General features: G+C 39.5%; 1 protein-coding gene and 1 long non-coding RNA gene across 4 annotated transcripts; one reads left to right on the top strand and one right to left on the bottom strand.

Moving 5' to 3' along the window:
* Window positions 1-1,027: 1,027 nt before the first annotated feature.
* Window positions 1,028-109,175, bottom strand: DNAJC3 (DnaJ heat shock protein family (Hsp40) member C3). Of its 3 annotated transcripts, XM_074021287.1 has the most exons (13): window positions 108,987-109,175; window positions 78,842-78,952; window positions 70,510-70,642; window positions 64,796-64,920; window positions 62,928-63,002; window positions 36,847-36,999; window positions 34,073-34,254; window positions 33,486-33,605; window positions 30,519-30,624; window positions 30,314-30,434; window positions 9,715-9,847; window positions 8,673-8,821; window positions 1,028-5,050 (listed from the first exon to the last, which is right to left on the bottom strand). In XM_074021287.1, exons 3-13 carry the CDS (start codon window positions 70,514-70,516, stop codon window positions 4,893-4,895), a joined length of 1,329 nt encoding a protein of 442 aa, XP_073877388.1. In that variant the 5' UTR covers window positions 70,517-70,642; window positions 78,842-78,952; window positions 108,987-109,175; the 3' UTR covers window positions 1,028-4,892. The 3 variants fall into 3 exon arrangements, with proteins under 3 accessions (XP_073877388.1, XP_005586167.1, XP_073877389.1); XM_005586110.4 differs by lacking the exon at window positions 70,510-70,642; XM_074021288.1 differs by lacking the exons at window positions 62,928-63,002; window positions 64,796-64,920; window positions 70,510-70,642.
* Window positions 109,176-109,381: 206 nt separating this feature from the next.
* LOC135968129 (uncharacterized) lies at window positions 109,382-112,467 on the top strand. Its single transcript, XR_010582643.2, has 2 exons — window positions 109,382-110,452; window positions 111,969-112,467. It is a non-coding gene; the product is annotated as an uncharacterized lncRNA (long non-coding RNA).
* Window positions 112,468-117,890: the final 5,423 nt, after the last annotated feature.

Genomic DNA, 117,890 nt, shown 5'->3' with positions numbered 1-117,890 from the left:
TAAGCTGGCATTAAGATTAAAATGAATTTTTTTTTTTTTCTTAAAGATCATGAAGCACTGATTTGGGCCTGGAGGTAGGGAGGGAGCGGGCTTGGTGCCTGCTCAGTGAGAGCTCCTGAGGCTCTGGATTTCTCTTCTTGCAGTTTCCCTGCAGCTCTCATGCCTGCTACACCTGTTCATGCTGTTTATCTTCAGACTCAGACTGGCTGTTCATATATTGCCACAATGTCATGAGGATTAAGAATTTGGAAGCTTTGGCCAGGCGCAGTGGCTCACGCCTGTAATCCCAGCACTTTGGGAGGTCGAGGCAGGTGGATCACGAGGTCAGGAATCCAAGACCAGCCTGGCCAAGATGGTGATACCCCGTCTCTACTAAAAATACAAAAAAATTAGCCAGGCATGGGATTAGCCTATAATCCCAGCTACTCGGGAGGCTGTGGCAGAGAATTGTTTGAACCCGGGAGGCGGAGCTTGCATTGAGCCGAGATCATGCCACTGCACTCCAGCCTGGGCAACAGAGCGAGACTCCGTCTCAAAAAAAAAAAAAAAAGCTTTGAGCTTTCTGGAAAAGTTCTATATACATTTACACATTGTAGCTCTCCTTGGATCTTAAGCTATGCAGAATACATTAACTGAGAAGACAGTTCCTTCTGTTTGTAGCTGGAAATTTGAGATAAGCTATAGTGTCCTCCCTCCCAACTTAGGACCTTAACAGAAACGTACAAATGGGGTATGAAAGAGAAAATGTTCAGACAAAGCCAATTTAAGTTACATTTTAATAGTACTGAAATGGAAGAATTGTCCACTTTTTAAGTCCTCAGTTGTCCTAGGACTTTTGAGGGTTAAGAGGTTTTAACCCTTTCTGCTTTGTGTGTTCTGACCTTCCCTGTCAGCTTTTGTAAAGGAAGAGCCCTTTTGTCACCTCAGTCACTGATTTTGCATGAAGCAAAGTTGGAAATACTTTTCTTAAGGTGGACTTTCTTAGAATTTTGTATTCAAGAACAAAAATGAATCAAAAGCATGGAAATACTGATATGACCATAAATATTTTTATTAAATGTGAAAATACAAGGGCATAAAAATAGTACCCATATTTGTAGACATGTCTGAGACCCATTTCAAATATTAGGTTCCTTTTTTATTTATTAAAACACTACATTGAGATGGATTAAGTTACTTAGTCTTTTCCCATTCAAAACAAACTAAAACCTCATGGTAAGAGTAATAGTTTCACAAACATCTCCAATGTTTACCTCCTCCTTGCTCGGCTTTCCACTGCAGGTAAGTGTTTCAGCCACAGACAAGTGCAACAAAACCGGTTACTATACACAAAGCCACGCAGTGGCTAATTTTACTCTTAAATCATTCAGCAAATGAGATCTTCTGTAAACAAAAAGAAAAAGCCCCAAATAATCCCACCTCTTAACGTCATTTGAAATTACAGGATAAACTGCCACTAACAAAAAAGGAATGATCTGATTTAGAAAAAGGATATTAGTTGGCAAATTAACATTTGCCTTCTTCCTTTATAAATTTGGAAAAGTCAACTACATTCAACAAAGTTGCATGAACTTCTCTAGGTTATACCATTGCCGTGTGCTCGATGAAAACTTTGCAATGCCCATCACCAGGGCCCTGTGTCTGTAACCTCACCAGGGAGCCATTTTATGTAGTTTTTTCATGGTAAATGTCAAAGACAACTTCTGATCCATTTAAAGGTGAAATTTTTCATCATCCATGGTGAGTAGAAAATGGTATCAATTTCAAATTGTGGTTTTATTGGCTACCTTTTTTGCAGTTATGTTTTCTAAACCATGGGTAGTTTTAAAATTCCATCATCAGGGCAACAAAAATTTGTTTTCATACCAATACTTTAAAAAAGATTTTTAATACTGACTAAAGACATTGTAGAATTAGTAGTATGTTACATCCGATTCACATTAGTAAGCTGTCGAGATTTTTTTCAAGTTTTCATCTATTCATGGTAAGACAGCACAAACTTTCAGAACTGAGGAATGGGTTAAATTTTGTCTCCCGTTTTGGAAACTTTTCACAGTGCTTCTAGACTGGTATGTCTAATACTTCCTGCTGGGCAAAATATCCACAAAGTACAGACCCCTGATAACTCCACCCATGGAGCTCACCAAAAAGGAAAGAAGAGCAGAATATAACAGAGCTATGGCTAGGGTACCCCTCTCTGATTTCACTTTTCCTGAAACAGCCATAAAGGTTGCCTGATGGCCGGGCGCGGTGGCTCATGCCTGTAATCCCACCACTCTGGGAGGCCAAGGTGGGCAGATCACGAGGTCAGGAGATCAAGACCATCCTGGCTAACACAGTGAAACCCCGTTTCTACTAAAAATACAAAAATTAGGCATGGTGGTGCACGCCTGTAGTCCCAGCTACTTGGAGGCTGAGGCAGGAGAATCACTTGAACCCGGGAGGTGTCCCTGCACTCCAGCCTGGGCAACAGAGCAAGACTCTCGTCTCAAAAAAAAAAAAAAGTTTACCTGGCACCTGCAGTCCCCAAGGGAAAATGAAAGTAGTACGGTTTTACAATGGCTAATGATACCCTACAGTCAGGCAAGGGGAGTGACTATCTCTTTAACATCCAGGCTGCTGCTCAGTCACAGTTTAGGGGAAGCAGGGAATGACTGTCTTTCCATTTGGGTGGACACCAGAAAATTGCCAATGGCCATCAAGGCTGAAACTCAACAGTTGTTACTTTCTTCATGAATCAGCAAAACAACAGATTGCAGAGAATTCATTTCCCTCCATGGCACTGGCATGTGGCACCAGAGCTGCTTCTCTCTCTTCACTGAAAACAGGCAAGTAACTCTGCACATCAGTTAAGATGACTAACTTAAATCCATGATAAGAATTTAGGAATTGAAACTATGGTTGTTACAGGCGGAGAAAAAATGAAAATGCAAACAAGCCTCTGGGCAGCGGGTGGGAGGTGGCCAGGCCTGGGACCTTGACCCCTTGTTGTTGGCAACTGTCGTGCTCTCCAAGTGGAGGGCACGTGATTTGATATTTCCTTTTTTTCTGATTCTATATGAAAATTCTTTTCAAAGTAGGTAAAAGCCATCACTATATTTCAAAGAGGTCAGTGACATATACAAAAGGAAAGAGATTGAAAAAGATATTGCTGACATAGCCAGTAGTGAGATTACTAAATAATAGACAGAAATGCCTTGGAAATTATTTTTACACTGGCTTGAATCGAAACATTGAAGCAAAATGAAAGCTGCAAGGTGTTCACTAGTTTTCCAAATGCACTGTCAAGTTTATTGGTAAGAAATAGACTCCTAAATAGATGCAGAAAGCACTTAAATGTTTTGCTCAATTCAACTATGTGGTTTTTGTCTCCCAGTTAAAAGTTTGTCCACGTATTTTTCAGGATAAGACTACGGATGAAAACGGTTTGTGCTTTGCTGTTATGGATGTCTGTGGTCAGGATGCCTCCCACAGTGAATTAAAATGCTTGATTTCATTAAAAAAATTAGACCCTTTAATGGTTAAAACACTTCAAAATGCTTTGAGGCAGAAACAAAACCTTTCCAGAACAAAGGTAGCAATTCCTATCTAAAGTAATTCCCTCAGCTTTCAAATGCAGCATCAAGAGTTCCATAAATATTCAATATTCTTGATTAAAGTAACATTTTTTAGGGAAAAAGCATTCAGTATACAAAGACTGAATAGTTCACTTCTTAAACAGTATCTTCTTAAAAGGTAAGAAGAACGTATCTCAAGAGGAGATGTCATCTTATTAAATGAAACAACAGTGGAAATACAGCCAGACCTGACTAAACTTGCAAGCCTGTATTTTCTTGTAGGCAGGAGAACATCAGAGGCATCAAGATCTGGTAGAAGGGCAGGCCTACTGTGTAACACATACCAGCAGACAAGTCCCATGTGGGAGGCCCAGAGACCTTTAAGATAAGGTCAAGCCTTGGTATGAGAGAAGGAGAAGCTGCCAACTGTCTTTACTTAAAAGTGGGAACCATGGCATTCTGTATTTATTTATGTTGACTGTGCAACTTTATGTTTCTAAGCCAGTCTTGTTACATGAAATTCTCTATAAAAACTCAGAACTTCAGTTGTTTAAAAAGTATTTCAATCTGCACTTCAGCAATATTATTTTAAATACCACCACTATTTTATCTGAACCTATTTGACCCATAACTTTTAATTTGTTGTGTTTAATATTAAAAGGGTCCATAGGAATGTATAGATTCAAGTTTCAGTATTCTTCAGGTACTGAACCAAAAAAAAAAAAATGTACATTTAACATTAATCCAAAGTCTAAGCCTGGATATATTACCATTTGGTGCCAGGGTTCCTAAAAGATGGTCTCTTGCTCCTTCAGTGACAGCCATGTTGACAGACCACAGAGGTGTAAACACATGCACACTAAAGCTTTCACGCTACTCACAAGTGACTAGACCACATCGAAGCACAGCTCAAAAACGTTCATGTTCTCTTTAAGAATACTAACCATTCTCATGAAGATTACAGCTCCTTCTTACATTTGTAGGCACAGACTTACTCTGCAAGGCTGTGAAGAGAAGAATCTCAGCTCCAGTGTAGAAAAATACAGAATACGTGAGCACGTCCACAGGTGAGCCTGCCTCAGACCACTTCCTCCACACAGCATAAAACAGATGCAGGCTGCTCTGTCAGAAACAGAACCATTCCTTGCCTCCCTGCCGTTGCAAACCCATTAACCATAAATCTAACAGGGATAAGAACAGATTTTTTTCCTATTAAAGCAACTCTTTGGTCATGGACAAAGATTTGAATTTTTTTTTCATTAGGGTCCCAGAGGAAGATTTCTTTGTTTTTAATCTTTAAAAAAATTAAGGAAGAAGAGCAGAAAAACAGTTGGTTTAATTGAAGTGGAATTTAAATCGAAACGGTCCGCCTGAGCTGAAGGGATTGAAGCCTTGCCATGAGTTCCAGCTTCTGTGGAAAGGGTTGCCGCCGCCTCCTTGCTGGCTCTCTGCATCCAAGGGATCTTCTCCGTCATCGAACTTCTTTCTCATTTCTAGAAAGAAATCAGAAAATTAAGAACCAGATAATATCTAAGGTATAGGGGCAGGGGGAATGTTTTCTTTGGGCAAAGGAGGGTGGATGGGCTTGAGGAGCTACTTACTTTTCAGTTACTGAGAGTTGTGCCTGACATTCAAATCCAGGCTCTCCCATTCCCACCCGGAAGAAACAGACTAGAGAAATTCACCACAAAGAGGATGAGGTTCAGGCCCCAAATCTCACTCCAGAAGCAGCTACCCAAGCTTGGTAACTACCCAGTGAAATTATTTGGAAAAAAATAATTCAAGAAAAAGAAACTTCCAAAGGTCTACACTTCCACTGAAACAGGCAGCTCACTACCCTAATCCCCAAAATGAAGTCTGTAAGGCAATGACCTCAACAAGTGTCTAATGAGCTTTCTCGAGACTCAGTTTAATCCAAACAGCACTAAGGCTCCTCAGACATGAGGGGAGAGGGGCCTCCGTAACATCCAACTCCAGGAGACTCACCTTTCCCTCCCATGCGAATGGTGCCCCCACAGCGGGGCCTCTGAGCCCTGAGCAGAAAGAGACCAATGCAGAGACATGGGAGAAGGCAATAGAGAGGAATATTGCAGGGACAGAAAGAAAGCGCTCTTGTCCTCAGAGCCATTAAAAAACCCTGGAAGACAACCTAGGCAAATACTATTCAGGACACAGGCATGGGCAAAGATTGCTTTTGGCGTTTCCATCATGAAATTGCAACAAAAGCAAAAATTGACAAATGAGATCTAATTAAACTAAAGAGCTTCTGCACAGCAAAAGAAACTATCAACAGAATAAACAGACAACCTACAGAATGGAAGAAAATTTTTGCAAACTATGCAACTGACAAAGGTCTAGGAGGAACTGAAATGTACAAGAAAACAACTCCATTAAAAAGGGAGCAAAGGACATGAGCAGACACTTCTCAAAAGAAGACATATATGTGGCCAACCATCATATGAAAACAAGCTCAACATCACTGATTTAGAGCAAATAATTAGATCATTATTGCAAATAAAAAAATGGCTATTAAAAAGTTTTTAAAAAGATGCTGCCAAGGTTGTGGTGAAAAAGGAACACTTATACACTGTTGGTGGGAGTGTAAATTCATTCAGCAATTGTGGAAGACAGTGGCAATTCCTTAAAGACAGAAATACCATGCAACCCAGCTATCTCATTACTGGGTATACACCCAAAAGAATATAAATTGTTCCATTATAAAGACACATGCACGTGTCTGTTTATTGCAGCTCTATTCACAATAGAAAAGACATGGAATCAACCTAAATGCCCATCAGTGATAGACTGGATAAAGAAAATGTGGTACATGTACACCATGGAATACTATGCAGCCATAAAAAATGAGATCATGTCATTGCAGGGGCATGGATGGAGCTGGAGGCCACTATTCTTAGCAAACTAATGCAGGAACAGAAAACCAAATACCACATATTCTCACAAGTGGGAGCTAAATGATGAGAACTCATGGACCCATAAAGGGGAACAACAGACACTGGGGCCTATTGGAGGGTGAAGGATGGGAGGCGGGAGACGATCAGGAATAATAACTAATGGGTTCTAGACTTAATACCTGGGTGATGAAATAATCTGTACAACAAACCCCCATAACACACATTTACCTATGTAACAAACCTGCACATGTACCCCTGAACTTACAAAAAAAAAAGACTTAGCATATAGCTAGGTTTTTTAATAAATGGAAAATAAAGAATGCAGAAAAAATGCAAATATAAAAATAATCCCAAGTCCCACTTTGCTCTCTCACAGTAACTTGTCCTTTAGCGGTTCAAAGATACTTAGAGAAAAGCCAGTTTACTTCATTCTGGGAGGTTAATCTGAAACCACACATTTAGGAGGAGGAAACCCACCAGTAAAAATGGAGGGCTCTTATGCTGAGTATGAATAACTAACTGGGTATTGTAGTTGATCTGAAACTCAGCTTTGTTTTACAAAAGCTAATGCAGTTAGACTCAGGCCCCATATCTTTGATATCTCACAGGCAAAATTAATCTAGGGTGTTAGCACTTAGAACAGTAGTGAACTGCATAGGGGGTGATAATAGCCCCAGAGAAAGGATGCTGTGAATGGAAAGAGAAGTGAATTCAGCAATATCCACATCATGTAATTACTTAAAAATTCAATGGAGTGATCTGCATACATTTCAAAGAATAAGGTAACTATTTTTCAGTGAGAAAAAAACTATAGCCAAGATTTATGTCAAGTGAAAATTAAGTTTCAGATTGGCATAATCATGTGATTCTACTAAACATATTCATAAATACATGATACATGTGTTTTGATATATGCATAGTAAAAAACTTTAAAGTCTTTAAAAGAAAAGATAGTTCATCCTGAACATAAGAACAAGAGGAAAGAAAAAAGACCTGCAGCTCTTTCCTCAGTGCATGCCTCTGTGCAAGGACACTCATCCCCTCCGTTGGCTCCCTGCTACCTTAAAACTTAGCCCAAAGTCCCCCTCAGTCCTCCTCCCATAAGAAGATCCTGACTCCCAGTCTGATACACTATCACTTCTGTGCACTGCACAAACTAAGAGGATTGAACTGCTCAAGGCAGGTTGCAGCCACTCAATATTTGCCGAGTAACAGGACAGTATGTATCCAATACTACTTGATAAGGGAAGTACATTTCTCCTTTACTGGATTATAAATTACTTGAAAACAAAGCATCATTTACCTTCAATTCCACTGCATAAGTAGGTGCTCCAAAAAGATTTGACAAATAAAACTTTCCTCTCTTTGTTTAATTTGTCTAGCTCAGATCACAGCTTTGGCTCCCACTGACATGGAAGGCCACAAAAAAGCAGTGTCAGCTTAACATGAAATTCTCTGGCAACAGCAAAGCATTGTCCAATATCACCTCAATGCTTAGCCTGTCTCCCTCTTATTAAATTTCCAGGCCATATTAGTGTACAGCAAAAGAACACACATGGCCAGGTGCAGAGGCTCACACCTGTAATCTCAGAACTTTGGGAAGCTGAGTTGGAAAGATCACTTTAGCCCAGGAGTTAACGACCAGCCTGGGCAACAAAGCGACACCCCATTTCTACAAAAAATAAAAATTTTTAAAAAACACATAAGCCTGTTGATCTAATGATCATATGATTCAGGGCAAGATTCCTGGTGAACAGATATGGGGCACAGCAGGCCCTAGGCCAGACATCTGCTGTTCTCCCACTCAGTGCAATCCAGCCTGGCAAGCTGGTTTCCTCATCAAGCTCCTGTGAGCTTGGTGGAGAAAATTCATCATTGACCTTTGAGGTTAGAGGGAACCTGAGAGATCCTCTTATGCTCAGTACTGAAAAAACAGAGCAAAAAGTTCTGATAACTTGTTTGAGTAGGAAAAAGATTCAAACTCAGGCCCTCTGATTCCACATTTGATGATCTTTCCACTGTACCCTGCAACAGGAGCATAAGAGGGCTGAACGAGGAGGGCAGGCATACAACTGGACCTCTGGAACCGGGCTCAGGACCCGGCACTGCCTATACAGCCCCACATGCGGAACCCACCGCGCGTTCCACCCTCGCTTCTAACACCACCTCTAGGACGAGTCAAAGGAATGAAACCAAATAATACCTGGATCAGAGAGGACTTCTTTAGCAGCTGCTATGTCAATGAACTTTTTCTCAGCTTTTTTCTTTTCTTCTTCATTCTGGAAGTTATCTGGGTGCCACTGCAGTGCTAATTTTCGGTATGCTTTAATGATTTCTTGCTTTTTGGCATTTCTGAGGGGTGGTAAAATAATAATTAGTGGAGAAATGTCTAACATACTATCATAAAAATCAGAAGAGCTGATTAAGATCCCACTGGCAATTAACAAACTGGTAATTAATAAACTATTAAATATAAAATAGTTCCAATGGTATCACAGACCACAGATCTGCATACAGTTCTGGATGATCATTAAAGCTGACATCAGGCTTCCCTGGATACTCACTAAGATTACTGAGAATAAAGCACTCCTGATCTTTAGAATTTTCCCTTTTTTAAAAAAGGTACATCAATGAATTTTTTAACTTTCTGAATTTGCAAGTTACCAAAATTCAATTCTTGGCATTAAAAAGATATGACTCTGACCGCCACTTTCAATTATGCTTCTGCATTAGCTTACTTAATAGTAAGCACAAAGATTCCAAATTTTGAAAGATGATGGTTTACTTAGCGAACCACTGAGGGGTGTATCATTTACTTAGTATGTACTTTTATATAAGGTAGATCTTAATTTCAGACTTAATTCTGAAAGTACTACTTTATTTTTAGGCCTAGAGAAGGCTTTTTCTTCCTTTTTCCATCTCCTCCTCCATCCCCACCAAAAGAAAGCTCACTCCTACCCCTTTACCCTTCTTAAAAAATCCAGGCCTAGGACCCATTCATGCTACAGTGTCATCTTTGTTGCCAACTACTAATTCTCTGTGGCTGCATTATTGGTCTCTATCAAAGAAACTTGCCTATAAAATACTCAAAGTAGCTTTCTAATGGTAAAGATTGTTAGGGTTTAATCCATATGACTGAAATTACATAAGTAAAGAAAATGAATCAGAGAGGAAAAAGAGCAATGATTAGCTTTGAAACAGAGTTGATTAAAAATAGCAAAGTAAATTTTAAATTAATAATTCACCTTTTTACTCCCAAGATTTTATAATAATCTCGTTTCTGCGACTGTTTCAATAATCTTTGTGCTTTCTCTAGACCTTCTCGAATCTGCTGATCATTTTCATTGTGTTCCTGAGCAGTTTCATAATCCTGAATCGCTGTCAAAATATGTTTAAGATAATATTGTTAAGGCAAATTATAATTTGTTGCCTTTTCTTACCCTGTAAAATTGATGCTAAAGTCATCATCCCCCAACCCCTTCACTCTTTGGTCATTATTGCCAAAAACCTCAAGTGATACCCCGTTAGTAACTTTGATCAAGAATATTTAAAACAGGCCGGGCACGGGGGCTCATGCCTGTAATCTCATCACTTTGGGAGGCCGAAGGGGGTGGATCACGAAGTCAAGAGTTCAAAACCAGCCTGGCCAACATAGTGAAACCCCGTCTTTACTTAAAAAAAAAAACAAAAACAAAAATTAGCCGGGCATGGTGGCACATGCCTGTAGTCCCAGCTACTCGGGAGGCTGAGGCAGGAGAATCACTTGAACCCGGGAGGCGGAGGTTGCAGTGGCTGACATCGCGCCACTACACTCCAGCCTGGGTGACAAAGCGAGATTCCATCTCAAAAAAAAAAAAAAAAGGTTTAAAAGGCATAATAATTAAAACTGAGTTTAGGTAGTTTATTATTCTCATTCAACAAAATGTACTGCTGTTTACTTGTCCACCCTCCCACATGATCTCTCCATACCCTCTGGGTAAATATGTTAATGTCAGCACTTTATCCAGAGCAATCTACCGCCATTAAGACTGGAGTGATTCTTCCCTGTGTAACAAAGACAGTGATAAAGCAAATCTGCCTGGTCAGTTATGGATTGACAACAGTGCAGAAGAATTAGATGTTTAGAAAGGGATCAGGAGGTGTGTTTGGTCAATGGGAAGCTAGAAAAAAAAGAATTATAGAAAGAAAGGGAACGGAAGGAGCTGTCCACAATCTGAATGACTCAGTAACCCACAGGCTCTAACACTATTACAAACCTAAGTGTCAATCAACATACAAAACACATACAGTCCCAGTACAGGCAGTCTGGGGACTATCCACATTACATCTTTTGTTTTATTACACCGTATTTAAAAAAAAAAAAAAATTTAAGACACGGGGTCTCTCTCACTTTGGCTCACTGCAACTTCGACCTCACAGGCACAAACCATCCTCCTGCCTCAGGCTCATGAAGCAGCTGGGACTACAGGCATGCACCACCACGCCCAGCTAATACACAGTATTTTAAATACTTAGAAAATACAAGGCACCTGGGTATCTAACACCATGCAGAAGAGTCAACACAGCAGTCCTGAGACTACTATCCTTAGAAAAGTCTGCTGACAAGGTTGGCTTACTGCTGATGTTTGGGAAGCCAGATTTCAGGAGTGCTCCCAACATTCCATGGTAAGAATGACTCATGGCTGAACTGTTTGTATGAAAAATATAGTTTATGTAAACATCTTTCCTTCTGGGAGTCTGCGATTTTGGTGCAGGCCAGGCAGAAGGTGTCTAGTGACTAGTCCCCCACAAAAATTCTGGGTGCAGTGTCTCTAACGAGCTTCCCTGGTAGACAACATTTCACACATTGTAGAATTTCTCATTGCTGGAAAAATTAAGCTTGTCCTTTGTGACATCACAGGGAGAGGAGTCCTGGAACCTTCTGCCTGGTTTCCTCCAGATTTTCCCCCTTACACCTTTTCCCTTTGCTGACTTTGCTTCTTCACTGGAATGAAAGCCCTCAGTACAACTATATGCTGAGTCCTGTGTATCTTCTTACCAGATCACCAAATCTGGAGATGGTCTAGGGAAGCCCCCACTCAAATTTTTCTCAATATTCTCCCTGGATAGATAATTCCAATAATAGATTGCTGGGTTCAAATTCTTGTTTTTATGAAAATGCATTTCACTAGGAGAAAAGACATCTGAACACTCATCTTGGCAATAAATAAACACAGAGGGAATGTAAGGCACCTTGGGCAGATTAAAATGAGAAAGATATTGGGGTAAGACTGAGACAGCCAAATGCAAAGGGGTTCCCGGAAAACCTCCATCTGCTCTGCGCACTGGGAGGAGTGCACGCTGGGAGGAGTGCGCCCTGGGGTGGAGCCTTGGGAAGTTCGCACCATTTGCAGTGGGGAGGAGCCTGGCCCCTCCCTCTTCTTCCTGGGTGGAGCCTGGGATTCAATCTGCAAGGTGGGAAGCACACTAGCTGGGACTTTGGCCTTGTAGACAGTCCCTGTTTCCTTTTCACCCAATAAATCTTGCCCTCTTCAAATTGTCTGTGAGCCGAATTTTTCGTGGCTGTGTGACATGGACCCCCTGTCTTTAGCTGAACTAAGGAAAGAGTCCTACAACAAGACTAACAAATTTTGACAGGCTACACACTGCATAGAAAAACGAACCGCCACCACCTTTGGCCCTGTGGCACTGGGGAAGGGGACCCTTCCATCTTTTATCCTAAAGTGAATTCTCGCATCAGTGCATCATTAAACTAAATGTTCCTACAGCCCAACCCACGGGGACGTAAAAAACTTCTCCCAATTTAGTATAAAAACAAAACCATCATAAATAGTAGTAAGGTTTAACTTTACAATTAACACCCATAGCGCAACACACAGCTTAGTAAGGAAACAGACCTTGAAGGAATACAACAGGAAAATGTTTCAGTATATACACAATTTTGCGACTTGTGCGGACTCTACATTTAAAATATGTTTTCATTCTTACATGTTCAGGGTATCTCCCTAAAGCAGTCTTTTGTATCGTATTTGTGTTAGAATTTAAGGTGAACACATTTCCCCAATATAGGACAAAAATGTAAAATTATACGTTGTTTCCTATATTCACATAATTGCAGATAACTAATTAGAAACCTAAGTATGGATAATGTAAGACTTCCCACAGATATACCTAGACAGACCATTTTAAATTACACTTTCTCAGACTCCACAATGTAAGAGACAATCTAAGGAAGAAAAAAAAAAAAAACCCAATAGACAAAAACAAGCAATGGGGAAAGGACTCCCTATTTAATAAATGGTGCTGGGACAACTGGCTAGCCATATGCGGAAAACTGAAACTGAAACTAGACCCCTTCCTTACACATTATACAAAAATTAACTCAAGGTGGATTAAAGACTTAAATCAAGGACCTAAAACCATAAAAACCATAGAAGAAAACCTAGGCAATACCATTCAGGACATAGGCATGGGCAAAGACTTCATGACTAAAACACCAAAAACAATGGCAACAAAAGCCAAAATTGACAAATGGGATCTAATTAAAGTAAAGAGCTTCTGCACAGCAAAAGAAACTATCATCAGAGTGAACAGGCAACCATCTGACAAAGGGCTAACATCCAGAATCTACAGGGAACTTAAACGAATTTATAAGAAAACAACCCTATCAAGAAGTGGGCAAAGGATATGAACAGACACTTCTCAAAAGAAAACATTTATGCAGTCAACAGACATATGAAAGAAAACTCATCATCACTGGTCATTAGAGAAATGCAAATCAGAACCACAATGAGATACTATCTCACACCAGTTAGAATGGTGATCATTAAAAAGTCAGGAAACAACAGATGCTGGAGAGGATGTGGAGAAATAGGAATGCTTTTACACTGTTGGTGGGAGAGTAAATTAGTTCAACCATTGTAGAAGACAGTGTGGTGATTCACCAAGGATCTAGAACTAGAAATACCATTTGACCCTGCAATCTCATTACTGGGTACATACCCAAAGGATTATAAATCATTCTAGTATACAGACACATGCACAGGTATGTTTATTGCAGCGCTGTTCACAATAGCAAAGACTTGGAGCCAACCCAAATGTCCATCAATGATAGACTGGATAAAGAAAATGTAGCACATATACACCATGGAATACTATGCAGCCATAAAAAAGGATGAGTTCATGTTCTTCGCAGGGACATGGATGAAGCTGGAAACTAACACAGGAACAGAAAACCAAACACCGCATGTTCTCACTCATAAGTGGGAGTTGAACAATGAGAACACGTGGACACAGGGAGGGGAACATCACACACTGGGGCCTGTGTGGGGTGGGGGGCTGGGGGAGGGATAGCATTAGGAGAAATACCTAATGTAGATGATGGGTCGATGGGTGCAGCAAATCACCATGCCATGTGTATACCTATGTAACAAACCTGTACATTCTGCACATGTATCCCAGCACTTAAAGTATAAAAACATACACACACACCCCCATCCAATGTTTATCCCATCACCATAACTGAAAAGTAGAATAAGCCAGACATATGTCAGCCCTAGATAAAGAATACCATGTTACATATTAGCCAATTCATTTTCTAACCTCTGAATCTAAAAAAACTTATCTATCCCAAATTACTTTTATTCTATATTCCCTTCACATTCCTAAGGAGCAATTACTAGCTTAGGATGGGAGATACAAGCACACACGTTTGCCGTACTCCTTGCCACCGAAATGACGAAAAGTAATATAACCATAGCAGCACTGAAGACAACAGCAGACCAGTAAGTTTGATAAATTTCTGGAAGATAGGAAGTGGGAGCACATTAGTAATAAACCTAAGTAGAGAGAACCATAATGTAAGCAGACACTATAAGAGGCCCTGGAAGATCTGGAAGCCATTATCTTTGGCCAAGGACCCTCAGTTTGGCAAGCAGAAGTAGCTATAAGGCAACTGTCAGGATAGTCCGTGAGATGACTACAGGATGGCTGGGCAGGCTCTGGCCCCTGTATATGGAGCTGCAGCATTAACCCCTACTGTAAGCAGAGTGAAAGGTGTGGCTGTGGAGCGCCCCTGTAGGGCACGCACACCTCTACAACAAACCTGGAACAAACAAAAAGTGGTCCCACCCAGAAAACCAAAGTTAAATAGATCATTTTACTGACCCCCTGATCAGTTAAATGAGTGAAGCAGGGCTCATCAGGGCAGCTGGGCAAGTGCCACCAGGGACGTTCTCCAGTGAACAGGTCCTAGTCACTTACGGCCTGCCCTGAGCTCCCCAGCACAGACCAGCATTTGAAAGACAGGTGCACACAGCTGTAAGTGATTCCCTCTCTCACCCTGCCAATCCATTAGCAAGTTCCAAATCAGCTTTCCTTCACAATATAGCCATCGTTTAACCACTTCGCAGCATTTCCATAGTTAGCACTGTGACACGGGCCACCATTCACCTGAATCATTGAAACAGTTTCCCAACAGGTGTTCCCAGCTTCCACCCGATTCCCCTAAAAGTCTACTCTCAATGCAAAGAGATCCTTTGAAAGAATATAGTACATCTGACCTCCAATATAAACAAGCCCCATGGAACACCAATATTCTCCTGCTGCATAGTACACAAAAGAAACAAGGTAAACGGATGGGGCAGCTCCAAACTCCATTTTCAGCAAAACAATACAAAGAAACTGGACAAGGGCTGCTAAAAGGTGCTAATATTCGCCATGAACCTAAGATGAGGAAGGAAGCAAATAGTGAGAAAGCCAAATGGTAAAAGATCACAGAAAATGCTGACAAAATATACCTTCTAGGAGTATGGGCTTACCCTGAAGTGACAAACTATATCCCTTGCATATTACAAGAACCAGGAAATCTAGAGTGCACACAGGGGAGATAAAGCAGAGGCCTTACTGGGGCAAGAGAGAGGTAAAGAAGAGAATACAATGAGAGGCAACAGCGAAACAGCCTGTGCGGCGCATCCCAGAGAACAGCAACTGTATGCTCCCTGAAGGTGAGGGGCTCATCCTGAAGTGCAAAACATACACCCTTTAGTGTAGCAAAGGAAGGGGGTAGAGGGGCGAGTGGGGCTGGCAGCAGATGACCTCCTGGCCATGGTTTGGTGCAGAGAAGTAGAGAGGGCAGGGCTAGACAGCAAAATCATTTTAGCAGGAAGCAGAATGTCTGTGGAAACAGGAAAGCAGAGAGTACTGCAACTATTAAATAAGAAGGCTGCCCTGGCCCCAGCACGCCTTACACGCAGAAAACAAAGAAACAAAACTGACATCCAGAGGACTAGCACCACAGTCAGTTAGGGCAGTGAACTCCAACTCATTTTATGATGAGTAATAATTTTTTTTTTAACTGGCATAGTATCACTTAAAAGATATTTAAAAATCAAATCAGGAAAAGAACATGTAAAACTTATCTAATGAACATGCATCAGAAAAACATAGCCAAAGAATACTATTTTCTGAATAGCCATCAGAAAAACAAAACCAAAGAAAATTCTGGGCAAGCATCATAGACCAATTATGTAACTTAATCTAATCACTTCCATTAAGGGGAATCACAAAGCAGAATCAGAACTCAGGAAAGAGACCAGAAGATGATGAGGAGGTAAAAATGTGAGCAATCAGGACTCAAGAAAAATAAGAACAAATCAAAACTATCGTAGACATGAAGACAAAACAAGAAGGAGGACAAGGGAGAAGAGAAAAATGAAGGATCTAACAAAACGAAATAGAGAGTTTTAAAAGCCTGAGATTCATGTGTATTGCATATTACTTTTATAAAAATAAAAATGTTCTAGCGCTATGTTGCTAACAATTTCAATATACTTAACTATATAATTGAAAATATTAAAGATTATAAATTTCATTATGTATTTTTTACAATTAAAAATAAAACCACTGACCACCAACCAAAAAAAAGCAGATATACAAGTCATAAAATAGGGGTAATAGTTATACAGGAAAACAAAAATGGAAATAATTATATTGGCAACAGATGTATGACTGATCCATATCTGACTTCTGTCCAAACACTGTCTTAATGTTTACAGAGTCGAATATTGGCATACAAAATTATAATACATAAATAAAAACAACACAATGTGACACAGCCTATCGTAAAACATGAGACACAGGAATATACATTGGCAGAAAAAATTTCACAAAAAAATACTGAACACATTACTAAAAAATAATTCTAGATAGCTACAATTCTCAACTATGACTACACATTCATACAGGGCACACATTTTGGTGTTTTTCAATTCAACGTTTTTACTGTACAACATTCTATTTTCTCTTTTTAAGGGTGTTAACTACTTTAGATATTCCATGTAAGTAGATTCATACAGTATTTTTCTGTGTGTGGCTGGGTTATTAAATTTAGCATAATGTCCTCAAATTTGTCTTTATGGTAGATATTAGAAAACTTCCTGCGTTTTAAAAGCTGAGTAGTATTCCATTTTTTTGTATTCCAAGTTATATGTATCCACTCATTTGGTAAAGGAAGTTTAAATTGCTTTCACCTATTGGCTTTTGTGGATAATGCTTCAATGAACAGTGTGCAAATAACTCACTTGAGCATGTATGCAAGAGATGAGATCTGTGCTGCATTCTGCTTCACTGCTTTGATGTCCTGCCTTTATACCCATGCCAAAGTGCTTTGGTTACTGTAGCTTTGTTTGGTGTTCAGACATTATGTGTAATGCCTCCAATGTTTTTCTTCTTTTAAGATTGTCAGACTTTTCATGGTCCCTTGAGATTTCATGTAATTTTGTGGGTTTTTTTCTATTTTCAGAAAAGTAACATTGGGAATTGAAAGGCGTGCTGCACGTGTGGCTCACTGTGGGCAGCACGGCCATCTTCACAATAGTATGTCTTCCGACCCTTCAACAAGAGCATGCTCAAGAGTGTGGTGTCTCATTTTCATATTTTGTGAATTTTTCAGTTTTCCTTCTGTTACTGATTTCTAGTTTTATTCCATTTGGGCCATCAATCATAGTCTGTAAAATTTCAATTTTAAAAAATGTGTTAAGACTTGTGGTGTCACACATGGTCTGTCTAGGAAAATGTTTCATGAGCTACTGAAGAGAATGTGTGCTCTGCTGTCTGTATACATTTGTTAGGTGTAACGGTTTTATGGTGCATTCAAGTTTTTTGTTCCCTTATTAATATTCTATCTTGCTTTATTATTCATTACTAAAAGTGGGATCCTGAAGTATCGTGCCATTATTATACTGCTGGCTATTTTTTGCCTCAATTCTGTCAATATTTGCTTTATGTGTTTGGGAAAACTGATGTCAGATATATTCATAGATTCTCAATGAATGAACCCTTTTATTATAATTTAATGTCCTACTTTGTCTCTTGTGAATTCTGAATTAAGTTAATCTGTCATATCGATAAATGCAAATTTGCTTAACCTATTTAAAAGAATTTCATTGGCTCAAAAAGCAAAGCCCAAACAAAACATTTTCACAGAGAAAGCTGTCACTAAGTCACCTCCCAGTAAAGCAGCAGTCTTTCCAGAGATTGTTCCAAACTTTTACAGCACAGGTGATTCCAGTGTCTCCAGAACACTGAAAAAAGAAAACTTCTAAACAATTGCACTGAATTCTTACCCTAATTAATAGTTTACTATACATAGAAGTCTGTGTTAAAAATCATTTTTCCTCTGAATTTCTGAGAAGCTGCAATATTCCCTTCTGGCATCAGACGCATTCATATCACTTTTGGAGATGCACTTTAAGCAAAATAAAAAAAGAATCCAAGAAAGATGAAGACATGATTAAATTTTTAAAATGAAGACAGAAAAACCCAGAAAGGCAGTGAAAGGAGTTCTGGGGCAAAAGATGTGCGGCAGGCCAGGCACAGCCAGGAGTTATAGGGCTAAAGAATATCTTCAGAGTGAAAAGAAAAAAAAAGTGAAAAGAAAAAAAAAGTAAAAAAAAAAAATGTATCTTCACAGAGAGCAGATCTCATTCATACAAACTGTGTCATTAAAAATCTCAAGATGTTCTTAGTAAGACAGAGGCATAGGTTTCTTCTGGCAGAGAAACAGTAGCTCTAACTCGGGGTGAAGCTCACCAAACACTCCCGCGCCAAGTGAGAAGCATACTAAAAGTGTGGCCGTGTGTTAACAAGTGACTCCATGCATCTGACACTGGTTGGTGAAACGATTACATCTCCTTCTCTAAGGATTCAAACACAGGACTTGAGGCTGCAGCTATACATTAGTCTACTAAATGGCTTTCATTTCCTTACTATCCGCAATTATAGTTAGAGGAAATAATCTAAATACTACAAACATTATAAAAGTATACTAACACATACTTAAAATGTAGTTGAAAGATAAGATGGAAATATACTAATTTCCTTATTATCAGTAGTATACGATCGAGAGGCTATCTAAAGGTGACAGAGCAAGAAACAAACTTGGGTATATTAAAATTTATTTATATTATATTAAAGCTGTAAATATAACCAAAAGATCAAATACTCAACTAAAATTGAAGGTGAGAAAGAACAGAAGGAACTAGTGAGGTCTACTCGTTCTTCCTCTTCTGTAACAGGCAGACAAGGGATACTGCCTAAAATTGATAAATCAAGAGCTAGAGGAAGACATATTTTAATTTCAGTTATAGTGGTAGCTAATAATTAGAAACTATTAAACTAATATTAGAAATTTATTTAAAAAGTGGTTACAGTCAGGTGCAGGACATGCACCTATAGTCCCAGCTACTTGGAAGGCTGAGGCAGGAGGACTGCTTGAGGTCACGAGGTTAAGACTACAGTGCAATATAATCACGCCTGTGAAAAACTGCTGCACTCCAGAGGGGATACGAGAAATATTCAAATAATCTAAATGACAACAGAAACAGAGGAACAAAAAATTCAAAAATAAAAGGACAAAAAGAAAACAATAGTAAAATGGCAGACCTACATACAACCATATCAATAATCACATTAATACTGATCAAGTAAACACTTCAAACAAAGGAGATTATAATTATCAAAACTGATAGAAACAAAGCAAGTTCCAACTACATGATGTCTATAAGAGACACACTTAAAAGGCACAAAGACATTGAAAGTAAATGGATGAAGACAGATATACCATGCAAGCAGTAAGATCAAGAAGGCAGAGGTGGTTCTATTAATATCATATAAAACTTCAAGAAAAAGAGTATTGCCAGTGATACACAGGAACACTGGGTAAAAAAAAAGTAAAAATTCGTCAGGAGAACACTTGACAGTCATAAATATGTAGGCTAATAGCAGAGCTTCAAAATGCATGAAGGAAATATTGACAATATTAAAGAGAAACAGGAAAGTTCACAATTTCCACAACAGATAAAGATCTTAACAACTCTCACCTCATACCAGATGGAAAAACTAACAAATATTACACCCAGCAATTGCAGAATACACCTTATTTTCAAGTGTACATAGAATATATCAAGGTAGATACCATGCTGGACCACAAAACAAGCCTAAATAAATTTAAAAGGAAGGAAATCACACCTAGTATGTTCTCTGACCACAATGGAATTAAATTCAAAATAAATAATAAAGTACCTAAGAAACCATCAAGTATTTGAAAATTAGAACACCTATACATAATCCATGCATCACAGAAGTCAGAAGGGAAATTACAATACACTTCAAGCCAAGTTATAATGAAAGTAAAACAAAATGTGAAAGGTGCAACTCTAAATGCTTGTATTTAAAAAGAAAGAAAGGCCTAAAATCAATGAACGTTCTAGCAAAAGCACAAAGTACAACCAAAGTAAGTCTAAGGAACTAAAGAGCAGAAATCGATAAAGTAATAAAGAAAAACCACAGAAACCATTAACAAATCCCGAAGCTGGTTCCTTAAAAAGATCAACAAAATTGACCAAACTCTGTCTACAATGATCAACAGGAAAAAAGAAAATACAAATTATTAATATTAGAAACAAAGCAGGAATCATCTTACAGATCTTATAGACATTAAATAATAAGATATTATGAACTTCATGCCAACAAATTCAGCAATGTCAAGAAATGGAAACATTCCTTAGAAGATGTAACTTATAAAAACTAACAGATGAAACAGAAAATATTAATAACCTTATACTGAATAAAACTAAATAAGGCCAGTTGCAGTGACTAACACCTGTAGTCCCAGCACTTTGGGAGGCCAAGGTGGGCAGATCACTTGATCCCAGGAGTTTGAGACTAGCCTGGGCAGCATGGCAAAACACCATCTCTACAAAAAATACAAAAACTAGCCAGGTGTGGTGAGATGAACCTGTAGTCCCAGCTACTCGGGCGGCTGAGGTGGGAGGATCACTTGAGCCTGGGAGGTCAAGGCTGCAGTGAGTCATAACTGTGCCACTACATTCCGGCCTGGGTGACACAGCAAGACCCTGTCTCAAAAAAAGCAAAAACAAAATTTAAAAAAGCTAAATTTGTCATAAAAAACCATCCTACCGGCCAGGCGCGGTGGCTCACGCCTGTAATCCCAGCATTTTGGGAGGCCGAGGTGGGCGGATCGCAGGGTCAGGAGATCGAGACCATCCTGGCGAACACGGTGAAACCCCGTCTCTACTAAAAATGCAAAAAAATTAGCCGGGCGTGATGGCGGTGCCTGTAGTCCCAGCTACTCGGGAGGCTGAGGCAGGAGAATGGTGTGAACCCGGGAAGGTGGAGGTTGCAGTGAGCCGATATCGTGCCACTGCACTCCAGCCTGGGTGACAGAGCCAGACTTTGTCTCAAAAAAAAAAAAAACCAAAAACCATCCTACCAAAAAAAAAAAAAAAAATCAAAAACGACTTCCAAGACCAAGATGGTTTTACTGGTGAATTCTCTCAAACTTTAAAGAAAAGATGATACCAATCTTATATGACTTTCAGAAAATAGAGGAGGAAGGAACAATTTTGAACTGGTTGAGTCCCGTACACCCTTAACACTAAACTCTGACAAAGACATTACCAAAAAAAGTTACAGAACTATTATCCCTCATGAACACAGATGCACACTTCTTAAAATGTTAGCAAATCCAATCCAGCAATATCTAAATCCCTGTCCAAGAAGAGTTTGTCCCAATAATTAAAGGTTGACTTAACTTTAGAAATGTCAGTTTAATTTACCACATTAATGGAATAAAGGGGAAAACATAAATATATAAATAAGTTCAACTCTAAAACAAAACGAAACAGCAAATATTTTTAAGTGGGTAAGCATGTAGAGAATGCTTACTTCACAAAGTAAGATACTTAAATACAGAAACAACACATGAAATTATTCAACAACCTTAGTCAACAAGGAAACACACATTAAAACCACAATCGATACTAACACACACCGAAATGGATAAAACTAAAAAGAGTGACAACACAAAATCCTTGCAAGGATGTGGAGCAATGGAACTCCTGTACTTTACTGTAGGAGTATAAATTATACATTACTTTAGAAAGAGTCTGGCAGTTTCTTTTAAAACTGAGCAAGCACCTTACACTATGACAGCAACTCCGCTTGCAGATAAACAAAAACATATGTCTAAAAAAAGCCCACTAGAATAATGTTCGTAGCAGCTTTTAACAAGTAAAAAAGTCAGCTGAAGGGTCTGGTAATATGACAGTAGATAAAGTGTGATATATGCATGAAATGAAATATCCTTCATCAAGGATAGGATTATTGGTGAAATACTGAATACTTCTCTGCTTTTTTATAGTGGAAAAGTGGTAACAGTGCTACCAGCCCACCACCTGTTTTTCAAAATGAAGTTTTACTGGAACACAACCATGCCTATTCATTTGCATATTATCTATGGTCACATTTGCACTGCAATGGCAGAGCTGAGTAGTTGCAACAGACACCACATGGTGCGCAGGGTCTTTACTATTTGGCTCTTTGTAGGAAAAGTTTGCCAACTTCTGCTCCTGATCAATAAAAAAGAATCAACTACCAAAGCATGTAATGACATAAATAAATCTCAAAAACATGCTGAAGGAATGAAGCTTTATACAAAAGAGGACATACTATACATGGCTGTATTTATATGAAGATCTGGAATTGGCCAAGCTAACCCATGATGGAGAAAATCAGAACAGAGTTGCCTGCGGGGGATGGGATGGGGACTGACTGGTAAGAGACAAGAGGGTAATATAATGTCCTATATCTTGACAGGAGTTGGGTTAAACAAAGATTGTCTCCTTTGACCAGAAATTTGGTCAGCTCCTCTGAGTCCTCTTTCTGACCAGATCCAGACCCTAGACTTCCCTCTCTGTTCCTGTGGAATCCAGCTTGAGCAAGAATCCTGCTACATCAGTGTAGGGAAACCCCTCCCCGCCAGTATCTGTCACACTTCTCACCCTCCACTCTCCATATGACCCTGGCCTGCCTTCAACACATAGTCTGTTGACCTTAACTAGCAAGAATCCCACCCACTGACCCCAACTCTGCTCCTTGGCTATAAATCCCCATTTGTCCTTGCTGGAGTCAGAGTCAAACCCAATCTCTCTCCCCAGTGCGAGACCCCATTGCAGTGGCCCCTCTACCTGCACCATAGTCCCCCTTGAATAAAGTCTGACTTACTGTCTTTAACAAGTGTCATGAATGATTTCTTGCTTTAACATGTCGCATGGGTATCAGACCTTAGGAATGGTATCCCTAAGACTTGTGCATTTTACTGTATCTAAAATTATCACTAAAGAAAGAAAAAAATGGAGGACAGTAAACAAATTCAAGTTAATGATACACAAGTTGAAGTATTTGGGGGAAAAGTAAACCAAATACCTTTGTTTAAATGCATCATAAAAAGATGAACTGATGGATAAATGGAGGGCTAGAGAGACAGATACATGTGATAAGGCATTGTAAACTGTTAATTTCAGTATCTGTATGGTGAGGACATGGGTGTTCATTGTGAAATTCTTTCAACTTTTCTCTTTATTTTAAATTTCTCATAATAAAATGTTGGGGGGAGTGTTTACCTGCTGTGAGACTGTCATAATATAAACAATGAAAATAAAAAGTTTCCTACCACTATGTTTGATGCATATTCATCCTTAAGACAACAAAGCGAAAGATCTTATATCTAAGAACCTTAGGATACAGCCTCATGATGAGTCCAGAAGTGTATGAGAGCTGTGAGCTCAGTGAAGAGGGCTGAACAATTTAAAGTCAGCTTCTCCCACTGAGGTAACTACTTCCTACAGTAGATCACATTCTAACATCAAATCTGAGGGCAAGTCTAGCCATTATATTTTAGGCCAATTTAAACAATGAAGAGAGATACTATGTTTAATTCTATACACAGGGGCCAAAATTTGTTCTGCACACTAACTGAATCTGATACACTAACATGCTCTATACATCTGTTTTGTTGACTTTATTTTTAGCATCCATTATACATGAGGGACTGTTAACATTTTTATAGGGGAAAAGAGATAAAAGTGCTAACAGTAAAATACAAATAAAATAATTGCAGTTCTGTTAACTGTGAGATTTTAAATCTTGTGCTGTACTTTATCAACAGTTAAGAAATATCACCAACTCTATTCAAAGCACTGGAGTAGGCAGATACAAATATAGGCCTTCGTTCATATACTTAGTCTGTTTCTATTTAAGATGATGAAAAATCTTGGGTTGTTTTTTTTTTTTTTTCCTTTCTTAAAGAAGCATACTTGAGATCACACTCATTAGTCACAGGAAATTACAGTCTTGTCAATTAACAAAAAGCCAAAATGATAACACATCTATGACTGTTTCATATAGGTTTCTCTATCCAAACCTACCCTCTGCACTAAATCAAATGTGTCTTGTCACTGTTGGGAGAGGGCAAAGGACCCCTCCACAGCCTTCTAAGCATCTGTCCCAGCTATGCACCTGCAGTGACCTTGAACTTTTTTTCCTTAGCACTTTTTACTTCCAACACTTTAAGCTTTTCATAATTTGGAAATCCATCTTATGTCTTTTTCTGAATAATATTGTTTGACTATTGTAACAGTTTCCTACTTCCTTACCTACATATTACGCTCATGGGTTCACAGAGTTGGCACCAGAGGGAGTACAATGTTTTACCCAACTGATATGGTCAGCAAATGTGCTAATACCAAACTAGCAGGTAGCTATGTAGTGTTCCTTGTAACCACACACTTTTCAAAAGAAATGAGAAGTCTGCAGCTGTGGCTAAGAGGCCTGAGTGTGAATAAAAACTGCAAGCACGACTTTACAGTTCAGGAAATGTACAGCCAAAGGACTACATCAACCTACGTGCCATATCCCACTAACTGTTTTTGCAAAGGACTAGCCATTTATTCTAACCACCTGCTTCCAACTAATTAGCTAAGCTAAAGTAGATGCACTTATTTCAAGAGGTGGAAGTTTCAGAAGCATCTGCTTTCTAGATTCTGATTACATGTGTCCATGGTTATTATAATGTTGTATAAAGAATGGCAATAATATAAGCAGCCTCCAGCTTATAAAGTCACATTTAGTTATGATCTTAAATACAATCAGCATCTTCCAACAAAGACCAATCTCTTCCCCTCTCCTCCACATAAACAGAAGCCAGGAACCCCTGGTTAACAACCTTGAAAAAAAGCATCAGCCAAGAGAAATCTGATCTGCTAGAGGGAATGGTCTCCTTCATGCCCAGGAGGCAGGCCTGTGGCCCCAGTACCTCCCTCGTAGGCTGCCTGACCTGATGGCACAAGCACTTGCCTGAAGTTCCACTATTCAGACTCCTTTGGGTTAAAAATGTTTACCTCATAAGGAATAGAAACCAAGCAGTGTTTTTAACAAATATCTTAAATTTGACCACTCTTACTAAAACGCAGCTGGGCTGGGGGCTGATACTGCTGATACACAGAGGTGGTATGTGTGTGTGTGTGTGTATATATATATGTATATATATATATATATTTTTTTTTTTTTTTTGAGACTGAGTTTTGCTCATGTTGCCCAGGCTGGAATGCAATGGCCTGATCTCAGCTCACTGCAACTTCCAACTCCCGGGGTTTAAGTGATTCTCCTGCCTCAGGCTCCCGAGTAGCTGGGATTACAGGTGCACACCACCATAGCAGGCTAATTTTTGTATTTTTAGTAGAGATGGGGTTTCACCATGTTGACCAGGCTGGTCTCGAACTCCTGACCTCAGGTGATCCACCTGCCTCAGCCTCCCAAATTCTGGGATTACAGGTGTGAGTCACCATGCCCGGCCGGTATAAATTTTGAACACAGAATACTTCTGTGGGATAGGGCGGGCCTAGGTAGTATGACAGGGTGGAGTCCCAGGATAAGCAAGAGGGCACAAGAATCTGCGAATAGGACAACACCCTAGGGAATCAAAAGATAAACTTTACCTCTTTCACAATTTTGCCCAGGCCAGCCTTCATCCAGAGAAAGCACTCTACTTGGCCCTATTCACAGAATTATTGATATTACTAGTAACACTACAATAACTGCTGTGTCAAAGGGAGTTCATGCAGCAGTCACAGGTTAGTCCTAGCTAGCTAGGTATCCCACACAATATTGTTTGTACAGAAAAGTCAATGTAAGTTCCAAACAACCTGAAAATGAGTACAGTGGAAACCAATGATTTAGATGCAGCTGAACATTTTCTGAGCATCATCTTATTTAATAGCCACCACAATTCTAGGAGATAAGTACTGTTCTTATTCCTATTTTACAGATAAGTAGAGTAAAAAGTAACAAATTAAATGGCTTGATTGAAACCATATAGCAAAAATAAATGGCATACTCCAAAGAAAATATATAAATGGCCAACAAGCATATGAAAAGATGCTCAACATCACTAATCATTAGGGAAATACAAATCAAAATCAAAACCAAAACCAGGTACCACCTTCAAGCCCATTAAGATGGCTACTATCAAAAAAAGAGAAAATCTAAAATGTTGACCAGCTGAGCATGGTAGCTCACACCTATAATCCCACCACTTTGGGAGGCTGAGGCGGGTGGATCACTTGAGGTCAGGAGTTTGAGACCAGCTTGGTCAACATGGTGAAAACTCTGTCTCCACTAAAAATTAAAAAAAATAAAAATAAAAATCCAGGTGTGGTGGCACACACATGTAATCCCAGCTACTCAGGAGGCTGAGGCAGGAGAATCACCTGAACCCAGAAGGTGGAGACTGCAGTGAGCTCATATTGCACTACTGCACTCCGGCCTGCCTGACAGAGCAAGACTCTGTCTCAAAAAAAAAAAAAAAAAAAAGTGTTGATGAGGATGTGAAAGAATCAGAATCTTTATACACTGCTAGTAAAATTGTAAAATGGTGTAACCATGACAGAAACCAGTATGCAGGTTCCTCAAAAAATTAAAAAAGAACTAGCATATGATTTTGCAATCCCACTTCTAGGTAGATATCCAAAATAATTGAAACCAGGGTCTCAAAGAGATATTTGCACACCCATATCCATAGCAACACCATTCCAATAGCCAGAAGGCAGAAACAACACAAATGTTCATCAGTGGATGAATTAATAAACAAAATGTGGGATATCCATACAATGGAATACTATTCAGCCTTAAAAGAAAAAGAAATCCTGTCACATGCCACAACATGGATGAACCTGGAGGATACTATGCTAAGTGAAACATGCCAGGCACAATAAGACAAATAGTATATGATTCCAATTATATGAGGATCTAGAATAGTCAAATTCATAGTGACAGAAAGCAGAACGGTGGTTCCCAAGGGTTAAGGGAGAGGTAAAAAGGAGCGGCTGTTTAATGGGTACAGAGATCAGATTAGAAAGATGAAAAAGTTCTGAAGATCTTTTTCACAGCAATGTGAGCATATTTAACTCTACTAAATTATACATGTAAAAATGGTTAAGATGGTAAATTTTATATTGTATCTTTTACCAGAATTAAAAACAAAAAATAGAATAACTGGCCAGGCACGGTGGCTCACGCCTGTAATACCAGCACTTTGGCAGGCCGAGGCAGGTGGATCACGAGGTCAGGAGTTCAAGACCAGCCTGGCCAACATGGTGAAACCCTGTCTCTACTAAAAATACAAAAATTATCTGGGCATGGTGGCACAGTTCCTGTAATCCCAGCTACTCGGAAGGCTGAGGCAGGAGAATTGCTTGAACTGGGACCCGGAAGGCGGAAGTTGCAGTGAGCCGAGATCACGGTACTGCACTCCAACCTGGGCTACAGAGCGAGACTCCATCTCAAAAAAAAAAAAAAAAAAAAAAAAAATAGAATAACTGCACAAAGCCAGACTCAAAGGCAGGACTAATTCTAAATTCCCTACTCTCCACTATGACTTCATTGTATAATAAATAAATTACCTTCATTCATTCAGCAAACATGAGTGCCAGCATAAGCACCAGGAATGCATCAGTTAATATAACAGCCACAGGTCTCTGCCCTCACACAGCTAAAGTTCTAGCAAAATATAACTGATCATTTCCTAAGGACACCTGTGTTACCCCTATATTCAAAGGAATTTGTCAATATTTTCGTATTGCTTCAATGTCAGTTTCTTCCTCTCAAAAGCTATTAAAACGGAGACATGCAGAGATAAAGAATTTCCCTTGATTTTTCAAGATCTCAGAGGCATCCTCAAATAACAGTCTTACTTTACTTCCTTTCTATTGAGTGATATCCCGATATGTTTCCTGATAATTCTAAGCCCCAAATTAATAAACGTCCATGTTCCATTATTCACTAACCTAAACCTATTCATTCTTTATTATGTACCTGCCATCATTTTTAATTGCTTATTTAAAAAAGGTAAAACCAGGAAGAAGAATATGGAAAGCATATTTCTAACTCAAGTAAACTGAAGACATACTGTTATTTAGCTTAGTTAAGTAAGATTATTATTTATTTACATCATTTACTAAACCCCTGATTCCAATCCAAACGAGTCAGGTAATACTTGTCAGTTTCAATTATACAGGCTCTTTTCCTTTCTTTCTTTTGCAAATTTAGAGAGCTGGCAACCATTCTCTCTCTCTCTTTAATAAATTCCTATACAAAAGAATTTTTTCAAGGAAACAACAGGCTTCAAAGACAGATCAACTGGGCAGGGCCAAGTGATCCGAGCACTTTGGGAGGCCAAGGCAGGCAGATCACTTGAGGTCAGGAGTTCGGGAACAGCCTGGCCAATATGGTGAAACCCCATCACTACTGGAAGTACAAAAATTAGCCAGGCGTGGTGGTGCACACCTGTAATCCCAGCTACTCGGGAGGCTAAGGCAGAAGAACTGGTTGCAATTAGGAGGCGGAGGTTGCAGTGAGCCAAGATTGCACCATTGCACTCCAGCCTGGGTAAAAGACCAAGACTCCATTTCCAAAAAAAAAAAAAAAGAAACCAGATCAATTATATCAAATTAGCACTAAGCATCTTTTTCTTCCAGAATTAAGCCATCAGGTTTCCCCAAAAAGCAAGTCAGTTTAACATTCAAGTTTCAAAAGCATCTTTCAAATTATATTTAGCATTCTACAAGATTTAGCCTTCTTTTTTTTTTTTTTTTAACAGCTAAGCTGTTTATATTCTTCTGTAGCTTCTCTAATTTCGCAGTAAGAGCTAAGGGTTTACATACAGATGACAAAAGTATCTTTGATAAAGAGTTCCAAAAACTAACTGGAATGCAAAATCCTAGAGTAAAACCATCTCAGCGAGTAGACACGGTGGCTCAAAAGGAAAGAGAACGAGTGTGCTAAAGGGATTTTCTATGTGGACTACCTGCCTTATTGAAGCATGCTTATGAATATTAAAACATCATTTTGACTGCATTCATTTCAAGCCTCATTCAGAGACCTCAAGGTCTGAATCCCCCACAAGATGTCACAGGAATAGTAGTGACCAGGTTGTTATCATTCCCTGGAAACCGGGAACTTGCTTAGGAGCAAGATTCTTTTCTAATTGAGGAAAGCAGGGAAAAATAGATTGACCAGTTTTGCCTTAAAAAGAGTATCACAAACCAAATTTTACCATTCAAACCCTTCATTTAACTATAAGAGAAAATTAGTTTTTGATTTAAAATGCTTTATCTGAATTTGAAACAAAATATTTGCAATAAGGGCTTATAACGCTATTTTTTTAAAAACTGTTTCATTTAAATGTTCATAACTTAGTGTCACATGAAAAAAAGTATAAAACTATATATATATATATCTCCATATATATATATGGATTCTATTTTTCAAAAACTATATATTACTATATACGCCACAGTTTTCTTCCAAAAACAGGACACTGCTTTTAACCAAGGTCCTCACAACATCTAGCAGGAATCTTGTTACTTCATTCGGCTTGAACAAAACAGGGCAGCAACTGTCCTATTTTACTACACAGTTTGGGGTCACAGAGGATCATTTTATATTAGGGATATATGACATATATGTATGCTTTCTGTATATATGTTTCATACACACCGAGTGTGTGTGTGTGTATATATATATAGAGAGAGAGAATATGTATATGTGCATAAAATATAGAGTAATGTATGTGCATAGACATAAGCTGGAAAAGATAAATGCAAAATGAACAGTGATTACCTCTGGATGACATGAGAACTACATTTAAATTTTCTATTTTATTTTTTTCCTAACTTTCTACAAAAAAAAGCTAAAATACTTATTTTTCTATTGTACTGAACTGGTTTCAATGGCAGAACTCTTTCCTCCCATGGTATACCTTTCAGGTTCCACTATGGAAGAGTAATTTTCAAGCTCTCTGCCATTTTTCTAAATCGTCACCATTTCCAGGTACTCCGGTAAACTTGTTTTAAGGAAAAGGAAGCTTAAAATGTGATAATTTCCTAATCAACACTTCGGTACTGCAAATCAAATTCCTTAAAGATTTACCTTCATCATACATTTCCTCTATCAAATAGGCCTCTGCTCGGTCTTTCAGGGCATTCACATTGTCGGGTTCCATCTGTAAAACTTCAGAACAAACCCTAATAGCTTCAACAGGCTTCTCGTCCTAAAAGGAAATGTGAGAAAGGGATTTATGGTTGGTATTCCACATGATGAGTTTTCACATTTCTGGGAACAAGTCAACTGTTACCTTAGAAAAGCAATGGCAAATCCGCTCCTTTGAACGAATTGTATACTCAGCAATGCTTGGCTCTGTTTTCATGACAGATTCATATTTGCTGGTAGCATCTGTGTATCTAAGAAATGAGCAAATCATGATAAGAAACAATGACATTCGATTTCCAGAGCTGTAGAAAGGCTCCTCCCCTCTTCACCATGTGTTGCTTAATCAATCCAACTGGATGAGGCCACGGCTTCAGATTTGGCTTTTCCCTTATTAATCTTGAGTCCCATAGAAGGTACACTCCATAATTAAGAGTTAAGAAATAAAAACATCTGACCATAGGAGATGCAGATGGACAGAACAAAGCATACCTGTAAGTACCAATCAAACCAGAAGAATTTCCTTACAGAAACAAGCTCAGAATTCCGAACCTGAGTAAAATACCCTGTTGAAGTCTGACTTATACTGAGCACATTGAACAATACAGAGATCAAGTTTTATTTCTTGGTCAGTAAACACTTCCATGAAAATAACGGAACCCATTAAGTGCCATTTTATATAATTAATGTCAGTATTCACAACAAAGTACAATGTAGTTCATACAGAAGGTACCTGATTAAATTCCCAACTGTATAAGCTTTCTAAGAATAAAAGCTATTTCAGCATTTTCTTCAAACCAGTAAAAAGTACTAATCCTGTTATAGATACTCAGTTATTTTCCTCAACAATAGTAAACTAAAAAATATGTTTCTATGCCATGGTGGCACATTACTCCCAATGTGCTACAATCTTCATATGTAAATATGCTGATGTATTAAAACACAGGCTTAACTAAAACATTTAAAATAAAAGCCAGCTTCTCTATCATCCTCAGCAAACTAACACAGGAACAGAAAACCAAACACTGCATATTCTCACTCATAAGTGGGAGGTGAACAATGAGAACACATGGACACAGGGAAGGGAACATCACACACGGGGGCCTGTGTGGGGCAGGCAGCAAGGGGAGGGAGAGCATCAGGACAAATAGCTAATGAATGCGGGGCTTAATACCTAGGTAATGGGTTGATAGGTGCAGCAAACCACCTTGGCACACGTTTACCTATGTAACAAACCTCCACGTTCTGCACATACATCCTGGAACTTAAAGTAAAAGAAAAAAGCAAAAAAGCCAGCTTCTGGGAAAGTGGAATAGATGTATTTTTCCCAATTCCTCCAGCTAAGCACAACTAAAAACCCTAGAAATTAAATGTATATTTTTTAAAATAGAAAACTTTCAAAGGAGGAGAGAAGACAGACTAGCTAGTGACTCAGGACCTGAGGAAAAACATGGTAAGAAGTTCCCTGGGTTCCTTTTTTCATCTCATGTATCCCAGACTTGGAGCTGAAGATTCCAGCAATGCAGAAATGCCAACAGGTACAGAACGACAGTAACAAAAACCTGCAGAAGGCTGCTGTCTCTAGCCAGAGGACCTGAAAAGGGCAGACTTGCAAACAGAAAACTTTTTTTTTTTTTTTTGAGACGGAGTTTCGCTCTCGTTGCCCAGGCTGGAGTGCAATGGTGCAATCTCGGCTCACCGCAACCTCCGCTTCCTGGGTTCAAGTGATTCTCCCACCTTAGTCTCTGCAGTAGCTGGGATTACAGGCATGTGCCACCATGCCCAGCTAATTTTGTATTTTCAGTAGAGACAGGGTTTCTCTGTGTTGGTCAGGCTGGTCTCGAACTCCCAACCTCAGGTCCTTCAATGGATAAATGGTTAAACAAAGTGCAGTAAATCCACACCATGGAAACCATTCAACAGTAAACGAGGAATTATTGATACAATATGGATAAATCTCCAGAGAATTCGAATGAGGGGGGAAAAAGCCCATGCTGCCAGCTGTGGTAGCATGTGTCTGAAGTCCCAGCTACTCAGGAGGCTGAAGCAGAAGGATCACTCAAGGCCAACAGTTCAAGGCTGCAATGTCCTATGACTGCACCTGTGAACAGGTGTGCAACATAGTGAGATTGTCTCAAAAAAAAAAAAAAAAAAAAAAGCCAATCCCAAAAGTTTATACATTGTATGATTCTATTTATGTAACATTCTTACAATGACAAAATTCTAGAAGTAACTAGATTAGCTAAGGAAGGGATAGGAACAACAGGGAAGTAGGTGTGGCTATAAGGGCAACATGAGGGGTCCTTGTTGGGATGAAATTATTCTGTATCTTGACTGCACCCACATCAATAACTTCATTGTGACAAGGTACTATGGTTTTTCAAGGCGTTATAGTCTGCAAGATGTTGGGGGAAACTGGGTAAAGCATTCTCACGATGGTAATTTACAAAGCTACTAAAAGTAGAGGAATTAGAGCCTATTTTCTATTAGGCAGTTTTGTCTGCAGTGCCCTGTACTCTTTTCAGTCCTCCCGCCCAGCCTACAAACCCTCTACAAATAACACTCACACCGACACAGCCTCTTACTTCTGCCCACTCTTACTTTCTCTTTAGGATCAGGATTTAAATATCTATCGTCTGCTCTAAAAAAAGCTTCTCTTTCACTCCTTGCCTTCACCATCCTGGTTTGGAGTAAATACTCCTTTTCGGTACTCCAATTATCCTATGTACATTCTATCACTTTGGTATCATATTGTCTTTTAATAATCTGTTCCTATATGTGTCTCCCATGCAATGCTATAAACTTGTTAAGAACACAAACTACCATCAGCTTCGTTTCTGCACCCTCAGGACACAGCTCAGTGCCTGATATAGGAGATAATAAATATTTGGTATAATACAAGTAAGTCTGCTGGTAAGAATACTACACAGTTACTATTGTTTATATTCTTCCCTATTCCAAAAATGTCCAGTTCTGGTAGTTTTGCTAAGGCCCAGGGCTGTCTAGAATACCCCACCCTCAATGGCTGAGAAGTAAAAGCAGTTCTGTAATTCACTTGTGCCCACAGTCTAACATATAAGGAATGGCTGGACAGCTGGAACAACCGTATTCTCACCTGCCGTCTCTGATGAGCTCTTCAGCTGACTCAATCAGCTTATTAAGTTTCTTTACTTGTTTATAGTGTGCAAAACACCTTTTATGGTCCTGGTCAAGTTTAAGACATTCCCGAACTTCACTGTTCATGTATTTAAAAAAAGGAAAATACTCCATGTCAAAACAATCAATGAGTAGTTTTCCACGCTAAATACAGAAATCACAGTAAAAGTATTTTTTGTTTGCAACAATTAAACAAAAACATACTGAGACTTATAATTTACTATACACATTTATATATGGCATTGTACTATGCATACATTTGTTAATTCAAATTAAAATGACTTACTAGCATTATATAGTAAACATTCAATTTTGTTTCTAGAAATATAAGAGCCTTCCTGTTTATTTTAATAAGCAGCTTCATGAAAACAAACTGTGGAATTAAAGTAACATGGGAATAACACAAAACATATAAATGGATATACAATATAAAAATAGCCTTAACCACCATCATCTTATTAATTTAATATTAAAATGTTAAAACAAGATGAGGTTATCTTACTGCCAACAATTAAAGAAGATCAGACGTGTGTCAGTAGGACTGACCTGAGGGACAGTTCGTGGTCTCCTAGCTGGTAGTACAGTGTGCTTATTTTATAGAACGCCTCAGTATTATCATTCTTCAACTTTGATGCAGCTTTTAAGTCACTTATAGCTTTCCTAGGTTCTCCTTCTTTTATAAAACATTCAGCTCGAAGTTCCCGTAGCTCTGCATCCCAAACACAAACCTTGAGGAACAAAAGAACTAGACTTTAAGGAAGAAAATATTATGCACATTCATTGTTGCATTCCACGTATTTTTTATCTACGTATTTATCAACATAAAACATTCTCAATTAATGTGATGACTTATAGACTGCAAATATTATTTTAAAATCTGATACAATTTAAATGTGACAAAACTGATGTGACAAAATAGTTTCTCCAAAAATGTTGTAAATGAATTCTAATGGGGGAAGGGATATATATAATAACAAGGCCCTTTTCTTACCTCCTTCGATTATATAATTCTAAGACACTGAAAATAAGAAAACATAGCATTTACTATTGGAGGGTTGTTCCTAGTGAAGCATATTTGAAGAGAATATTCTGTTATCAGATTTTTATACTTAATCAACAATTCTAATTTGTAGTCAAAAAATAAAATCTAGGTTCTAAATTGGCAAACTACTTTTTTCTGCTAATAACCACATTAAATTCTTAGCTGGGCACAGTGGCTCATGCCTATAATTCCAGACCAGCTTAGGCAGCATAGCAAGATCTCATCTCCACAAAAAATTTAAAATTATTAACTGGGTGCAGTGGAACACACCGGTGGTCCCAGCTACTCAGGAGGCTGAGGTGGGAGGATCACTTGAGCCCAGGAGGTTGAGGTTACAGTGAGCTATAATCGTACCACTGCACTCCACTCTAGGTAACAGAGAGAGAGACCAAGTCTCTAAACAAAAAAATGTTTTAAGAAATTATCGGCCGGGCGCGGTGGCTCAAGCCTGTAATCCCAGCACTTTGGGAGGCCGAGACGGGCGGATCACGAGGTCAGGAGATTGAGACCATCCTGGCTAACACAATGAAACCCCGTCTCCACTAAAAATACAAAAAAATTAGCCGGGCGTGGTGGCGGCGCCTGTAGTCCCAGCTACTCGGGAGGCTGAGGCAGGAGAATGGCGGGAACCCGGGAGGCGGAGCTTGCAGTGAGCCGAGATCGCGCCACTGCACTCCAGCTTGGGCGACAGAGCGAGACTCCGCCTCAAAAAAAAAAAAAAAAAAAAAAAAAAAGAAATTATCTTCTGTAAACTGTCACCTCCTTAAAAGTAAATCCTCATATCAAGAAAAAAATAAAAAAGAAAGAAAGAGAAGAGAAGAGAAGAGAAGAGAAGAGAAGAGAAGAGAAGAGAAGAGAAGAGAAAAGAAAAGAAAAGAAAAGAAAAGAAAAGAAAAGAAAAGAAAAAAATACCGTGAGAAAGCAGGAGGTTGAGGCTTCACCATCCCTATTCCCAAAAAGTTCATAAGGGTTTAGTAAACACAATAGTATTCTTCAAATCATAAACCCAAGAGCTCATCAATAAGGCTGGTGGAAGTATCTTTGCATATTTCTTAGAGCTGTTCTAAACTCGTATTGACTTTTCACATATACGAAAATATCAAAATCAACATTATACATAAATATCATGGACAATGAGCTAAGTCAAAATGGTCTATGGGAAGGTAAAAATGTAAACTATATTTCCTTAAAGCATAAACAAAATAACCCAGTAAAACATGAATTCTACTAGACCATATCACAATATCTTCTGTAAAATTATCAACAAGATGTCCATTCTACATATAAGTTTAAAGCCAAAATTAAATGAAACTGTCTATCAAAATACTGTGAAAATCTTAAATAAATGTGAATTACGACTGCTTCCATTTGAATATTTCAGTAGACTTCCTTCGGAAATCAGTTGTCATTAAATCCTTCAGAGGCAAGGAAACCTAGACTTAGATTTCCCTAGCTAGAACTCTCTGGATTCTATCAACCATTATTATTATTCTTTTTTTTTTTTTTTTGGCATGATCTCGGCTCACTGCAACCTCCGCTTCTCAGCGCCTCAGCTGGGATCACAGGCATGCATGAACCACCACACCATTTTTTTTTTTTCTTTTTAAGACACAGGGTTTTGCCATGTTGGCCAAGCTGGTCTCAAACTCCTGGCCTCAAGTGATCCACCCACCTCGACCTCCCAAAGTGCTGGGATTACAGGCATAAGCCACCGTACTCAGTCAATTATTAATATTTTTAGAGGCAGGGTCCCATTCTCTTGCCCAGGCTGGGGGACAGTGGAGCGATCACAGCTCACTGCAGCCACGAATTCCTGGGCTCAAGTGATCCTCCAGCCTCAGCTCCCAAGTAGCTAGGACTACAGGTACATACTATCAACTCTTTATCTGCCTTATTTTCTAGAAATTTTTCTCTAAACATTCCTCTTTCCTCCCGAACATCATTTTTCCTTTTATTCCAACCATCTCTTTCATCTTTTATCCCATTATCTAACCCCTAGTTTTCTTCCCAAAAAAATACAAAATCAACTAAAATAGCAAAGCAAGCAATATATAAACATATTTAACTCTCATGCTACAGCACATTCAGTACATTTACTGAAAACTTCAGTCCAAATTTTGTTTTATATAAACATTATTTTATACTTAAGAGTTAAAAGCCCAAGGACCAACCTGATTTTCTCCTGTCTAGGTTTTTGTGATATGTGACATGTCAAAGTATATAAATGTGCCTTACAGTAAGTGTTAGGCTGGTCAACTGCAGTATCTAAGAGACTTACCTCTAAAATCTTATCAAGGAAGGCTATAGCAGCAGCATAATCTCCACTTTCAAAAGCATCAAGTGCTTGCGAACGCAAACGCTGCATTTCATCAGATTTTATAAGTTGAGACTGCGCTTCCTTTTCTTCATTTTCACTTGGATTAGATTTGAGCTATACGGAAAATAAAAAATTAAGCAGAGTTTTTAATCTCTTAAGTCTGATACCTATAATATACACAAGGGTCAACCATTCCAAATACTTAAGTTCATTGGGTAAAAAGGTAAAGAGATACTGGAAAAACTGGCTTGTCTGATGACTGGATGCAGCAGGGAAGGCCCCTGATTTCTACCGATATGGTCCACGAGCATGAACAACAGATCTAGACTCAGAAGACCTGGGTCCCGCTAACTTACCGGGAAGCAAATACATGTAGGCATGTGAAAGGACAGAGAAGAACAGAGGAAGGAAAGCACGTTTCTCACCTTCTTACATATAGCTGCAGAGTATATAAATATGCCTTACAATTTATTCTGAAGAATAAATTAACCTGAGTTTTATTTATTTTGCCTTCTAGTTATAGTTCCTATTTTTTTAAGTATAAAATAACCAAAATAATGAAACACATAGGGAAACTGAAAGAAGAGACCAGCTTTTTTAGAGGCTATAAGATTTTTAAAAAGATCTGATACCAAAAGGGTTAAAGTATAAGAAAGAATTTAGAAGGAAATAAGAGTAATACCTTACTAAAAGGTGCATGATGTGGTTTTAAGAGATCTGCACACTGCCTCTTTTTAAAATAACTTTATAATGACATCATTTATATAACATAAAATTGCTCATTTCGAATGTACAATTCTTTGATTTTTTAAAAATAAATTTACCAAGCTGTGCAACCATCAGCACAGTGTTAGATCATTTCCATCACCCCAGTAAGATCCCTTGTTTTTACTTACAGTTCACCCCACTCCCAATCCCAGCCCTATGCACACGGACTCAACAATTTCTTCCTCCAGACAAAAAAATAATGTCTCAGAAAACCAGATAGCTACACTTTTTAAACCTGAGGGGAGGTTAAGATTGTAGTTTACATGTACCAATTTCTGAAATCTTAGTATTCTTATTAAGATGGAAACTATAACTGAAGGGCTCCAATTTTGGATGAGGTACAGACAAAGGAAAGTTAATTCTAGAAATCTGCCTCCTCAATGAGTCAATCACACTCCTCCTCCTTTCAGTGGATTAATTTTTAAAGGATATTCCCACTACCAACCTGGTGGGAGAGAACACTCCAAATGAGAAACTTTATCAATATTATTTATTGGCAAGGGTTTTATACTTGTCCATTTTGTGTTTTAGGATATATTAGCGATGACATTTTGTCTGTTTTAACCCTTGACTTTTGAAGGACAGGACTTGAAGTATTCATAGGTAACTAGGAATTGGTAACCTCCACTCACTCTGGGGGAGGGGTTCCCCAAATGATTGCATCATCCAGTTTAAGGGTGTTGTTTGCAGCCAGACATGCTTGTCTCTGTTTTATCATCCTTTGGGTGGTCTTGAATACTTCGGATAAAAGCCATCAGAGAGAGTATGAATGTGTGTGCACTGTCACTTTGCTCTGGGTAAAAGTTTATTGATTAACTTGTTTCCTATGAGTACACTCCTGACTCTTTTCAATAGAATGTATCAAACACTGACGGCCTCTTCAGGATCGAATTTGTACCTTTTTTCCTCTGAAACATTGGAGTCTAATTTCCTCCACATAATTTTTCTTGTTGGAAGGTGAGAGGAGAGGCCCTAAATCTCGGGACAGAGGCTGGAGGGCTCAGGTAATGGGAACAGGAAAGAGGGAGTGAGCTCAGGCCATCGAGGCCTCTGTGAGGCCGGAAGAGAGGTGGAGAAGAGGGAGAGAGGATTCTTCCAAGGAGGTAAGAAAGGAGTTGGAGAAACAAAGGGTTTCCTTAGAAGCCTGAGAGTTTCAAAGAGAGTCAAGTGAGATGAAGTTTGGGTTTGGGGGGATTTTTTAATTCTTTTTTTGAGACAGAGTCTCGCTCTGTCACCCAGGCTGGAGTGCAGCGGTGTAATCTCGGGTCACTGCAACCTCCGTCTCCCGGGTTCAAGCAATTCTCCTGCCTCAGCCTCCTGAGTAGCTGGGACTACAGGCGCCTGCCGCCTCGCCCAGCTAGTTTTTGTATTTTTAGTAGAAATGGGGTTTCACCATATTGGCCAGGCTGGTCTTGAACTCCTGACCTTGTTATCCGCCTGCCTCGGCCTCCCAAAGTGCTGGGATTACAGGCGTGAGCCACTAAGTCCAGCCAATTTTTTTATTCTTTAAAGAGACAGGGGACAGAGTCTTTCTCTGTCTCTCAGGCTGGAGTGTAGTGGCATGTTCTTAGCTCACTGCAATCTCCAGCTCCTCAGTTCAAGCAATCCTCGAGTCCCAGCTCCCAAGTAGCTGCAACTACAGGTGCACACCACTACAGCCAGCTAATTTTTTTATTATTTTTTTGTAGAGACAGGGTCATCTCACTACGTTGCCCAGGTTGTTCTCCAACTCCTGGCCTCAGATGATCCTCCTGTCTCAGCCTTCCAAAGCACTGGGATTACACATGTGAGCCACTGTGCCCGTCTGAGACGAAGATTTTTATTATTACCACGAGGCTGTTGACTCCTCTCAATTACCTCCTCGTTTTCTCTACACCTGCGTGTAGAGAATGGTCCTTGCTGACAATTCCCTCATTCCTCCCTTTTTCACGTTTCTTGACATCCTTTGTCTTCCTTAGGGCTTTCACATTTCTGACTCTTTCAGCCAAATCCTTCCTATGACAATATTTTATATTTTTTACTTCTCACTATGTATCCTGGTCACTCAGCTTCTAGAAAAATAACCCAGAATAGCTATGGGCTGGGGGCTTATTCAAAGAGATGAGGAGCCTTCTGTATGACTGCACCTCTACCTCTGGCACCTCAAATAAAAACACCGGGTTGGCAGTTGTGGTAAGCAGCCTTCTAAGACGGCCCCCAGTGATCCTCGCCTCCTGGTATTCATGCCTTTCTGGAGCATGAGGCGGACCTGGTAACTCCTTTTAACAAACAGAATAACCCAGCTAAGTTTGTCTGTTTTCAGTAGAGACACGTTCTTACTATGTTGCCCTCCTGGACTCATGTGATCCTCCCGTGTTGGCCTCCCAATGTGCTGGTATTACAGGCATGAGCCACTGCACTCAGCCACAGCCACAACTTTTTTTTTTTTTTTTTTTTTTTTGAGATGGAGGCTCACTCTGTCGCCCAGGCTGGAGTACAGTGGTGCAATCTCAGTTCACTGCAACCTCCACCTTCCGGGTGCAAGTGATTCTCCTGCCTCGGCCTCCCAAGTAGCTGGGATTACAGGTGCACGCCACCATGCTTGGCTAATTTTTGTATTTTTGTAGAGATGGGGTTTCACTATGTTGACCAGGCTGGCCTTGAATTCCTGACCTGAAGTGATCCACCCACCTTGGCCTCCCAAAGTGCTGGAATTACAGGTGTGAGCCACCACACCCAGCCCACGCCCGGCCTTTTTTTTACACTTAAATCTCTGATGCATTTTGAATTTATCTTAATATAAGGTAAGAGAGGTATGAACCTAGGTCTGTTGTTTTTCAGTATAAAAGTTTGTTAAAAAACAGAGTATGACCACAGTGATAAGCTGTCACGTCCTTGATTAGGTCACAAAAAACTGACTTCCATTGTGCTAGCACTCCCTCTCACCTTCTCACTTGCTGGCTATGATAAAGGAAGCTGCCATGTTGTGAGATATGAGAGGCCCATGTGAGAAACAACCAAGGCAAGACTTTGGCCAACAGTCTAACACCTCAAGAGGAACTAAATACTGCCAACTGAGTAAGTTTAGGGGCAGATCCTTTACTGGCCAAGCCCTCAAATACTATTGTAGCCCTATCTCACACCTTCACTGTAGCCCATGACCCTGTAGTTAGTAGCAGACCCTGCTACACCATGCCCAGATTCCTGACCCCATAAACTGTGAAATCACATAAATGTGTGTTACTTCAAGCTGCTAACATTGGATAATTTCTTATCTAGCAGCAGATAACCAATACAGTAGGAACACAGTGTGGAAATTTTACCATTTCTCAGTGACTGGGCTGTGAATATTTCCAAACAGATATTGCTTTAAAATAAAGTCTAGATGAATTTATTAAACCCCAATCCTGGCAACCACTAATTAGCTATGTCTTTTCTGCATTTTCTTTACCAATAAAAGAGGGATAATAATACCAACACCCTGTAGGGCAGTGACTGAGAGATTAAGAAGATACTCTACGTAACACATAGCAAGTACTCTGAAAAGTGCTAACACACACTTTAGAAAGATGCTCCATTTATTTCCCATGGTATTAGATATTAGCCCACTTAAACTGGGTCCCCTCTATTAACGCTACAGTGATTAAGGTCCTAGAATAATAGAACCTTTGACTTCTCTGAAGTCGAAATAAAATCAGACTTTGGCATAAAATATATTCAATGAATTGCTTATTCCTCAAGAAATTAATATTTCTAATTCTATTTAATGTTTTGGGGTAAGTAGCAAAAATTTAAATTTTCATTTGATATTATTTGATAGCATATAGAAAAATATGTAACACTTGAGGTATATGCAACATTACATTCTGCAGTGAATTCTAGAATTTGCCCTCACATACTCTTTCTGCACATATGTTTCTTGTTAAAAGAACTATACAAAAATAACACTAATTTGAATGTCCAAAAAAAAGAAAAAGAAAAAGAAAAAAACATAAAGAACTAATGTTTTTGGAAACAACAGTATACAAGTCAGGCGGTGAGTGACTGAATTAAAGTGTTCTAACATCCTTGTGTTTTGATTACCTTGTTAAGCATGCATATTAAAATTCCTGAGGTAATGACTATGAGAAAAAGACACAGCGTGTATAACCATATGGAAAGAAAAGACTAAGGAAGAATCAGCTAAATCCATTGAGGGTGGGGAGAAAGCAGGAGGGAAGAAGAAGGAGGGTGGATGGATGGAAAAGAAATAGTTGAATAGCACTTTGGGAGGCCGAGGTGGGTGGATCAGAAGGTCAGGAGATCGAGACCATCCTGGCTCACATGGTGAAACTCTGTCTCTACTAAAAATACAAAAACATTAGCTGGGCATGGTGGCAGGCGCCTGTAGTCCCAGCTACTTGGGAGGCTGAGGCCGGAGAATGGTGTGAACCTGGGAGGCAGAACTTGCTGTGAGTGGAGATCGCGCCACTGCACTCCAGCCTGGGCGACAGAGCGAGAGTCCGTCTCAAAAAATAAGAAGAAGAAGAAAAAAGGAAATAGTTGGATAACTAGAACCCAATAGAAATATACACAAAGAACCTCAAAGAGCCTTTCTCACACTAACAGGTTAGCAAAATTCACACTATCTGTTCACATGAAGTGTTGAAGAGGTTGCATACCTAGAACTCCCCTATACTGCTAGTAGGAATATAAATTCACATAACCACTTAACAGGACAGGACAAATTTATCTGCCAGGCTAAAAATATCCATAACCTTAAAGTAGCAACCACTTTCTGAGGCAGATAACACTGTAGCAGTGATTCTCAAAGTGTGACCTAGGAATCCCTGGGATTCCTTAATGCCCTTTCAGGGGTCTGTGAGAACAAAAGCATCTACGGATAAAAGATAAAGAACCCATTCAAAGGACAAGATAAACCAATGCATTTTATGATAACAGAGAGTGTTATAAGTTCATTAATAAGGATTCAGAGTCCATATGCAACTAACCTATATAATCGCAAGTGGAGTTTTGTGGAACATCAAAGAAGAATACTCGTAATTAAAAAGAATACAAAAATATTCTTTTTCTAACTGCCTATCTGTGAGGCCATAGTATCTTCAATATACTTCAACAAAAGCATAAATCACAACAGATTGAATACAGAAGCAGATATGAGAATTGTTATCTTCAATTAAGACAGATATTAATAAAATTTGCAAATATGTGAAACAAACACTACTCAATACTAAAATTTGGCTTTTGTAAACAGTTACTTTTACACAAAAAATATTAACATGTAGTAACTTTTCATTAAGTTATTTTAATTTCTCAAATTTATTTCTAATATAGTAAATACTGAAAAATAAAGCTCTTTGGCAACCTCAATATTTAACACTATAATGAGATCCTAAGGCCAATCCCAAGAACCACCATCCTAGACACACCCTGCACAAGGAAAACGGACATAGAGGATGAGCTCAAATAGTTGTTTAATATATAACTAAAGAAGCAGGAAAATGTAGGAATATAGCTAATTGATGTGGTTGGCTGTGTCCCCACCCAAATCTTATCTTGAATTGTAGCTCTCATAATTCCCATGTGTCATGGGAGGGACCCAGTGGGAGGCAACTGAATCACAGGGGTGGGTCCCTCCCCTGCTGTTCTCATGATAGTGAGTAAGTTTCATGAGATCTGATAGTTTTATAACGGGCAGTTCACCTGCACACACTCTCTTGCCTGCTGCCATTTAAGAAGTCCCTTTGCTCTTCCTTCACCTTCCACCATGATTGTAAGGCCTCCCCAGCCATGTGAGATTGTGAGTCTATTAAACCTCTTTCCTTTATAAATCATCCAGTCTTGGGTATGTCTTTATTAGCAGCATGAGAACAGATTAATACAGCTAATGTCTCCTAATTGTAACACACAAAACAGAGACCTTCAAAAACTCCAAAAGACTCTTGTGCCATTTGTAGTTTTTAATCAAACCACTCTGTTTTCTCAAGTCCCATCTCCTCCAAGCTTTCTGGAGTAATCACCTTTCCTCTAAATATTTAAATCACTTTAAGAAACCCTTCAAAACAGAGGTATCCTAAGAAATCATCTTGCCCAATTAACTCTCACATTGTATAAGTGAAAATCCTGAGTCTCACAGACAGTAAACAACTTGCCCAGCATCACACAGTTAATCAAGAGAAAAACTGAAGTGCGTCTCCTGACTATGTGGTTCCCAATCTTGTCTTGCTACCTAGAAAGCTCATAAGTCAACTTCTCACAAGTTTCTCTGTATTGTTAATCTTGCACATATATGTTTAGGACTTATTTCCAGAAACTAAAGTGTAAACTGCTAAAAAGCAGAATATATGTCTTTTTCCTTCTTTTAAATTAGAGACAGGGTCTCCTTCTGTCACTCTGGCTGGAGTGCAGTAGCATGATCAGAGCTAACTGTAACCTCAGAGACTTCGGTTCAAGTGATCCTCTTGCCTCCACCTCCCAAGTAGCTAGGACTACAGGTGTGTGTCACCATACCCAGTTAACTATTTTATTTTCTGTAGAGACATGGCCTCACTATGTTGCCTAGGTTAGTCTCAAGCTGCAATCCTCCCACCTTGGCCTCCCAAAGTGCTGGGATTACAGGTGTGAGCCTCCTCACCTAGCCCCAGAATATATGTCCTAAGTCTATTTTGCATACCTAGAGATGCTTCCTTGCTTTTCTTTTTCAGTTAGTACTAAGAATACTACCCATGAACTCGGTTTCACTATTTCCAGTTTACAGACAAATTGAGTAATTGGGCCAGGTGTGGGGGCTCACGCCTATAATCCCAGCACTTTGGGAGGCTGAGGTGGGTGGATCACTGGAGGCCAGGAGTTTGAGACCAGCCTGGCCAACATGGAGAAACACCATTTCTACTAAAAAATACAAACATTAGCTGGGAGTGGTGGTGCAGGCCTATAATTCCAGCTACTCAGGAGGCTGAGGCAGGAGAACTGCTTGAACCCAGGAGGCAGAGGTTGCAGTAAGCAGAGATCACACCACTGCATTGCAGCCTGGGCAACAGACCAAAACTCCACCTCAAAAAAAAAAAAATTGTATTATTATATAACTTGCTGTAAGTCTTGCTTAAACTCAAACTAAGGTCTCTATCTCTAAAGCCCATGCTACAGATGATGGAGATCAATCATGATAGCAGAAAACACTTATTGAGAGCTTTCTATGCTCCAGGCACTACTCTAAGCTAAACCTAAAACCTTAAAGGGCAGATCGGATTATCTCCATTTTATACAGGAGGAAACCGTGGGCCTTTTTGTTTTGTTTTGTTTTACTTTGTTTTGAGACAGGGTCTCCCACTGTCACCAGGCTGGAGTGCAGCCATTTATTGAAGAGATTGATGGCGGAGGGGGAAAAATAGGTTGAAGATGGGAAACAGAATTCCACATTGTGCCTGTTACTGAGCTGCCATTTAGGTGTTTGATTGGAGACATCTAAATGTCAACTAGGCAAACCGACTGCCTGATACTGGATATGTACATAAGAGAGCTTTGGAAACAGCTATCTGAGTCACAGCATAACGCGCCATCTTTAAAACCCACAGTTTCGGCTGGGCGCGGTGGCTCAAGCCTGTAATCCCCATGAGGCCGAGGTGGGCGGATGACAACGTCAGGAGATCGAGACCATCCTGGCCAACAAGGTGAAACCCTGGCTCTACTAAAAATACCAAAGAAAAAAAAAAAAAAAAGCTGGGCGTGGTGGTGCACGCCTGTAGTCCTAGCTACTCGGGAGGCTGAGGCATGAGAATCCCTTGAACCTGGGAGGCAGAGGTTGCAGTGAACCTTTAGTGTTCAACCCACTGCTACCCCTCCCCCATCAATCTCTTCAATAAATGGCTCTACTTTATTATTTAAGCCATATATCCTAACAGTCATAGTAGATCCCTCTTTTCCTGATATGATAGAGTCTTACTCCATTTTACTGTTGGCATCTTTTAATCCTCATCCCTTCCTCTTTCCCTTTGGCCCACATCTCAGCAAGGTGGTAAGAAAACACATTTGAATCTCTCTCAAAGAGGGATGAATCTGAAAATGGATGGAGTCTTACCCATCAGCCAGTCAGCATGATCACACATACACAAGAATGATCTAGCACACTTCATTTGTGTTACGGGCATTTTTGGTACTTACTACACATACTGAGTTTAAATTCCACTTAAAATCTTCAAGAAATTAATGTATGCAGGAAGGCAATGAATAGAGCAGTATGATGTAACAAAAATGCATACCTAAGTCTCAAATAGTTCTTTCCATAAGCATAAATTTAACATATTAAGTTATAAGATGGCATTATTTAATTGGCAGCATTTATTCTTCTAGTAGCACATAAATTCTTACAATTGATAGCTCCTTACAGTTGGTGAATTACAGTATGTGATCCAGTATTAAATCTGAATCAATAAAAACCAGAACAGTTATCTGGGTCACAGCATAAAGCACTATCTTTAAATTATAACCAAACTGACTTTATGACTTTAAAGTACTATTCTCCTTTATTCTTGGTTCATAATACTTTGAGTATTCTTTTAAAACTTTGGTTCTTTTTTTTTTTTTTTTTTTTTTTTGGCGATGGAGTCTGACTCTGTCACCCAGGCTGGAGTGCAATAATGCAATCTTGGCTCACTGCAACCTCTGCCTCCTGGGTTCAAGCAATTCTCCTGCCTCAGCCTCCTGAGTAGCTGGAATTACAGGCATGTGCCACCACGCCCAGCTAATTTTTGTGTTTTTAGTGGAGACAAGGTTTCGCCATGTTGGCCAGGCTGGTCTCAAACTCCTGACCTCAGGTGATCTGCCCACCTTGGCATCCCAAAGTGCTGGGATTACAGACATAAGCCACCTTGCCCAGCCAAAACTTTGGTTATTCTGAGTTAGTTATCCTGAAACAATATAATGGTCCTTTATGCATTAAATAATTAAAGATGAAAAAAAAATGATGACAGTTATTTTGATATATAATAGATTTATGTTAGTTTGAATTGTTTACAACTGATACAGATCCACAGACCAACAATGGAGAGTTTATCAAATGTCTTACCAAAGGTTTATACTTGATTTAAAAATTAAATTGCAACTGGCACCATTATTTACCTAATACATGCTTTCTCACAATCAAAATGCAAGTTTCTAGCTTTGTCAAAATAAAAAATATAGTTATGTGAAATGACTATTTAAATGGATCATTGCTTTTTTGTATTTGGATCTCATGGAACACTGCCTAAATTGAAATATTATCCACGTAAGCCCAAAGCATGAATAGCAAAGATACAGTAAACAATGAAGACCAAGAATAAATGAGTTTAAACTGCATTTAGGAAAGTATGTTGGATTTGAGATAAAAGGGAAGAATTCACAGATTACAAATTATTAAACAAAACAAGTTAGTGAGAATCAGGAAGTTTTTATAGAAATAAGACAGTCATATTTCCTCTACCTGTCCCTCTTCCCTAAATGATTTCTCTCTGGGACTATCTCAGGGAATAGCATGGACAATCTGAACGATCCAGAAACCTGGATATCATGATTCCTTTTTTTGTCACCCCAGTCAGTGCATCTCCCTGGAGCCGACCTCCTAAATTCCTACCCCACCTACATTAGCCTACTCTTTGACCACTGTAAGGTTACACTTGGATTACTTATTTACTGCAACAGTCTCATTTAGCAGACTCTCTGCTTCTCCCCTTGTCGTCTTCCAATCCATTCTTCAGAGCAATCAGTCGATCATGCTAAGAAAAAAAACTGTTCATAATATTTCCAACATAAACGTTCAATGGCCATAAAGAGCCAACTCCTGGCACTATATAATGTCCTCCTTACAATCAACACCCTCCACTTGCCTGTCAATATTCTCATACTCCAGCCTACTGGACATTTCCTAAATGATAGGTACGTGCTTGCCTCCCATTCTTACACAGGCTCTCACCGTTGCCCTGCGTCCTCCTACCCACCTTGCTTACACTGATGCATCCTTTTAAAATTCAGATTTCAAGCAAGTAACCTCCTTTAGGAATGCCCTTCTTGAATCCAGACCCCTCCTCCCCCAATCACAGTTAAGTTAGGTGACCCTTCCACATGTTCCCAGAGGACTCAATCACGTACTTATCATATATCATATTTGCCTGATTAATTCTTACTCTAGTATCTTGGAAGGCAGAGACTAGCTTCCTCGCAAAGAACATACACTCAAATGCTCACTGAACTAACAAATGACTGTATGCACTGATTAAGAGTCACTGACAGCTCAAAGACAAATCAAATGATCTAAGATCCAATTTAAGACTAAGACAGCAATTATGAACCTGAGGAGATACTTTTATGCAGACAGCCCTCGCCCCAGCTGAGTAATCGGTATACAGTACGGGCGCGGTGGCTCAAGCCTGTAATCCCAGCACTTTGGGAGGCCGAGACGGGCGGATCACGAGGTCAGGAGATCGAGACCATCCTGGCTAACTTGGTGAAACCCCGTCTCTACTAAAAATACAAAAAAAAAAAAAACAAACAAACAAGAATGAGCTTCTCACTGGAGCCCAGAAAGAAAGAACGCCTATTCAAACTTCTGTTCTATTACATAAAATGTAGCTAAACATATCTACCTGGTTGTATCCAGCACTACGTTAGTAAGATGAAATGCTTAGTACATTTTATAGGCTGGTAAGTGATCATTACACAAAAAGCTCATTTAACCAAGAACATATAAAATAATCAAACTATTATATATCATTTATACTCACAAATCTTCAAAAATTAAAGTATAAAAATTCTGTAATTGGTAAATATGAAATAGTCATAACATAAATTTCATCTTTTCAAACTAGACTCAAAAATCATCCATTATATGGTATCAACAATAAAGATAGGAATTTGTCATCTATTCAACTTCTACACTTCACAATGAGGAAAATGAGGTCCTTAGAAGGCAAGAACTTTCTTTTTTTTTTTTTTTTAAATTTATTTATTATTATTATACTTTAAGTTGCAGGGTACATGTGCATAACGTGCAGGTTTGTTACATATGTATACTTGTGCCATGTTGGTGTGCTGCACCCATCAACTCGTCATTTACATCAGGTATAACTCCCAATGCAATCCCTCCCCCCTCCCCCCTCCCCATGATAGGCCCCGGTGTGTGATGTTCCCAGAAGGCAAGAACTTTCAAGGCCACTTACACAAAATGTATAAAGTAAACATTTTACACTTTTTTTGAGAAGGCAATAAAGTCGCACGGTATAATTTTCCTCCAGAAGATAATCCATATTATCAGTTTCTTGCATATCTTTCCAGGGGTATTTTATCCACATTCAAGCAAATATGTATGTTCTTACTTTTATGCAGATGGTAGCAACTATTCTATTCCACACTTTGTAAAACTGTCCATACAGTTGAGACCTGTGCCCATATTCCACAGAAGTAGTCTTCAAAGGATGCATATGGACAAGTACTAATTATAACAGAGGGGAGAACAGCACAGTGCTTCAGAGTGCAGGCCCTGGAATCTAAAACCTACTTGCCAACTACTGGTGTAGCCTTGAACAAGTTACTAAACTGCTCTAAGCCTCAATTTCCTCTGCTATAAACTGAGACTATGAATACAGCAGTCCTCTGCCCCTAGAGGTAGAATAATCCATGCAAACCACTCAGCAACACACCCAGTATATTGTGAGTGCTGCAGAAACCATGGCTGAAGTACAAAGTCCAATCTAAAACTCAAGGTTTCTACCTCTTGTTCCAAAGCTTTTCTTTTTTCTTCAAAGTGTATTGAATACAACTTTACAAGAGTGTCAACCATTCTCCAAAGAGTTTATTGAACTGAGTTTATTCTGGGGGGTGCAGGGGATTTGCAAATCCAGCATATGAGGGCTATAGGGACCACAGGCATATCCAAACAGGTTGAAGCCAGGAGAAGCTTTTAAAGGCAAAAGGGAAAAGCATAGGGAATTTGTTTGGAAACAAAGAGAACATTGGATACAGGGGAGGCTGTGTCAGTCAAATGTTCCTGTGCATCCAGCTAGCTATCTTTGTGACGCATGTAGCAAGCTGCAGTCTGAGCTGCAGTGGCCGCTGCAGGTGGGGAATGTCAATGGGGCTCCATGGATGTAGAGATGCAGGGACTGCTGGCAAAAGTTCTTATTACAGGCATATGCGCAGAAGAGCCCTTCAGAACTGCTTTACAGCAGTTCTTATGATAGACATGTGTGTGACAACTCCCTTCTTAACCTCCTGGCTTTATTTATTTTTTGTTAAGAGTTTAATACAAGTGACTTCATTTTGATTCTGACAATTCTCACAAGGGAAAAGAGCTAGAAACTTTAAATAATTGTCATTCATGTCATATCAATTTAACACATAAAAGTTTTATGTAGTTATCAGCATTTAGAATTCTTACATTGCCATTTAATTGACGTTATTATGTATGCCCAAGTTTATAAACCAAACCTTAAATAATTCTTATTAACGAATATTATTCTATTATATAGATACAACATTCTCTAATAGTTTCCACAGCAAATAGAAACTATTAGACACCCCAGTAAGTGTCTCTGGGCAAAATGTTTTTCTTTCGTAATACTTAATGCCAGACTGTACCACAAAAGCTCTGCTTATGTTTGCAATGTCAACTTATTATATGACTGGAAACATTTCCTTTAAGACCTATCAATATTAGGCTGTAAAATCTGTATTGATTTTTGCTCCACTTAATGGCCAGTGGCCTCTGAATAGTTTTAATACTCATCTCTTCATTTGGAAGACTGGGCACTGTATGCACTGACTGTGAATTTGTACTTCTTGTGTTACCCGCCTGATAATATTCTTTTATCATCTGTCCTGCGGAATTGGAGTTCCAAATGCTTAAAATTTAATCAATTTTTAGCATGTTAAACAAATTTTTCTCAGCATTCCAACTCCAAGACCCTGTGTCTCCCTCTCTACCATTCTTCAGCAGGACTATACATATTGATCAAAGTACACACATATGAATTTGCCAATTATTAATCTGAATTTTAAGTCCTACAATGAATTTGGACAAACTATTCCAGGCAACCTAAATTTACTTCAAACAAAGCTTAACATAAAACGATTCTGAAATATATGAATCCTGTGCTTGTATTTTTCTCTAAACCAAATCCAATCTAATTATAATTATTCTTACACACATACAAAATTGTTTTAATATAACTTTTAAAAATGACTTGTAGTTTTGAAATTTAACTTGGTCTCCCATCTCAATGCCCATTAAGATTTCTCTCATAGAATTAAGTACAAGTTGAGTACTTTCCTATGAAATAATCACAAAAATATGATTCCATGCAAAAGTTGGAATTTAAAACATACCATTTACAATCACACTAAAAATATAAAATACTTAGGTATACACTTTTTTAAAAAATGTAAAAAACACATACAGTACCTGCATATTAAATTAAAAATTGCTGATGCAAGATATCGAAGGCGACCTCAATAAATGGAGACATCCTTACTATGTTCATGCATTGGAGGACTCAACATAATAAAGGGGTCAATTCTCCCCAAATTAATCTATAAATTTATTACAACTCCTATTCAGATATCTCAAGACTTTTTATAAACACAGACAAGTTTATTCTAAAATGTATATGGAAAGACACCAACCTTAAAATATCTAAAACAATTTTGACAAAGAACAAAGGAGAGAAGAACCACTTTACCCAATATTAAGGATAACTACTATTAAATAAGCAGGAGGCGGCCGGGCGCGGTGGCTCATGTCCGTAATCCCAGCACTTTGGGAGGCCAAGGTGGGTGGATCATTTGAGGTCAGGAGTTCAACACCAGCCTGGCCAACATGACAAAACCCCATTTCCACTAAAAACACAAACAATTAGCCAGGCGTGGTAGTGGGTGCCTATGATCCCAGTCACTAGGGAGACTGAGACAGGAGTATAGCTTGAACCCAGGAGGCAGAGGCTGCAGTGAGCCGAGATCACGCCACTGCACTCCAGCCTGGGTGCGAGGGCAAGATTCTGTCTCAATCAGTCAATTAATCAATAAGCAGGGGGCCACTGGCCTGAGGCTGTCTCCATACTTTCAGCTTACACTTAATGAACTACAACCTAACTTAAACTGAAAATCTAACTTAAGAAGGTAATAACAGTGGTGTCTCAGCCAATCATAAGCAGCCAAGCTGCCACGAATCACAGGCAGGTAACTGACCAGACCATATCCAAATAAGGCAAAGGCCTAGCTGTAACCAATCAAATGATTTCTGTACCTCACTTCCGTTTTCTGTCTATAAGTACTCACTGCCCACACTGCAGAGCCCAGCCCTCTTTTCTGGTTGTGAGGAGTGATGACTTCATTGATCATTCTTTGCTCAAATAAACTCTGCTAAGTTTAAATTCTCAGAAGTTTTTCTTTTAATACTATCTAGCTATAGTAATCAACAGAGTGCAGGAATGACAAAGGGACAGACACATACATCAAAGGAATGGAATAAATATCCCAGAAATAGTCCCATAAAAGTACAGCCAACTGATTTTTGAATAAGGTGCAAAAGCAATTCAATGAAAGAAAGAAAGCCTTTTCAAAATATGCTGCTGAAGGAATCTGATACCTAAAGGCAAAACAAATGTATTTCGACCTAAACCTCATACCGTCATACAATAATTAAATAGACTATGGGCTTAAAAGTAAAACATAAAACCATACAACTTTTAGAAGATATGAGGAAAGTTTTAGATCCTAGGACTTAGTGAATACTTCTTAGACATGACACCAAAAGCACAGTCTACAGAAGTAAAAACAAAAATCAACAAATTGAACTTCATCAAATTTAAAGACTGAGGAATGCATTCAAAGATGGCTGACAAGAGGTATCTGAAAGTCACCTTCTTCACCAGGAAGAAACAAAATAGCAAGTATAGATCATCTAGGAGAGAACACTGGAGTCCCAACAGAGAAGTGACAGGAAACACCTAAGAAGAGGAAGAAGGGAGAAGTGAGGCAGCCTGCTGGGCTGGGATAAGAGCCCAAAGAGGCTCCAAATGCGGGTAAAGAGTAAGTAAGTGATCCCCAGCAGTCCACATTCCCACTGTGGACTCCTCCAATCCTAGCTGGAGAGCCTCTCAACCCTTGTGGGCCCTGAAAGTAACCTGCTGTGTGGAGACTGCATGATGGCATTGCTCCAAAGGAGATCACACTGGATCCTACACACCTTCCAAGTCCTACGCACCTACAACATGGTGCCCCTGTGAGAATACAGCCCTTACCAGGCAGCATCCGGCCCTGGGGCCCACCCAACAGTTTCTGCATCTCCACATCCATTGTGCCCCACTGAAGTCCCCCACCTGCAGATGTCACTGCAGCTGGCTGCTCCCAGCACAGCCAAGCACAAGCCATTAGCAGCAAGCCTCCCACCCCAGGAGCAGGATTGCTACACATTTTAAAATGTACTGAGCACAGGCTCTCTTGCCAGCAGCTGCCACCTAGGGACAAAGTGTGTGCTCCCCAGCCACCTGCCTACAGCTGCTGCCACTGAAAAAATCCCTGCCTTACCCAGTAGCAGGACTGCAGCACAGCCACTGCTGCCCCCACCCAAGCACTTCACTGAAAGTCTGGGGATCACCCCTCCCTTACCCACCACAGCCAGCACCTGTACACATCACTGGCTCGGGGGCTGAGGATAGTTCTGCCTGGCATGGTTCACCACCCCTGCCTCTGCCCAAGTGCCCAAGCATCCTATCCTGGGGCCTCGGAATTTATCTGCCCAGTCTATACCCATTGGCACCTGAGCACTCCTTCCTGGAGCTTGAGGGTGAGCCCACCCAGGCTGCCATACCACCACAGTGGCACACACCAGGACACACCACCTGTGGCCTGGGACTGCCCCACTCAGCACAGTGTAGCCATCGCCAAGACCACCTCAGACCAGCTGCGATCCAAAGGGTTGCCCCACCACTGCTACTGTCATTGCCCAGACCACAACTGCTGCCCAGGGACCCAAGGACCCGAGGACCCGCCCACCTGTCCAGTCCACTGCTGCCATTCCCCGTACCAAAGTAGGCCACCTGGAGGCCCAAGAATTGGTCCAATAATTCTTAGTTGGACCCACTAACATAAATGCCAGTATATGCCACCTTGGAGTACTAAGTTACGCATGTTTGGCCTGCCACTGCCCCCACTGGGGCCCAAGAACTGGCCTATCTGGCATCCCCATCCCCAGCAAAACTACAAAACAGCTTCCAATAACAACTGCACCTTAAGCCACTGAAGAAATCACAGACACCACTGACGCTGATTACAGTCAGACAAATTATATGGATACTATACTACTACATACACCAAGAATCAAAGCCGAAGTGCCCTACCCAACCAAAACCATAAATACATCTTAAAGAGAAAGTACTCTCCTACAAAAGCAAATCCAAAAAATTTGAAGAAATGACAGTTACATTATTAACAGATGCACAAATATCAACATGAGAACTTAAATATGAAAAAGCAATGAAATATGACACCTCCAAAAGAAAACAATAACTCTCCAGCAACAGATTCCAATGAAAAAGAAATGCGTGAAATGCCAGAAAAGGGATTCAATATGACAGTAAAAAAGTTCAGTGAGATATAAGACAACAGAGACAGACAATATAAAGAAATTCTAGAAAAACAATCCAGCATACGAATGAAAAATGTATAAAAGAGATACATATCATTTTAAAAAAGAATCAAACAGAAATACTGGAACTAAAGAATTCACTTAATGAAATTTTAAAATACATTTAAGAGCTTCAACAATAGACTACAGCAAGCAGAACAAACAATTTCAGAACTTGAAGACAGGTCCTTTGAATTAGCCAATCAGAAAAAAAATAAACAAAAAAGAATGAAAAAGAATAAACAAGCTTATATGACATACAGAACACCATAAAGTAACAAAATATTTGAATTTTTATTGTCACAGAGGTGAAGAGAAAACCACAGTAATAAAAAACTTACGTAACAAAACGATAGCTGAAAACATCCCAAGTCTAGCAAAAGATTTAGGCATCGATAGACAGAAAGCTCAGATAACCCAAAACAGACACAGTTCAAAAAGGACTTCTCCATGGCACATAATAGTCAAACTGTCAAAAGTCAAAAACAAGGAGAAAGTTCTGAAAACAGAAGATAAAAACATCTAGTCACTTATAAGGGAAACCGCATTGGACTAACGGGATTATTTCTCAGTAGAAACCTTACTGGCCTGCAGGGAATGGAACGATATACTCAAAGTGCTAAGAGAAAACTGTCAACCAAGAATATTACACCCAACAAAGTTATCCTTCATAAATGAAGGAGAAAAATAAAGTCTTTCCCAGACAGATTCATTACCACTAGACCAATTCTATAAGAAATGCTTAACGGAGTCCTAAACCTAGATGCAAAAGGACAATATCTACTATCATGAAAACACACTGTATAAAACTGACTGGTAGAGCAAACACACAAATGAGAAAGGATTCCAATGTTACCACGACAGAAAACCACCAAACCAAAAAGATAAACAATAAGAGAAAAACAAATGAACAAAGGATATACAAAACATCCAGAAAACAATACACAATATGACCAGAATGAAATCTCACCTATCAGTAATAACTTTTCAAGGTTAAGCAGATTAAATTTTCCCTTAAAAGATTGACTGAATGGATTTTTTAAAAATGGATCTAACTATACATGGTGCTCACAAGAAACTCACTTCACCTGTAAAGACACATGAAGACTGAAAGTAAAGGGACAGAAGACCTTCCATGCAAATGGAAACCTAAAGCAAACCGGAATAGCTATATTTAGATAAAACGTATTTAACGGTTTAAGACAGAACCGTTAAAAGAAAAAAAAAAAAAAAAACAGACAGGCCAGGCATGGTGGCTCACACATGTAATCCCAGCACTTTGTGAGGCCGGGACAAGCAGATCACCCGAGGTAAGAAGTTCGAGATCAGCCTGGCCAAAATGGCAAAACCCCATTTCTACTAAAAACACAAAAATTAGCTGGGTGTGGTGGTATGTGCCTGTAGTCCCAGCTACTCTGCAGGCTGAAGCAGGAGAACTGCCTGAACCCAGGAGGTGGAGGTTGCAGTGAGCTGAGATTGCACCACTGCACTCCAGCCTAGGTGACAGAGCAAGACTGTCTCACAAAAAACAAAAAGACAAAAGTCATTACATAATAATAAACGGATCAGTTCAGCAAGAGGATATAACAATTCTAAATATATATGTACCCAACATATGTTAAGGCAAATATTACTAGATATAAAAGGAAAGACAAGATAGTAATAGTGGGGGACTTTAATACCCCACTCTCAACATTACATAGATCATATAGACAGAAAATCAACAAAAAAAGTTGGCTATAACTGAACTTTAGAGCAAACAGACTTAACATTCACAGAAACATTTTACCCTAAAACAGTAGAATATACATTCTGCTCATCAGTATATGCAACATTCTCAAGAGCAGACGTATATTAGGCCATAAAACAAGTATCAACAAATTTTTAAATATCAAAATCATGTAAGTACTTTCTCAGACCACACTGGAATAAAACTAGAAATTAATACCAAGAATAAATTTGGAAACTATACAAATACACGAAAACTGGGTCAAGAAATCAAGATGGAAATTAAAAAAATTTTTTGAAACAAACGAAAATGGAAACACAACATACCAAAACCTATGGAATACAGCCAAAGCAGTGCTAAGAGAAAACTTTGTAGCAATAAACACATATATCAAAAAAAAAAAAAAAAAAGATTTCAAATAAACAATCTAACATGCATCCCAAGAAACCAGAAAAGGAAGAACAAACCCAAAATTAGTAGAAGAAAAAAAATAATAAAGATCACAGCAGAACTAAATGAAATTGAGACTAAAAAACGCAAGGGATCAAAGAAACAAAAAGTTGGTTTTATGAAAAGATAAACACATTGATAAACCACAAGCTAGATTAACCAAGAAAAAACGAGAAAAGGCCCAAATAATCAAAATCAGAAACAAAAAGGAAATATTGTAACTCATACCCAAGAAATATAAAAAATCCCCCGAAGACTATTATTAGCAACTATCTAATAACAAACTGGAAAATCTGGAGGAAATGATAAATTCCTGGAAACCTACAACCTACCAAGGCTGAACCAGGAAGAAACAGAAAACCTGAATACACCAGTAACAAGATTAAATCAGTAATCAAAAAGTCTCCCAACAAAGAGAAGCCCAGGACTGGATGGATTCATTGCCAAATTCTTCCAAACGTATAAAGGAGAAATAATACCAACTCTCCTCAAATTATTACAAAAACTGAAGTGGTGGGAATTCTCCCGAACTCATTTTATGAGGCCAGAATTACCTTGAAACCAAAACCAGACAATGACACAAGAAAGAAAGAAAACTACAGGCCAATGTCTTTGATGAACACAGATGGAAACATCCTCAATGAAATACTAGCAAACTGAATCCAATCGCATGACAAAAAGGTAAGACACCAGCTGGGTGCAGTGGCTGATGCCTGTAATCTTGGCACTCTGGGAGGCCAAGGTGGAAGGATCTCTTAAGCCCAGGAGTTTGAGACCAGCCTGTGCAACAAAGTGCGACCCAGGCTAAAAAAAAAAAAAAAAAAATTAGCCAGGCATGGTGGTGCACACCTGTGGTCCCAGCTCATCAGGAGGCTCAGGCCAGAGGATCACTTGAGCCCAGTAGGTTGAGGCTGCAGTGAGTCATGTCTGCACCACTGCACTCCAGCCTGGGCAACACAAGAAGACCCTATCTCAAACAAAAACGAAACCAGAAAACATAAGACACCATGATCAAGTGGGATTTATCCCAGAGACATAAGAATGGTTCAACATTTAGAAATCAATATGTGATACATCACATGGACAAAACAAAGGGTAAAAACCATACAATCATCTCAAAAGATACAGTAAAAGCATCTGATAAAATTCAAAGCCCCCCTCAGGACAAAAACTCTAAACAAACTAGGCATAGAAGGAACATATCTCAACAAAATAAAGATCATTATGACAAATCCACAGTTAACATCATAGCGAATGGGATAAAATTGAAAGCCTTTCCTCTAAGAACTGAAACAAGACAAAGATGCATACCTTTGCCACTCTTACTCAATGTAGTACTGGGATTCCTAGGCAGACCAGTCAGGCAAGAGGGAGAAATAAAAGGCATCCAAATTCAAAAACATGAAGTCAAATTTTCCCTCTTTGCAGATGATATGATTTTATATTTAGAAAAACCAAAAGACTCCAAAATAAACTCTCAGAACTTTTTTTTTTTTCATTCAGTAAAGTTTCAGGATACAAAATCAACATACAAAAATCAATAGCATCTCTATACACCAATAATGAAATCAGTTAAAAAGAAATTAAGAAGGCAATCCCATTCACAATAGCAATAATAAAAATAAAATTCCCAGGAGAAAATTTAACCAAGGAATTGGAAGACTTCTACAAAGAAAACTACAAAATACTGATGAAAGAAATTTAAAAAGACAAAAACAAATGGTAAGACATCCTATGCTCACAAATCAGAATTAGACATTGTTAAAATTACCATACTACCCAAAGCAATCTACAGATTCAAGGATATCTGTGATATCCTTCTGTGAAGGATTTTTTCACAGAAATAGAAAAAACAATCATACAATTCATATGAAACCAAAACAGAGCCTGAATAGCCAAAGCAATCCTGAGCAAAAAGAACAAGGAGGCATCAGGCTACCTGACTTCAAAGTATATTACAAGGCTATAGTGACCAAAACAGCATGGTACTGGTATAAAACCAGACACATACATCAATGGAACAGATTAGAGAACCCAGAAATAAATCCATGTATTTACAGCAACTGATTTTTAACAAAGGGGCTGAGAACATATATTGGGGAGAGGACAGACACCCTCTTCAATTAATGGTGCTGTGAAAACTGGATATCCATATGCAGCAGATTGAAACTGGATCCCTGTCTCTAAGTACAAAAATCAACACAAATGCCTTAAAGACTTAAACATAAGACCTAAAATGATAAAGCTACTAGAAGAAAACATGGGGAAAACGCTTTAAGACACTGGTCTAGACAAAGTTTTTATGGCCAAGATCTCAAACGCACAAGCAAGAAAAAAATAAACAAATGGTATTATATTAAACTAAAAAGCCTCTGGGCTGGGAATGGTGGCTCACACCTGTAAACCTACCACTGTGGGAGGCCAAAGTGGGAGGATCACTTGAGGCCAGGAGTTTAAGACTAGCCTGGGTAACACAGCACGATCCCATCTCTACAAAAAATGTTTTAAAATTAGCCAGGCCTAGTGATACACACCTGTAGTCTCAGTTACTCAGGGGGCTGAGGCAGGGGGATCGCTTGAGCCCAGGAATTTGAGGCTGCAGTATGCCATGATCATGCCACTGTACTCCAGCATAGGTGACAGAGACCCCCAACTCAAAATGTAAAAATAATAAGCCTCTGCATAGCAAAAGACATAATCAACAGAGTGGACAGACAAGTTGTTGACTAGAGAACATACATGAAAACTATTCATCCAACAAGCGGCTAATACACAGAATATACAAGGAACTGAAAGCAGTCAACAGTAAGAAAACAAAAAATCCCATTTAAAAATGGGCAAAGGACATAAACAGACATTTCTCCAAAGGCATACAAATAGCCAACAGCTATATGAAAAAATGTTCAACATCACTAATCATCAGGGAAATGCAAATCAAAACAATAATGAGAACACCCCACCCAGTTAGAATGGCTACCATAAAAAGACAAAAAATAACGGATGCTGGCAAGAATGCAGAGAAAAGGGAACTCTCATACACTGTTGGCAGGAATGTAAATTAGTACAGCCACCATGTAAAACAGCATGGAGATTTCTCAGAAAACTAAAAATAGAACTACTACACAATCAAAATCAGTATATCAAAGGGATACCTGTACCCTCATGTTTATTGCAGCGCTATTCACAATAGTAAAGATATGGAATCATACCAAATGTGCCCATCTACAGATGAATAAATAAAGTAAGTATGGGGTGTGGGTGTGTGTGTGGAGAGAGGGAGAGGGAGAAGGATGGGGAGAGGCAGAGGGAGAGGGAGAAGGATGCGGAGAGGAAGAGGGAGAAGGATGGGGAGAGGAACAGGGAGAGAGGGAGGGGGAGGAGGAGAGGTGAGGGGAGGGGAGGGAGAGGGGTAGCAGGGGAGAGAGAGAAAGAGAGAGAGAGTGAAAGAGAATGAATGAATGAGAATGGGATACTACCTGGCCATAAAAAAGAACTAAAATCATGTTCATATGCAGCCACATGGATGGAACTGGAGGTTATTAGAGAAATATAAGCCAGGCACAGAAAGACAAACAGTGCATGTTCTCACATATATGTGGGAGAAAAAAAAAGTTAATCTCATAGAGTTAGAGAGTAGGATGATAGACACGACAGACATTAGAGATTGGAAAGGGTGTGTCAGTGGGATGCGGGGATGAAGAGAGGCTAATGGGTACAAACACAGCGAAGAGGAATAAGAGGTAATGTTTAATAGCAAAGTAGGGTAGTTAACAATATACTATTTCAAAATAGCTGGAAGAGAGGATGTGAAATGTTCCCAACACAAAGAAATGAAAAATATTCAGTGATGGATATTCTGAATACCCTGACTTGATCATCACACAGTCTATGCATATAATAAAGCATCACATATTTCTCATAAATACATAAATATGCACAAATATTATGTATTAATTTAAAAATTAGACATTTTCTTCTACAAAACACCCTGTGAACAGGATGAAAGGAAAAGCTTCAAACTGAGAGAAAATATTTGCAAACCACGTATCCAACAAAGTATCTAAAATATATAAAGGACATTTAAAACACAACAATAAAAAAGCAAACAAGCCAATTAGAACATGGGCAGAAAACAAGAACAGAAATTTCATTGAAAAGGACTTACAGATGGCAAATAAGCACAGGAAACAATGTTCAACATCATTAGTAATCAGGGAAATCCAAATTAAAACCACAATATAGCAATATACCTACCAGAATGGCCAAAATAAAAAATAATGACAATACCAAATGCCGGCAAGAATGCAGAGGAATGTAAAATGGTACAGTCACTCTGGAAAGCAATTTGGTGCTTTCTTACAAAATAAACATGCAATAACCATACAACCCAGTAACTGCACTCCTGGACATTTATCCCAGGGATAACAAAAATTCATGTTCACACAAACATCTGTACAAGAATGTTCACGGCAGCTTTATTTGCAATAGCCAAGAAATGGAAACAACCCAAATGTCCATCAGCATCTAAAAGGAACAAACTAAGTGGGATATGTAAAAACCTAGATAAATCTCCAGAAAATTATGCTGAGTAAAAAAAGTCAATTCTAAAAGGTTGATTTCATTTGATTCCAGTTACGTAAGATTTTAGAAATGTCAAAATTTAAGAAATGAATATCAAATTAGTAGATGCCAGAAAGTATGACTAGGAGGCCAAAGCAGGGTGGGATGGAAATTGGCATGGTTATAAAGGGTAACAGGAAGGATCCCAGGGTAACAGAACACCAAGTCAGTGTCTTGACTATGGTGGTAGGTAAATGAACCAACACATATGATAAAATATATGGAATACATGCAACAAAGAAATGAATACTACTAAAACTGAGGAAATCTGAATAGATTGATATATTGTATCAGTGTCAATATCCTGGTTGTGATATAGTGCTGTAGTTTTACAGTATAGATAAATTTATAGATACAAAATTGGAGGAAACTGGGTAAATGGTACCTGTAATCTCTTTGTATTATTTCTTACCACTGCATGAAAATCTACAATTATCTCAATAAAAATTCCAATTAAAACTAAAAGATAATTCAATACAGATATACATTCTCATGGAAGAATCCCTGTAACAACAGTAAGAGCAGTTTTAAGAACACACTAGCAGAAATATGACTGCCAAAGAGCAATCTAAAAAGCAGAAAGTCTGTGAGAGTCCACCTCCTTGTTTCTGAGAAGTTTTAATATTGATCACAGAAAAGACATTAACTCAAGGCATATCCAAGGTACCAAGATCTCAGTTATCCAGAAGAATACATCCAATGCTCAATAAGGATTGATTTGTGCTAAAACTATATCCTAAATTATTGCTAAGACTACTCTAAAGTTTAATTGGGAAAAAAAAATCGAAGTAACAGATTTAAGCATCTGCTAGAAGCAGAAACACATTCTCATGTTTTATAATTCATTCATCCATTTGACAAATGTTTATGCAACACCTTCTTTGAACAAAGGCCTGGGCTAGGGAAAGGTTACTCCGGCACTCTCACCTCCCACTACCCGGCCTTGAGCCTGCTCTTAAGCATCTTCCCAAACAGGAGGGGAGATCAGATAAAAAGAAAATGATACCTAATTTTATTGAGACAACAAGGCAGTTTCTGATCCAATACAATTAAACGTTTTTTGATTTATCCACAGATGACAGAGTGTGGTGACAAGGCTTATGATAATGTTAGAAATTTTAGTTTTCTTTTCATAGTGGTTATCATCACAGTAACTATAAAAATGCAATATAAACTATAAAAAAATGCAAGTAATAAACAGTGGCTTATATACCCTTTCTAGACCACTCCAGAAACAAACCCATGTAAAACAAAAATGCTAGTCTTTAAAACAAGCCAAATGAGGGCATAAAAAGACTAGCTAAGTGTCTCTAACCAAATCATTTTTTAGTATATACCCCCTTCAATGACAAAACATCTGTAACATTCCCTAACAAATCCAAAGCACTTTACACTTTGTAAAGCAGCCATAATGGATGACTGCAAAATTCCTTAAGAATCTGTTTCATTACTCCTCAAATCAAATGAAGGGTCTCCAAAAGGACAGATCCAAAGCCCAATAAGGATTAACAAGGGCTTTAAAAGCAGCTCAGCTGACATCTTTAGATTCTCATAGTGGACAAAGCAGAACAAGTAAACTGTATCAACTGAGTTAAGATTATGTATCTATTGGGTACGCTTTACCTTCCAACTGTTAACAGGATTCTTTGATGTCTGCCATCAAATAGTAATTCAGGATTTGTGATTCTTAAATACACAAATCAGGCTATTCTCTATTTACTTACTGTCTAAGACTATTGACTCTTAGCTATAAAATTACTATTAACTGTCATAATATAAAAAAGGTCCAATATGTTCTCTCAAAATAACATCTTCCTAGAGTCAAATACAAATTGAACTTACCACTTTTTTAAAATCATCTTCTGCTTCATCAAGTTTTCCTTGTTTGAGTAATAAGTGACCTCTCTGTAATCTTGCCTAGAAAAAAAGGGGGCGGGGAATTATCTTGAATATTATAGATTTCTAAATCTTTTTAAACACTAAGAATAAAACTAAATAAACAAATTATTAATATTTATTTTTCCAATTGCACATCTGACTTGACACCAAGAATAATTCCTGGAACCAATGAATGTGTATAACTTTTCTTAAAGTATGCTTCCTTAAAAATACTTTTGTTCTACCCAAGAAAACTGAAAACATGTCCACACAAAAAGTTGTACATGTATGTTCACAATGATAGCCAAAAAGTGGAAATAACCAAATTCCCATCAACTAAATCAATATATAAATATATCCATACAATAGTATTCAGCCATAAAAAGGAATGATATTGACATGTGCTACGTGAATGAACCTTGAAAACACTATGCTAAGTGAAAGAAGTCAGACACAACAGGCCAAACAGTATACGATGTTATATTATATGAAACAAATGTATAAGTGGTTGCCAGGAGCTAGGGGAGCAATGGGGAGTGACCGCTAATAGGTACAGGGTTTCTTTGGGGGGTGATAAAAGTGTCTTACAAGTAGCTAGTGGTGACCACTGCACAACCTGTAAATATACTAAAAACCACTGAATACTTTTAAAGGGTAAGTGTGATGGCATATAAATTATATCTCAATTTTTTAAAATACTTTTTGCCCTACAGTAAAAGTTGCGTATGTTGGGACTTTACCAAAGCCTCTTCCCTTTTAACATGCATCAGTTTCTCCCCTTCATCTGATATTCCTCTTCTTCTAATGTGTATAATCCCATTTCTTTCAAGAATACCAACTCTGTATGACCAATGAAGCCACATCAATATTCCACTTAACCCTATATACATTACTTTTACAGTGCATAAAATTTTCCTAACCCTGTTAAATTCATCAATAAAAAGCAAGATTAAACTATCATAAAAAGCCATTTCAGCTATCATAATACTAAGAAAATGAGCCATTTAATCTTTGTGAAAGGTTGTGCTTGCTTAAGATAAATCTGAAAAATATTTGAGATTTGGGAATTCCATCTTAAAATATTAGTAATATCTCAAATCAAACATTCACCCCATATCTAATCAGTTATCTCCAATCCTTCTCGAAATACAGTAGGAAATAAATAAAAAATGGTTATCAAATTAATTCTGAAACCATCTAATTGGTCAGTGGTTGTCAATTCTGCCTCTGAAAGCCCCACCTGAGTTCTACCTCATGAGTCCCTCCCTGTTCACATGTCTGTCACAACCTTTATGGTGACCTGCCAATCATCAGGATTTCCTACTAGGCTACAAGTTTCTCCATGTCTGAAACTTGTGGATTGGTTCCAGGGGATGTCTCTGCTAATTTAGCATTTTATTGTCACCACAAATCATAGCCCAATTAAGTAATTCCCACTTTACTCTTCCTGGTACAGCCTTAAGTAGAACTGCCGTCAGTCACCTGATAGCCTCTTAATTCAGCCTCTTCATCAACTCATGTCTCAGCCTCACATCTTGCCTCACACTCCATCCTCCATACAGATTTGTCTTTCTAAACCACAAAGCTGACATCACTGCCAGACTTCCAAAAAAAAAAAAAAACAAAAACCATCTAATGTACCCACTGTTCTCTTTCACACTGATGTTTGATTCTAGGGACTTTGAATTTCTCTTGTTCCTCAGTCCACTATATCACTGTAGCTTTGATCTCTTCCAGCTATGTCTAGCATGCCAGTCCTCACCTTATGAAACAAATTAACTCTAACCAAGTTCTGTTAAGTTCCCCTTTAAAGAAAGTTTAGATATACTTACTGCAGTGAAGTCCATCTTCAATTGAATCACTTTAGTTAAATCAGGAAGTGCAGCTTTTGATTTACCCATAGCTAAAAAGACAGTAGCCCTCCGATAATAAGCAATATAGTTATCAGGGTCACCATCTGAAAATTAAAATATTACCTCTTAGTCATTTATTCAAAAATTAAAAAAAAAAAAACCAAATCACCTGGACAGTATCAGCATTTGCAACTCTACTAAGGCGGACATTAAGAAAAGAATCTCATCATCAAAAAGGAGTCATGTTGCCTAGCAAGATCAGTGCAAACAGACCTAGAATAGGGGTCAGCCAACTATAGCCCGAGTCACATCCAACCCGCAGGCTTCAGTTAAGAATGTTTTTTACATTTCTTAAAAGTTGCCCAAAAAAAGAAAGAACAAAAGAAAAATATAAGACTGTGGCTGCAAAGCTGAAAATACTTGTCTAGCCCTTTAGAAAAAAAGTTCGCCAACCCCTGGTCTAGAATATTAACTATATTCAACTTATAACCTTTTTTTGGGGGGGTGGGGGACAAAGTATCTTGTCACCCAAGCTGGAGTGCAGTGGCATGATCATGGCCCTCTGCAGCCTTGATCTCCCACGCTCAAGCAATCCTGCCACCTCAGCCTTCTGAGAGGCTGGGACAACAGGCGTATTCCACCACAGCCAGCTAATTTTTTTTTTTTTATTTTTTGTAGAGAGTCTCACCATGTTGTCCAAGCTGGTCTTGAACTCCTGGCTCCAGCAACCCTCCTACCTCAGCTTCCCAAAGTGCTGGTATTACAGGCATGAGCCACTGCACCCAGCCTCAACTCATAACTTTTATAAGTATGCAATTCAGTTTGTCTCTGCGGAGATTTTCCTAAGTGAAATACTAAGAACGTGGACTACGCACATTAGTGTACAGGGTTTTAGAAATGTATAAACTTCTGACTAAATTGATATATTGAATGTATAATCTCTGCGCCCTCACAAACTCCAACTAGAATGGAGGTGAAGAAATAAAGGTACAAGGACAAAGGAGGAGAACAGAAATGAGGGAGACTAGAGAAAGGGACTAGAAAAGTTAACATTTGTAAGGAAAGCAGAAAGATGAATTAGGTTTCTGAGCTAATTTTACTCTGCTTATTAGCACCTACAAAGTAGAGAAAAGAGTGGATTCAATCAGAAGCAAATCTTCTGCAGAACAATCCTTCTAAAACGCAATCTGGAAATATAAGTATATAAAGAATTCTAAAACTAACCTTGACAAAAGCCGGCCATCAATCTTTTAAAAATAAAAGATTTATCTGCTCAGGTGTTCATCATCATAAGATACACAATTAAACTCCCTAAAAGTTATACTCCTAAAGTTTTTGTCATTTGGAAAAATTACAACAGGCGAATCTATATGGCAGGACAGTCCATAATCATTCAAAATTATGGTTGTGAACAGTTGTTAACGGAATTGAAAATGCCAGGGGAAGGTGGGTCAGAAAAAGAGATTAGGCTATACAAACAAACACGAAAGAAGACATACAAATGGCCAATGAGCACATGAAAAGATGCTCACCATCACAAATCATTAGGAAAATGCAAATCAAAACCACACTGATCTGCATGGGGGAACAAAAATACTAATAAAAACTAAAAAAGCAAAACCAAAAAAAACAAACAAACCACATTGAGATACCAGTTCACACCCATTAGGATGGCCATTATGAAAAATAAAAAGATAAAATAACAAGTGTTCACAAGGTGTGGAGAAATTGGAGCACTTGGGCACTGTTGGTGGGATGTAAAATGGTATGGCCACTGTGGAAAACAGTAAGATGATTTCTCAAAAAATTAAATGTAAAATTACCATGTGGTCCAGTAATTCTACTACTGTGTATATATACCAAAGAAATAAAAGCAAGGGTCAAATATGTATTCAAACACAGCTGTTCACAGCAGTATTATTCACAATAGGCCAAAGACAGAAACAACCCCAAAGTCCGTCAGTGGATGACTGGATAAACAAAAGGTGGGATATACTATACATACAACAGGTTATTCATTTAGCCTTAGAGAGAAATGAAACTCCCAGGCATGCTACAACATGGATGAACCTTAAAAACATTATGCTAAGTGAAATAAGCCAAGACACAAAAGGAAAATATTACATATGAGGTACCTAACACACTCAAATAATAGAGATAGAAGGTAGAATAGTGGTTGCCAGGGGCTGGTGTAGAGGGTTAGGAATAGGGCCCTATTTTTTAATGGATACAGAGTTTCAGTTTGGGATAATGAAAAAGTTCTGGAGATGGATATTGATGACTCCCCAACAATTTGAACACACTTAATGCCACCTAATTGTACACTTACAAATGGTTAAAATGGTAAATTTTCATGCACTTTACCACAATAAAAAAGTAAAAGTATGAACCAGTCAGAAAAAACTGTAATTTTTTAAAAAGGAATTGGGTATTTTAACAATAAAAAAACCTTCTTTTTCTTAAATCTAAAAACGAAAATATATGATTCCAGCTAATCGTCACTAAAATTTCTTTACTAAACAACTTCCTTAGGAGGCAAGGACAGGAGAGCAAAATCAGTAGCCTGAATATAGGATATTTCTTACAAAATACTGTAATTAACTTGAGCAAAGAGTAGGAAACAGAGTAACTACATTTAGAACATGTTTGATATACAGTATTTTTCAGTTCAGTTTATATTTTATTTGTATGGTGCAATAAATTAAAATTTTATGGGTTTGGTTTGTGAACTGGCCATAGAATGATTTCACACCTAAGAATTACTAACATTTAAGTGACGCACCAGAGAGCCGAAGGCAGTTCACTGCATGTCAGCAGTGGCTATCCATGCAGAGATGGGGTTTCTTCTTCCTGCAGTCCATGTGTTCCAAAATGTTTCACAACGCATATGGATTAATTTTATATTCATTAATTTTTTTAAAAAACTTAAGTTATCCAGGGTTATTCACACTAAGCAAAGAATAATACCATAAATACCATGATTTAAGGCCTGAAGAACACAACCCCATCAATTTCATATGTCCAAATCCTTCTCAATCTTTGAGGCACAGCTCAAATGACCTATTTGACTATACATGGAAAAATAAACCTTTCATTCTCTCAAATTCCATAACATTCTATAATTCCCTTACTGCACCTAACACTAAGCAATGATTATTAATTATTTATACACATTTGGCCATCTTTATTCATGGGTTCCGCATCTGTGGATTCAACCACCCTCAGACTGAAAATATTTAGGGGAAAAAAAACTGTGTCTGTATTGAACATGTACAGACTTTTTTCATTATTCCCTAAAAAGTACAGTAAAACAATTATTTACACAGCATTAACATCATATACAGTAAACTGCATTAGATTTCTATTTGGAAAAACCTGACCATTCCAATCCAAGAAGAAAAAATCTCCAGAGAGGACTGCGTATGACTTAACTTTTGTATTAAGGATCCCATCATATACAAAAATTGTCTACATACAGTATTTCTGGAGTGTTCAGTTTCACTAATTTTACTGTTCAGTTCTTAGGCATTTTAAGATAGGAAACGGAATTGGAACTGCAATTTATAACACCAAACCTACAAAAATAAAGAATCTGTTGTACTATGAGATATATATTTGGTCTTCTTCCAGTTTCCTGACATACAGCTCCTGCAACCCACGGGATCTCTGGAGTGATTACTTTTTTGTATACTAATGAAATGGTTGGTACCTGGGCACCCCTAGATAGTTTCAGGATGGGTAGTTGCCAGGGGAACCTACCAGGTGAAAAGGTTGGAACTTTGAGTACCCTCTACCCTCCTAGGGTTGTTGAAGGTTGAATTGGTTACCAATAGCCAATGATATAATAAATCATGCCTAAGTGATAAAGCTTCCACAAAAACCTAAAACGACAGGGTTTGGAAGAACTTCCATGCAGCCAAAAACATGGAGGCTCCTGGAGGACGGTACACTCAGAGAGGGCAAAGGAACACCATATCCCTTCCCACATGCCTGGCCCTATGGATCTCTTCCATCTATTTGGTTGTTCATCTGTATCCTCTGTAATATCCCATAATAAACCAGTAAACCTAAGTGTTTCCCTGAGTTCTGTGAGCTGCTCTAGCAAATTAACTGAACCCAAGGAAGGGGTCATGGGAATCCTCATTTACAGCCAGTCAGTCAGAAGCATAGGTAAAACAACCAGGGCCTTAGGAATGGCTTCTGAAGTCAGGAGCGGTCTTGAGGCGCTGAGCTCTCCATCTGTGGGATCTTAGGCTACCTCCAGGTAGACAGTGTCAGAACTGAACAGAATTAGATGATATCCAGCGCTGTCTGCTGAAGAATCTGTAGGAGTACTTGGTGGAGAGAAATTCCCACACATTTGGATGAACAGAGGCCACAGACGTATTCTGCACTGTGAGAATATAGCAGGAGAAACTGAATTTCTTTGTACTCCGAGAACCAAATGACGATAGTTTAATACATGAATCAAGAATCAATTTTCCGGCCAGGCACAGTGGTTCATGCCTGTAATACCAGCACTTTGGGAGGCCGAGGCGGGTGGATCACTTGAGGCCAGGAGTTCAAGACCAGCCTGGCCAATATGGTGAAACGCCGTCTCTACTAAAAATATTTAAATTAGCCAGGCATGGTGGTGCACACCTGTAATCGCTGCTACTCCAGAGGCTGAGGGAGGAGAAACGCTTGTACCCGAAAGGTGGAGGTTGCAGTGAGCTGAGATCACATCACTGCACTCCAGCCTGGGTGACACTGCGAGACTCCATCTCAATTTTCTTAGAGGCATGGGGTCACTTGCATGGTAAATCAAAATAGCCTTCCCTGGTTCTTCATCTTAAAATACCAACAGTTCCTGGAAGTACAGTCCATTCCTACATTACTGTGCATGAAGTAGCAACTGAAACAAGACTCGGTTTAGAAATGCATGCTTCGTTTTTACCAACACAAGATTTGATAATCTTGAAAATAAGCACTTTTCCTATTATCCATCCAATATATAATATTGTTCATTATGTAAATTATTTGCAAGCCTACATATGGAAATACTATATTTCATTTTAAGCCACATAATTCAAATTCTTATACTAGCTTATTATTATGGGAGATGGATTTAACCTCTACCCAGAATCCTAAAACTATCAAACAATTCAATTATGAGAAAATTAGCCAGAATAAAACAGTACAACTACTATCTGGAGAAAACACATCAGAAAGCCAACTACAAGTGATGCTGTAAATGGTGGTAGTGAGAGGCACAGGAAAAACACGCTGGCCTGGTGTATTAGTCCGTTTTCATGCTGCTGATAAAGACATACCCAAGACTGAGTATTTTTTTTTAAAAAAGAGGTTTAATGGACTCACAGTTCCATGTGGCTGGGGAGGTCTCACAATCATGGCAGACGGCAAAAGGCACATCTTACACAGCAGCAGACAAGATGAGAGCCAAGCGAATTTATAAAATCTTCAGATCTCGTGAGACTTATTCACTACTGTGAGAACAGTATGGGGGGAACCACCCCCATGATTCAATTATCTCCCACCAGGTCCCTCCGATATGTGGGAATTATGGGAGCTACAATTCGAGATGAGATTTGGGTGGGGACACAGCCAAACCATATCTGGATACGGAAAAAGTTTTATTCTTCCGCTCAGCTCACCCAACTAAACTCCTTCATTCAACAATTTACTGAACTTACCAGACATTAAAATAGTAGCATAGCTCAGAATCTTTTGAACTGGAATATGACCTTCAGAAAGTTGCTAGAGCACTTTTTGTTTCCTTTTGTGTACATGTAAACAGTAATGTTTGTCCTCATTTCAGAAGTGAGGCTGAAATGTGATGAGAGAGCACCGTAACAAGTTTAAGTGATATAAAAATGTAGAAATGGATTTTGTGTTTTGATTCAGCAAAACTATGTAAGCGTTCTTACCAAGTAAATGAAGAAATCGATCATTTCACACTGCCCACCATTTAATCTTCCACTTAAGACATTCGTTCGTGCCAGATATACCTAAGACCCTCTGTAAAGTCTATTAAATTTAGGGTTTCAGATCCCAGGATTCATTATCCCCATAGTTCTTTTCTGATAAACACACATCTCATAAGAGTTTCAAAAGGCCACAACACCCCATCATCATCTACTGCATAATCCTATTGATATGGGAGGGGGGCAGGGAAGTGCTGGGTAGAGAAGGGTGGGGTCCCTGGTGAGGGCTGCGCCCTTGGGCCTGTGCCCACAGACCTAAGTGAGAACAGGCACTCCTGTTTTCATGCCCAAATGTTGCATTTTCCAAGATCACTCTGGCCAGCCACGCACCCCATACTGTACCCATATAAATCCAAGACCTTAAGCAGACACAGACACAAACGACTAGATGTCTACAGGAGAAGAAGAACATACCAGCAGACACTGGCAGAGCAGAGACGGCACAGTGACGTGGATGCCAAGGGGAGTTCAGCCAGGGGTGGCCATAGAAGAGTCTGGCCGCTGGGCAGCCCGACTCCAGAAGAAGACCACCCTCCCACTCTGGGGGGATCCCCCACTTTCAGCTCCCTACGCATCTTGCTGAGAGCCACCTCCACCACTCAATAAACCTTGCACTTAACCTTCCAGCCCACATATGATCTGATTCTTCCAGTACACTGAGCAAGAACTCAGGCTGTGACACTGGCCCCGTCCTTGCAAGAAAGCAGAGGGTCTATTGAGCTGACTAACACAAGCCATCTGCAGATGGCATAGCTGAAAGAGCACACTGTAACACACGCCCACTTGGGCTTCAGGAATCCTAGACATTGCCACGGGGCCGGAACCCAAAAGCGCTCCCCACGCACGGCCTCTTCACCTGCCCATCTGCGTGTTCCCAGTAACGGTTTGAGCAGCAGGGCCCCAAAGACGGAAGCCACAACCCTGTTGCACGCCCTGCAAGGGAGATATGAGAACTCTCCCATTCCACTATAATAGAAAATTTAAAATATATTTTCTGGTTTTTTTTTTTGTTTTTTTGGTTTTTTTTTTTTTTTGAGGCAGAGTCTCACTCTGTCGCCCAGGCTGGAGCACAGTGGCGTGATCTCAGCTCACTGCAACCTCCGCCTCCCAGGTTCAAGCAATTCTCGTGCCTCAGCCTCCCAAGTAGCTGGGATTACAGGCTGCCACCATGCCCGGTTAACTGTTTGTATTTTTAGTAGAGACACGGTTTCACCATGTTGGCCAGGCTGGTCTCGAACTCCTGACCTCAGGTGATCCGCCCACCTCACCCTCCCAAAGTGCTGGGTTACAGGCGTGAGCCACCACGCCCAGCCTTAAACTTTATTTTCTATAGTTTGTTATGAACAATGTGTCCTACATGAACTAAAATGATAAATGGTCTTCCTAGAAATCAAGATGTGTGGCCAGGCGCAGTGACTCATGCCTGTAATCCCAACACTTTGGGAGGCCAAGGAGGGGCGGATCATCAGGTCAAGAAATCGAGACCATCCTGGCCAACATGGTGAAACCCCATCTCTACTAAAAATATGAAAATTAGCTGGGCGTGGTGGCACATGCCTGTACTCCTAACTGCTCAGGCTGCTCGGGAGGCCAAGGCAGAATCGCTTGAACCTGGGAGGCAGAGGTTGCAGTGAGCAGAGATCGTGCCACTGCACTCCAGCCTGGCAACGGAGCAAGACTCCGTCTCAAAAAAACAAAAAAAAAAAGAATTATGATGTGTATCCCATTTGAGAGTCACTGCTACTTGCCAGATCACATTGAACAAAATGACACTTTATTTGGGAGACAGAGTTTCACTCTGTCGTCCAAGCCAGAGCACACTGGCACCATCAGCTCAATGCCTCCTCAAACTCCTGGGCTCAGGCAATCCTTCCACCTCAGCCTCCCAAGTAGCTAGGACTACAGGTGGGTACCGCCATGCCTGGTTAACTTTTTTTTTTTATTTTACTTTTGTGGAGATGAGCTCTTGCAATGTTGCCCAGGTTGGTCTCAAACTCCTGGCCTCAAATAATCCTCCTGCCTCAGCCTTCCAAAGTGCTCAAAGTGCTAGAATTACAGTTGTAAGCCACCACACTGGCCTGTTATTCAGATTCAGAATGCACTAGCAATGACTTACATTCTCCCTTTACTAAATCACACCAATAAATTGCCATGTTTCAGCATCACTGATTTATACCTCTTGGTGAACATAGTAACATTTTACTGGGAATTTTGGGAAAGAGCTGTCTCAAAAAGTCTTGTATTGCAGTGATAAAGCTACAAAAAAAAGGAGCAGTCATTTAAAACTACTTTAATTATATGCCATAGCCCTTGATGTTTCTAATACATGTGAGACTAAGAAAACAAACAATAAAGTATAAAATAGGTAGAAGGTATATACATTTCTGCAAATATTCTAATGGTAGTAGGTAAGAATAAATACTTTAAGACACACTTTTTCTAACACAGTAACTGAAAAAATTTTAAATTGCCATGCTGCAGCACTGAAGACAGTTTGAATCACCAGAAAAAGTGTGGACTTAGTAACGATGTGGTCACACAGTAAATAGCCCTTAGTGAAAAAACTTGTGCAAATTATTGTGCAAAGTAACCACTATTTTTTAAGGTGAGTTAGTCATTGAAATTGAAATGCAAACTTCCTAACAGAAATGTCACATAGTTAAGAAACCCGTTATTATAGCAAACCTGTTTTTAGAAAAGTCTTAATTTTCGAAAACACAAAAATTATATTTCTACATTTTTTATATATCCTATTGCACTTTTTTTTTTTTTTAAAGAAAAAAAAAGACAGGGAAGGAGAGAGACAGAGTCTCACTCCATCACCCAGGCTGGAGTGTGGTGGCACAATCACAGCTCACTGCAATCTCCAACTCCTGAGCTCAAGCAGCCCTCCTGCCTCAGCCTCCTGAGTGATTGTACACTATTTTCAAAGAAATATTTATATTCATTATTACCATCTGATTTTCACAAAAATTCCCATGGGTGACACAGTGAAAACTGCTGGGAACTTGCAGGTAACTTTTTAAAGTGTGCGTTTTCTTACATAACTGGACAAATGTCACAGGATTATCCAGTGGCAAGTCCAAGATTAAAATCTGTTTCCCTTTTCAAGGTAATCCACAAAGCTATACTTTCTAATAGCTTCATAGAGTACACGATAGAAGTTCTCTGTATATTTATAGAGCAGGCTACTGCAGTGGAACTATTTATGTTTCACCTGACATCCCAACAGGTGCCAGCTACCCCTACCTTCCAAGGTGAGATATCTAGGGCCACTTGGAAAAGTTTGTAAGTGTCCTCTTTGCAGGACAGAGTAGATTGACTGGTGTATCTGACTCATCCCCGAAAAATCTAAATGGCAAGAGACTAGCAGGCTCTCTGCTCTCATAAGAAGGAAGAAGGGGTTGCTATTTGGACTGTCCTCTGTCTACAGACATGGTCAAGGCAAAGAATACATGTATGCTTCTCACAGACCAAAGAGAGCTGGCTTGGGTTGTCTTAAATCTCGTCCACAAGGCGACTCGAGAAGTCCTTTGCATTTCCATAAGACGTTTTAGAATCAGTTGGTCAATTTCAATGAAATAAAGTGCTAGAATTTGATTAGATTTAATTGAATCTGTAGACCAATCTGGGGGCCACTTGACATCTTTACAATATTGAATCTTCCTATTCATGAACATGGTATATCTCTTAATTTTAAGTGTTTTGTAAGTTTCTTATAACTATTCCTGGGGTTTTCAGCAAAGTGTTCTTGCACACCTTTCATTAGGTTTATTCTCAGGTTTTTTTTTTGTATTTGTTTATTGCTAATATATAGAGACTCTGTTGCTACAAAAGTATGTTGAATTTGTTATCTAGTAAGTGGCCTTGCTAAATTCATTTCAATTATGATAGTTTGCAGATTATTTGTGTATCATCAAGTTCTCTGTGAATGACAGTTTTATTTCTTCCTTTCTCAAAATCTTTATGCCCTATTTCTTGCCAAATTATAGTGGCTGGGCAATTGTATTAGTTCGTTCTCACACTGCTAATAAAGACATACCCAAGACTGGGTAATTTGTAAAGGAAAGAGGGTTAATTGACTCACAGTTCAGCATGACTGGGGAGGCCTCAGGAAATTTACAATCATGGCAGAAGGGGAAGCAAACACATCTTCTTCACATGATGGCAGGAAGGAGAAGTGCCAAGCAAAAGGGGGAAAAGTTCCTTATAAAACCATCAGATCTCGTGAGAACTCACTATCATGAGAACAGCATGAGGATAACCACCACCATGATTAAAGTAACTCCCACTGGGTCCCTCCCATGACAAAAATAAGTAAAACTATATTTTCCCATAACATAATGTTGTATATGGAAAATCCTAAAGAATCAACACAAACACAAAAATTATTAGAGCTAATAAACAAGTTCAGCAAGGTTGCAAGATAGAAAATTGGTACACAAATTGCACTGGCTAGGCCAGGCACAGTGACTTATGCCTGTAATCTCAGCTCTTTGGGAGGCGGGTGGATGACTTGAGGTCAGGAAGCTCAAGACCAGCCTGGCCAACATGGCGAAACCGTCTCTACGAAAAATACAAAAATTAGCTGGACATGGTGGTACATGACTGTAATCCCCACTACTTGGGAGGCTGAGGCAGGAGAATCGCCTAAACCTGGGAGACAGAAGTTGCAGTGAGCCAAGACTGCACTACTACACTCCAGCCTCCTAGGTGACAGAGCGAGACTCTGCCTCAAAAACAAAAACAAAAACAAAAACAAAACTGCATTAACTAGGACCTCTAGCAGAATGTTGATTACAAGTAGTAATAGTGGGTATCCTTGTCTCATTCTCCATCTCAGCAGTGGTGGGGTATGAGGAGAGCTACCAATATTCACCATAAAGTATGATGGTAGCCATAGGATTTTTGGTGTACTCATCAATATAGATTCCCAAACTGTTTAAAAGGTGTTTTTTCTTTCACAAATGGTGTTAAATATTTATCAAATACTTCTTCTGCACCTTTGAAAGAATCTTTTTCTCTGTAGTCTTTTTTTTTTTTTTTGAGAAGGAGTCTTGCTCCGTCGCCCAGGCTGGAATGCAGTGGCCGTATCTCAGCTCACTGCAAGCTCCGCCTCCCGGGTTTACGCCATTCTCCTGCCTCAGCCTCCCGAGTAGCTGGGACTACAGGCGCCCACCACCTCGCCCGGCTAGTTTTTTGTATTTTTTAGTGGAGACAGGGTTTCACCGGGTTAGCCAGGATGGTCTCGATCTCCTGACCTTGTGATCCGCCCATCTCGGCCTCCCAAAGTGCTGGGATTACAGGCTCCTGTAGTCTTTTAATGTGATGACTTATACTGACTTTTGAATGCCAAACCGAATTTACATCCTTGTAATAGAAACCAGTGGTGTGTATATGTATTTGTGTGTACAAACATAATATTTGGACTTCTTTAAAATTTAGATTCATTTGCTATTAGGTTTTTCAGAATTTTTGTATTTATGTTCATGAGACTTTCCTATAATATTTTTATTGTAATGTTCTTACACTTGGAAGAATGTGTATTCTGTAGCTGTGTGAAGGTGTTATGTGTATTTCAATTGGGTCAAGTTAACATCTTTACTGTTGAATGTTTTCCTATAGGCTATTGAAAGAGGCTAAAGCCTTCCACTATAATTACGAATTTGTTCATTTCTTCTGTCTTTAGCTCTGTCAATTCTTGTTTTATGTATTTAGAGGTTTTATTATTAGGCTCACATCCATTTAAAATTGATATTTTCTGGTAGAGTGAACCCTTTAGTTGTGTGGAATGGCTTTCTCTACTACTCACAAAGGTATCTTTTTTTCACTTTTCTCCTCATTTTTCAATTTTTCTATGTTCTTATAATTTTGCCATGTCTCTTGAGTAGAGTTTTGGTTTTTTGTTTTTTTAATTTGGACATGGAGTCTCACTCTGTCGCCCAGGCTAGAGTGCAATGGTGCGATCCTGGCTCACTGCAACCTCCGCTCCCAGGTCTCAGAGATTCTCCAGTCTCAGCTTCCCAAGTAGCTAGGATTATAGGTGGCCACCACCACGCCTGGCTAATTTTTATATTTTTAGTAGAGACGCGTTTCACCATGTCGTCCAGGCTGGTCCCAAACTCCTGATCTCAAGTGATCCGCCCACCTCAGCCTACCAAAGTTCTGGGATTACAGGTGTGGGCCACCATGCCCAGCCTTGAATAGAGGTTTCTAATCAAAAAAATCTGTTTCCTATAAGTTCAGAGAGCTAATAACATCTGTAATAAAAATCTGAGTTTAAGAAAAAAGCATAAAGAAAAGTATGACAAACCAAAACCTAACTACATTGAGTTTATATAATAAATTACAACAATAGGATGATAGTTTTTCTGAGAGCACAGTTGTATCTTATTTAAAAACACATCAGCTGGGCACGGTAGCTCACACCTATAATCCAAGCACTTTGGGAGGCTGAGGCATGCAGATGGCTTGAAAACAAGAGTTTGGCTAGGCAACATGGCAAAACTCAGTTTCTATAAAAAAATACAAAAATTAGCCGGGCATGGTGGCATGCACCTGTAGTCCCAGCTACTCGGGAGGCTGAGGTGGGAGGATCACCTGAGCCCAGGAGGCAGAGGTTGCAGTGAGCCAAGATCACGCCACTGCACTCCAGCCTGGATGACAGAGCAAGATCCTGTCTCAAAAAACAAACAAACAAAAAAAAAACACCACCCTCCCTACCTGTCAGGTTGTTAACTAGACACACTCAACCATTCAAATCAAGGTAAAAATATATAAGTAAATAAAAAGGACTCTGAGGAAAGTTAATGTCAAAAAGTCCCAGCACAAAAGTTTAGCAGTGACTCATAAGGAAATCCAGGCCAGGTGTGGTGGCTCATGCATACAATCTCAACACTCTGGGAGGCCAAGGCAGGAGGACTGCTTGAGCCCACGAGTTTGAGACCAGCCTGGACAACATAGTGAGACCCCATTTCTACAAAAATATAAAAAGTAAAATTGTAAAAAGTCGTTGGATATAGCGGCACACACCTATAATCCCAACTATTCAGGAAGCTGAGGCTGCAGTAAGCCATAATCACACCAATGCACTCCAGCCTGGGTGACAGAGCAAGACCCTGTCTCAAAAAAAAGAAAAAAAAAAGAAAGAAAAAAGAAAAAAAGAAAAGAGAAAATCCATTAAGCCTTCATTAAGAACCTATTTATTCTGGTCATCTCACTTCTTACAGTCCTAAGAGATGAACAGCTTCAACGACAGTTGATTCTACAGACAGACACGAGTAAGAAATAAGCAACAGTGTAAATAAAGAGCAGCTGGGGTCTGACCAATACTGAAGAGGCAATGAACTGCAGCATCTCCCAAGGGTATCAAGTAAACATACTGAAAACCCAAGTCATCAAGAAAATTAAACTGCATTCAGTAAAATCTGTTCAAAAAGTAAAAAGCCAGCTGGGCATGGTGGCTCATGCCTGTAATCCCAGCACTTTGGGAGGCCAAGGCAGGAGGATCACAAGGTCAGGAGATCAAGACCATCCTGGCTAACGTGGTGAAACCCCGTCTCTATTAAAAATACAATAAACTAGCCGGGCGTGGTGGTGGGCGCCTGTAGTCCCAGCTACTAGGGAGGCTGACGCAGGAGAATGGCATGAACCCGGGAGGCGGAGCTTGCAGTGAGCCAAGATCGCGCCACTGCACTCCAGCCCGGGCAATAGTGGCAGAGCAAGACTCCGTCTCAAGAAAAAAAAAAAAAAAAAGTCAGAAGCCAAATAATACACTGAGAAAAGCTGCTTGTCACAGTTATCTTGAATTATCCTTGGTAGCGGCAGGCCTCACTAACCTTCAAAATTCTCTCATGTTAGATGCACATACATTTAAGTGTTACACATTTATTTTATCAATCTATTTCCCTCAGAATCCCACAAATATATTTAAATGTTTTATTTAAACATGAAATAATGTTTATTTTAGATATTATTTAAAAAGAAGAGCTATTACTAGAATTCACTAAGACACTGAGTGATTTGGTTTCATGATACAAACCTACGGCAGCATGAAACTGAGATAAAGCATCAGCTAGCTGTCCAGCTGCAAGTAATTTCTTGCCCAATTCAAGATGTTTCTCAACATCTGCATTTACTCCACATTCAGCACCTAAAAACAAAATTAAAAACAATCAGTTAACTTTCCACAAACCAAGATTTAATTCTAAAAAATATAATATTAAAAATAGTTATCTGTCTCAGTCATCTGCTCAGATGAGAAAACTCACAGAGGCTGAAAAATGATGTAAAGAACATAACATAAAATACAAACCCTATTTCATTTTATGGAGTACAAGACAAAAAATATACCCATCTTGACCTAATTAGTCAAAAGAATGTAACCAGTCTAGAAAATAAAGGAAAGTTGTGTAATGCAGAAGTAGTAAACATATTTTGAACAATAAAAGGAAAATTGTTTGAAGTTAGAATCTCACCTTTAATGAATATCATATAGACTGTTATAACATTTAAGTATGTATTAAGCACCTATAATGCACTAGGCACTATTCTAGGTATCTGGCATAAGTGAGCAACATTCAAAAACTCCTGCCCCTGATACCCTCCTGGCGCCTGATGTTATCGTGGAAGGAGACAGATATGATAAATAGGTAAATTACATAGCATGTTACGTGAAAAGTACTGTGGAAAAAGTCAAGCCATGTAAAGAGGTAAGGAGTTCAAGGTACTTAGAGTAGTAAACAAGGGGGTAAAGGGCAGGACTTCTTGAGAAGCTGACATCTGAACAAGACTTGAAAAAAGTGAGGAACTCACCATGCAGACAGCTAGGAAAAGAGCTTCCAGGAAGAGGGACCAGCTAGTGCAAGGGTCCTAAGTCGGGAGCATGCAGATATGTTCCAGAAACAGCAGAGAGGCCTGGATGGCTGCAGCAGAGCCAAGAGGAAGATAGTAGTATGAGGTCAAAGAACTAGAGGACCTGACTATGGCTTTGAATATTTACTTGTCTTAAAATAGGGAACTACTGCAGAATCAATAACATGATCTGATGGACTAGGCCAATTATCAATGTATTGCCTCTTGGCTCTGAATTCATCCTTCAGTACTTGCACTGCAATAAAGGCCTGGAGTTTGCAAGCATTTCCTCTTTACAGTGAGTATAATGTTATGCTTTGTCAGTATAGGGCACTGAAGCAACACTGCAGAAAGGACACTTCCTAGTTCTGCTTGCTGTATTTTAACTGTCTTCTGGCTCCTGCTGCATGGTCTGTCATGGGGTGGACTTCCTGGTGCATGGTATGGATGAGGAGGACATCCAGGGGTACTTAGCCATAGCTGTATGCCCAGGGGTCCAGTTCCTCAGTGACCTGGCAACATCAGCCCACACACTCCAGATTTCACACCCACAGAAGCACCTGGACTCCCTTCATAGACAGGCTGACCAGCCTTGGCTCACCTATATGTGAAAGGATTGTCTTCTGCTTGCCCAGCTACTATGGACCAGCCACCCAGCAATCTTCTTCATCAGCAAACCTGGGCTACAGCTATACCTTCTCCAGTAAGATCTAAACCCCAGCCTGGTAGAGGGGACCCCTCTTGCAGGTTGGTCCTTCCTTGAGGCTATCTCTTAGTCCTAGAATATCCGTCAGAGTTCTCTTTACATCTTTAGTTACTCTTCTATCATAACTTAACGGTTCTGAGATTAAACTTCCCCTTTCTAAGTAACTACATGATTTCTATCTCTCCTCAATGGACCATGAGTGACACACGATTGGTATTGGGAGCAGTCCTAGGAGACAGGCCCACAGAGATGCAATTTGAGGACTGGTTTGGTCATGATCTTGGGCTTCAATGCAGTGCTAAGTTCATCGCCAATGGGAGATGAAATGCTAGTAATCCACAGTAGGTATTGGAGTCACAATTAACTAAGCTATCACTTTGGTTGACTGTAATGAAGTACTAATTGAGGCACATGTCTTAGAAGCCCAAGTGGCTGCTGCAACTGACCACAATGGCAGAAATTATGAAAATAAGTACTGTGATGTGGGGTGGGTTCTTTTGAGAGCCCTAGAGCAGGGTCCCCAAGCCCCCAGCCATGGACCAGTACCAGTCCATGGCCTGTTAGGAACGAGGCCACACAGCCGGAAGTGATCAGCAAGCCAGCGAACATTACCACCCGAGCTCCACCTCCTGTCAGATCATTAGATTCTCATAGGAGCACAAACCCTATCGTCAATTGCGCATGCAAGGGGTCTAGGTTGTGCATTCCTTATGAGACTCTAACTAATGCCTGATGATCTAAGGTGAAACAGATTCATCCTGAAACCATCCTCCCCCTACCCAACCCGGTCCGTGGAAAAACTGTCTTCCACAAAACCAATCTCTGGTGCCCAAAAGGTTTGGGAATTGCTGCACTGGGGCACCTACAGGGAGAAGATAACCAACCCAGATCCAACTTTCAGCTCAAGTCATGGTCAGATTCAGCTGAAAATCAAATATAAAATTTAATTTGATTATGAGGGTTGCTGAATTAAAACAATAGCTGAATTCATGGTCTCACCAAGTTTCTCCTATGAAAGGGCACAGATTAGTAAAGAACAGAATCCTTAAATTTGGAATGGGAATATTTATTTGGACCCAAATGAAACTGACCAACTTGAACCCCCAAGTCCTTCTGAGTCTCCCTTACCAGAAGTAGTTTTCCCCCCTTGTCTGAGGAGATGAGTCTTCCACTGCTTAAAAATCTGAGGACGGCTTTACCTACGGTGGAGGCCTTAAAAGAGGATGCTCATCCTCAAGACACACCCTAACCACTGCCATTGTCACTAACCCATGTCTAATCTTGGCAGGCTCCAGAGGAACAGGTATATACTATGACCCAAAGGAAGTAGCTGAACACACCAAAAGATCTGTTGATAAACGAGCAGAATCCCACAGAACATACATGGCAATAGATTCTAAAGGTGCTAGACCAGGAGGGTGAAATATAACACTACTTTGGCTCTAATTCATTTATATGTGCATGCTTATAAAGCAGAGGTCAACAAACCGTTTTTTGTAAATAAAGTTTTACAAGAACGGGGCCATGCCCATTAATGGATGGGCCATATTGTCTATGGCTTCTTTCACACTGTAGCAGCACAACAGAGTTGTTGTGACAAAACCCATATGGCCTCTAAAACCTAAAATATTTACAATCTGACTCTTTACAGAAAAGGTTTGACTACTTCTATACTAGAGATCCCACATTTAATGTGTTAACTCACAAAACTGGAAGTGGCTTTAACAGCTTACTTGATTGGCTGACTGAAACTTGAAGTTTAATTTAATTAGTTAAACATTAATTATATTAATTTAACATTTAATAAGGCTGAGGTTCCAAAGTTTCCCTAGCATAAGAAGAGAGGAATCCAAAGGCTTAGAGAGACAAGAAGGTTGGACTGGATTTATCATGTGTTACCTACACACCAAACTGCCACTTATGTCCAGGAGAGGGCCTAGAAAACACTCCTTTTACTAAGGCATTGAGAAACCTATTAGTAGCCAGGCGCAGTAGCTCATGCCTATAATCCCAACACTCTGTGAGGTCAAGACAGGAAAACTGCTTCAGGCCAGGAGTTCAAGAGTAGCCTGGGCAACATAATGAGACCTCATCTCTACAAAAATATAAAATAATTAACCAGGCATGGTGGCACACACCTGTAGTCCCAGCTATTTAATACTTGGGGGGGCTGAGGCAGGAGGATGGATCCTTTGAGCCCAGGAGTTCAAGTCTGCAGTGAGCTATGATCGTGCCACTGTATTCCAGTCTAGGAGACAGAGCAAACCTTGTCTCTGAAACAAAAAAAAATTTTTTTTTAAAGAGAGGGAGAAGTGTATTACTGAGGGACCACCTACAAGGTTTTCAAAATTCTTGTCACTCCCCTTTGTAGGAGAGGTATGACTACAGGAGGAAGTCAATATTGAGATAAGTTGAATTCAGTGGGGATGATGGGATTTTAGAGTTGCGCAGAAACTTAAGCAGCAGCACTGAACCATCAGAGACAAGGTGGGCACAACAATGCAGAGGCTCTTAATAATCAGGTAGATAAAATGACATACTCTATGGATGTCACTCAACCTCCTTCTCCATCATATCTAAGCTTGTGCAATGGACCCATGAACAAAGTGGCCAAGGTGACAGAGATGGAGATTATGAATGGGTTCAAAAACAAAGATCAGGCCAGGTGCGGTGGCTCAGGCCTGTAATCCCAGCACTTCAGGAGGCCAAGACAGGCAGATCACCTGAGATCAGGAATTCGAGACCAGCCTGGCCAACACGGCAAAACCCCATCTCTACTAAAAATAAAGAGATTAGCCGGATGTGGTGGTGCATGCCTGTAATCCCAGCTACTAGGGAGGCTGAGGCAGGAGAATTGCTTGAACCTACGAGGTGGAGGTTGTGGTGAGCTGAGATCATGTCACTGCACTCCAGCCTGGGTGACAATGCAAGACTCTGTCTCAAAAAACAAAAACAAAAACAAACAAACAAAAAAACACACACACACAGATTAGTCCTTTCCAAAACTGAAAAAAGTGATCTGGCTAAAGCTACTGCAGAGCATCTGATATGCCAGCGCTGGAGACCAATACTGAATTCCCAGTATGGCACCATGGGTAGAAAAGAGACAGCTGGCCACCTAGTGGCAGGCTGATTTAATTTGGTTCTCTTCCATAATGCATCCATTTCTCATATTCCAGATACGAATTTGCCTGCAAGGCTTCTGCCAACTCCACCATTCATAGACTCACAGAATGTATTACCTACCATCACAGCATTCTATACAGCACTATGTCTCTCATTAAGGAATTCACTTCATAGCAAGTGAGGTGGACAATGTGCTCATGACACTAAGATTAATTGGTTTTACCATTACTCCATCACCTAGAATGGCTTAGTAAAGAGTTAAGTAGCAGCACTAGTTAGCAGACAAAAACCTGAAAGGATGGGGCTCTGTTTTACAAGCAGCAGCAGGCATGGCTCCTCTCATTATTATACCCACATAACCCACTTGCAAAATTTCTGCTTCTAGTCCTGGCAACTTTGAGCTCGGATGGTTTGGAGATCTTAGTCCTTAAAGGAGAAATGCTTCCAAAGGGTACACAACAATGTTTCCGATTAATTGGAAGATGAGACTGCCACAGGGTCATTTTGTACTTCTTATGTCACTGAAACCAACAAGCCAAAACATTGGTTAATCTACTAGTTGGAAAAATGAATCCGAATTACCAAGGGCAAACAAGTGTGCCATTTTGCAATGGAGGTAAAGTAGGATAAGTGGAACTCAGAAGATTCTCTAGGGCGTGTCATACTACTTTTATGCCCAATACAAAGTTAATGAAATGTTACAGCAATCAAAAAACAGAGCAAATAAGACACAGTCCCTTCAAGAAGGAAAGTTTATGAACCACTCAATCAGGTTAAAAAAAAAAAAAAAAAAAAAAGCCAGAGTAGCTGAAATTCTGGCAGAAGGCAAGAGAGGTATAGGACAGGAAGTAGATGAAGGAAGCCACATATATCAGCTACCATCTCAGACCAGTTACAGACACAAGCTATGTAGTAGCTTTGCATATTTTCTCTTTGATTATATACATGTTTATTTGTATATACAGTCAATCTTTATAATTCAGATTCTGTATTTATGAATTTGCCTATGCACTAAAATTCATTTGTAATCCCCAAACTCATATTCACAGCATTTTCACAGTCATTCAAGAACACATGCATGTTCAGGGCAGCAAAATACTGAAATCACTCCAAGCATATGTTCCAGTTGAGGTTGAACAAGGTAACACTCCATCTTCCTGTGTCAGCTTTTATATTATAAACAAGGGTCCTTTCCACTGTACATTTGGTGACACTTTTTTGTGTATGCTTCCTGTCACTGATTTCACCATTTCAAGTGACTCCCAAGCATAGTACTGAAGTACTGTCAGGTGTTCCTGTGCTCAGGAAAGCTGGGCTGTGCCTTACTGAAAAAAATCGTGTGTTAGTTAAGCTTTCTTCAAGTATGAAAGATAGTGCCATTAGCTGCAAGTTCAATGTTAATAGATCAACAATATATAGTAAGGTGTCTTCAAATAGAAACACACAGAAAACAAGGTTATGTCTTGATCTGTTGACATAAGTTGTGATTTGAGGCTTACAGAAACTTAACCCTGTATTTCCCCTAGAAGAAATGGTTCAATATTTGCTAATGCAGTGTTCACGATGACTCTACAGAACATAACCACCATGAATAACAAGAATTACCGTACTAACCATATTTTTCTCCCTAATTCCCAATTTTATTTTATATACAAATTACTGAATTTAACTTTACAATTTAGTCTTTATATAACTGAATATTGAGTGGGACGGTGATGGAGTAAGAGTAGTAATTTATGTAGCCAGTGATGGATACGTGACTGATAGAATCAGGAGTCTTCTCCATTAGGGTATGGGTAAGAACTTCTTCACTGCAAGGATAACCTATCTTTTTAGTTAGAAAATTGTCTCAGGTCTTCTATTCAGGCTGCTATAACAAAAATACCATAAACTGGATGGCTTATAAACAACATTTACTTCTCACAGTTCTAGAGGCTAGCAAGTCCAAGATCAAGGTGCCAGCAGATTCAGTGTCTGATGAGGGCCCATTCCTCATAGACTGCATTTTCTTGTTGAGTCCCTATGTGGTGAAAGGGGAAAACAAGCTCCTTCAGGCCTCTTTTATAAGGCCAATAATCCCAGTCATGAGGGCATAATCTAATCACCTTCTCCTTAAGGCCCTGCCTCTTAATACTGTCACATCGGATTAGGTTTCAACATATGAACTGGGGGTATGGGGGGAACACAAATATTCAGACCATAGCAAAAATAAAGTCGCTTTGTTGTACTGGTATTCAAATATGTGCAGAAAGGCACGTACAGAAACTAAGTAGCCAAAGCATTTCTCTTTTATGGTGAGCATGATATTAAGCTTTTTGGGGTGCTGAAGGACATTACAGAAAGAAAATCAAAACAATGGTTGCTTGGGAGGGTAAGAGAAAAGACAGACTGGGAAGAGGCAGGAGGGAACTGTTGGTAATGTTCTCATCTTGCTTAGACGTGTGGGTTACAACACAGTTATATGCAGTTATCAAAACTGAGCAAATATACACTTAAAAATATGGACATTTCATTGTACATTAATTTTACATGCAAACAAAAGTTGGTTATATGCCTGTTAAAGTATTTAGGGGCATGTATACTGGTGTTATTTTGAAATGCATTTTTTTCAAGGATTAATGGTTGGATAGAGAAATGCCCAGATGCATATGTGTTAAAACAAACATATTAAAATATTAGTGGTAGAATCTAGATGATGGGTGTAGGGAAGAACACTGTAAAATTCTTTCAACTTTGCAATATGTTTAATAATAAAATGTTGGGAATATATACACTATGGTATTATAATGGGAGAATGTACACAGGGTACTGTGAGGGCACAAGTTCAGGCACCTAACACAGTTAAAATTAAATAAAATTTAAACTTGTTTCACAGTCATACTAGTAAGAGTTTAAGTACTCAATAACTAGTGGCTGGTATAGGAGAGAAAAAATAATTTTCTGTCTTCATAAACTGGGACTCCCTATAACAAAAGACAGATTAACAAGAGTTGTTTCATATGTATACCTCAAACATACATGGAAGAAAACTCAAGAGAATCGAGTAAATCTCCAGAGTAGATTTCAAAGAAAGAGTTTAAACTTCAGCAGAATACCATCATTTGCTAAAATAAAGGAAGTAGAGGGTGATGGGGAAATCTGTTACAGGGGGATGGCCAGGAAAAACACTGAAAACAAGAGTAAGATTTGTTGTACAGTTTTAAGTCAATGCCTTTTCCATTTAGTGGCACCTCTCCTCCTAGTGCAGAGCAGGGAAAAATATTTCCCTTATAGAGGTAAATTTCTCTGACAAAAGGGCAACTTTTCAGAGCTATTCTTGGGTCTACAGTTTCTCAAAATAACCAACTCTAAATAACTAATATGACAAAGAGACAAATTTTGGAGTAGCATATTGTGGGTTCCTAAAGTCATATTTTGGGGTAGTGTGACCTGAGCTCCAACACCACTGCATGGGACAATGCAAATGATACCAAATATCTCCCATCAATGCGGAAAGTTCCACTGGACAGCCCTGGGGGATTCCCCTGAAGGCTCACCTGAAACCTGAAAGAAAAGTAGGAAAGATGCTACCTTTGTCGAAAAGGCTGGAATAGGGAAACCAACCATCCAAAAACAAAGGACATGACATTTAAATGCCTAGATGTTACACGATTAATAAGGCTTTCAAAAAAAAAAGTCTAGTATTTCGGCTAGCTCTCCTTGCCATCATGACGTAATTATTCTGGAGTGGAGCACTTTAAGTGCTAGGTGACTTTAATAAACATCCAGAGAGGAAGAGGGAAACCAATTCATTATCTACATGATAATCCAGGTGACATGATGATGACATGACCATGGAGTAGTAGCAGTGAACACAGAAAAAATAAGAAAGAAGACACACATGACTTATATTAACAGGCTAGATAGGTCAAGTACAGAAAAAGCAGGAGTCCAGGATACCCAAAGCAACTTACTGATCAACTACCTGCCATTTTAGTCACCAAAAGCACTAAACTCCCTATTTCATCTAATACAGCAAAAAGCTGATTGGAATTCACTTTACCTTGCTCTTTCTCCTTCTAAACACAGTAGCTTTCTCAGCCTTTTATATTCCTGCTCTGTAGTTTCTCCATAGTGTCTTAGTAGGATGGCACAAAAGTAACTGAATCCCTTGGTTGCCTGTTGGAGCCCTTGATATAAGGAATGGAAAGAAAGGAAGAGAGATTTTAGGGCTCAGAACATACCCTCCCAAAATATGACTGCAGGAGACCAGAATATGCCATCCCAAAACATACTTCCTTGGCATATTATTTGAAGCCAGTTATTCTGAGAAACTATAGACATAAAAACAGTTCTGAACACTTATTTTGTGAAAATAATGTATATATAAAGAAAATTTTCATGAGTAAAAGTGTCTAGTAGGTGAGCTCAGTGATGCAGACCTGTAATCTCAGCTATTCAGGTAGCTGAAGTGGGAGGATTGCTTGAGCCCAGGAGTTTGAGACTGGCCCAGACAATACAGTGAGACCCCGTATCTTATATAAACAATAAAAGTAGGCCAGTTGCAATGGCTCACATCTATTATCCCAGCACTTTAGGAGGCCAACACAGGAAGATCACTTAAGGCCAGGAGTTCAAGACCAGTCTGGACAAGAAAAACACCATCTCTACAAAAAATTTTAAAAATGAGCCAGGTGTGGTGGCACACACCTGTAGTCCCAACTACTCAGGAGGCTGAAGCAGGAGAATCACTTGAGGCCAGGTGCTACAATTATGCCACTGCACTCCAGCCAGGGCAACAGAGCATGATCCTGTCTCAAAAAAAAAATTCTTTAAAAGAAAAAGAAAAAAAACTTTATGAGGAGAACTGTAATACAAACAGAATTAAGAAGCTACTACGTGCTGGAAACTTCCATATCTTCATTTCACTAAATCATCAAAACAACCCCAGGAAGTAAACGTCTTTCATAGTTTTAAAACTGAGGCTCAAGGAAGTTAACCATTCTGCCCAAGGACTCACAACTGTCAAAACAAGATCCACTTCCAAAGACCAGTTTTCTTTTCAGCACAGTGAACAATCCTTTTCCCCATGTAAACCAGCCTAACCTTTCCACAGTTACTAGGCTTTTCATGCTTCACTCACTCAACCCATCATTTTACATAACATTTTAGCTACAATCGTTTCCAACCTCACAGGATGAACCGGAAATCTAAACGGAGCCAAGAACACATGTAAAAAACACCTTGAACTGCTATGTCAAGCCATGTCACGCTCTCACCCCAGAGGGTGAGTTACTCTGCAAACTAAATTTCTCTTGCCTTCTAGGATAAAAAGAGTATCCAGCATTTCTTCTTTTCAGAATAAAACTGAGATCTTTATTACATTACAATTTTACCCAACATAATTTCCATTTAATTGTATGATAATATCACTTCCTCTACAAAAATTTCCATGGCACACTCTAATCATTCAGAGAGAATGAATTATTTTTCTGTTGGTGCGCTTTGGTCACATTTCCATTACAGAACTTGCCACAGTGTAAGAGCTGGTGGTATAGACCCTTCTTTCCCCATAAGAGGCATTGTGCCTCCTGAGATGTTCCCAGCTCTCATCTTACCTTCTTCCAAATCCAGCCCCTATGCTGCTGCCAGGGCAATCCTTCAAAATGCACTTATACTAAAAATTCTGCAGAATTTTCACATCATTGGCTAGATTAAAACTAAATCCCTTCAGATATAAAGGCAAACAACACCTTTCAGAGTCAGGTCTCATGACGCGGGTCCAGCCTTATCATCCATCATTCCTCCAGCTCTTACTTCATACTCCTATAAAAAACTAAACCTGTTATACTTCTCTGAATATACCACGTTCTCATGCTTCATCCCTTTGCATTTGCTATTACATAAAATGGTCTTCCACACTTGCCCACCAAAGAAATTCCTACTCATCCATCAAGACTCTGCCCTCATGTCTTGAAACCACTCCCATGGAGAAGTGCACAACAGGCATTTAGTATGATTCTCAGCTACACTGTGGCCCGGAGACAGACAACACCGTGCATCTGCACTGAGAGTCACGAGCCCCAGAACAAGGGTGTGACAGGGACACATCAGGCAGCCCCTAACATGCAGCAGAGACCTCAACCACACCTATCAGGACTAGTGCCTATGCTCATCATTGGAGTATTCGTGGGCAAGCTAGGTGGTCCAGCTCTACCCAGCTATCTCGCCCTGACCCACTGCTAAGCAGAAGCTCAGGGGACGAGGGAATTCCACTGTTTAGCTGATCACCTGAAACAACACAGTGAATCTCAAGTGTAAACAAAGATCAGGTACACATCTGTCTGCTTTTGCTGCTGTTGGCTCATACCAGTAAGTACCACCTACAGGCCTGTAGGTTGAATTGCACAACAAATATAAAACCTGCCAACAAAAATACACAAGGGTATAAAAGCAAAGCAAAAGACTCTACCCTAGAGCATACTCTATAGGCACAAGGCAGGTTGGGGGAGAGAGAAAAAAAAAATTCCATCTAAATGAAGTAAATTCAAACAACAACAAGTATCAACTTCTCTAGATGAGAAAGAATCAGCATTAAGAATTTGGGTACCACGAAAAATCTGAATGTTGTGACACCACCAAAAAGACTGCACTGGCTTTCTGGCAATGGACTATAACCAAAATGAAAATTCAGAAATGAGAGAAAAGAATTCAAAGTGGGAATTGTAAAGAAGCTCAATGAGATCCAAGAGAAGGTTGAAAACCAACATAAAAATAACCAAAAAAGCAATCTAGGAAATGAAGGAAGAGATAGATGTCTTTAAAAAAAAAAAAAAAAAAAAACTTCTGGAAGTGAAAAATTCATTTAAGGAATTTCAAAAAAACAGTCAAAACAGTCCAAAGCTTAACAATAAACTGGACCAAGAAGAGGAAAAAATTTCAGAGCTTGAAGGTTGGTCTTTTAAATTACTCAGTCAGACAAAAAAAAGAATTTGTTTTAAAATTTCAAAAAAATTTTTAAAATCAGACAAAGCCTTTGAGAAATACGGGATTATGTAAAACAACCAAACCTACAACTTACAGGCATTCTGAAGCAGAAGAAGAAAAAGTAAGAAATTTTAAAAAACATATTTGAGGAAATAAAACAGGAAAAATCCCCTAATATTGCTAGAGATGTAGACAACCAGATATAAGGAATTCACAGGGCACCTGGAAGATACCATACAAGACGAACATAACCAAGGAATATAGTCATCAGACTATCAGCAAATCTTAAAAGCAGTTAGACAGAAGTGTCAAATCATTTACAAAGGGAATCCCATCAGATTAAGAGTGAAATTCTCAGCAGAAACCTTACATGCCAGAAGAGTCTGGGGCCACGTTTTAGACTCCGAAAACAAACAAACAAAAACTCTAACCAAGAATTTTATATCCCGCCAAACTAAGCTTCATAAATGAAAGAGAAACAAAGTCTTTTACAGACAAGCAAACACTAAAGGAATTCATCACCACTAGACTAGACCTATAAGAAAAGTGCAAAAGAGTTCTAAATGTGGAAACAAAAGGATATTTGCCATGATAAAAGCACATGTAAATACAAAGCTCACAGATCCTATAAAGCTATTACACAATTGTGACTCCAAGGCAACTAGCTAACAACACTAAGACAGGAACAAACTTTCACATATCAATATTAACCTTGCAGGTAAATGGCCTAAATGCTCCACCTAACAGATGCAGCGGCAAACTGGATAAAAAAAGACACAACCATCTGCGGCCTACATGAGCCTTGCCTAATGGCTAAAGACACCTATAGACTCAAAGGGGTGACAAAAGATGTATCACACAAATGGGGGGAAAAGCAAGCTGAAGCAAACATTCTTATATCAGATAAAACAGACTTTAAACCAACAACAATTTAAAATAAAATTTAAAAAAGGCAAAGAAGGCCTTCCACAATGGTAAGTGATAGCATCTCCAAAAGTTAAAAATACCAAATGCATGACAGTACTCCCGTGACTGGTTAATAGGGTGGTAGTTCACTAGTCCATCGAGATGTCTTATTTAAGGGAAATGTGTGGGCGATCTTAGTTTCATGGCCCTAAGGTAAGAACTAGATGCCAAGTATAGTTTCAGTATACTCACCCCCAAGTGTTAAGGGCCCAGAGCGAGGACAGTAACACGCCCAAGAGGGATGATGATTTCTCGGAGGCTGGTAGATTAAGAGACCAAAGCTTGGTAGGGGATATCCATGTTGGCAAGGTTAATCTTGACTGAAATGCACTATGTCAGTGAATGAAGGTATGCACTACGTAATATCAAGGGTTTCCAATAGTGGTCGATATTCGTGGATCAAGTTTTATCATGTGAGTATAATGTCTGAATGTGTGATAGTTGATTAGGGGATTGTTAGTACATGATTATATACATGTGGAATTGATCTTTAATAAAAGGTTATGTGTGTATGTACTATGTACAATCAAGCATTTATAGCATTATATATTATTCATGGGGATTAACAGTAATGCACAAAGTATACAGGAGTACTAATATATTAGTATTGGCAGTCAATACTGACATATTAGTTAAAATGTGTGCCGAAAAGAATACAGAGAATAGTTTAATTACAACTTCAGCTTTGGGTGTTGATGGTGAAGTGGGAATGCTTTTTCTCCGAGTTGTCCTGGAGAGAGACTCTCCATTTCTAGTTTACAAGACCAGAGTATTGAGTTATATACTACAAGGGCAGTTTCATTTAAGTAGCTTATTTTAAATTAGGGCAGTGAGTGGTATAAGGGCAACGATAATGGGGAATTACATAATAGACGCTGTCTGTCCAATGGTAACAAAAGGATGTTCGACTGGCTATCCTCTGATTCACGTGAGTGTAAGCAGGTCGGCCACTAAAATTCAGAACAGGCATTGACTTAATGGGCAGAATATTATGCTTTGTTGTTTGAATGTATGTAGTACAAGAATAACTGCTAGAATGAGAATAGAGAATAGAAGGGTCAGTACACCTCCTAGTTTATTAGGGATGGATCGTTAGATTGTATATGCAAACAAAAAGTATCATTCTGGCTTAATGTGGGGTAGGATACTGAGAGGGTTGGCTAAAGTGTAATTGTCTGGATCTCTCGGGAGGTCAGGTGAAAATAATACTAGAGTTATTAGAAGGAAGAGGAGGAAAATTAGACCTAGGATATCTTTGGTTGTATAGTAAGGGTGGAAGGTGATTTTGTTGGAATCTGATGAAATTTCTGAAGGGTTATTGGATCCTGTTTCATGCAAGAATAAAAGGTGGAGAATTGCTATGGCTATAATGATGAAGGGTAGGATAAAATGGAAGGTGAAAAGTCGTGTAAGGGTGGCTTTATCAACTGAGAACCCACCTCAGATTCATTGAACAAGGTCCATTCCAATATACAGAATGGCTGATAACAGATTTGGAATTACTGTAGCACCTCAGAACTATATTTGGCCTCAGGGGAGTACGTAGCCTATAAACGCTGTTGCTACAGTTGTGCGTAGGAGGATAATACCAATAGTTCAGGTTTCTAGGAGCATGAATGACCTGTAATATAAACCTTGGCCAATGTGCAGGAAGAGGTAAATGAAGAATATTGAAGCGCCGTTAGTGTGAAAATAGTGGACTATTCTGCCATGGTTTACATCTCGGTTGATATGGGCAACCGAAGAGAAAGCAGTTAAGGTGTCTGGTGTGTAGTGTATGGCCAGAAATAATCCTGTGATGGTCTGGAGAATTAAGCAGGCGCCAAGAAGTGTGCCGAAATTTCATCACGTAGAGATGTTGGATGGTGTGGGGAGATCAATAAACGAATAATTTATAATTCTAATTAGTGGGTGTATTTTACATAAATTGATCATTAGTGTTCTTACAGTTGAAGTACAACGATGATTTTTCATATCATTAGTCATGGTTACAAGCCATGTGGGAATGACATATGCTTTATTCTTATTAGGTATTATTTTGGTTATAGGATTTGTAGGTTTGTCTTCAAAACTTTCTCCTATTTATGGAAGTTTAGGGTTAATTACTAGTGGTGCTGTGGGTTGTGGTATTGTGTTGAATTATGGTGGGGCTTTTATAGGGTTAACAGTCTTTTTAATTTATTTAGGTGGGATGATGGTTGGTTTTGGTTATACTGCAGCGATAGCTACTGAGGAATACCCTGAGACATAAGGATCAGGTATTGATATTTGATGAACTTTATTATTAGAGTTATTAATATAATTGGTGTTGATTTGATGAATGGTTGAATATGATGGGGTGGTGATTACAATTAATTTTAGTAGTGTAGGAAGTTGAATAATTTTTGAGGGTGAGGGGCCAGGGTTGATTCATGAGGATTCTGTGGGTGCAGGTGCTTTATATAATTATGGGTATTGATTGGTGGTGGTTGCTGGTTGAGCATTGTTTGTTGGTGATTATGTTGTAATTGAAATTACTTGGGGTAATAGATTAGATTTAAGAGTAGAGTTAGAAAGGAGGGGATAAAAAGGAACAGAAATAAAATTTAATTAGGCCTTTTTGAGTGGATATGGTTATGGAGGCTGTAATGTGGGTCTGTGAAATTATCTTTGGTATGGACTTTTCTAATCAAACTAGGTCTAGTAGAAGTGAAGCCAGATTTTGGCTTGTAAGTAGGCTTGAGCGAGGGGTTGTACGACGGACTGTGGTTGAGTAAAATCCTAGTATACTGGAGAAGTTGAATGTCTGTAATGGATATTTTAGCTTAAGATTATTAGTTATAAGACTGAGCTCCACTCCTAGCAAAATCCCTAGGGTAGTTACACTTAGGGCTGTAAGTGTAACTTACAGGCAAGACAACCAAAAAACTTAAGGCAAGACAACCAAAAAAAGGAAACCACAGGTCAATATCCCTGATGAAAATAGAAGTAAACATATGCGACAAAATACTAGCAAACTAAATCCAACAGCACACACACACACACACACACACACACACACACACACACACACACAGAGGTGGTATTGTTGTTTGGGGGGAAGAGGTAGGGATAACACTAATGGTGATGAGAAATCCAGTGAAGATACTGCCTATTATCAGGTATTTAATTGAATTAGTTAGGAAGGGATTACTTTCATTAATAATAATTAGAGTCGTGAAGTGGGGTTGCCCTATTAGAGCGAAGAAAATAATTCTGATACTACAGACAGCTGCTAAGGAGGTGGCAATAAGAGTAATAGAAAGGGCTCACGTGTTGATATATGACATGTTTGCAGTTTCGATAACAAGGTATTCAGAGTAAAAGCCTATTAGTACCTGTAAGTGTACTAAGTACCTTAGTACCTGTAAGTGCTAAGCTGCCAATAATAAGGGAGGAAGAGGTAAGGGGTAAGGTCTTAAATGTCCTCCTCTTTTTTAAATATCTTGTTCATCGGTGAGGTTGTGGATGATGGATCCTGAACACATAAATAATATAGCTTTAAAAAAGGTATGGGTGCAGATGTGTAGGAATGCTAGGTGTGGTTGATTAATGCCAATTGTGAATATTATAAGGTCTAGTTGAGGTGGAGAGTGTTATCATTTTTTTGATATCATGTTGTGTTAGAACACAGATTGCTGTAAATAAGGTGGTAATAGCCCCTAAACATAGTGTAAAGGTTTGGATTAATACACTATTTTCTATTAGGGGGTAGAAGCAGATGAGCAGAAAAACTCCTGCTACAACTACAGTGCTAGAGCAGAGTAGGGCTGAGACTGGGGTTGGGCCCTGGGGTTATTATTATTTATATAATAATAAAAGGTTCAATACAACAAGGAGATTTAACTATGCTAAATATATACACACTCAACCCTGGAACACCAAGATTCATAAAACTACTCCTACTAGACCTAAGAAAACAGATCAACAGCCACACAATAATAAAGAGACTTCAACCCCCCACTGACAACACAAGACAGACTATCAAGGCAGAAAGTGAACAACGCAACTCCAGACTTAGACTAAACTCTAAACCAAACGGACCTAGTAGACATTTACAGAACACTCTATCCAACAATCGCAAAATATACATTTTTCTCATCTGTGTGTGGAACACTCTTAAAATCAACCATATGCTTGGCCATGAAAAGTTTCAATAAACTCAAAAAAAGTCAAAATCATATCAGGTATTTTCTTCAACCACAATGGAATAAAATTAGAATTCGATACCAAAAGGAACTCTGAAAACAACACAAGTACATGAAAACTAAACCACCTGAATTACTTTTGCGCGAGCAATGAAATTAAAGCAGAAATCAAAATAATTTTTGAAACAAATGAAAACAGAAACATAGCATACCAAAACCTCTGGGATACAACAAAAGCTGTGCTAAGAAGCAAGTTTACAGCATTAAATGCCTACATCAAAAAGACAGAAAGATCTCAAATGAATAACCACACACCACACCTCAAGGAACCAGAAAAATAAGAATAACACAAACCCAAAACTAGCTGGGAGAAAAGAAATAAAAAGATCAGAAATGAACTAAATGAGATGGTGACCAAAAAATAAAAATAAAAAAAATAAAAAGATTAAAAACATCAACAAAACAAAAACTTCTTTGAAAGGATAAACAAAATTGATAGACCACTAGCTAGACTCACCAAGAAAAAAAGAGAAGATTCAAATAAGCACAACCAGAAATGAGAAAGATGACAACTGATACCACGGAAATACAAAAGATCATCAGAGACTACTATGAACATCTTTAAGCAAACTAGAAAACTTACAGGAAATGGATAAATTCCCAGAAACATACAACCTCCCAAGATTTAACCAAGAAGAAATAGAAATCCTGAATAGACCAATAATGAGCAATAAAATCAAATTAGTCCTAACAAAATCTTCCAGGAAAAACAAAAAAACAAAAAGTCCAGGGCATATTTACAGCCAAATTTTACCAGTCATACAAAGAAGAGCTGGTTACCAATCTTACTGAAAGTATTCAAAAAAAAAAAAAAAAAAAAAATCAAAGAGGAAGGATTCCTCCCTAACTCATTCTATGAAACCAGTATCAACCTGATACCAAAATGAGGCAAGACAACCGAAAAAAGGAAACCACAGACCAATATCCTTGATGAAAATAGAAGTAAACATATGCAACAAAATACTAGCAAACTAAATCCAAAAGCACACACACACACACACGCACACACAAACCCATCATAATCAAGTGAGCTTTGTCTCTGGGATGCAAGCATGGTTCAAAATATGCAAACATATGTGGTCCACCACATAAACACAATTAAAAACAAAACCCAAATGATCATCTTAATAGATACAGAAAGGGTGAGCACAGTGGCTCACACCTGTAATCCCAGCACTTTGGGAGGCTGAGGCGGGAGGATCACTTGAGGCCAGGAGTTCAAGACCACCCCAGCCAACATGGCAAAACCCCGTCTCTACAAAAAATTAGTCAGGCATGGTGGTGCATGCCTGTAACCCCAGCTACTCAGGAGGCTGAGGCACAAGAATCACCTGAAGTGGGAGGCATAGGTTGCAGTGAGCCGAGATAGAGCCACTGCACTCCAGCCTGGGGGAGAGTATAAGACTGCCTCAGAAAAAAAAAAAAAAACTGTAGAAAAAGCAGTCTATGAAATCCAACACCCCTGTATAAAAATTCCTCAAGAAACTAGACATTGAAGAAGCATACCTGAAAATAATAAGGTATGCTGAAAAAAAAGCCATCTATAACAAACCCACAGCCAGCACCATACTAAATAGGCAGCAGCTGAAAGCATTTCCCTTGAAAACTGGAACAAGACAAGGATGCCCATTCTCACCACTCCTATTTGCCACGGTACTGGAAGTCTTAACCAGAGCAATCAGGCAAGAGAAAGAAATAAGAGGCATCTAAATAGGAAGTCAAATACCTCTCTTCAGTGATTATATGATTCTACATCTAAAAAACCCTAAAGACTCCACCAAAAGGCTTCTGGAACTGATAAGAAACTTCAGTAAAGTTTCAGCATACAAAATTAATGTACAAGCAGCAGTAACATTTATATATACTGACAATATTCAAGCTGAGAACCAAATCAATAACACAATCCCATTTTTAATAGCCACACACAAAAAGTAACATACCTAGGAATACAGCTAACCAAGGAGGTGAAACATCGCTAAAGGGAGAACTATTAAACATTGCTCAATGTAGTCATACATGACACAAGCAAATGGGAAAACATTCCATGCTCATGGGTTGGAAGAATCAATATCATTAAAATGGCCATACTGCCCAAAGCAATCTACAGATTCAACACTATTCCTACCAAACTACCAATGTCATTTTTCACAGAATTAAAAATATTCTAAAATTCATATAAAACCAAAAAAGAACCTAAATAGCCAAAGCAATCCTTAGCAAAAAGAACTAAGCTGGAGGCATCACATTACCCAACTTCACACTATAAGGCTATAATAACCAAGACAGTATGCTTTGGGTGGTATGTGGATTGCTTTAGGTAGTATTGTCATTTTAATGATATTATATTCTCCAAATCCATGAGCAAAATTGATTGACTGTTAACTAGATTAACTAGGCATAGAGGAAACATTCCTCAACATAATAAAGGCCACATATGACAAACCCACAGCCAATACACTGAATGGGGAAAAGCTGAAAGCATTCACCCTAAGAACTGGAACAGGACAATGATGTTCACTCTTACTATTCCAATTCAACATAGTACTGGAAGTCCTGGCTAAAGTTGTTAGGCAAGAAAAAGAAATAAAAGACACTCAAATGGGAGAAGAGAAGGTCAAATTATGTCTCTTCACAAATATTATTTTTTTACCTAGAAAACCCTCAAGATTCTACTAAACGACTCCAAGACCTGATAAACAACTTCAGTAAAGTCTCAGTATACGAAACCATCGTATAAAAATCTGTAGCATTTCTATACACCAACGACATTGAGCCGAAAACCACATCAAGAATTCAATCCCATTTACGATAGCCATAAGCAAAAAAAAAAAAATACTTAGGAATACATTGACCAAGGAGGTGAACAATCTCCATGAGAACTACAAAACACTTAAGAAACAAATCATATATGGCATAAACAGAAAAACATCCCATGCTCATGAATTTAGAGACTATCATTAAAATAACCATACTGCCCATAGTAATCTGTAGATTCAACACAATTCCTATCAAATCACCAACGTCATTTTTCAGAGAATTAGGAAAAACAATTCTAAAGTTCATACAGCACCAAAAAACAGCATGAATAGCCAAAGTAATCCTAACCAAAAAGAATAAATCCAGAGGCATCATATTACTTGACTTCAAATTATACTACAAAGCTGTAGTAACTAAAATGGCATGGTACTGGTACAAAAATAGGCACACAGAACAATGGACTACAATAGAGAACCCAGAAATAAAACCGCATACCTACATCCAACTGATTGATCTTTGACAAAGCTGACAAAAATAAACAACAGGGAAATGACACCCTAATTCAATAAATGGTGCTGGGAAAATTGGCTAGCCATATGCAGGAGAAACTGGATCTCTATCTCCCAGCATATACAAAAACTACCTCAAGACAGATTAAACATTCTGGACATTGGCCTAGGCAAACAATTTATGATGAAGACCCCAAACACAAATGCAACAAAACCAAAAATAAACAAATGGGACTTAACTAAAAAGCTTCTGCACATCAAAAGATTATCAACGGGGCAAAGAGACAAACTACAGAATGAGAGAAAACATTTGCAAATTATGTCTCTGACAAAGGACTAATATCCAGAATCTACAAGACACTCAAACAACTCAACAAGAAGAAAACAAATAACCCCATTAAAAAGTGGGCAAAGGGCCAGGTGCGGTGGCTCATGCTTGTAATCCCAGCACTTTGGGAGGCCAAGGCGGCCGTTCATGAGGTCGGGAGATCGAGACCATCCTGGCTAGCACAGTGAAATCCTGTCTCAACTAAAAATACAAAAAATTAGCCAGGCATAGTAGTGGGCGCCTGTAGTCCCAGCTGCTCGGGAGGCTGAGGCAAGAGAATAGTGTGAACCTGGGAGGCAGAGCTTGCAGTGAGCCGAGATCACACCACTGCACTCCAGCCTGGGTGACAGAGCAAGACTCTGTCTCAAAAAAAAGTGGGCAAAGGACATTAAGAGACATTTCTCAAAAGAAGACATACAAGCAGCCAACAAACATGAAAAAATGTTCAACATCGCTAATTATCAGAGAACTACAAATTAAAACCACAATGAAATATCAGTCATCTTACACCAGTCTGAGTGGTTATTACTAAAAAGTTCAACAAAAAAAATAGATGTTGGTACGGAGGTGAAGAAATTGTAACACTTATATACGGGTGGCAGCAATGTAAATTAGTTCAACCACTATGGAAAACAATATGGAGATTTCTAAAAACAAAAACAAAAACAAAACAGAACTACCATTTGACCCAACAATCCCACTACTGGGTATCTCCCCAAAGGAAACCAAATCCTTAAAGAAAAGGCACCTGCACTCATATGTTTATCACAGCACTATTCACAATGGCAAAGTCATGGAATCAATCTAAGTGTCCATCGACGATTGACTGGATAAAGAAAATGTGGCATATGGGCAACATGGAATACTACGTAACCATAAAAAAGAAAATGATGTCCTTTGCAGCAACATAGATGGAACTGGAGGCCATCAGTCTAAGTGAAATAACTCAGAAACAGAAAATGAAATACCATGTGTTCACAATTACAAGTGGGATCTAAACAATGGGTACACATGGACATAAAAATGTAAATAAGTTACTAGGGATTCCAAAAGAGAAGATGGAAGAGAGTGAGGGTTAAAAAATTACCCACTGGGTACAATGTTCATTACTAGGGTAACAGGTACACTAGAAGCCCACACCCCATGTAGTCCATTCTCACATTGCTATAAAGAAATACCTGAAACTGGATAATTTATAAAGGAAAGAAGTTTAATTGGCTCACAGTTCTGCAGGCTGTATGGGAACCATGGCTGGGGAGGCCTCAGGACACTCACAATCACAGAGGAAGGAGAAGCAGGCACCTCTTGGCATGCCAGAGCAGGAGGAAGAGAGACAGAGGGAAAGTGCTAGATACTTTTAAACAACCAGATATCATGAGAACTCTATTATGAGAAGAGCAATAGGGAGATAGAGCTAAACCATTAGAAACTACCCCCATGATCCAAATACCTACCACCAGGCCCCACCTCCAACATTAGGGATTACAATTCAACATAAGAGTAGGGTGGGGCACAGATTCAGACCATATCATTCTGCCCCAGCCCCTCCAAAATCTCATGTTCTCACATTGCAGAATATAATGATCCCTTCTCAACAGCCCTCAAAGTCTTAACTCATTCCAGCATTAACTCAAAAGTCCAAAGTCTCATCTGGGACAAGCCAAGTTCCTTCCACTTGTGAGCCTATAAAATCAAAAACAAGTTAATTACATCCAAGATACAATGGGACTATAGGCATTGGGTAAACAGTCCCTTTCCAAAAGGGTAAAACCAGCCAAAAGAAAAAGGTTACGGGCCCCATGCACGTGCTAAAACCCAGCAGGGCAGTTATTAAATCTTAAAGCTCAAAAATAATCTCCTTTGACTCCATGTCTCACATCCAGGGCATACTGCAACAATGGGTGAGCTCCCAAGGCCTTGGGCAGTGCCACTATCGTGACTTTGCAGGGCTCAGCCTGCGCAGCTGCTGTCAAGGGCTGGTGTTGAGTGGCTGCAGCTTTTCCAGGTGCATGGTGCAAGCTGTTGGTGGATCTACCATTCTGGGGTCTGAAAGATGGTGGTCATTCTCACAGCTCCACTAGGCAATGCCCCAGTGGAGACTCTGTGTGGGGGTTCCAACCCCACATTGCCCCTCTGCAATGCCCTAGTAGAGATTTTTCCATGAGGGCTCTGCCCCTGCAGCAGCCTTCTGCCTGAACATTCAGGCTTTTCCATACATCTGAAATCTAGGCTGAGGCTCCAAAGCCTCAACTCTTGCATTCAGCACCTGCAGGCTTAACACCATGTGGAATCTGCCAAGGGTTTGGGCTGGCACCCTCTAAAGGCCTGAACTGTATCTGGGCCCCTTTCAGCCATGGCTGGAGCTGGAGTAACTAGGATGCAGGCAGCAGTGTCCTAAGGCTGCGCAGGGTGGCAGGGTCCTGCGAATCACCCAGGAAACATAGGTCTCTGGGCCTATGACAAGGGAGCTGACTTAAAGGTTGCTGAGATGCCTTGGGGCCCTTTTTCCCATTGTCTTGGCTATCAGCACTTGGCTCCTCTTTACTTATGCAAATTTATGCAGTCTGCTTGAATTACTCCCCTGAAAATGGGTTTTTCTTTTCTACCACATGGTCAGGCTGAAAATTTTCCAACCCTTATGGTCTGTTTCCCTTTTAAATATAAGTTCCAATTTTACATCATTTCTTTGCTCATGAATATGAGCACTGGTTGCTAGAGGCAGTCAAGTCACATCTTGAACACTTTGCTGCTTAGAAATTTCTTCCACCAGATACCCTAAATCATCTCTCTCAAGTTCAAAGTTCCACAGATCCATAGACCAGGGGTACAATGCCACCCCACCAGTCTCTTTGCTAAAGCATAGCAAGAGTGGCCTTTACTCCAGTTCCCAATAAGTTACTCCTCTGCGGACATTCTGAGCCCTGCTCAGCCTGGACTTCACCATCTATATCACTATCAGCATTGTGGTCACAACCATTCAACAAGTCTCTAGTTGGTTTCAAACTTTCCCTCCTCTTCCTGTCTTCTTCTGAGTCCTCCAAACTGTCCCAATCTCTGCCCATTAGCCCATTCCAAAGTTGCTTCCTTCTACATTTTCAGGTATCTTTATAGCAATGCCCCACTCCCAGTACCACCAATTTTCTGTATTAGTCCATTCTTACATTGCTATGAAGAAATACCTGGAACTGGGTAATTTTTTTTTTTTTTTTTTTTTTTGAGATGGAGTTTCGTTCTGTCACCTAGGCTTGAGTGTAGTGGCGCAATCTCAGCTCACTGCATCCTCCGCCTCCTGGGTTTAAGCAATTATCTGCCTCAGCCTCCCGAGTAGCTGGGATTACAGGTGCCCACCACCACATCTGGCTAATTTTTTTTTTTTTTTTTTGTATTTTTAGTAGAGATGGGGTTTCACCATTTTGGCCAGGCTGATCTTGAACTCCTGACCTCGTGATCCACCCGCCTCGGCCTTCGAAAGTGCTGGGATTACTGGCGTGGCCAGAACTGGGTAATTTAAAAACAAAAGAGGTTTAATTGGTTGACGGTTCTATAGGCTGTACATGAAACATGGCTGAGGAAGCCTCAGGAAACTTACAATCATGGCAGAAGGTAAAGGAGAAGTAGGCACATCTTTACATGGCCAGAGCCAGAGGAAGAGGCAGGGGGAGATACTACACACTTTTAAACAACCAGATCCTTTGAGAATTCTATCACAATAACAGCTCCGGGGGATGGTGCTAAACCATTAGAAACCACCTCCATGATCCAATCACTTCCCATCAGGCCCCAGATCCAACACTGGGGATTACAACTGAACATGAGATTTGGGTGGGGCACAGGTCTAAACCATATCACTCCACCATTACACAATTTACCCATGTAACCTACACATGTATATCTTGAATCTAAAATAAAGTTTAAAAAAAAAAGATTCTGCCCTCAAATGCTGACTCCTTTGTGAAACCATCCCTCACACAGTATTGTTTTGAGAGAGAGGAAAAAAGCTCCTTCAATCTTCCTGTTATATTTTGCATTTCCACACTCACAGGTACATGACTTCACTTTGCAATGTCACTGTCTCTATACATTGCTTTTCACAATTTGCCTGCTTCTTGGAGTCCCAACCCCACAAAACTCATCAAAAGCAAGTATGAGAGGAGGAACTGTCTTTTCTTCTTTGTATCACCTAATTCAGTATCCCACACATAGTGTGTATGCAATATTTGTTGAGTGAATTTAACTATTTGCCTTTTCATTTAAATGTATTATAATTCATCAGAATAAAATCTAAAATACATAACAATTATCAAATCAAACATATGATCAATGATTCATAAAGACACATATCTGAAAAATCAAATTATTTGCAAATTATTGGCTGTTTTTGCAATCAACTCTCTTTTGAGCCACAGGTAATTTTTATTCCTTTGCTGCATGGTCTGGAAACATTATTTTCAGAGAGGTAAGACAACCAAACATCATTCCATTTCCTAATCAGCATGAGACAATAGGTTTCTCCTTAGACAAGCAGTGATCCTAAGTTAGCAAAATAAGCAGCAAGGGCAGGGAAAAAGGTAGAGTAGTCAACTATGTCTTTCACTGAAATTAGTATTAGAATACCTTATATTTTGGAGAGCAGAAAATAAGGATTTTTTTTAACTTAAAGGTGGGGGGTTAAAGGTATGATGTGAGTTACAATGAAGACTGGAAGAACCAGACTAAAGGAGGCAAGAACTCATAGTCAAAGATTACTAAAGTTCAAGCAAAGGCGGTGGCAGACCCAGACCAGATAGCAATCCCAGAGACAGAGATGGTTATTCAGGTTGGAGCACTTAGAATGTGAGGAATGAGGAAAGCCCTAAGATTCTTTTTTAAAAAAGAACAGAAGGCTAAGCCAAGACTCTAGCAAGGTGGGGGAGAGTCTAAAAGAAGTCTTGTAGCAGAAACACAGAAGACAGTGGAATCTAGCCAAACAAAGATAGAGCAGGAAGTTCAGCATCTACTATTGTTTGAACGTTCCCTCCAAAATTCAGATCGAAATATTTTTATAAATTACTCAGTCTGTGGTATTTTGTTATAGCAGCGCAAAGATACAACTGTAGGAGCAACATTTTCAGAAGGTGACAGGAAATGGAATCCAGGGTGCAATTACACAGATTAGATTTATCTGGGAATAGAGACATTCAATGTATGTTATTTAATATGAGAAAAAGTAGCAGAATAGGTACAAATGTAGATAAGCTACTGAATTTTGAGGTAGAAAGAAGAACTTGCCTTGTGATGGCTTTCATTTTCTCAATAAAGACAAGGTCTAAAAGAATGAGGTAGAGGAGAGAGGAAAGGAGAGTTTAAATTAGAGGCTTAAGGAGGGAGGAAAATGTTTGAAATACTGATTTTTAAGAATAGACATAGTAAAGAATTGTAAGAGTGTTAGCAGTATTTAACGTGCATTTGCAACTGAGATTGTTTCTTTAAAATGAGACTAATCAGGGCCAGGCACACAGGCTCGTGCCTGTAATCTCAACACTGGGAGGCCAAGCCATGAGGATTGCTTGAGCCCAGGAGTTCAAGACCAGCCTGGGCAAACATAGAAGACCCTGTCCCTACCAAAACCTTAAAAAACTTAGTAAGGGATGTGGTCATGCATACCTGTGGTCCCAGCTATTCAGGAGGCTGAGGTGGGAGGACTGCTTGAGCCCAGGAGGTCAAGCCTACATTAAGCTAGGATCATGCCACTGCATTTCAGCCTGGGTGACAGGGCAAGATCCTGTCTCAAAAAAAAAATTGAAAATAAAAATAAAGATAAATGAGACTAATCAGCCAAGGTGTCTCCATTTTCCTCCATCTGTGTTTACCTATAAGGTATAAAAAGAGTTGGCTAAGTTGAATTCAACCAGTGTTGGGTTTTGGCAGGTAAGTAAAACAGAAGATTACAGGGGCCAGAAAATAAATGGGCATTTGCAGTGCACTAACTACAATAATGGACCACTCAGTCTAAAGTGAGAAAGGAGAAAAAGAAGACATGAATACTTCACAAATGCATGTCTTAAACCCCAAGTGGTCTGTAAACTCAAGAGCAAAAGCCATGAGTTTTATGCTATGTATATATACCTTACCAAAGAGTAATATAGTTAGTAAAAGCCTTTGCTGACTGATTAAATGAATCTTCTCCATATTCCAGAGCTCCAAATGATACAAACTCATCAGATTTAATTTTTTTAAGTAGCTTTCTAAAGATATGGAAAGAAAAATAAATCTATGGTTGAAACATTTGAGTTCTGAAGAGCAGGTGAATGGGTTCCCATGATATTTCCATATAAACAAAGATTAACTGTAGGACATTAATCAAAAGAGACTACAGCAGTAGAAATTAAACTTAATAACAATTAATTAACTTCATATGGAAAAATAAAACCTAATTAATACAGCGCATTCCCTCCCAGAACAACTGCCCCTGCCCCACAGAATAAAAATCAATGCATTTCCAGACAGTCTCTCAGCAAATACTAACTAGTCAAGAGAGCTGGAACTTTGATACTACTGCTACCTATAGCCTTTCTTATTAAAGAATTTAAAATAATTCTAGAAAATATGTGACCACCTTTTATGATACTTAATTTATATAAATTACTTAAAGTCTCTCATTTTTGCTACTTTATTCTTTCCCTATTTAGATAATGTCAAGAAAATCCTAGAAAAGAAAATATACCTCTAAAAGGTTATGTTCAAATAAAAATTATCACAATATTTTATATGTATAGATTTTCAACTATTCTTTTCCCTATGGTCAAAATACATGGTTTAATCAGCTCAGTGAAATAAAGAAAAATTGGGTCCAGATAGCATGTTAAGGAAGAAAAAGAGATAAAACTATGATAACAGAAAAAAGGTTTGGTTCCCAGGCTGTGTTGCTACTCAAAGTCACCAACAGGACAAACCATTAGCAAAGAAATGAAATAACTTATCTGTAATATGAGACTACTAAAGCAGATACTACCTAAGTTTTCTTTCTATTCCAAAAATTCGACTTCATCTAGTGCTTTTGACTTCACTCTTTCAAAGGCCTTTGAGAAGGAAGGGTGCTAAAAGACTCAAACTTTCAATTCATGATATATACTTTCTGTCTCTGGATGACAACTAACAGAAAAATCTAGAAGAAAACAGACAAATATTTCAAAATCAGAAAAAACTAGGTCATCTCTTCTCCATCCTGTGCCACTCTTAGTTCCACATTCACTTCTCTCATAACCATTCTCCATTTCTTTTTTTAAAAGTGAATTGTATTGTGTATATTCGATGTTTACAACATAGTATGAGACACACACAGATAAAATGGTTACAATAGTGAAGCAGATTAACAAGAGTGAAGCAGATTAATATATCTATCATCTCACATAATTATTTTTTGTGTGACAAGAGCAGCTAAAATCTACCTATTTAACAAAAATCCTTAATACAACACAATTTTATTAAGCCTCAGGCCTAGCAGTAGCACCATTTGCCTCCCAGAGAACTATGAGATTAGTGAATCCAGACAGAATTTATTTGGGAAAACAGGGGCTAACAGTTTGCTAATTCAAGACAGAGTTCTTACCTTTATATCCCCATCACCAAATCCAGTGTCAAATACATAGCAGACCCCTAATTTAACTCCTCTATATAATTTATTACACCAGTAACTCAAGTGTGGTCATCTGGCGTCTTTATAGAAAAGCACAATTTCAGGTACTATCAAGATCTAATGAATCAAGCTCTGTAAGTGGGGTACAGCACTCTGTTTTAAAACCCCTCCATGTGCGATTCTGATGCACACTCAAGTTTGAGAACCATTGTATTAAACCTCCCAGGAAATAACCTTCCTGTTAATTACAAAAAAGTGCTGGGGTTTTTTCCTCAGCTGCCATCACTTAAAAATGCTTGGACTCACATGATGTTGTCAACTACTTCTGTCTCCAGCGTGCACACAAAATGAACTTTAGTAAAACCTTTGGAGCCTCAGTTCCCTGGTCTGTGAAGCAGGAATAATACCACACGCTTTCATAAATAAGAGATAGCTTACAGAAAGGCTCCTTTCTTTCCTTTCTTTTCTGTTACCTGTACCAAGTCCCCGCTACTTTACAAAGACAATGGTCCTAAAGAAGACACTCTGGCACTCCTCTGAAAAATGTCACCAGTGCCTCCTACACAGAAAAGCTCTCTAATAAGGTTTTCTCATGGAAAATACCACAGGAGGGAAATGAAGAGTTAAAGAGTCCTTACAGACCCATAAACAGAACAGCAATTCTAAAAAGATGGTTCACAAAGTAGTGGGAAAAGCAATCATTCAAAATTGTGCACCTCTGTAACTTAAAAAAAAAAAATCACCATTAAACAGAACATAGGCAACTTTCTCTTAAGTGTCCAAAATAAATCATAAATGATAACTGGAGATAAATAATAGAGATGAGGGGTGGGAGGTGCGGGGGCAGGAGGAATGAAGCTTTTGAAAATGCAAAAGAACTAGAATATATGACCCATATTAAAGTGGTACAATCCAATCCCCTTAGATTTTCTGGCGGCAGCCTCACTGTCAAATTCTTTGTCCCAGTGTTGCCACACTATGTGTTCTGATTTGGGGTTCAAAAAATATGGTTACCGGGGGAAGCAAAAGCAAAACCCACTGCTGTGGGTGAGACCTAAAAACTGGGGAGTACTACTTTAAAAAAAAAAAAGGTTAAGAACTTTCAGAAGAATTCACTATAAACAATTCCCAACTTTTAGTTCCTCGCTCCCTTTGAATGGAATACTCAAAAGGTTTAATTTGACCTCCTTGACAACTAGCCCTTTTTACGGGGATGAAAATAGATCAGTGCATGTGATGTGTCATTACACTCGAATATTTCGCACAGTAACCGCGCCAGAAGCATTCGTTAAATCGGCACTATCAGCTTTAATTCTTACTCCTCCCCGCTGCCATCTAAGATAGGACAGTCCTCTATTTTCGCTATTCTGGAGTAGCCAACATTCCAGTCTGCAGGACTGAAGTGAAATTTAATCCCTCATATCTTTTTAAGGGAACCTTTTACAGCGAACTTGGAAAAGTAATGCCAGCTATACGTTGAATGGCACCATGCTGGGAGTTGTAAAACCACAAACTCAGTGCCTGGCCGTCCGGGAGGTGGAATTCCAACAGCGGCTCCTCCCTGCACCAAACTAACAATTTCTCCACACGACAGTGCATCTTAATGCGGATGGTTACTCACTTTTTAAATAGTCAACACCGTCCCCTCTAACTCCCAGCCAGACATGACACTTCTACCCCACCCAAGAACGCCAGGGCGAAGGAAGTCTTTTGGGCACCTTAGTGCCTCCTCCTAGCACCAATGACTGACAGTGTCCCCAGGCGCCCAGCGAGGGTCCCAAGCGAGGCCGGGACCCAAAGACTGTCCAAGTCTCCGCGTCCCAGGACGTCCTGAAGTCGCAGCCCCGTGCCCCCGCTCCCCGCCACGGGGTGCACTCCGCCTCCTCCGACTCCTGCGGCCCCTTTCCTTAGTCCAAACCCGCTGTCCCGGCCCCGCGGCCCTCCGGTCCCCTCGACTCTTCCCCAGGCAAACCCGGAACCGGGCGCGGGCTCAGGCCCAAGCCAGGCCGCGGGCTCCCCCAGCGCTCACCCCACCTCCCGAGCCGCCCCGGGACACGCGCCCGGGCGCAGACGGGAAAGCGCGGGGGGCCTGGTCCGGGAGCCCACTTCCCGGCCGGGGCAGGGCAGGACTCACCTTCGTACTGCAGATCCACCAGGACTAGCAGGAAGGGGAACACCGAGCCCAGCCGGCTGGTCACGGAGCCGGGGGCCACCATGTCCGAGGGCTCGCAAGTGAAGAGAAGGAAGAGTGTGTGGCCCACCAGCACGCGCCGGCGCTCTGGCAGCAGTTGCGCCCGCCCCGGTCGGCTCTCGCTCAGGCCTCAGCGGCTCTGGAGCCCAGCAGAGGAAGGCAGCGGTGGGCGGGGCCCGGGCCACGCTACGCCCCGGAGCGCCGCCGCCGTCCAATCGCCTTCTTTCTGGCGGCTTTCCTCCCGGGCTCGCCGGGGTCGTGGTTCGCGCTGATAGGCTGCGGAGGCCGCCGCCCCGCCCCGTCTCTGATAGGATAACGTGGAAGCACGAGACGAGGCTGCGTCTGCCGGTCGCAGAGCTGTCAGCAAGCTCCAAACCGCCGCGGCCGCTCGGAGGGAAGCCGACGGGGAGTCTGTGGCGGTCGCCGAGTCCGCATGCGCAGGCTGCAAAGGCCCTTTTGGGCCGGTCCCGCCGCTCTAGGTTGGCGAGTGGGACAATTTGATCCTTCCGAGGTTCGCCAGCGTGATGTTAGGAGAGGAAAGCTCAGCCGCAGCGTCCGAATGGGAAGGCCAAACACGGTCCCGGGGCGTCTGGAATTGAGGTCTCAAGTGAGCCGGTAAACACCGCCTCCCGCTGAGAGTCCCGGAACAAATACTGCCTGAACTGAGCCGTAAGCAAGAAACGATCAGGAGAAGCTGGGCGTTCATTAGGGCGATCTGATGATTAGACCATTTCAGGGACAACCAGAGACAAGTGCGTAATTGTTCTAAGGCAGGTAGGTAATTGGCCTGGAAACTTGGGCCCCGCCACCCCGACTTTCAGCAAACCAGCGTGCCCAGGAAAAACAGCGATTGTGGAAAACCCTGTGAAGAAGAGACCAGGAAGGCACTGTGGTTTAAGAGAGCGAGGCGTTCCTGAATGCAGCCAACGTCAACTGGTAAGCAAAATACTGTGAGAACGGATCCTGCATCTTGCGCTTACCATGGGAAATTCAAGAGAGATACGAACCTGAGCAAGATGAGGTTGAAGTAACTCAATGCGGCATTAAGCCTGTTCACGGCCACTTCCTCCGGCGTCACCAACACACACACTGTACACCAGCAGTATTTTTACACGGGGTATGTGTGTTAAATAATATCAAGTGCATACTTATTACTTCACCTGTATTTGCTGCCTTGCTACCATAGAGAAACTCATGAATTATAAATAGCATAGTGAATTTGTGATTCCCTGAAGATATACTAACGAGGACTTTTTAAAAGGCGTCTATTCCGAAGAGAACTAATATGGAGGAAATGGTTTCGAGAAAGAAAAAAGAAAAAACGGAGTCCTTGATTAGTTTTGGGGAAGGCAAAATAATATAATGTGAAGAGTAAAGGATTCAGATCCAGGAAACCCCATAACTTTTATGTAAGTTATCGTCATCTGTAAAGTGGTTAGGATCCTGAAAGTCTCAAAGGTTTGTTTTGAGGTTTCATGAAGCAGATAAATGTTCTTATAAATTGTAGAATGTTATACCAGTGTTAGTTATTCTAACAACAGCGGAATAGTTAAGAGAGGCTCCTTCAGAAATTCCTTGGGATTTTTTTTTTTTTTTTGGCTTGTGTTTTTTAATATCACAAGGTAGTGTCTCTGAAAAATGGTAGATGATTTCAATGTCCACAAATATGCAGGTGAAGACATTCAATTGAGGTACTGTACCCAAGGCAGCCAGCAAGATGCTGAACATAGAAAATAACAACTATTTACACAAAATTGTAAACAAAATGCAATATATCTACACTGTGAGTTATCACCAATGTGCTGCCTATGACCTTGGTCTTAAGGAAAAAGTAGCAGAGCTGAAGAAGTTCTAAGGATAGAAATTAGAAATTATCAAGGAGATGATAGACTTTGTGTTATAGGAAGCAAAAGTAGCAGGGGTCTTCAATGGTTAGTGATTTTGAGATTACATAACTATGAATTCTGTAACATTAGAACTAAGCTTTACGAAGCATTCGTTGAAAAAAAGTTAATTTTATAACATAGAAGGTAACAGTAGACCAAAAAATGTGCAAAACTAAAATTATGTGTATAATGCTTGGGAATGCTTCCTCCAATGTTCATCTAGTCATGGTTTTCACGAATCTCTCTTGCCAATAAAACCAAAGACCAAAGTAATCCAGTGATTGTAAGAAAAGTTACTGTAAATATGTTTGCATTTGTCAGAATTTATGGAGTCTTTTTGAAATTAAACATTAAGGCCGGGCGCGGTGGCTCAAGCCTGTAATCCCAGCACTTTGGGAGGCCGAGGCGGGCGGATCACGAGGTCAGGAGATCGAGACCATCCTGGCTAACACGGTGAAACCCCGTCTCTACTAAAAATACAAAAAGAAATTAGCCGGGCGTGGTGGCGGGCGCCTGTAGTCCCAGCTACTCCGGAGGCTGAGGCAGGAGAATGGCGTGAACCCGGGAGGCGGAGCTTGCAGTGAGCCGAGATCGCGCCACTGCACTCCAGTCTGGGCGACAGAGCTAGACTCCGTCTCAAAAAAAAAAAAAAAAAAAAAAGAAACATTAAATCTCTACTGTAATTCATACTATTTGTTAATTATAGTAGTAAAATATTTTTTAAATGGTAGCATATTTATGATATATCCAAAATTAAGAGTATTACACAATTTTTATTAGGTTGGTCTATGTTTATTGACTAGGAAAAACAATGTTGGTAGAGAGGAGTGAACAGATCTAGAACATATTTTGGAGGTAAAGTGGATAAGATTTGCTTAGGAATTAACTATGAGGAGAAATAAATGTTCAGAAACAAGTAGAGCACTTATAAGCACCTTTTTGTGCCAAATTAAAAAAAAAAAAAAGTCAGCATTAAGTTAATGCCACCATATACATCCTTCCACGTTTATTTTTACAAACTTGTGCTTTTATTTCTAAGAAACAATTCTAGACTGGGCGCAGTGGCTCACACCTGTAATCCTAGCGCTTTGGGAAGCCAGGATGGGAGGATTATTTGAGGCCAGGAGTTCGCGACCAGCCTGAGCAACACAGCAAGATCCTGTCTCTGCAAAAAAATTTAAAACTAGCCAGGTGTGGTGGCTCATGCCTGTTGCCCTAACTACTCCGACTGAGGCAGAGGATTGCTTCAACCCAGGAATTTGAGGTTGCAGTGAGCTAAGATCACGTCACTGCACTCCAGACTGAGCAACAGAGTGAGACTTTATCAAAAAAAAAAAAAAAAGATTTTTAAAATTGAAATTGCTTATTCAAAGAATGTGTTTAAACTTTTAAGATGCATTGTCAGATTATTTTTCCCTAAAGAAGTAATTTCTATTACTATCAGCTGTTTATGTTCCTGCCTACTCACCATCACTAGATATAATTGATTTTCAGTTTTTGCCAATCTGAAGAATAAAATATGACCCTCATATGTCAAATTTATGGTTTATTTTCAAGAATTTTGGGATTCTGATCAAATTTTGGTACTTTCATAAAAATTTGGCCTTTAAATCACATCTTGTCTTCTCTGCTTTCCACCCTCTTTTATGTTGTTTCTTGGCTTCTGGCCACATGACTACAATCTCCGCTTCTGTATTCACATCACCTTCTGTCATTTTTTACCTTCTTGCCTCCGTCTTATAAGGATCCTTGTAATTAATTATATTGTGCCCACTGAGATAATCCAGGATATTCTTCCTACTCAAGTTCCTCAATCACATCTGCAAAAACTGACTTTTGCTATAGAACAATGACAGGAGATTAGAATGTAGATATATTTGGAGGACCATTATTCAGCTTAACACAATACTTCCCCCTTCACCAGGTGGGGCTCATTTTCCCACCTTCCTTAAGTGTGGGCTGGACTTAGTGACTAAAACTTCCAAAGAACAGAGTGTGGAAAGGGAGGAGGAGAGTAACTTCATAGTACAGAAACCTGGAAACACTATCTTGGCCAGGTGGTCAAAGTTAATATCATCAAGTCATGTTGATAGCATATACTCCCAATATACTGTGATGAGAAGGGCAATTCACGTGTGTGGTATTCTGAAAACCTATAATCCAATCTAGTCTAAACATGAAAAAAAAAAATCAAACTAAAATTAAAGGACATTCTATAAAACACCTGATCAGTATTCCTCAAAATTATCAATGTCATGGGAAACAAGGAAAGATTGAAATACTGTAACAGACCAGAGGAAACTAAGGAAACTTAACTGATGACTGAATGCAGTGTGCTGTATTAAACTGGATCCTGGAATAGAAAATAGACAGTAGTGGAAAAACTGAGATATGGATAGTCTCAAGTTTAATAGTAATGTACCATTATTACTTTCTTAGTTTTAACAGATGTACCATGGTTATGCAAGATGCTAACAATAGGGAAAAATAAGTAAGGGGTATTTGGGACCTCCCTGTACTATCCTTATGCCCTTACTTGAAAATTATTTCAGCGATAGAAGTTTATTTAAAATATTGTGAAGGGCCTGAGTATTTTTAAATCAACTGTGGTGACTCTCTTTTGTGTATTTGTGTCCAAATGAGTTTTTCTGCATCAAATTTTATCTCCTCTCCTTGCAGAAGAAAGAGAATTAGCCCTTTACAGAGATAATAGTTGCCTAAGCCAGCTCTTTTCTCCTCTTTTTGATGTTCTTCTCTTTTTCTCTCACTTTGGAAATTGTAGGTTATTTGATTTTTTCAAATATCTGTTGTTACATATACATTCTAGTTATATTCTAGTCCAAACAATCTAGCAAAATAAAAGAAAAATGCTGTTCACTGTACTTTTTATTTTTAAAATGTGAGTTCATTTAAATAATAGCTTGTGTTACTTATGAGCTAAAAGTTTTGAAGTATGATTTAAAGAGTCTTTAACATTACAATTCTGGACTACAAAGTGTAAAAATTATAATTTAAAAGGTTCATGTACTGTTTCTGATAAACAGATGAATCTTTGATCACTGGAATGTGTTAATACTAATTTAAAGGCAGCTATATATTTTCTGATTTTATAAGGAATTAACCAATACAATATATTTTATATACATTGGGTAAACTCTTCAAAATTTAAGATTTCTTAATTTCTAAATTAAGTGACATAATGACGTCTTAAAATAGGTTTGATCTTATAAAATTTTTGTAATAACACAAATATAAGGACTTATTATTTTCCAGATTCTCACATCTGAATCCAAACATGTAAATACAATTGTATTAAATATAAATGTTATAAACACAATAATTAAATGAGAGATAATCAAAATGGATTTTGAAAATAACATGAGGAAGACAGAGAAAGATAGCCAAATAGAAGCCTCCACCGATCTCCATCCCCACAGGAACACCAGCTTTGACAACTGTTTACACAAAAAAAGCACCTTCATAAGAACCAAAAGTCAGGCGAGCAATCACAGTACCTGGTTTTAACTGCATATTGCTGACAGAGGCGTTGAAGAGAGTAGGAGAGGCAGTCTTGAATTACCAACATCACCCCTCCCCTATCCCCTGGCAGTGACTATGTGGCACTGAGAGAGAATTTGTACATTTGTGCAAGAGGAAAGGACAGTAATTATGGGCCTTTGCATTGGAATTTAGTGCTGGGAGCATTTAGATCAACTTTAGCCAGAGGGGAATCGTCCATTCCAGCAGTCAGAACTTGAGTTTTGGCAAACCTCACCACCGTGGGCTAAAGAGCTCTAAGGTTTAAAATAAACTTGAAAGGTAACTTAGGCCACAAGCACTGCAACTCCTAGGCAAGTCCTCATGCTGTGCTGGGCTTAGAGCCAATGGACTTGGGGGCCATGTGACCTAGTGAGACACTAGCCAGGGTGGCCAAGGCAGTGTGCTTGTATCACCCCTCCCCCAACTTCAGGCAGTACAGCTAGCAGCTCCAGAATACACATCACCACATGCATTTTCCACTTCAGGAAAGGAGAGAGAGGAGAAAAAACTTGTTTTGCAACTTGGATACCAGCTCAGCCACAATAGGATAGGGCACTGGGCAGGGTCGTGAGGCCCCCATTTCAGGCCCTAGCTCCCAGACAACAACATATCTAGACATACCCTGGGCCAGAGGGGAACCCACTATCTTGAAGGGAAGTACCCAGTCCTGGAAGGATTCATCACCTGCTGATTAAAGGGCCCTTGGGGCCTGAATAATCAGCAGCAGTAACCAGGTAGTACATGCTGTGGGCCTTGGGTGAAACTCCGAGGTATACTGGCTACAGGCATGATGCAGCATATTCACAGCTATGGGTGGCTATGAGGAAAGACTCCCATCTGTTTGAGAAAAGGAGAGGAAAGAATAAAGGAGACTTTTGTATAGCTGAGGTGCCAGCTCAGCTACAGTGGGGAAGTGAACCAAGTGGGCTCTTGGATGGCATTTCTGGCCCTGGGCCAAAGGGGAGCCCACTGCCCTGAAAGGTGAGTTCCAGTCATGGCAGCATTGACCACAAGCTGACTACAAAGCCCTTAGATCTTAAGTGAACATCAGCAGAATCATGGCAATACTCCCAGTGGCTTGTGGTATTGATGGACATGGGGAGAGACTCCTCTGCGTGGTGAAAGGGGAGGGAAGACTAGAAAGGACTTCGTCTTATGGTTTCAATGCTAGCTTACCCTCAGTAGAATAGAGCACCAGGTAGATTTCTAAGGTTTCTGACTGGAGTTACAGCTGCTGACTCCCAAACAACATCTCTGAACCCACCCAGGGCTCTGGGGAACTTGCCATCCTGAAAAGAAAGACAGAAAACTAGCTGGCTTCACTGCCTGCTAATTGTAGAGCCCTAGGACCTTCAGCTAACATAGGTAGTAGCAGGTAGTGGTTACAGTGGGCCTTCAGCATAACCCATAGCTGTGCTGGCTTTAGGTCTGACCATCCACAGTCCCAGTGATGGTGGCCACAGGGGTACTTGTGTCACCCCTCCCCCAGCTACAGGTAGTGTTGTGGGAAGTCAGGGACCCCGAATGGAGGGACCAGCTGGTGCTGCGGCAGAGGAACATAAATTGTGAAGATTTCATGGACATTTATCAGTTCCCAAATAATACATTTATAATTTCTTATGCCTGTCTTTAATCTCTTAATCCTGTAACTTCATGAACTGAGGATGTACATCACCTCAGGACCACTGTGATAATTGTGTTAACTGTACAAATTGATTGTAAAACGTGTGTTTGAACAATATGAAATCAGTGCACCTTGAAAAAGAACAGAATAACAGCGATTTTTTGGAAACAAGGGAAGACAACCGTAAGGTCTGACTGCCTGCGGGGTCGGGCAAAAACAGCCATATTTTTCTTCTTGCAGAGAGCCTATAAATGGATGTGCAGGTAGGAGAGATATCACTAAATTCTTTTCTTAGGAAGGAATATTACTATTAATACCCTGGGAAAGGTATGCACTCCTGGGGGGAGGTCTATAAACGGCCACTCTGGGAATATCTGTCCTATATAATTGAGATAAGGACTGAGATATGCCCTGGTCTCCTGCAGTACCCTCAGGCTTACTAGGATGGGGAAAACCCCAGCCCTGGTAAATTTGTGGTCAGACCGGTTCTCTGCTCTCGAACCCTGTTTTCTGTTGTTTAAGATGTTTATCAAGACAATACATGCACCGCTGAACATAGACCCTTATCAGTAGTTCTCCTTTTTGCCTTTTGAAGCATGTGATCTACTCCCTGTTCTTACACCCCCTCCCCTTTTAAAACCCTTAATAAGAAAACTTGCTGCTTTGAGGCTCAGGGAAGCATCACGGTCCTACCGATATGTGATGTCACCCCCAGTGGCCCAGCTGTAAAATTCCTCTCTTTATACTCTTTCTCTTTATTTCTCAGCTGGCTGACACTTACGGAAAATAGAAATAACCTACATTGAAATATTGGGGGCAGGTTCCCCCGATAAGGTAGCTCGACAGAGAGAGAGAGAGAGAGAGAGAGAGAGAGAGACAGGCTGATTCTGTTTGGGTGAAAATAAGGAAAAAGAACAAGAGTCTTTGCCTCGTAATCCAGAGAACTCTTTCAGGTATTATCCAAGACCACCAAAGCAGTACCTCTATGTGTGTGCAAGAACTACAATGTTACTGCATTTAGGGGCCCCCTAGTGCAGATATGGCTGCAGTGACCAAAAACTTAGATCACAACATCCAAGTCCATTTAAATACCTGGAATGTCTTCCCAAGAAGGATGAATACAAACAAGCCCCACTGTGAAGACTACAATAAATACCTAACTCTTCAATGCCCAGACACCAACAAACATCCACAAGCACCAATATCATCCAGGAAAACATGACCTCAGCAAACAAACTAAACAAGGTATCAGGGGCAAATCCCAGAGAAAAAGAGATATGTTACCTTTCAGACAGATAATTGAAAATAGCTGTTTGGAGGAAACTCAAAGAAATTCAAGATAATGGAGAGAAGGAACTTAACATCCTATCACATACATTTAACAACAAAATTGAAATAAGTAAAAAGAAGCAGAAATTCTGGAGTTGAAAAATGCAATTGACATACTGAAGGCATCAGCCTCTTAATAACAGAATTGATCAAGCAGAAGAAAATAATAGGTTGAAGACAGGCTATTTGAAAATACACACTCAGAAGAGACAAAAGAAAAAAGAATAAAAAAGAATGAAGCACACCTACAGGATCTAGATAATAGTTTCAAGGGGGGAATCTAAGAGTTATTGGCCCTAAAGAGATGGTGGCAGGGGTGGGTAGAAAGTTTGTTCTGAGGGATAAAAACAGAGAACTTCCCAAAAACCTCCCAAACCTAGACAAAAATATGAATACTGAAGTACAAAAAGATTATAGATCACCAAGCAGATTTAACCCAAAGAAGACTACCTCAAAGCACTTAACAGT

This window comes from Macaca fascicularis, chromosome 17 (assembly GCF_037993035.2).
Source record: "Macaca fascicularis isolate 582-1 chromosome 17, T2T-MFA8v1.1".
NCBI lineage: Eukaryota > Metazoa > Chordata > Mammalia > Primates > Cercopithecidae > Macaca > Macaca fascicularis.
This window is presented reverse-complemented; position numbering and strand designations above follow the sequence as displayed.

Coding starts and splice junctions, on each gene's coding strand:
- DNAJC3 (XM_005586110.4), bottom strand. CDS start 109,068: ATGGTGGCCCCCGGCTCCGTGACCAGCCGGCTGGGCTCGGTGTTCCCC. Junction 64,921..78,841: donor TCAGTTTCATGCTGCCGTAG/GTTTGTATCATG, acceptor TTTAATTTTCAG/ATGGTGACCCTGATAACTAT. Junction 63,003..64,795: donor TGAAGATGGACTTCACTGCA/GTAAGTATATCT, acceptor CTTTTTTTCTAG/GCAAGATTACAGAGAGGTCA.